At 41.8% G+C, this 127,223-nt stretch overlaps 1 protein-coding gene and 1 non-coding gene across 5 annotated transcripts; both read left to right on the top strand.

Moving 5' to 3' along the window:
• Window positions 1-37,383: 37,383 nt before the first annotated feature.
• Window positions 37,384-119,025, top strand: ADAMTS20 (ADAM metallopeptidase with thrombospondin type 1 motif 20). Of its 4 annotated transcripts, none has more exons than XM_053404741.1 (39): window positions 37,384-37,965; window positions 39,379-39,725; window positions 55,173-55,338; window positions 59,352-59,611; window positions 61,171-61,254; window positions 61,847-61,971; window positions 62,483-62,523; window positions 62,778-62,883; window positions 63,812-63,958; window positions 64,407-64,548; window positions 71,847-71,951; window positions 74,494-74,639; window positions 76,157-76,338; window positions 76,435-76,571; window positions 77,442-77,559; window positions 78,294-78,389; window positions 78,685-78,851; window positions 78,957-79,086; window positions 80,519-80,645; window positions 80,967-81,177; window positions 81,468-81,632; window positions 82,233-82,397; window positions 83,086-83,208; window positions 83,321-83,428; window positions 84,288-84,452; window positions 84,701-84,991; window positions 86,052-86,213; window positions 87,085-87,261; window positions 105,604-105,771; window positions 109,016-109,189; window positions 109,911-110,081; window positions 111,168-111,368; window positions 111,478-111,607; window positions 111,718-111,812; window positions 111,897-111,991; window positions 112,674-112,807; window positions 115,378-115,469; window positions 117,975-118,079; window positions 118,754-119,025. In XM_053404741.1, the coding sequence occupies exons 1-39, from the start codon at window positions 37,875-37,877 to the stop codon at window positions 118,841-118,843; spliced, it is 5,739 nt and encodes a 1,912-aa protein (XP_053260716.1). In that variant the 5' UTR covers window positions 37,384-37,874; the 3' UTR covers window positions 118,844-119,025. The 4 variants fall into 4 exon arrangements, with proteins under 4 accessions (XP_053260716.1, XP_053260717.1, XP_053260718.1 ...); XM_053404743.1 differs by lacking the exon at window positions 37,384-37,965 and adding an exon at window positions 44,924-45,028 and having other exon boundaries at window positions 39,632-39,725; XM_053404742.1 differs by lacking the exon at window positions 115,378-115,469 and having other exon boundaries at window positions 118,754-118,860.
• On the top strand, window positions 73,110-73,184 carry LOC128422952 (small nucleolar RNA SNORD34). Its single transcript, XR_008332631.1, has one exon. It is a non-coding gene; the product is annotated as a small nucleolar RNA SNORD34 (small nucleolar RNA).
• Window positions 119,026-127,223: the final 8,198 nt, after the last annotated feature.

Genomic DNA, 127,223 nt, shown 5'->3' with positions numbered 1-127,223 from the left:
CTGCATAGCCCTTGTGGTGCATGTGATTCAGATTCTAGTCAGTTGAACCTCTGGTTACAAAGTTGGTTGGGCAGTGTTCTCGAAGCTACCAGCATGAGTTTGACCAGACTGCAGGAGGACAGGAAGACTGGAGTGCCTGGAACAGGTGAGGCTGCTGGTCCCTTATTTTGGCTGCTGGTCCCTTATTTTCAAATCTGTAAATTGACAGCTATGCCCAGACCTCATTGCTGGTTGTGAAGGGCCCCTCACAACTCTTCAGTCTTCAGGGCCCCCAAATGTAGGTCTGCCAGTGACAGAACTCATTCAACTACATATTACGCTGCACTTTTTGAATTACTGTTGCTCTAGTGTGAGAGAGAAATGGCAAATACGTTTTCTTGACTTCACTGTCTTCATCCTTTTATTTGCATAGGAATTACAAAAAAGGCCATTTAAGTGAAAGGGGCCTCTGTGACAAGTAAGATTTCCACTGTTGTGCAAGATTTCGTAAGTCGCCTACTCAGTTAAATTTCCCCACAAAGTATCTCTTTCTCTTCATTAGTTAAATGTTGTTTAGGAGAAAAAGGGCCTTGACTAAGGAAAAGGCCTCTAAAACCATTCTAGTATTTTATTTTATTTTCAGGATGCATTTCTGCAGAAATTGGGGTTGGTTTCAGCTTGTGATATTTCATAAAAAGGTAAAGGACCCCTGACAGTGAAGTCCAGTTGCAGACAACTCTGGGGTTGTGGTGCTCATCTCGCTTTACAGGCCAAGGGAGCCGTGTTTGTCCTCAGACAGTTTTTCCGGGTCATGTGGCCAGCATGACTAAGCTGCTTCTGGCAAAACCAGAGCAGCGCACGGAAACGCCGTTTACCTTCCCGCTGCTATGGTACCTATATGGTACAGCAAAACAAACAAGATGAATTTTAACAGGGAGAAATGTAAAGTATTGCACTTGGGCAAAAAAAATGAGAGGCACAAATACAAGATGGGTGACACCTGGCTTGAGAGCACTACATGTGAAAAGGATCTAGGAGTCTTGGTTGACCACAAACTTGACATGAGCCAACAGTGTGACGCGGCAGCTAAAAAAGCCAATGCAATTCTGGGCTGCATCAATAGGAGTATAGCATCTAGATCAAGGGAAGTAATAGTGCCACTGTATTCTGCTCTGGTCAGACCTCACCTGGAGTACTGTGTCCAGTTCTGGGCACCACAGTTCAAGAAGGACATTGACAAACTGGAACGTGTCCAGAGGAGGGCAACCAAAATGGTCAAAGGCCTGGAAACGATGCCTTATGAGGAACGGCTAAGGGAGCTGGGCATGTTTAGCCTGGAGAAGAGGAGGTTAAGGGGTGATATGATAGCCATGTTCAAATATATAAAAGGATGTCACATAGAGGAGGGAGAAAGGTTGTTTTCTGCTGCTCCAGAGAAGCGGACACGGAGCAATGGATCCAAACTACAAGAAAGAAGATTCCACCTAAACATTAGGAAGAACTTCCTGACAGTAAGAGCTGTTCGACAGTGGAATTTGCTGCCAAGGAGTGTGGTGGAGTCTCCTTCTTTGGAGGTCTTTAAGCAGAGGCTTGACAACCATATGTCAGGAGTGCTCTGATGGTGTTTCCTGCTTGGCAGGGGGTTGGACTCGATGGCCCTTGTGGTCTCTTCCAACTCTATGATTCTATGATTCTATGATTCTATGATTCTATTCTATTTATCTAACAGTGGCACTAGAGCTGTACCATACCCTCCAACATTTCTCCGATGAAAATAGTGACATCCCTTTGCATAATGATAATTTTACTACTTATACCCACACATCTTATTGGGTTGCCCCAGCACTCTGGGCAGCTTCCAACATATACAAAAACATAATAAAACATTAAACACTTTAAAAAACCCCAAAAACATCCCTATATAAAATTACTTTCAGACGGCTTGGGGGGTCGGAGAACTCCATACCCTCCAACATTTTTCCAATGAAAATAGGGACATCCTAAGGGAAAGTGGGACATTCTGGCATCAAATCAGAAACCAGGATGGCTTCTCTAAATCAGGGGTGTCCCTGGAAAATACAAATCTGCTTTAAAAACAAAAAAAAACCAGACTTTTGTGGTTATGGGACTCACATAGAATTGCATTGAAAAAGGGGGGGGGGATTAATGGGAATTCTTAAAACACTTGGTAAGCAAACCAGGATGAATGCCCATTGTCATATAGCGTCTCCATAAACAAATTGGAACAAAGGCTCAGTAAAGACTGGTCTAACCTCTCCGTCGTCTAACCATAAGCTTTGTGCAAGCAAATCAGGACAATGCTCGATAAATGGGTCACGTGGAGGAGCCCCTAGAAAAAGCTGCCACGAGAGGAAAAGCAAGTGTGGTAGTGAGAGAAGAAGAAAAAAGGGGAGGAGAGAATGACCCCAACTCTTTGGCTTGTTACTGCAAGACCATCTTGTGGTGGCATGTCATTCTGGCCTTTATATCATGGATTTTCAATTCATACTCTATAAAGAGGAAGGTGTTGGCTTTTTTCCTCCCCTTTGGCCTCTTTCAGCCAAACAAGTTTGTCTGAATGAAGCATTAGTTTTTCCTTCTGTTTTGTTTAACTCCAGCTTTGCTCCTTTCCCTCAAAGCCATCTCCTTATACACCCTTCAGTGCCCTCACCTTAGGAGCCTGTAAATAGTACTGTGGTTGCTAGGCAAAAAAAAAAAAATGTTGGCCATCCTGCTTCGTGTTCCCTGTCACACTCCTCCATACTGCAGCCGTCTCTGGTTTCAGTGTGAACTTCCCCTGAGTTCTCCTTGCATCTATTAAGCTGTATAGCTCAGGTTGGGGTTCTTTGGCAAAGTATCCCCATAAACAAGGTGTGTGTGTGTGACTTTGTGTTTCCTCTCACAGTGGCCAAAGGACCTATACAGTGGTACCTCGGGTTATATACGCTTCAGGTTACATACACTTCTGGTTACAGACTCCGCTAACCCAGAAATAGTACCTCAGGTTAAGAACTTTGCTTCAGGATGAGAATAGAAATTGTGCTCTGATGGCACGGCAGCAGCAGGAGGCCCCATTAGCTAAAGTGGTGCTTCAGGTTAAGAACAGTTTCAGGTTAAGAACGGACCTCTGGAACGAATTAAGTACTTAACCCGAGGTACCACTGTACAGCCATATAGACAAGAGCAGCTTTCACTTTGAGACAGAGCATTACGTTTCCTGAGGTCGGTTGTGCAAGCACACCCAGCATTTGAGGCTTCTTGCTGGTCTGCAAGAAGGTCTGCTGTAGAGTTTACACAGGTCTTGACAATGATAGGAATTGGCAGCTGTGCTGAAAAACCTGTTGAGTATTTGACTGGGGCAAGTCAGCTGATCTACAGCTGAGACTTAAGGGTGGCTGTTTTTTATTTTGGTTCCAATCCCTCTTCCATATTCTAGACCTGCGTACACAGGGAAAGTGGAATGGATGTGTCCCATGTCTGCAGTTTCACCCACATGACATTGTCCTCGTCCACTTGGCAGTCTGCATGCCCCGTCCCCAATTTAATCCACATTTTCCCAATCCATGAATAACACAGTAAGTCTGCATTCACATGGCAGTTCATTCCATTTAAATCTGACATTTCAGCAACTGTTAATCTCTGCATTCTGTTTTAGCTTTCACGTGCCATAAAAGCCACTTGTGGAAATATAGTAGAAGTTTAGTGCTCATTTCCATGTTAATCGCTTCCAGGAAAACCCCATTGAGTTCAATGGGGTTTGTTCCCAGGAAAGTGGGTATAAGATTGGAACTGTAAGTGTTCAAGGTACCCTGTTGATGAACACTGGAATTAAATGTCACAGCAGTTCCATCCCTGTCTATTGTTTCACAGCAGATACAGTGGTACATCGGGTTAAGTACTTAATTCGTTCCAGAGGTCTGTTCTTAACCTGAAGCACCACTTTAGCTAATGGGGCCTCCTGTTGCCGCTGCGCTGCTGGAGCACGATTTCTGTTCTCATCCTGAAGCAAAGTTGCAATATACAAAGCACAAAATACATAAATAGTCAAAGAACAAAATGCATAATAAAATTAAAAATAAGCAAAACAATTAACAATAATGTATATGCGCTAATAAACAATACACTCCCCAATGAAAGCTCCTAAACAATACTCCAGCCCACAAATACAGAACTCTAAATTAATGTGTAACATTTAACAATTTAAAACAACCCCACCCTCCTTTGTCATTGAGCAGTATATAAATATGGAAATCAAAGTAAAATAAAATGCAGACAGCTTGAATGAATATATATATATATATATATATATATATATATGAGAAACATCTATCTGATACCGTTTGTATAGTGATATAGTTTTGCAGTCATGAGGGAGCCTTGCCCACTGGGCAGTCTAAGATGCGTATTAATAAGAAAGGAAGTACAATACAAAAGACTGGCCTGCACAGCTCTAAGTATTCAACCTCAGGCAGAGAGCTGTCAACTAGGAAATGATCCATGCCTAAATGTCTTTGACAAATGACTGGTATGATGTCAACACACCAAGGGGGAGGGGCCCCGATTCCACCAGAGGTTAAGGCATTCCCCAAGCAGTTTTGAGCAAGAGTGGCGTAAAAGCTACAGTATTGGATTTGAAATAGGGAAATTTATATTTAAACCCCTGCTCAGCCATAAAGGTCATGGTGTGACCTCGGTCTACTCACTATCTTTCTACCTAACATAATTCATGGGACTGTCCATTGTTGTGATAATATGATGGGGGAGGAGGGCATTACACTGTGCTGAAGTCCTTGAAAAGGGAGGGGGGAGAAATGTAAACAATAATGTAATAAATGGCTAACACTCTGTTTTAGGGTCTAGGACCAGCTGATAATACTTGAGGACAAAATCCAATGATCTTTGTAAAACTGTAACTCAAATATAAAATACCCCCCCCTTCCCATGGAAATTCCCAGGACAATCAGATGCATCTAATGCTTGTTATTCCTTTCAGATCAGAATGCATCCACCTTGGATGGAGAAATGTTGGAAGGTATGGTAGGATGTCCCTGTTTCCATGGGAGAAATGTTGGAAGATATGGAGTTATGCAACCCTTGAGCCAAGGAGATAAGAAACTATACAACCTTTAGAAGACATCTGAAGGCAGCCTTGTATGGGGAAGTTTTTTTAAATGTTTAATGTTTTATTATGTTTTTAAATGTGTTGGAAGCCACTCAGAGTGGTTGGGGCAACCCAGTCCATTGGGGGGATATAAAAAAATACAATGATGGTGGTGATGATGTAATAGAACATCCCTATTTCATCAGAGAAATGTTGGAGGGTATGGACCAGGGGTGGGTTTTTAAAACCAAGACACATGTTACCTTCGAGGCAAACTTCCTGGGACCACAAGCTGCTGGAGGGAGGGAAAAAAATGTTGTACAGTGTTGGGAATTCTATTCCACCCTTTGCTACAGATACGTGGATTGTTACATGTCACATGTCTGTTTATATTCCAGCACAGATTGCTGGCGTGAGCGGAACTTCCGCTCTGTATTGCTTTTGTTTTCTCTTTCTCCGAGAAGAACAGCAAGGAGAGAAGCCATGTTTTCTTTGTCCTGATTTATGTAGAATAAATGCGTAGTTTAGTATCGTATCCACGCCTCAAGCCTGATCTGTTGTGCAGTTTACACTGCTGAGTAATGTGTGCTCAAGCCTGCACAGCAGCTTGAGTCTCAGACGCACGTCGGAGAGGATGACTGATGGATCTCCACAATGGCAAGGCTGAAAGGAGAGTGATGGTACTTAACCCCTGTAAAATTAGCAAAGATTTATCACAATAGTGATAACATCTGCTGGAAATGTAAAGAAAAAGAAGGTACCTTTTTTCATATGTGGTGGACCTGCCCCAAGGTGAAAGACTTCTGGGAGAAGATTTATAATGAATTGGAAAAAATGTTGAAATATACATTTATTAAGAAACCAGAGGCCTTTCTTCTTGGAATAACAGGTCTGGAATTGCCCAAGAAAGATGATAAATTATTTTTGTATGCCACAACTGCTGCTCGAATTTTACTAGCTAAGAACTGGAAAACACAAGAAGTACCAACAGTGGAAGATTAGCAGATAAAGATGATGGACTTTTCGGAGCTAGCCGACCTGACTGGAAGAGTCCGTGACCAGAAGGAGGAGGATTACCCGGAAGAATGGACGAAATTTAAAGACTATTTAGTTAAATATGTCAAATTAACTTAATTGGAAAGCTTGCAAGCACCAGATAGGCTTAGGATTTAAATACGTAATGTGATGAATCAACATGTTTAAAGTTGAATTGTAAAGAAAGAAAGAAGTCAAGTGATCAAGTTATTTTTTTAAGAATTTAGGTTTTGGAAAACCGTTAAAATGATATACACTGAAATTCAACTAGGGGGATACGAGGAAGTCGCTTAACTATGTTATGAAGTTTGGTTTAATTGTGGCTGAGATGTATTTATGTATGTATGTTTACTTATTTGTTTGTTTGTTTAAATTTTTTCTGGGAAATTAATTTTAAAAAATTGGAAAGGAAAAGAAAGGCTGAGAGCGGAGAGGCTCTGGCTGGGGCCGAGACTGCTGGCTTTTCATCCCCCAAATCCGACATAGAGTAGGCTAGTTTTACACTTACTCATGCACCCCTCTCTATCTTTCATCCAGGAAAGCAAGAGGCATGATCAGAGTTCCAGAACATGTTCCAGCCAAGCAAAAACACTCAAAAAGGAGTAGAGTAAAAGTAAAAAAAAGAAAAAGAAAAGTAGACTGATGAGGGATGTGACCTGGAGGGAGGGACAGTAGCTAAGGAGGTGGAGCACTGGAGCCGAATGGAGAGAGTCCCAGGTGCCAGACAGAGAGACCTGAGGGCAACAGTTGGCCTTTGACCTGAGGTCCTGCAATCCTCATGTGGACAATATTGAGCCAGGTAAACCAGTGTTCTGGCACTTTCCTCTGTGTAACCACTGAAAATGGATAGCGAGAAAGACTCATTTTTCCAGACGCAATCTCCACCTACTACATAGTGCCTGCTTGAAAAGTCCCATGCCCATGTGGAGAAATATACATGGGCTACAGTTGTACAGTGAGGTATATATGCATCACTTTCACAGAATTGTAGAGCTGGAAGGGACCTCAAGGGTCATCTAGTCCAACTCCCTGCACTGCACTTTGTCCTTTGCCTCCTCAGAATTTGAAGTGGTGCAGAAGTGGGGAACCTGTGGACCACCAGATTTCATTGGACTACCATCAGCCTGGCCAGAAAGGCCAATGGTCAGGATGATGAGTCCAGCTGAAGGTCAGGCTACAGATTCCCCACCCTTGGTTTATTGCATTATGGAGTAAGAACCGCCACAGAGGCAGTTTTAAAGCACTGTCCATGTAACGGGTGGTTATATGTATCTTCCATATGAAAGCATCCAACCCACAAGATAGAATGTACTGTATTTTTCGCTCTATAAGACGCACCAGACCACAAGACACACCTAGTTTTTGGAGGAGGAAAACAAGAAACAAAATATTCTGAATCTCAGAAGCCAGAACAGCAAGAGGGATCGCTGCGCAGTGAAAGCAGCAATCCCTCTTGCTGTTCTGGCGTCTGTGATAGCTGCGCAGCCTGCATTCGCTCCATAAGATGCACACACATTTCCCCTTACTTTTTAGGAGGGAAAAAGTGAGTCTTATAGAGCAAAAAATACAGTATATTCCTATCATAAATGTTTTTATTGGTAGCCCACTCTGGCAAATGATGAGTGAAAAGTGGCTAACAGAAGCAATTTTCATTTGAAGGTAATGTTCTCTAGGTCACAAGTTGATTTATGATCTTCTGAACCAGCACCAATAGGCTGGTCAAGCAGAACCATGAGTGGTAAAAGAAGATCACCAGACCTATTGAAAGTAGAAGATACTTAATTAAGCAGCAGATGGAGGAAAATCCCTCCTTATGAAAACAATGTTAAATCTTTTTGTCTGCTAGGCCCGTGTTGTTTTACTTTTTTTTTTAATGCCAATTAAGGTATTAGTTGACATAAAAGAAAGCCACAGGGATGAAAAGAAGTGAGATGGAAAGAAAAATAATAAACAAGGGTAGATTAATCACTTGACAGCTCCATGTTTTGTTACATAATTTTTAAAAACACAGAAGACCACACACTTGTACCACCAATGATGTTAATATGAGTGCCTCATGTCAACAACATTAGCACTTTTTATTCCATGTTATCACTTAAGCTTTTAAGGCAAAACCTCGCTGCAACCTGATTGTAACACGTTGGGTGCCTTATTCTTTTCTTCTTCAGTATTAATTTCCTATCAATCATTTTATCTCTGAAAAAAGGAAAAGGTTCCATATAGAATTAAAATCATAGGGGTGGCTGTCGGGTTTTAGTTTTTGGTTTTTTACATAAGTGGGTAGTATGTTTAAGATTACTTTTTAAGAAATGAAACCATCCCTTTACAAAAATTCTGGACAGTTTACTAATTGTATACAATAATGACATTTCTATTTTAGCATTCAAGACCATAGTAATTAACCATTGCTAGATCACTACCTAGTAAATCTCTGGGATTATTTTATCAAGCACTAAAGGTAAAGGTAAAGGTAAAGGGACCCCTGACCATTAGGTCCAGTCGTGGCCAACTCTGGGGTTGCGGCGCTCATCTCTCTTTACTGGCCGAGGGAGCCGGCGTATAGCTTCCAGGTCATGTGGCCAGCATGACTAAGCCGCTTCTGGCAAACCAGAGCAGCGCACGGAAACGCCGTTTACCTTCCCGCCGGAGCGGTACCTATTGATCTACTTGCACTTTGACGTGCTTTCGAACTGCTAGGTTGGCAGGAGCAGGGACAGAGCAATGGGAGCTCACCCCGTTGCGGGGATTCGGACCACCGACCTTCTGATCAGCAAGTCCTAGGCTCTGTGGTTTAACCCACAGCGCCACCTGCGTCCCTTTATCAAGCACTAGACCAGGCCAAATGGGCCCCCAACTTCTTTATTTGTCCCTTGGGACTCTCCCCAGGCCATAGAAACCAACTCCTAGAGACCAAGGTCCCTTCGGCCCCCCCAATAAAATATTTTAGCCCCCCCCCCCAGGTTGATGGGCATTGCCATTCAAATGGTGTATGTGCACTGTATCTTGTGGTCAATTATGCAGGCTGGGTCTTACCTGGACCCCCTCAATATTTTGTTCAAATTGGCACCCCTGTCCCAGGCCACACACCCCTCGAGTGTTTTTGCTTGGCTGGACCTGTGATCATGTCTGCTGGTTGGCTGGAAAGAGGATAGAGAGACGTGGTGTATACAAACCTCTGACTTTTGCATGACTGGAATGAAATCTGTGGTACAAAAGTCACCATTTGCTCCTCCTCTGCCCACTGTTGCATCGGGCCCTGTCCACCTCAGCAGGCCGTCTCAACCATGAGACAGAGTGAGGCAGCCACCTCAGGCGGCAGGATCTCAATCCTCACTTTCCTTTCATGAAAGGAACAGCACTACTTCTTCATGTTTATGGAGCAGAAGTGGTATGCAGTCAGTGGACCAGGGAAACTAGACTAGTTCCCTAAATGTTCCTGGCAAATTAGAGAAAGTATTGAATAATAATAATCATAATAATAGCAATAATAATTTATTTATACCCAGTCCATCTGGCTGGGTTTCCCCACCCACTCTGGGTGACTCCCAACAGATTATTAAAAACCAAACACTAAAAACTTCCCTAAACATGGATGTCTTCCAAAAGTCAGATAGTTGTTTATTTCCTTGATATCTGATGGAAGGGCGTTCCACAGGACGGGCACCACCACCGAGAAGGCCTTCTGCCTGGTTCCCTGTAACCTCACTTCTCACAGTGAGGGAACCGCCCAAAGGCCCTCAAAGCTGGACCTCAGTGTCCGGGCTGAACAATGAGGGTGGAGACGCTCCTGACAATTCCCTTATGAAAGAATTCACCACCCTGTGAAGCAGGCTTTCCTGTACGTACTCTATTACCTCTGCAGCCCCTTTGGGAACTATGAAGGATATTGTGCTATGGGTACAGTGCTACACAGGCAATCACCTAGGTAGGCAAGCAGAGGTGCAACTTCAGTTTTTAGCCATTGTGTCCATTCATGTGGGTGATGGTAATATCTGGAGTGCTGAATATTTTTATAGGGCAGCTGAGCCTCAGCAAGACAGTGTAGAACAGTCAGAAGAACCCTCTTCTTTCAATTGCAACTGAATTTTTGCACTCGACAGTAATCAAATAAGGAACGCTGAACAGAAGCTTGTTTGCATTACAGAGCAGGCGGACACCAGATCTTTCCCAACAGCCCTTTTTTCCTTCCACTAATCTCGGAGAGTTAATTATAGTTACCAAAGGGCTGTGGAATGAAGTTTATCTCACCATGAAAACAGAGGAGTAGCGGAAGTCCTGGAGGGATTATGAATGTGTAACTGTCAGATGCCAGAGTTTGTGAACAAATACTGAGGGCAACTTGGAGAAAGGGGGCTCTCCGACCCAAAATAAGAGAAGTGGACTTTATTTTTAGTTTAAATTTGACATACAGCAGAGGAGAATTCCAGCCAATTAACCCTTTTGACCCCCACCCCCAATGATTGCTTGTGCATAAAATACTAAGGACTAGACTCATGACTGGAGTACTCTGCATAGCTATGTATCCCAATATGCTTGTTTATAAAATTTCTATTCCACTTTCTAGCCCATCCCATGCCCCTCTTCAGCAGCATATAAGCCAATAACAAGGTATCAACCACAATGCACTTCAATGTAACAGAAAAATATTTTACATTTAAAGCTGTGTTTCCCAAACTTAGGTCTCCAGCTGTTCTTGAACTACAGTTCCCATCATCTCTGACCATTGGTCATGCTAGCTAGGAATGATGGAGTTGTAGTCCAAAAACAGCTGGAAATCCAAGTTTGGGGAACACTGATTTAAAGCAACCAAGCAAGCATAGCTACTCAAGAGATAAAGCAATCTGTGTTCTGATAGAATACCACCCACCAGCAGTTATTGCTGAAAAAGCCTACCTAAACCTGTTGCCGTTTATTGCTGCCACAAAGGCATTCAATATCTTTCTTCAGTTCAGAACTGTCTGTCTCCCACTTGAGAATACGATGGAGAAATCTTGAGACAGCATGCATCAGTGTGATGATACTAGGTCATTTTAGTTGTTCTTTAAAAGGCAGAATCCTGTAAGTTACTTGGGGACACAGCCGTAGCTAGATGATCTTGCGCCCCTGGCAGAACTGTCCAGGTTGCACCCGCTAGCCACGGACAAATTAGCTCTTCTTTCTGCCCCTCCTCCCCCCTCCCCCTCCCCCTCCATCCAATCAATCAATCAATCAATCCACCCTCTATTTAAAACCATTTCTTATGAGGCAATAATCAATATTTATATTTATGGACATATATTTTAGCCAATTTTGCACCCCCCAATCACCTGCGCCCCTGGTGGGAGCCCACCTTGCCACCCACTAGCTACAGCCCTGCTTGGAGAGCTGCAAATGTGGTGGCAGTGTGAGGAAATGTCCTCATAAATGCTTCTGTATCGTGCAGAGAAAACCAGCACATTTTTAAAAGACTGGGAATAATGATTTCCGAAGGCTCGAGTGCAAGATCTATAGCTGCTTGACTGGCAATGCTAATGCTAACTCTTGTTTTTGGACCTTGTGGTACAACGGTTGCTCAGGATATGGAAATGCCACATTCTCTGATCGATGCTCTTAGACAAAAGCTTGCCATTGTGTGCCTGCTGCCGTCCCCCAGTTCTAAATGCTCTGATTATTAAACCATTCTTAGAATAAGCTGTTTCATGCTCTTTGTACTATGCTAGACTACATCCCTGGTGATTAGCTGCCTCTTGCCTTTGAAGATTTAAGTGCAAGGAAACTATACTTCTCTGACCTTTTCATTTATTTTCTGAACTCTCGGAAGATTATTGTTTGGCACAATAGCAGCAACACACACGCTGGCTGGTAAGAATGCAATAGTTTTCTCAAATAGAAGATGCATAGGAGAAAACAGAGCATTTCTCCCTCACTACCACAATGAAATCTATTTCTGAGACATACAATTTGCCCCTGCGTATTTCTTGATTTGAAACAACACTTTTCGTGAAAAGCTGGGGTCTTATGGTCGAAGTATTAATCGGGGTTTGCCAGCTGTGTCTTACCGTGAAGTCTTGGCCTTCTCTCCTGAACAGTTCGTCAAACATAATGTGGATCTCTTGTGTATCGAGAAGAATAGACTATTGATGCCAGATCTCTGCAGTGTCCCTATTTTTGAGATGTGGTCTATCAAGCCCATATCCTTGAGTTTTAATTTAATTCTTTGTCATGTGCCTATTAAGTTAATTGTTCACACTTCACCCACAGTAATTACTATATTGTTCCATGATTGTAACTCTATCTGCACTATTTCATCACTGTTTAACCTACTTGTATATCAGTATAGAGGTCCAAAATAAGCAGACAAATAAGCAGAAATCATGTAAAATGTTCTCTCTCTCTCATATATCTCTCATATATAGATATATGGCCTGACTTTAATTAACAAAGCTCTAGAATAGTTAGGGAGTGAGGGGCAAAGAAGAAACCCAGAATTACCATAGCAAATTATTGTAAGTACAGTAGTACCTCGGGTTACATACGCTTCAGGTTACATACGCTTCAGGTTACAGACTCCGCTAACCCAGAAATATTGCTTCAGGTTAAGAACTTTGCTTCAGGATGAGAACAGAAATTGTGCTCCGGCAGCGCAGCAGCAGCAGGAGGCCCCATTAGCTAAAGTGGTGCTTCAGGTTAAGAACAGTTTCAGGTTAAGTACGGACCTCCGGAACGAATTAAGTACTTAACCCGAGGTACCACTGTATTCAGAAGGGAGGGGCAGTGTGCTCTGAGGTTTAAAACTCATCTTCCTGACAATACTATACACAGTTTTGCTTTTCCATTCTTTAGGACTCCTTCCAAGCTGACCAAAAGTGGTTCACGCATAGACTCTTAACCCTTGTCTTTTTTATTAATATGGGAGAAATAATTTGATCTTTAGCACTATGAGCTCTATGCTTTTCTCTAGCAATTAAACGTTTCCTTAAAAAAAAAAGTATTTTCTTGTTGGGGCTCCATTAATTGGATGTTGAAAAATGAAGAGGAACTTGGCAGGCCTCTTATCATCGTGTGACTCTTCTCCCCCATCTCTCGGTTCAGTGTTTTGCAGATGGCTTTGCCAGTTTCACAATCCATGCACCCCACTTCGGGCATAAATTGAGTCATGTTTGAATCAATGCTACAAAATAGCAGCTGGCAGTTAGACACAACAAGGGCACAGAAACTCTCTGGGTGTATTAGACTAAGAGCCTGTGGGAGAGTTTATTTAGCAGCAAAGTGAAGTGAACAGTACAGGTGTATAGAATGCTATCAATATTTCATTAAGGGGTTTATGAAATAGAATGTGTCTTCAGGGTTGGGACTCTGGAAATCAGTTCTGGCACCTCTCAGATGGGTTCCAGCACCTCCTAGAAAATTTATGGAGGGGTGTTCAGTGTAGAAGAGGCTGAGCCATTGCAAACAGGAACTGAGCAGGAAGACCAAACGGTCCCTTATGTATCAATCAAACAATTAAATTTGTATACCACCCTTCATGTGAAGATCACGGGGCAGTTGACAACCTAAAAATACAAAATGAAAACATGAAGTAGCTAATAAAACAAAAACAATATAAAGGAAAAGTAGAGCTGTATGTTGTCAGCATATTGCTGTCAACGTGCACCAAATCTCTGGATAACCCCATTCAGTGGTTTCATGTAGATGTTAAATGGCATAAGGGATAAAATCAAACCCTGAGGAACCCCGCATTGAAGGCTCCATGGGGCTGAAGAATACTCCCCAAGCAACACCCTCTGGAAACATCCACCCAAGTAGGACCAGAACCACCGCAAAGTGCCCCATGCCCCAACTCGGACCTCCGCTCCAGAAGGATACCATGGTTGATGGTATCAAAAGCCACTGAGAGATCGAGGAGAATTAACAGGGACACATTTCCCCTGTCACTCTCCTGACAGAGCTTTTCATACAGGGCTATGTATGATATTAAAAAATATATACTTTTTTGAGGGTATATTTATTTAGCTCTTTCATGGGCAATATAGGATGGACTTGTGAATGCGCTGGTGTCTACGGTCACCCCAATGTAAATTGTTAACATTTAGTTGAGAGCAAGAGACATTACTTAAGTGTTTGTGGCTTACATCTGAAATTGCCCCAATTCAGTCTCTTCAGAAATCTTTCTACTTGCTAATCTAATGTCTACATTTCAATTCCACTGGGGCAATTCATGATTTTAAGGTGTGTGTTTTTTAACATGCCAACCTTTTGGGTAGAGCTGGTTTTTTAAAGAAAATTATATTGTACCGCATTCGCTTGTACAGCAATCTACTTAATACATTACGATTTATTACTTGCAAGAAGGCTCTGTATTGTTTGTTTGTTTGAGATGGGTATCCAAGAAGGTTATTAGGAAGATCAAATTTCAAAGAAACCACTTCAAAACACATTGAGGGTAAGATGAGTATGTTATATATGTAGAGATTGATCATTTGATCCATTTGCAGGTAAAAATGTGCTGGGTTTTTACCCTGACTGTAGCACAGAATGCTAGGCTCAAACAGCAAGCTTATTTAAAGGAAGCAAGTGCATTCATCACCCAAAGGTAAGTATAATGAGGAAAGTGTGGCTTGCTAAAAAAAAAAACCCGTTTGAAAGTAAAACAGTGTTAAGTCTGCAAGGCCTGATTGTAGGCCTGATTTTAACCAAACATAGACCAGTCACATTCTATTTGACAAAGGGCAAAACTTCAGAACCTGATTAACACCAAAACCATTGCTTATCACTTCTATCAACTCACAGATTAAAGTTATAATTTGGCCATGTGCCAAGCAACAGAAGTAATGGGAAGAATTAGGTTAAAAACCAAATGATTTGTGCTAATGTCTGTTCATCTTTCACTCGAAGGTAATCCCTACACTTTCAAAAGTAGTTTGCCATGAATGTGGAAGGCTTAGGCTACTGTTTCGGAAGCATAAACCTAAAATGCTATCGAGCACATAAAATTAGTTGCATTGCCGGCTGGCCCATGGATTAAAACAGGGTGCTAAATATAAGCAAGTTTCCGAAATAGCATGCAGAAGAAATAGAAGATGCATCTTTGATGCCTGACATGCATATTTTTGTGTGTGACTGCATTTCTTGTAATTGTTAAAAGCTGTTTTTCAGGTTTTTAAGGATCTTAGGGTGAAGGGCAGGTGATAAATGGAAACCACCACCATTTTCTACATCATGATCTCCCCTTTCTTTTAGTGTTTAAGTTATCCCAGTTCCCCAGGTCTCTTTATTCCATAGCCTGTTTCATCATAGGAAACTGAAATACAGTGGTACCTCAGGTTAAGTACTTAATTTGTTCTGGAGGTCCATTCTTAACCTGAAACTGTTCTTAACCTGAAGCACCACTTTAGCTAATGGGGCCTCCTGCTGTCGCCGTGCTGCCGGAGCACGATTTCTGTTCTCATCCTGAAGCAAACTTCTGAACCTGAAGCACGATTTCTGGGTTAGCAGAGTCTGTAACCTGAAGCGTATGTAACCTGAAGCGTATGTAAGCTGAGGTACCACTGTAGTGGTGTTGCAATTCACAAAGGCTATCCTGAAAGAGGACGGGGAGAGAGAACCTTGCCTAGCACCAACAAAAACGAACACTCTTCCCAGTTACTTTAGGTCACTCTGTGAAGAGGTGGCACGACAAAGGTTTCTGTGGAAAGGCCGGCAGGGAAACAAGACCTAATTTCCCACCCAGCAAATACAAATTATTAGGGTCACAGTACACATACAACTGAGATTTAAACTGAGTTTCAGTTTTAATCAATTGGTTCTGGTTTTATTGTACTGTATTTTAATGGTTTAGGCTGAAATCCTAATCCCTCTCATCCCACCCTCTTACCCGGCAGGGTTTTGCAGAGCCATCAGTGTAACCATAGATTTGCTGCTCAAGGCAGAAAATGAAGAGTGCATAATGATTTTGTCCCAGTCCCTGTACCAGCCCTGGGTTGCTGCAGAGCTTAGGTCCAGATGAGATCCAGTGCTAGCTGGCAATGATTGTTAAACCATATTGGGATCCAGTGGGTCCTGAGCTGGCTTCCCTTCCTACTTTTGGAATGGTCCATTTTGCATCTTCCCCATTTGCTTGCTTGCTAGCTTTTGTCTGTGCACGTGTGTGCATATGGTTTTACAAATTCATTCATACAACTAACATTCTTGCAAAAATTAAGAATAAAACAAGATTCTTCTGAATCTTAGGACGTCCCCTTCGTGGGTTCTTAAAATACCTTTGTCAACTGCATATTGAAAATTCAGCCAAATTTCTATCTTCCATAGTATTCAAAGTCTTTGTCACATTGCAAGAGTTATTTAAAGCATGCCAAAGAGTTCAAGTGTTTACAGTGTTCTTTTAAATATAATCTCTGTTTGTCCTAATCTCTACTGAAGTTTTGATCCTCCTGATTTCTGATTTTCCCGGTCAGTCTTGCCATTTCAGCATAATCCAGTATTGCCTGCATGTTTTGGGTCAGCTGGGAAATGTGTGTGTGTGCTTTTTCTTGTTCCAACCCTCCCACAACCCTCAAATACATACACAGAGAGAGTGAGAGAGAGACAGAGAGTGCGCACGAGAGAGAGAGTGCGCACGAGAGAGAGAGAGAGAGAGAGAGAGAGAGAGAGAGAGAGACTGGTGTAAGGAGAGTTTGAATTGCTCTACTACTGTGTTTCATAGAAGCATAGAACTGTAGAGTTGGAAGGGACCACAAGCAAGAGTAGACCCATTAAAGTGAATGGACTAATTACCTATCTATCTACAGTGGTACCTCGGGTTAAGAACTTAATTCGTTCTGGAGGTCTGTTCTTAACCTGAAACTGTTCTTAACCTGAGGTACCACTTTAGCTAATGGGCCCTCCCACTGCTGCCGTGCTGCTGGAGCACGATTTCTGTTCTCATCCTGAAGCAAAGTTCTTAACCCGAGGTACTATTTCTGGGTTAGCGGAGTCTGTAACCTGAAGCGTATGTAACCTGAAGCGTCTGTACTCTATGACATAGCTGGAGATCCCCCCAGTTTGCTTCAACCATTAGAATGAAGTGGACCTAAATGGCAAGCAAAACGTTCTTCCTCAAAGGGAGATGGTTATTTCACCTTTGTTTCGGTAATTTAGCCGTCTCATCATACAGCCTATTAAAAATACCTCAGAGGGTACAAATTGTGACTAGACTCTTAATTTGCAACTTAAGTGGGGGGAAAGCATGGGAAATATTGCAAACATTCTTTTATCTGCAGTGCTATTATGAACTAGCAGTTACTGTGTACTTGTTTTGTTCCAATAAGCTGTCATCCGAGTCCATCTGCTCACATGTGTTATCTAGTGTGAGCTTGATTTAATTGTGCCAAACCTCCCATTTCCATGGAATGTTATCAAATATCTCTTTCATGTCCCCGCACTCCAATGAAAGTTAGAGACTATGTCCGAAGATGTTTCAAATCTTGAAACTCAATTCATTTAGAACAGTGGAGGGGTGGATCTGGAACTGGTCAACCCTCCAGAAGCTACTTTGATAGATTGATGCTGACTTAAATGAGGGAGGTGCTCTCAGTATTGATGCAACCGACATGCATTTTGTAACTGAGCATCTATTCTGTTGTGCAAAATATATATGCTTTATGTGTGGCTATTAAGGGCAGGGTTGGAAAAGCACACAATATCACGAGTGGGGACTCCACCCTCCTGACTCCATCATCCATGGGTGTTAGCCCCATGTATAGAAGAAACATGGACATGGCTTGCTTCCTACGGCCATTTACACAAACTGTAAAGGTGACAGTTGATGTGAAGCCCATCTTTATCAGTGTGTTATTATGGCTGTCATTTGGCAATACAGTGGTGCCTCAGGTTAATTACTTAATTTGTTCTGGAGGTCCGTTCTTAACCTGAAATTGTTCTTAACCTGAAGCACCACTTTAGCTAATGGGGCTTCCCTCTGCCGCCGCACCGCCGGAGCACGATTTCTGTTCTCATCCTGAAGCAAAGTTCTTAACCCGAGGTAATATTTCTGGGTTAGCGGAGTCTGTAACCTGAAGCGTATGTAATCTGAAGCGTATGTAACCCGAGGGACCTCTGTACAGCAAGCCCTCACCTTCCGCAGGTTACATTCTTTTTACATAAAGCCAAATCGCATATAGTCGAAACACATTGGGTGCAATGGTGGATAGGATTGCCAGAGTCTTTTTCCCTGGATGCCCAGCCCCTTTCCAACCCTTTAGAAATATATATATATATTTAATTGCCAAGTGTGTAAAGCTGAACCTGCACAAATTAAATTAATGTAAGTTGTGGGCTTACTGTATAGCATTGTTAGAAGAAATGATCTCTTGCATTAACTATCACCCCATTAGCTGCTTTTTTGGAGGAGAAAATGATGGAAAAGCTTTCATTGTGGAGAAAGTTTTTGTGTGTTTTTTTAAAGTAGGCCTGAGGAAATATATGGTTTTTTTCTGTGCAAACTTTTTAAAAATTCAGTGTGTGCTGGACAATACACTGAATTAAAAAAAGTGGGGTTGATTCGGTTTTGTCGATTTTTTTGTTTGTTTCGTGTTTAAAGCAATTGCATCTCCTTCATGCGTTCTCTTAACATTTGTCTCAAGTGTTATCTCCAAGTTATGCAAGGTGTCACCATGACACCCCTAAAACACCTTTCTCACCCAAGACAAAAGAATCAGTTAGAATGGAGCAGTGTAAACCTTCCACAGAGTTGCCCCACAATCTGTCTCCCTCCCATGCGAAGAGATGATGTCTTAGCATAAATGAAGGAAGGACTGGGTCTCCTGACTCACTCAGGCCTCGGCCTTTCTCAAGAGACTGCCAAAAAGTTGCCAATTAGTGCTAATTGTAGTGGATAAGTTTGATGCTGTGGAGTCCAGTACACTGGGAATTGGATGAAGACCATCAGACTCATTTCCTATCCTGCTGATATGTTTAAATTACTGGAGCTTTTATTCAGGTCACCACCACATTTATAGTCTTGCCCCTTTCCAAGGTATTGTCTGCTTGTAGAAAAGGCCAGAGTGGTCTTCCTGCATTTAAGTCCATTCATCCTAAAGCATTTGATGAATTCCAGGATTTTCTATTGGCTGATGGTCTATTTTCTCTCTCTCAACTGTGTGTTAAGAGACATAATATGTACCAAGACCTTTTATTCTTGTAAGTATACTTTAATGTGGAAGATTTCCATCTGTAGATGTCTAACCCTTTAAAGTTGTGTTTGGATCAAGTTCCCTTCGTTAGGCTCCATTATTATGCTCCCCTTTGATCTGGAAGATTCCTTGTCTGTGATCAAATATACAATGAGCTGAGAGTCATCCTCTTTCATCTCTTGTGATCAAGATGTGTGAACCACTTATTTAGCTCAACCCCGCTTTAAGGATGAGTATTGTCTTTTTCACTTCGCTCCGGTGGGGAGGGGTTTTTTTTTTTTTTGAAGAACTGATTCTTTTATACAGGTCTACAAAAGACATTGGCAAAATGTCACTTCGCATTTGTCAAGAGCACGCTGGCCAATCTTTTCATCAAGTGACCATTTTACAATGGAAAGGAGGGGATGTTGGTAACTTCCATTAATTAGCCCGGCAGAAGGTGTATGCAATTAAGCTACTCAAATCTACTCTCAGATCATCTGAAGGTGCATATTAAGTTAAGCCTCCCATAGCAAGTATCAAAGAAGGATGAAACTGCAGGAGATCTTCTTGTGCTAAGGTAGCTTTTGAGATGAAATATTCTACCCTCCCTGGTCTTGTTTTAAGCTTAAAAGTTGTCTAAGCTTAAGCCCTAGTCAGTACTAACACAGTTGTTCTGTCTTACTGAACAGTTCTGAAGTCGAGCAGGGCAGAAATAAATGGGAAGATGATAAACCCAGCAATAAATATGGGTAAGTTGGTTTAAAACCAGCCAAACGGCAGCCCAAGCCATTACTGGTCAAAAAGTAATGCTTGAAATGGAAGACTCTTGTCCTAGCTCAGACTTAATATTTGATAGGCTAAGATGGCATCTTACAGTCCTCTTTGCATCAAAAGGACACATGATAATTTCTGAGATGAACATCTCTTAGTTTTTGCTATTGATCCTGTGGATACCATTACAGAGATGAAAAACAAATGGCAAAGCCTTAGCACAAAGGGGATCTGTGTATAGCTTTATAGCACATACTGCATCAGACCCTTTTGAATTCCCAAATGTTAGAGTTCTTAGATAACAGTGTAGCGGTTAATATCAGGCATCAGCTGTAGCATTCCAGTCCTCCACAAACATTTATGAGTGCCATTTTTACTTAAGAAATCATGATCTTTTTGGCACTTAGGCAGCTGTTCTGTTATGAGCCAAATGAATCTATGCCATATGGCTATATATCTATAGAGAAGCACGAATTAAAGAACTGAGAAGGTACCTTTCTCCTAATCTTCATTCCTAGAAGGCTGAGTATTTCAGCCTTTGAGAAAGAGAGATATAAAAATCAAAATAGAAATGAATTCTGCATTTTGATTACTAGCAAAAACAACAACAACAACACACAAAGGCCTGTTTGCAGCTGTGGAAAAGACTGCTAATAGATTTGTTCTGCCAATAACTGCCCATTACAAAATTGCAGTGTGTTTCTGGGCATAATCACAGTTACATTACGCCATACATAATATGGCCTGCTGAATGAACTTCATTTGAATTAGCAAGGGCTATGTAATTCCATTACATAAATTGGGACTGAAAGAACGATGATCTGGAAATACTGGAATTCTGTTCACAGCTTCTTGAAAAATGTTGTGAGCTCAGGCCTATAGTTTGGGCACTGGCATGGCTTGGATTACAAAGGAGGCCACTGTGGAAGCATCCATTAAAGAGAGACGGCAGAGCAGAGTTGTGACAAACAATGGCATTGCTCAAAATGGGTCCAAGTGTGATAAGACGGAAGGGTGTCATGAACTGGCTGAATGCAGAGGAGTGGCAGGAGGCACCAGCTAGGGAACAAGGCTCAGAGCCAGGGAACTGGTGGTGGGATGATGCTGAGTGGTCAGAGGAAGAGGAATGGGAGAAGGAGTTGCTGGAAGTTGAAAAGGTAACAGTGTTTAGTGAGCAGAAAGAGGCTATGGCAGAGAGCAGTCCAGAATCAGAGACGGAAGAGGAGGCTGGTGAGGAGAGGGGCTAAGACGCAGAGTTGAGACAGGCTGCTGTAGAAGCAGGGAGTCTCTCCCTCCTGTGGAAACCAGATCTCCCCAGGGTCTCCCAGAACAAGAGGAATGAAGAAGGTGGAACAAAGAGAGACAAGATGAAGGAGCCTCTGGTTGCTGAGGAAGGACCTGTGGGATAAGGAGCCTTAGAGAGAAGTGGAAGGCGGGGACCTTCAGTCCTCACAACTGCCTCATTGGAGCAAAGACCTACTGGGAAGCCTTGCGGGGGTCACTAGTTGTTTTGTTTCTGAGTTGTTTTGTTTCTTTGAACAAAGAGTTAACTTCACGGACACCTTGTGAGTTATTGCTGACTTGCTCCCGACTCCCGCCTTGACATGGGAAATAGCCAAAGCAATGGGCAAGGGCCATAGCCCAGTGGATATACACAGACAAATCTTTGTCACCTCCATAAGGTTGGAGAAGATTCCTCTCTGGAATCCTGGATAGCTGCTGCCCGAACTGTGTCAAACTCGGTGGACCAATGGTCTAATTTGGGATAAGACATCTAACTAAATTCCAAAAGGGACATACATTTTATGGGTTGTGCCTCCTTGCTTTTGGATCTGTTTTCCTGTTTCAAATTCTAGATCTACTTCAGTGTCACAAACAAGGAGTCTCTATTTCACAGCATAGAGAAAAATTCATTGGGTACCAATATGCTTGGTGACCCATTCACACAAACAGCTTGCTGTGGGAAGCACAGGTGCCATTTCAAATGGGCTTCCTGCTGATTCTTTTTATCGGAACCCTATTTCTTTTAAATTAAAAATGTGATCAATATAGCATACATTTATTCGATAAGAGGTTGAAACGGTTCTGATGATAGAAGAGGGTTATTGCTTTAATGCCCTACTTGTAGACTTCCCAGAGGCAGTGATGCGATGGGCAAGGGCTCTAGCTCAGTGGTCAAGCATTTGCTTTCGTGCCAAAGCTTCAATACCTGCAGGTCAAGTCAAGTTGTTTTATTACGGTCAATGGCCAATATCAAGACGAAAACACCAATCACAAAATTTAAAAGCTCAGAACAAAATAAAATCATGTAAAATCACATGTCCATAGAAAAGCAGTTCTAGGTGGTCATTTATCTGTCAGAAAAAAAACCCTTCTGAACTACGAATGTCCATGTTATACTAATCCTGAGTGCAAGTCATTGTATTTCATATTTTAATTGCTGCTGAACAAAATTTGGCCACCTTGTATGTTATACCAGGATTATTATCTAGGAGCAACAGAGTGGCAATGAACTGTTCAGAACTTCCAGTATATTTGTGGAGTATTGGTAGAATAAGGTCAGAACGTAAATCTCTATAAAACAAACACTGGGAGGAAAGCATGTGTTCTATAGTTTCAATTTGGCCAGAGCCACAGGGACAGCGTCTCTCCAGATATGAGATTTTTCTATAGCGTCCTTCAAGGACAGCAGAGGTGAGGACACGGTATCGAGTCAGGGTCACCCTCTGAGGGTTCAATCCGTGGTGTGTCAAGGTAGGCCCCAGCTTAATGCGAGTGACTTCAGTGGAACTAAATTCAGGTAACTTGGTAAAACTGTCTTCTGAACTGAACCTGAACCTTTACCATCCTTCTGACCCAGATATTAATGTTTAAATCTTGTTTATAATTGATCAACTCATTCTGCAAAACATGTTTCCCTCTTGGGCTTGCTCTCTTTTTACATGTAGGGAAATATGTTCAGTGTCTCTTCTCGGTATATATGCTTGATTTCAGATATATTTACCACCGTGACCTTTCGCACTAGAAGCTGAATGATACAGTCCCACCAAATTAGTTCTGAATCAGTAAGTTAAAACAAAACAAACACCTCAGCTAGTGAAATCTGAGACAGGACTGGATTATGAGATGGTGGTTGTTTCTAAACCAAAGCCAGTGAACAGAATACAGAATATAGAAAACTTGGGTTCATGAGGCCACCACGGATTCATCTAGTTAACTCTGTTTTTTTTGTTCCAAAGACCTCCTTGCACAAACAAGATTCGGAGACTGCCATTTCCAGGTTATAATCCTGTGGCAACATCCTCTGTTTAAGCAAGTAAATGCTTTAATGTCTTTCAGTCATGCACCCTTGCTGGCTAAATTGGGTTATGCAGCTGTCATTGTATTCATATGAAGCTATGAACTCTGTTCAGCAGGCATAAGCCAACAATTATTTACCTACAGCTCATTCTGAAATGAAAGAAGTGAGACAGAAGCCCCTGATCTTGCAGGAATGTTGGCTCCCGCTACCCCCACTAGTTAGAGAAGAGGAGAAACTCAGTTTCCCTACCTAGTTCACACTTCTCGAAACAGTATGCAAAATGAAACATAGTCATCTTTCAAAATTCACGTTTCTCTGGATTTTGCAATGCAGTTCTCCAACAAAGTTATGTCTATCAAAATGCATAGACTAGGGTAAAGTATGCATAAAATTCATGTATTGGTGACGACAACATAAAAGTGCACAGTATTAGGCAAAATCACTTTGCAAAAATGTGTATATTAGGCAAATTTTTCATGCAAATATATGTGTATTATGATAAATTTGCTGATGAATTTTGATGCAGACTTCTTTTTTAAGTAAATTGATATGGAAATGTAATAAACTGAAGATAATATTGGGAAATGAGAAATTAAGAGCAAACAAATCTGACAAATCTCCTGATCCATGTTCCTAATCCTATTGCCATTATAAGAGAATTCAATAAAATTTACCTCAGGCTGTAGCTACAATCTTCAGCACATTGGCTTGGAAGGTATCTCCACTAAAATCAAGTATTTAGGACCTGGGATGCCAGAGAGCAGGGAGGATGCTTGAGTGCCATGTCAAGTGTCATAAAAATATTTCAGGCTTATGCTGCCTGTTTTAAAAACACAGTAGGGGAGGGAAATGAAAGAAATGACTCACTGATATCATTTTAGCGGAAGTATTGCCGCATAGAGAATTACAGCCATCCAAATCACTGTCTCAAATGTTGCCAAGGCATATTCTTGTCCATGTTGCAAGCCTGGCAGAGTTGTTGATGCATTTGAAGATGGGTAGAAGAATTTACTCTCAGACCAGTAGTATACAACCAACATAAACTCTAAGGAAATCTAACTTTTCACGTCATTTCTGAGACCTATAATAAGTGTCACAACAATGAAGTGCTAATAATGGGTTTAAAGTGGACTGGAACTCGTAGGAGAACCATTTAGCCACCATGCCAACTTCAAGAGATATGTGCCTAAATCAGAGTTGGAGAATTTGTGGACTTCCAGATGTTCTTGGACTCAAATTTCCCTTGGCCCCAGTCAGCATGGCCAATGAACTGGAATGATGGGAGCTGGAGTCTAGGAACATTTGGACACCAACAGGCCTAAATTCTTGGGAGTAGCATTTGCTTTCCAAAGCGCTATACTTAGGCTGCCATAAAGAGACATATTTAGAGATGTTCACTATAGTAATAAGCTCTACACTGTTTCATTCAAACATCCATTCATGGCAGAGCAAAGGCATATTTCAAGCTTGTGTTTTCATATCAAACACTTTGCAGTAATTCGGTGTGTGTGTTTTTTAAAAAACACCTTTAAACATAACTATATTTATTGAAGGTCATATGAAAACAAACAGCTTGTAAATAGTTTTATGAATTACACCACACTTTATAAGCCTCCCTTGTTAGACATCAATATTATATATAAACCTCAGTAATAAATAAAACTTGGTGATGTTTCTAATAACGTCTTTGGAGAGAGGTGGGGCAGGGGCCAGAGAGGGGAAAGTAGAGAATCTTTCTAGTTATATACACTGACAGCTTTTCCAGGGCATGTTTACTTCCTTTTGCCAACGGTTTATTCCACTGAAGTGTAAAAGAAACTATAGCTTATTGTGTTTCTAATGATGGTTTTATATCAAAAACTGACTCTGTGATCTTAAAGGCTTACAAATTGTCCCTAGGCACAAGTTTATACAAGTGCACGGCACCATCTGCATGTAATTTTAGCAAACAGATATCATGGAAACTTGCAGTCTCTCCCAGAATAGTTTAATTAGATGTGAAAAGTGGGCTATGCTCTTCCATTAACTTCAACAGTTATAAAAACAGTGTCAAGTGTTTTGCGATTGAGCTGGCTCCACTGTATGGCCCTTTGAAGGTGTGTCTAAGGATCTGGAAGGCATCCATTGCTTCAAACTACCCAGTGTTAAGATCAAGCTTCTACTTTGCATTATTTCAGCAGAATTTCATAGAAGCTGCCTTAAACTGAGTCAGTCCATTGGTAGATCTAGCTCAGTATTGTTTCACTGACTGCAGGATTTCAGGCAGGGATCTCTCCCAGCCCCACCTGACCATGCCAGAGATTGAAACTTAGACTTTGGCCTCCAAAGCAGATGCTCTACCACTGAGCCACACACAGCCCTCTCCCATAACTGAAGATTTCAACTTGCCATGCCACAATCAGTGCCAAACACTCCCTTGACTCCATGGGATGCCAGATTGAGTTACTAGTTTTGTTTTGTTAGCAACCTGGACCATTTAAGTTCAGTGTTGAGTGATGCTGCTGTGAATATATATATATGTATGATGACAGTTATGCTGGTGTTACTTGATCCTTTGGCAAATGACTAGGCAAATTCTAGTTCTAGTAATATATCTCTATTCTGGTGAGCCACTGATTCAAACAGAGCAGTGGGGCATAAGTGATAGTTTTCCAGATAGAAGGGAACTTGAAGGAGGAAGGATGCAAATATTTTGCCCACTTGTGCCTCTAGCAAACAGATGTCGCATGCTTCTTATTTTTCCAAAAACCTCCCAACGTGGGCCAAAACAACACATGAAGCTGCCTCATATTATTGATTTTTGATAAGAGCTGTTGGAACAGTCTCCCTCGGGAGGTTGTGGGCTCTCCTTCCTTGGAGGTTTGTAAGCAGAGATCGGATGGCTGAGATTCCTGCATTGCAGGGGGTTGGACTAGGATCAGGCATGGTCAAACTTGGCCCTCCAGATGTTTTGGTACTACAATTCCCATCATCCCCAACCACTGGTCCTGTTAGCTAGGGATGATGGGAGTTGTAGTCCCAAAACATCTGGAGGGCCAAGTTTGGCCATGCCTGGACTAGATGATCCTCTGGACCCTTCCAACTTTACGATTCTATGATTTGTCCATCTAGCCCATTATTGTCCACTCTAAGTGGTGGTGACTCTCTGGGGTCTCAGACAGAGATCCTTCCTGTCATCTGATGGAGATGCCAAGGACTGAACCTGGGAGCTTCTGCATGAAAACCATGCACTCAACCACTGAGCTATAGCCCATCCTCAGTGTAGTGTACACCTATGTGGTATAGTGGTCAAGAGCGGTAGACTCGTAATCTGGTGAACCGGGTTCGCGTCTCCACTCCTCCACATGCAGCTGCTGGGTGACCTTGGGCCAGTCACACTTCTTTGAAGTCTCCCAGCCCCACTCACCTCACAGAGTGTTTGTTGTGGGGGAGGAAGGCAAAGGAGATTGTTAGCCACTTTGAGACTCTTTAGGGTAGTGATAAAGCGGGATATCAAATCCAAACTCTTCTTCTTCTTCTTCATGATGTGCATGCACTCTATGGAAAGTGACCGTTCTCTCAGACCACTTTCAACTTCCAAAAAAATTATCGTCCAGCTCCGGTCTCCATAGATCTATATTGCTGCTTGCTTTTGATGCTGCTTCTTATTGCTGCCTATAAAAATTAGAATCTGCATATTAAAATTAAAAAGCCACCCCATAAAGGTCTTTGTGGCAATATAGGACACTTCCAGATGACCTGCTTATTGAGCATTCATCCTAATTTGTTTGCATGGAGATTAGATGGTGTTGGCTCCACGATGTATCAAAGCAAAGGTTCTTCCACACTTCTGATTTCCTCATCACTTTCCTTGTGGCAAAAAAGCCTGATCTTTTGGGATTTGTTGCGCAAGAGCTGCAAATCAGCATTAATTGTGCAACCTGAATTTTCTGGTATGCGATTGGATCTGACTCGAAAATAGTGACAGTCTGGAAGTGCCCATGGAGGGAAAACGTTCATTTTACACAAATATTCCACAGCCTGCCAATTCAGGGCATTTTGCATGGAGTTCGCTGTCTTCTACCCCTCCAGTCCAGCTTCAGTTGTGTCTGTATTCCTTCATCTGCCGTTTTGCTAATTCTACAAGAAAGGGAGCACATGCTGTTGCTCAGCAACAGTTGGATGGAAAACAGTCTTTTACCACTTCTGGAGTCTTTTTATGTTTATATGATATCTTCATAATCTGCCCTGGGAATTTATTTGAAGAGCAGGATAACAATTCTGTAAATCATATATATTAACAGTGATCTCACTTCTCCAAGTATTGGTACTTACGGTATGTAGCAGCGTCCATGCAATAGATATCAGCAAGCTAGGAGAACCCAAAAAATTGCAGAAGTATAATCTTTAGGTTGAAATTCCTAAACTGGGGTACCCCAAAATGCCATGATGAAATCTGAGTACGCACAGCGGCCATGGGATGCTGACTGATTATTGCGGGGCGGGGGATAGGAGAAGATGGGCAGAAAACTGGGTGGGAAGGAGTATGAAAGGCAGCATCCTGATCAGGAACACTCCACACTGCAGCATTATGCTGCAAGTCTGACTTTGCAACTGACTAATTTTATGATGGGAAGGGTCATAATGAAGGGAAAGAAAGGCGAAGGGCATTTGACTGAAAAGGAGGAAGTGGGAGACTGGAGACGTGGGCCCCTGTCTAAGGCAAGGAACTCACAGAGGTTGCAAACTATTTTGAAATAGCTTACGATCTTTCACTTTCTCCTGCCTGGTGGTAGCTAAGTTTCCTTCTAATATTGCTTCAGATTTCCAGAGATGAGATAAAATGCACACTGAATTTAGTGAAGTAAATGCCAAAAATTGGGCTTGGGTTCTAGAGGAAGTGTCGGGGTTATGGCTCCCTCTGGTTTTAGTCAAATTGTGCCCCCCTCGTGTTGTCTTCTAAGAACAATAGCTAACGGGAGGCTGAGCCAGTCTGCAACAAAAGGTGAGGTGGTTGATTCCTTCTGTCCTCCCTGTAATGTGAGCATTCTGCAAAACTCTTTGCAAAAAACTTTTTGCTGTACTCTTGCAGCCTTCACAAGCACAGTAGATAGTAGCATAGCAGATAGTAGCATGTGCTTGGATTGTTGCCATCAGCACGAACTACCAAAAGTTCCTTGCCTCTTCCTCACCCCTGGCCTGCTGCCCTTTCACCTTATTCGGCACAGTTATCAGGTCAATGGGGTAAAGTGTAACAGAAGTTGTTGAATTCAGAATATCCTGATGGATGACTTTCCTGGCATGGACTTTCAGGAGAGGAGCCATGTGGTGCCCTTTGCATTTGGAAAAAGAAAAAGAAAGAAACACCCTCTCTCTCTCTGTATAAGATAGTTACTAAGTCTGTCTGGAATTAGCATGCCGTACTTGGAAAGTGGAGTGTAACTCGTAACAGCACACTGTTTAGCTTTCTTGTAATTGTAGATCATTTATTGGTGTGTATGGCAGGCAACACTGGCTCTAGGATTTGAGGGCTCTCATGTTGTGGCAGCCTCAGTCGAGCCCCCTAACCTGGAAAAATAAGGCCATGTGAACTGATAATTCCCTGAGGCTGCATCTGATCTCCTTTGTTATCCTTTGCAAAATAGAAATGGTATCACTTCTCGAATGATGGGGCATTGATAAATAGGGTGGTCATGTGTCCTCCTTTACACAGGACAGTCCTCCTGTTTCAGGGATGGGACACCTTTTGTATCCCAAGTGCCATGTTCCCTTTTGGGAAACCTTCTGAGAGTTACATGTGCCAGTGTTGGTTGGGGCCAGAGGCAAAAGTACTGTAGGCTAGTTTCTATACACAAACCTCTATGACCTTCCTTCTGATAAGCAAAAGGTGTTTTCAGAGTCCAGGGGCACATTCCAGTCAGGCCAAGACACTTGGGGCTCAAAGCAGGGCAAGTGAGGGGTGTGCTCAGAGGAGATGAGGTGTGTGGCCTGAGGAGAGTTTTGAGGGCCAGCTAGAAAAGTCTGGAGGGCTTCATTCAACCACTGGGCCTAAGGTTCCCTGCACCTGCTGTGTTTGGAGTTGCCTCCTTCTTGAAGAGATGCATTTTCAAAGCCCAGTTTAAAGGTGAAGAACCATAAGGAAGGAGGGCAGGACCCTTACAGCGACTCATCAGCAATTAGCACCCGAACAGCAGAGTTACCTGATAAAAGCTTGCTCCACTATACCATAGTAATTGACTACTCTGGGGCTTTCTAAATTAAGAGTGCTGTAATAAATGAATTTAAACAATAAGTAAAACGTATTTCTAAATTTTCATGTATACACATAAATTGGCATTATGATGCATTTCTTCCTCCTTTTTTGGGTAATAGATCACCCTACTGGCAAATGTTCAATCTGGCAACCTCTAGAGCGGCAATTCCAAATTAGCCAAGAACTGCAGACTCCGTTTTTCAAAAGCCAAACCATGCCCCCCCCCAATTTTGATATCTCTGTGGTAGTTTATTGTTATGTGAATGGTGCCTTGGACCACAAGGGTGGGTTATGTGGACCCCCTGGGGGCCTGTGGACCACCAATTGGGAACCAGAGCATGATGTAATATGAACTTATGAACTTCTGTTCCAGACCTCTAACTCAGCCAGTCGCTCCTCAACTCCCTGCATGGAATAACTGGTTGTACCCAATTCACTGCACCACACAGATAGAACAGGCCAAGGGAAGCAACAAAGTTCTCTTCTTATCTCTTGCACAGTGTACTGTGGGTCTTTTTGGTCTGAGTCCCAGAGCAGTAAGATTTAAGGATCTAAATTTAGGTAGTGTGGCAGCTAAATTATTACAATGCCCTGCAGTAAAAACGAATACTGGAACACCAAGTGTCTAGACGTAACTTTAAGGCTGAAGCTTTTTTGGGGGGCAGGGGCAAAGTTGTTGAGCTATTTTTAGTTCTGCCATACATCCAATTTCCACCCGGACACTGCTGCCGACTTCAGTACTGTATTCCAAATACGTCCGGGAAAATCTGGATGTATGGCAACCCTACATTACTACATCTTAAGACCCATTGACAGCCGTGCTCAACTCCCCAGCATTTTTTGTTGATTCATTTGAAGTGTAGTAGAATCAGCAAGATGGAAGCAATGGGTGCCGGCATCCAACTGTTGTCTTTTAAGGGCCGGGTTGCTGGAAGGGAGAACCTGGGATCAGCCAGCCGCTGGTCACTGTTAAAGCTACATGTAGCACAATCCTATGCATGTTTTCTCAGAAGTAATTGTGCATCTCTACTTGCCCATAGTCACAAATGGCATCACTTCTGGGGCAGGACAGCATGGTTTGAGGGGAAGGGCCTCAGGTGTCGAAACGAATCCCTGGCTGCAGGTTCCCCACCCCTAGTACAAATTGCTTTGTGTGGTTTTGCTTAAACAAATACTTTGGGTAAAATAGTGGTCTCTAGAGTGGATATATTGCATATTTTCATGTGTATGGCTGTTTCTCTTATTTAGCCTTGAATCCACCCAACAATCAGCACCGCCGCTGCTTCTGCCTCGTTCATCCTTTCTGCTTTTCTGCCAGTGGTGCATCTGGTTAACTGGCTGTACTATTTTGACTTAACTGGGGTGCAAATTCAGCTGCCCTTTATTTAAAAATTAGCTGCCCATTATTCAAATAAGTTTATGAAGGTGTGCTTTGAATTTCTCCCCCCTCCCCTAGATTGACATGAAATGTCACTTTTATTTTATTTTGTCTGATATGCATGAGATGTATGAGATTCTATTTTGAGATGAAAGGCATAGCATAGCATTACCATATTTCTGATAGTATCTTTTTTTCTGTGGTTGGAATATCCCTGCAACCCACCACTGAACGACACAAAGGCAGATTGTTCCATACGGTCAACAATGCATCCTATGTGCTTCAGCTGAAAATTCCAGAAGTACAGTGAGTGTTGTTGGAGAAACTGTCAACTTTTTCATCACAGCATTGGGTCCAGAATTAAGAGCGTCCAGTTCTACAGCTCCGTGGAAACTGTATAAAATGTATGCACATGGAAATGCTTCCACAATGGTAGTATGCTACACTCGTGTGACTTATAAAGAGAGTGCACAGAATTCATGTCGGCAGCATGCCAGACTCAAGAGAAAGTTAACTTTCTGACTGTTACTTAAGTCACATTCACTGGGAGGATTTGAAGAGTCAGAGATGTACCAAAAGCACATGGAATTCCTGAAGAAACACACATAACCCAATTTGTTCAGAATAAAGCTAAGGGCCACAGAGTGAGAACCAGTTTCAGATGCGTGCCATAGAGACAACTGTATGGGCCTTTTCCCACCTCACTTAGCTTGGTGTCACATCATCCTAGGATAAGCCAAGAGTCTGTGAGTTTTGGGTGATGATGGAAGCTGGAGAAACAGACATGTCTGCCCCATGTAAGACCAGCAACTGTTTTGGGGGACTCTCCTGGAACCCTAATGGGTAAGCAAGATCCATTGGGGTGCTAATGCCTTGAGCCCCTCTATCCTGCGATCAGGTGGCATATCCACATATATAAAAACATATATAATAAACATATCAGTCTCCACTGACCTTCATTGCAAGGAATCTGAATCCTGGATAAGTGTGGGAATCCCTGGGGTCTCTTGAGACTGGGGTGCACAGAACAATTGAATTGGCAGGGACATAGTTGATCACCGAGCTCTTTTTTGAGGCAGGACATTCTATACACTGAGTAAACTTTGCGTAACCTTTAAACAAAGGACTCAAGAGGCAACTTGTTTTACTGGAGAACTTTATGTTGAATCTGTGGTTTAGCCAGTTTTGTTGTGCTTATTGCAACTCTCTGATTTTATGATGTCAATAAAATAAAATAAAAAATTCATGGCCTATAGATTCGGGCGGGGGGGAATTGTGGAAAGCAAGATTATATAATATTAGTATTATGAAACCACTGTGGAACTATCATGGCTGTTCCTAGAACATCATGAAGAAAATGGGATCCGTCATTAGAAAAAAACCTTTATGAGCCAGATTGAACTCTGTAGGAATACTGCTGATGTGAGTAGAGTTATACTAGGATGATTTTGATCTATTCCTTGTGAGAGCTATTTCTCATTCACCAAGATAACAGCTGCAGAATGCTCATGACAACTGTAATCTTTTTCTTCTTCTTCTTTTTTTAAGGATTAGAAGTAAAAGACTCTCCAGGACAGAATGACAGTCCAAACTTTCTAGCTCCGTAGTAATGGAGTAAGCAGTATTTTTTCATGATTGTGTTTTGTGTGAAGCAAGTCTCAATTCTCGTGCAAATTCTTTGCTTTCCACACATGCACACTTAGATATATATGGATTCTGCACTGACCTGTATTTCCATCCCCTCCCCTGTGTAGCTGAAAATTCCCGCCGGCTGACATAACAGCTGTACAGTGCTGAAGGAGATCCAAAAAAGGCTGAAGTGCCATTCTCTGGTTGCTGTTTCCAGCCTGACAGCATAAACGAAGTAACCATTTGCCAGCTTCTGATTCTCTGCTCTTGGTATCTGCTTACAGTACATGACGATTGCAGGGCATTGCACATCTCACACTGAAGCAGGATATCTGAGTATTGAGAAAACCTTATGTAAGATGTTAAGATGTTGTTACACTGCTGCAGGTACTATTGCAGGTATTAGTGTATAATGTGCACTCAAAATACTAAGAATCTACATTTCATGGAGTAAATACTTCTTTCATACTTTTCTGTATTTTTTTTTTTAATGAGGAACATGCACCTGTTCGTTAAACCAATTTCTTTTTGTGCAATTTGTGAACCTAATAAAGGACAGTGCATTTTAATAGTCCTAATATCACTACAGTGGTACCTCGGGTTAAGTACTTAATTTGTTCCAGAGGTCCGTACTTAACCTGAAACTGTTCTTAACCTGAAGCACCACTTTAGCTAATGGGGCCTCCTGCTGCTGCCACGCCGCCAGAGCACGATTTCTGTTCTCATCCTGAAGCAAAGTTCTTAACCTGAAGCACTATTTCTGGGTTAGCGGAGTCTGTAACCTGAAGCGTATGTAACCTGAAACGTATCACTGTATAACAAACTGCCTATATTTGTTTTTTAAAATTTTAATAAAAGAAGGCTGGCTTAAAAGGTTAACATCCCCAATAAACTAAAAGGGTGATAAAAAAAATAGAATGTTAAAAGATTTCTTGAGTTTTTGTAGAATGGGTTGGCAACAGTTTTGCATCTATCATACTGGAATGCCAGACTCAACACCTGTCTCTCTTTAGAATTTATAACCTGCCCCTTCATTCACATGAAATTTGAAGTCATATATTTTAAGACTTACAAAGAGTATGCATTTTTTTTAAGGTGAGGTTTATGCACACTTTTTCTTTACTTGTTTTAGAAGTGCAACCTCTACTTGAATTGCTCCTATAACCTGTATTTCCCCAGTGGTAACGCCTTCAAATTCAGTTACAGTTTGACTCAATTACCAAACATCAAGCGCTGGTTATTCTGACTGTAATTCAACTTGCAGCGTGGACAGAAGCAGGAAGCAGGTTTATTACTTCTCTGCTTGCACAGAGTGAGTTCTTCCCTACTTTCGTCTCTAATCATAGCAACACATTGTGGGATAACTATGAACCAGTGTTTTCAAAAAGGGGGATATAAATCTGGAAGAAACTATGGTGGTTTACTCCAAAAAGCCAGAGAAATGTTGACGGAGCCAAAGAAAAGTAGGTACTGCTTTTTATCAATCCAACAGTTTTTTCCTGGTAAAATGGTAAGTATGGGTAGATGTACCTACAATGTGTCAGGCTGGGAATATTTCTTTCCCCCTTCAGAGAACTCCCCCCCCCAAAGCTACTAGGGCTAAAGGACTGAGTACTAGGATACAATGGTGTCTTTGTAAGATGCAGGGGAATTTTAAGTGGGAATCTCCAGGACATTCATTTCAGCATACATCACCACTGAAAAGGTCTAAAAATCACTGCAATTTTGACTGAAAGGAGAAAGTATGAATAAGCACAGATTTTGTTTTTTGATATACAGGCTTTTGAAGGAACTGGCATAGGCACATCATTCCATACATTTCTAGTAGACAATGTAAGTGGATGGATTCATTTCACTGCCGCTGGAACTATTTTCTCAAAGGCAATTCTTTGTTAGCAACAACAATATGCATGCAGATTTGAAGAAACGGAAAACGTTTCCTCACCAGAAGTTATGGTTCCAGGATGTGTAACTTGGCATATTTCTATGGATTTCATCAGACTAACTTTGTTTATAGTAGCAATCAATTTCTACATAGTCAAAGCTATGAATGTTTTTGTATTTTACTTCTCGCTAGAATAATTACAGAGCAATGGATTTCTCATTCCCTCCTACAATGAACGAATGGGGAATGGATTTTGTAAAAAGAAAGAAAAAAATTATTTATTGATCTATGGAGAAAGATAGTACTGTAATAAGTCTAAATTCTCCTTCCCTTAACTGTGTTGCATATTCTCATCCCTGCTGTTGAAGAATAAAGCTGGAAGACAGGCTGGCACTCTTGTGGAGCAGAGCCTCCTTGGTAGCTGCACCACATCTGTAATTTCTCCTCCCTGGGAGGATCATCTAGTGGGAAAGACCTGGTATTAATCCCTAACACAAGGTGGGCAGGGAGGCCATGCGCTGGGATAGGAATGAAAAGTGAAGCTCCCTGCTCCTCAGCTGACTGGCGTGGATCCCTTGAAAGTCCAGTTTTGATCCCCATTGTGGTGCACTGGAGAGGTTTTACCCTTCCTGTTCAGTGTGCCACAATGGGGATGAACCATCATTCATCACTCATCAGATGATTCACGTAAATATGGGGGGGGGGTTGTCTTCCCAATTGTTGTGTGTGAGGTATGGAGGTTAAAACTTCTCCATCCAGCATACCACGATGGAGATGAAAGTCAGACCATCCCTGCCCTTCAGCAGATCAACACTGTTGAACTGGGTAGGCACAGATTTCATCCTTATCCCAGTCCATGGCAAATGCTGGGAAACAGATTGAGAGACCTAGCAACCAAACTAGGCCCACAGACCAAAGGGTCCTCCATCCCTTACCTAGTCCAATAGTCTGAACCATCTGACAAAAACTTTTTTGGAGCACTATAAGAAAAAGTGTCAATGGTTTAATGTTAAAGGTTTGAGAATATTAATCCACATTGTGTGCATAGTTACTTGCCTTAGGTTAATTCTTAATTGGTAAAAGGTGGGATATGAAAATCATGGACAACCCAAAGATTATATTCTAACAGCTGTGCATCACTGAACATAACACTTTCATCAAATATCATTTATTTTAGGGTATCAGTTAAAAACTTGTCCCTTCTACCTGGCAGCAATAGGTTATAGTTGAAAGTCCTCATTTCAGAACATTCTTCCATAAAACTCCACTGAACAAGCATCACTAATTTGCAATATATGATAGCCATCTTCAAATATTGAAAGGGCTGAAACATGGAAGATGGAGCAAGCTGTTTTCTCCTGCTCTGGAGGGTAGGACTCAGTCCAATGGATTCAAGATACAAGAAAGGAGATGCCGACCAAACACCAGGAAGAACTTTCCGACAGTGACAGCTGTTCAAGAGTGGAATGGACTCCTGTGGGAGGTTGTGGACTCCCCTTCCTAGGAGATTTTTAAGCAGAGGTTGGATGACCATCTTCATGGATGCTTTAGTTGAGATTCCTACACTGCAGGGGGTTGGACTAGATGACTCTCAGAGTCCCCAACTCTACAATTTTACGATTATTTATTCTTAATTACAGTACTGGCAGGAAGCACTGTGTATTGTCAGCCTTAACTGACACTGCTTTTAAATGAAGAAGTTATTGCAGGTGTTTATTCCCCCCCCAAAGGTACAGTAGTACCTCGGGTTAAGTACTTAATTCGTTTCGGAGGTCTGTTCTTAACCTGAAACTGTTCTTAACCTGAAGCACCACTTTAGCTAATGGGGCCTCCTGCTGCCGCCGCGCCACCAGAGCACGATTTCTGTTCTCATCCTGAAGCAAAGTTCTTAACCCGAGGTACTATTTCTGGGTTAATGGAGTCTGTAACCTGAAGTGAAAAGTAACCCAAGGTACCACTGTATACAAGCTTTGGTGGCATCATCACAGTGGTGATAATTTGTTGGGGGGGGGGAAACCTGGATTCAGCCCAAAGTATCCTATCCCATCCCAAGATAACTGACACCATACTTCCTCTTGGAGGTGTGCAATATTTTGAGGACTATCAGTTTGAGGCATTAAAAAGAAACAAGAGCCAATTAGATAAAAGGCAGAAGATGGCACTGCATCCTCTTTGTGTGGGCTACAAAACTGCTTCCCACAACTCTGCCTCGCAGACTCTTGGAAGGATGGCTGTGGCTTCTGAGCCAATGCCACAGAACTTACAGATAACAGGATACCACTGAATCCAGGCCCCAGCACCTTGTGTTTTTTTTTTAAATAAAAAATCCAGTAGCAGACAAGCATCAACCTAGAGTGCAGCCCCCTCTCCTCCCTAAGCATCTTTGCCCAGTCCAGTGAGACTTACTGCCTTACTTTGGGGGTTTGTTCTGGCTGCCTTCTATGGGTTTAGGACTGCCATACGTCTGGACACTACTGGGATTTCAAAGGCGGAATTGACATTTGGGAGGGAACTTCCCAAAAGTGGTGCTTTGTCCTGGAGTTCAGGAAAGTCAATCAAAAATCATGTTTTTTTCCGCGCCTTTCCCTTTTAAAACGCTCAGCAATGTCCGTGGTTTCCTTTTTTTAAAAAAGCGTTCAACAATTTTGGGGTCTTCGTAAAAACTTTCGGGGTGCCCTGATTTTTTTCGAAATATGGCAACCCTAGAACCCAACTGGGATTCGATTTCTCGTGCTTTCTTTTCCAGAACTTTTTAGGTGGATTTTTGCAACGGGTCCCCTTTCTATTGTCCTGAGGCTCCCTATAAGCAGGAATAAAGAACCGCACGCCTTGCTTACAGGGCCGGTTCCTTTCCGCCACCCGCCTCTGGCAGGCCAGCCGCGCAACCTCCAGCCCGCTCCGTGTGCGAGAGCGAGCTGAGCGCGAGCGAGTCGGTAGCGCCGCCGCCGCCGCCGCCGCGACTCCTCCAATCGCTGGTCAGGTCCCTGCCCCAAGGGGGCGGGCAGAGTCTTTGATGTCGGGGGTCCCGGGGTGGCCGGAGAGTCCGCGAAGCTGGCACCCTTCCCTCCTTGCGCGGCAGGAAAGAGCGAGGCGGCAGCGGCAGCAGCAGCAGCAGCTCTGGAGGGAGCGAACGTGGAGGGGAGGCGGCGGCAGCGGCAGCAAGAGGCAGCGGCAGCAGCAGGGCGCGCCGAGCCGGCAGCGTTGCCTTTCGCGAAGAAGTCCCAGGCGAGCGGGGACGCCGGGGCGGAGAGGAAGAGGCGGCGGCGGAGGAAGAGGAGACGCGGCGGCTACGGGCGCAGGGCGGGCGCCGCGGGAACATGAGGGAGCCGCGCCGTCCGAGGTCGGCCCAGCCGGCGAGCGGCTGCAGTAGCTGCCGCGGCCGCCGCTGAGGCAGCAAGGAGCGGCGCCGGAGGCGTTTGAGGCAGGCGGAACCATGCGGGGTCCGGAGGGGTTGGCGCGGCTGCTGTACCTCGCCGCCCTGCTCGCCGCCAGGACGTGGGAAGCCCGCCTGCACCCCAAGCAAGGTAAAAGAGCCGGCCGGTTCGAAGAGCGCGCCCGCCCGGGCTCGGGCACCCGCGCGAAAAGCCCCGGCCACTCGCCTCACGCCCCTCTCCGCCAGCAGCCGCTTTCTAGGAACCCGAGGCTTTGGCGCTGCGCTGGCGAAAGAGGAGGGACGGTGGCGTGAGGCGAGCGCGCGTGCGCAAGGAGCCTCGCACGTGCGGGAAGAGCGCCAGGCGCGCGCTGAGGCGAAGGCAGAGCCCGGGGTTCGCGGCTGGGACTGGGCGCTGGTCTTTTTCAGGTGCATTCCCGCCTGGAAGGCTTTTTTCTCCCCGTCCTCGTACATGGTTACACTGTGGCAGATAGGCGTGGAAGGCTTTTTTCTCCCCGTCCTCGTACATGGTTACACTGTGGCAGATAGGCCAGAGCAAATAACATTTCAGGCACCCATAAGAAAAACATTTGTCCTGGGTTGTGTTTGGAGTTAGTTATTCAGTGGGCAAAGAGGAGCAGTGCCTGTTTCCGCTGGCCTTCTGTTATTCTTGCATGGACGTCGGGATTAATTTATAAGCTCCTGAGGAAATAACATTTTCTCAGTTTCATATCATAGGATGTGTTTTGGAATATGCCAGACTTTCAGTGTTAACTCAGCTAAGTTTTACTCAGGGTCAGCCCACTGGATTAGCATGATTAACTTAGGCTCGTTAATTTTTAGTATGTGTACTCTGAGCAAATTTTAATCAATTAGCACCCAATGAATGCTAGAAAGAGCCCTGGGATTTTGGACTGGTTTTATTCATCTGGTGACTTAACATCATCATTATTCAAGTTTTAAAATGGTGCGTAGGAGCATAGCCAGAAAATAGCCTGTATTGTATTGTTAGGAAGGTCAGGTATGAGTGAAGCAAAAGCCATTGTTTTTGCCCTTTGTATATTGATGATGCATGTATTGCACCATTGTTAGTTTCTACATCTCTTTCAAACCATTACGACCGAAAGATTGAGTCATAGAATTGGGCCGACTTAGCTTATTGCTGTCTGCACCAGGCATGGCCAAACTTGGCCCTCCAGCTGTTTTGGGACTACAACTCCCATCATCCCTAGCTAACAGGACCAGTGGTCAGGGATGATAGGAATTGTAGTACCAAAACAGCTGGAGGGCCAAGTTTGGTCATGCCTAGTCTACACTGACTGGCAATGGATTGCCAAAGTGCTTGACCAGGGCTTTTGCCCCAATCCTATCTGGAGTTGGTGCATGTGCAGATTATTTGCTCAACCTCTCTGCTTTCAAAATGGCAGATTGTATTGCACTGGTTTCCCCAAAGAATAGGAAGTCTAGCCTTGTCTCTTCTGGTAGGCAGTAGCCTGTGATGGAGCCCATGCCTGTATCAGGAATCTGCACCATATTCAAAGTGTGTACCTTTGCTGCTTTGTTGCAGAGACTTTGGTGAAACATCTGCCGTCTTATGAAATAGTGACACCCACGCGGGTGAATGAATTTGGAGAAACTTTTCCTCATACTCACCACTTCAAAAGGAGGAAAAGGAGCATGGAGACAGGTGTGGAACCCATCCCTTTCAGGACTCACTACCGCCTCAGTGCCTATGGACAGGTTTTCCAGCTGAATCTGAGTGCTGATACCAGCTTCATCGCTCCTCACTATATTGAAGTACATGTGGGGGCCACTGAAAGGCAGCCCCCCTCAGATTTGCGCCACTGCTTCTACCGTGGGCATGTTAATGCACAGGAAATGCACACAGCAATCTTCAGCATTTGTGGTGGCTTGGTAAGTACTGTGTTTCTTTCATTCAGGTTTGTTCTGTCTGAATGGGAGAGCGGACTTGTTGGACAGCTGGCTGTTGAAGTGGAGATTTTATGGGTTGCTGACCATAAAGGAAAGAGATTCTGAAGCGCTGTTGGCTTCAAACAGAGATGATACTCTTTGGCATACATATATGGTGCTTATATATAATATCTACATTGACCTTAATGGCATTCTGTCTGATATCATGAACTTTGTAAAATGCAACAAAACTGTGTTGCGGTCTGGGATTCTGGCAGTCTTTTTTCTCTGTCCAAAGTACAGTATGATGCTGGAATTCAGCAGAGTATACCTTTTCCAATGGCACTATATAGGGTTGCCATATGACCTCTTTAAACAGCGTCTGGGCGGAAATCGGTTAAATGTTGGAAATCGCATAAATGTAGAAAGTGTAGATTTTGGTTAATTTCATTAAAAATAGCTGAAAAACTTGTGTTTTGTTTTCTGAGATTTTGCAAACTCAGAAGGGATGATAAAGAACCGTTGCAGCATACACGGTGTGTCACTTCATTTCAAGTTTCGTCCGTCCTACTCACTAGGGAAAGTGCTCCCCGCCACTAGCAAATTGCAAGGCTTTATTCACGTATTTTTTTTTACAGATTGGAAATTAAGGCTGAGAAGTGATGTATCCAAGACCATGCAACAGCCTGTGCTAGGGCTTGGAAGCAGAACTCTCTGGTCCCATGTGCTATCTGCTATCTAAAAAGTTACTGTGTTGCCTATGGGTGTGATATTTGAGCACTTTCTACAGCCAGCTAGCCCTTCTGAGCCTAGATTCGAGTCAAAAAAGTGGATTCATCATCTGCTGCTGGAATAACTCAGGTCTTTTGAATTTTAGCCCGTGTTTCATATTTCCAGCTATGACTTAATTTATGTCCAGATCTACTTTTAGCAATGTCAACAGATTAACTAACATTTTAAGTTCTTTTTAAGGAAGTTTGTTTGAGATCTGAGCTATGGAAGACTGAAACTCTTTGAGTGCTGGAATCTTGAAAAGAATGGGGGAATCTAGCTATTGCACTTTTGTACACTTTTTGACATAAGGCTTTACTGGTACATGGATGAATGGAGTTAAATAGACTATATTCTGCAAGCCATTTAAACCTACAAAGGCATTTCCACTGTGAGTTCCAGCTGTGTTTTGCTGCGATGGTACTTAAGGCGAACAGAGGGTTATGGAAAGGTCCATTGAGCATGTGTCCATTGAGGTCCATTGAACATATGCTATTGAGCATGTATAAATGTCCTGTGAGTCCAGTTTTTGGCCACAGAAGGGCTGCTGAGAGGGGATGGGTCAGTGGCAAGAAATCCCCATGCATGAAAAGTGATGGGGTAAATGCAAAGGGTGAATGGATTGTATCCTGTGTAATTTCTGTTGAAATGATTGGCTTTCTAGTGTTTTAACTGTTTCCTGAGAACCATTTGGCTCTTTTATTGAAAGCTATTTATATTATTTCAGGGACGCGGGTGGCGCTGCGGTCCAAACCACAGAGCCTAGGGCTTGCTGATTGGAAGGTGGGCAGTTCGAATCCCCGCGACAGGTTGAGCTTCCGTTGTTCAGCCCCAGCTCCTGCCCACCTAGTAGTTCGAAAGCACGTCAAGTGCAAGTAGATAAATAGGTACTGCTCTGGTGGGAAGGTAAACGGCATTTCCATGCATTGCTCTGGTTCGCCAGAAGCGGCTTAGTCATGCTGGCCACATGACCCAGAAGCTGTCTGTGGACAAACGCCAGCTCCCTCGGCCTATAGAGCGAGATGAGTGCGCAACCCCAGAGTCGTCCGCGACTGGACCTAACGGTCAGGGGTACCTTTACCTTTACTTTTGTTTATATTATTTACAAAAAACCCCTTTATTTATTATTGGTATTAATCACATTAGGATTTCATTTTATTTAGTGTTATTTCCTAGGAAGTAGAACTGATGGTGCAATTGGTGCTTAATCTTTACACATGTTTCAGTAGTTGTTCTAGTATCTCTTCCGGCCCTTTGCTGAAGTGCATTTATGGCTCAAAGTGTGTTGAGATTTATGATCTAGAGTTATGCATATTTAAGATGTGAAAATTTGTGGCTTGCCGTTTTGGTTTGTTTCCTGAGTACTATTCCAGCCCCTATTTCTCAATTTCGTTTTGGCAAACCTGCTTACTAAGAGATACATTATGAGCATACTGTAACTTCAAAATAGGATATTGCTGTTGTGGTTTCAGTTTGTCTTATTTGTTATAATTTAACAGTGTTGTATCTTCTAGCTTCACTGTTGCCTATTATCAGTCAACAAAAAGAGATTTCATAGAAACATAGAATTAATAGTTGGAGGGGACTTGGAGAGTCATTTAGTCCAATCCTCTGCAGTGCAGGAATCTCAGCTAAAAAATCCATTACTCCCAGCACATTTCTGAGCACAATCCAAAGTGTTGCTGCTGACTTTTAAAGCCCCAAAGGGCTTCGGCCCTGTATACCTGAAGGAGCATCCCCATCCCCCATCATTCAGCCTGAACATTGAGATCCAGCTCCGGGGGCTTTCTGGCAGTTCCCTCATTGTGAAAAGTGAGATTACAGAGAACCAGGCAGAGGACCTTCTCGGTAGTTTTGCCCACTCTGTGGAAATAAACAACTACAGTGGTACCTCAGGTTAAGTACTTAATTCATTCCGGAGGTCCATACTTAACTTGAAACTGTTCTTATCCTGAAGCACCACTTTAGCTAATGGGGCCTCCTGCTGCCACTGCGCTGCTGGAGCACGATTTCTGTTCTCATCGTGAAGCAAAGTTCTTAACCTGAAGCACTATTTCTGGGTTAGTGGAGTCTGTAACGTGAAGTGTATGTAACCTGAGGTACCACTGTATCTGACTTCTAGAAAACATCTGAAAGCAGCCCTGTATAGGGAATTTTTAATGTTTGATGTTTTCTGTACTTTTATAATTTGTTGTAAGCCTCCCAGAGTGTCTGGGACAAATAACATAATCATTACCATTATCATTTCATTTTGGGTGAAGAGAGAGGCAGCTCCACCTTCTTTCTGTCACCCAATAGCATTTCTCCATCTTCTTCACTCAAGGGACCTATTGCTTGCTTGCTTCTTCCTCTTTCTTTGAACGTAGTCAAAGAAACCCTTTTTATTTGACAAATCTGGGTCTGCTACACAGAAAATCTGTAATTATCAACCTACTTGTAACCTCCCTTCCATGCTTCTTAATACAGAAGTTGAGAAATCGGGGTGGGAGAAATGCTAAAGGGTTGGTAATGGTCTCTACCCATGACAGATACCCCCCTCACCCTTGTTCTTCTTTCACAAGGCAGCAGAAAGCTTCTCAGCATACTTTAAAGCTGCAAGAAAAACCTAGGACACAGGTGTGGTCCTTGGCAGCCAGGACTCTAACTCTGGCTACGTGGAATCAAACTGTATCTTTATTGCCTATTCCCACCCCAGGGCCAGAGGTGATGTGATTTGTAGTTTAGCTACACATTTCCCACATTTGCTCTAAAGGCCTCTCAATCTACTGGTACCCTCCAGGCAAAGGTAGTCTTGAATTGGTTCAGCATTTAATACCTAATGTTTAGTGGAAATGGTCCAAGCTTTTGAAGGATCTTCTAACTTTGGGGCGGGGAATACGTATCTTTTTCTACCCTATCTCTCTTCCTCTGAGTTCCTCATGAGTACTCATGTTTATGCTTTTGTTACCTAATGAGTGTTCTGCATTCTGTTTTCATTCTACACCATATGAAGAAGTATTTCCAAACCAGACAAACCAGGATTGCAAGAGCGCCAAACCATAGTTTGATATTAAATCCAAACCAATCCATGTCTTCAGCATTTGTAAATCATTCAAAATATCAATAACCAAGTTGTGTCATTATCAAGTGGCATCATTTTTTTGGAATTATGGGGATGCAATCTTATTTTGTAGAAGGCTAGTTATATTAATATCAATAATTATATAATAAGCAGTGTGAAAATGATTCCAGATGAAAAAATCTTTCCTCGTTTTGTGCCAAACCCTGATACATTAGAGAACAGTTCCTTTCATTATTGCAATTGAAGTATGAGAAGTTCCTTTGATTGATTTGATGACAATTATGTCACACACTTTCACATATTTGTGAGGAACTGCAATGGATCATTGCTGTAAATGTCAGAGGAAGAAAAAAATAGGACTTAAAAAAGCCTACAAGACATTTACAAGCTAAGATTTCAAACATATACTGAATGTGCATGCAATTTGCCTGAATATAATCAGATATATAGTTACTTGAGTAGAGTATATTATCATAATTCTGCATTTGTCCAAGCCTGTTTAAATAGAGTTTATAGCAGTGGCAGGACTGAAGGTCTAGGTGCAGTGACTGCAGTCCTTCACTCAAATATATGTACTCAACACTGAAATAAATGAGATACATTCATTACTGTTCACTGCGGGTTCCAGTGTGCAATATTACACGTACTTATCTGGGAGTGAGCCCCTTTTAACAAAAAGTCATTTACTTCTGAGTAGTCATGTTTAGGGGTGTACTATTAAGAGGGCACTTCCTCTGTGGAAAGCATATCTAATGAAAATCTATGTATAGGTTGCCAGGTGTAAACATACCATAGTATATAACATTTTCTTCATAGAATCATAGAATAGTTGGAAGGGACCCCAAGGGTCATCAAGTCCAACCCTCTGTATTGCAGGAATCTCAGCTACAGCATCCATGACAGATGGCCATCCTACCTCTGCTTAAAAACCTCCAAGGAAGGAGAGACCACAACCTCCTGAAGGAGACCATTCCACTGTCAAGCAGCTTACATGGCAGTGTTTTTGCTGTGTGTGCGCACACACAAACACACTGAAGGGGTCCTAAGCATATGATGAGTACTTCTTGAATAAATGCTGTGGGCTAACTAGAAACATTTCTTAAAGATGTGATTCAGTCATGCAATGTGCATACGTTCTGGCATGCAGATGTTAGAAGGGAATGACTGAAAAGGGAGCTAAGGGGAAAAATGGAATATGTATCAGTGCTGTAACCAAAGGACACAGGAGTTATGTGCAATGACACATGTGTCTGATCATTTGCAGGCAGGCAGGCAGGCAGACATAATTTAGAATTCATTCTAGACGCCACAAGCTAACTACATTTTTCTAAGTTCTATATTTTTCTTTTACTTTCACTTCATTGGTCAGTTTTAGCTTCCTACAGAAATGGGCAACCAGATCTGCTGAGGATTTCAGTGGCTGCAGGTGGATCAAAATGGCCTCTTAAACATAGTCCAGAGAGGAAACAAAGAGGTAAAATATATTAATTCTTATTAAACTTAGTTGTCACCAAAGTCTGTTAAGAAATGCAGGGTAAGATATACAATTGACCACAATGCAGTCTTTCTTCAATAGGACAGTCACTATTTAAAGGGGAGGGGGGAGAGTCCTTTTCTAATGTAAAAGGCCTTGCTTCTTGGAGAATCTGGTGTTACTCTTGGCAGACACAATAAATCTGGTGAATCATCTACCTGTAATTAAACCAGTTTTATGGTCACATATTACCTCACTTTTCCATAGTTCCAGATGTTGTGGATCTAATTCTGCTATATGTGGTTAAGATATCTAAATGGTCCCAGGATATTGCTAGTTTCTTGAAAGATACAGGGCACAGACCCGTAGACACAAATCTGCATAATATCTGCATATGCCAAGTTATATCTGTTTATGCAAATGTATAATTTAAATGTTACAAAAGGCAAGCTCACTAATTTTCGATCAGGATAACCTCTATATATTCAGTTAATTCAGAGTAAGTTCATTTGCATCCCACTCTAGTTCACCTGAAATCCGTTCATCTTTTAATTCGTTTACCCAAAACTAATTTCCTCACAGGTCCTGCTCCAAATAACTCTTAATTCCATTTGACTAACACTTCTCCATCACTCCCAAATCATCTAGGAAAAGCCATCTGAAATTTATTCCCCCTAATTTATATCCTCCAAAATTCATTATCCACCCAGAAACATTTGGTTGACTCAGAAAAATACATGGGCCTTGTGCATTATGGGTCCACCCTTACTTGAGCTATATAGGTCTGGGTCTCATTTGTGTCGTCATGATATACTCGGCGAACCTTAAGGAAAGGTTACTGCACGGCGAATGATCCATTTTGTTATATAGGGTCAAAATGACTATAGTGCTGCTATTACCACTGCTGCTGCTGCTAAATAATTATTTGATACTCATAGTCTGCTAGATGCCTGTGGTCTGTAAGATCATGTTCTAAACATAGAAATGACACAGCCCTACTGAAAATGCCTTCAGATAATCTAGTAGGTGGAAAATGTGGTATTAGAATCAGGTGGCAAAGTATTTGTGGCATGTCCGAGTTGAAAGCTGGATATTTCTCCTGCAGGAGCTGTTATTCTGTCCAGTTTTGACAAAACAGTATGAATTATTTCTTTATTTCTTTATTAAACAACCTTCATGAAAAGCAGTGAGCATACAATCTTCAGCATTGATGAGAGTCTGATGACTGAGTTACTTCTCTACAAGAAAACACATTTCCAGTGTTGTGGCTTCATAATTTAAAATCTAGGAGGTGCCACTTTAGTAAAAGATGCAATATTTATTGTTTGCGAGGTCTGCTAGGAGGTTTTGTTCTGTGGTGTCTTTGTAGTTCTCCAGTACAGAAAATGTTAGGGCTCAAGATTTATGTCTAAATGGTGTTTGTGATACCATAGGTCAGGATCGCATTGTTAGTAATCATTGCAATTTTTAGTTGAGTCCATAATTTTGAATTAGAAAATTTTCCTAAGTAAATTTGCATATAGTAATTTGTATTGTAGATTTTCAGTTTTCACTGGAAAAAGTTCGGAGACCCTAGAAGGTTATTTACTTCAGCATGTTTGTTTTATTTGTACTGTATTTCGTAAACAAAGCTAACTACTTTGTAACTAACCGTATTGCATAATATTTATTTGCAATTCGTACCCATTCATTGTTACTGAGGAACTTCAAAAATGGAGAATTTACCTTGGAAAAATAAAGCATTGGAAAATTTTCTGCTACACATGACTGGCTGCAACTGAGTGTTGTTCTACCCCCCCCCCCAAGTATTAGCAGCTATTTTATCAAATAATAAAAATAAAGGCACTGGTGGGAATTACTCCAGTGATGAACTCCATATTTGTATTAACTGAGAAAAAGAATACCTGTGACTGACTTTTTTCTGTAGATAAGGATAACACATTATGATGAAGTGGGTTTTTGCCCATGAAAGCTTATACCCCAATAAAGCTGTTAGTCTTTAAGACACCATAAAACTCTTTGCTGTTTTTGCTAGAACACAATTATTGCTCTAGAATTAAGAATTTTACAAACATTTTCACACTAATCTTTACTGCATGGTATGTTTTGCTTGAATCCTTTTGTTTATTTTGTTTCAGTTTTGAATCGGTGGGCTGTGCACCAGAATTTTATAACCGCTTGATTGTAAAAACCCTCAAAGTATTAAGAATTGCTTTAAAGACTATTTGTGAAGTTGCTTTCAACCTCACAACTTTTGTTGTTGAAGCTGTTAGCCACAATAGTATTAGAAAATGCACACTATAACGTAACAAACTACATATTTTCACTTTATACAGTAGAATTAGTGTTGGAGTTATGGGAGACTTCATTAAAGTAGTAGTAGTTGTAGACAGAAAGCTGTTGTAACAAACTAGTTGATGTAAGAATTTTACATGAATATATGTGGGTAACAACTTGCTTGTCATTTAGTATTTGAGTTAGTGATTGCGCCTAACTGGTGCTTACATATAGAACCAATTATATAGTAATAGTTTAGGGATATACTCAGTAAATAGTGTAATTATATGTCCCTAGGTGGCACTGAACTTTGCGGTATCTGAGCGGACTCAGGAATTTCCTGTTGCTGTTTTGATATTGTTGAGGAGAGATGATACATTTCTTATGTAGCTTATTGACTGGTCTAAGCCTTCCATGACATGCATTGCAAGGCAGTAAGAATACCAGTATTACTGGGCATACTGGGAACTGGTTTAACCAGTGAAGCTCTTGGCAATAAGTTGTGAAGTGTCTGGGGATGGGGCTTCTCTATGTGACCTGGAAATATATGCATGACAAGATTTGTGCAGTTTGATTGATGTGATTATATGAGTCATCAAAAAAGCAAGAAGTGGAAGAAAGACTTATCGAATAAATTTATTTATTTATTTAAGAGTTTTGTGTACCACCCTTTGGCAGTAGCCCCAGTGTGGTAAATGCTGTCAAAAGTCACCAAGATGTCAAAGAGGATCAATATTTTTATTGCCTGTTCCTCTCCCAGCACAGGGCACCAAGCAGTTTGAGTACCCCAAACCAGACTTGAAACCAGATTGAAAATCATTACCGTCCAAGCTGAAGCTGCCCCATCATCACCTTTTGGGTGTAGATGAAAGTGGCTTTGGGGAAGTGACCTCATGGGTCTATTAGGGTCCCATGCCCAGTTACATTTGGCTAATAATAATAATAATAAGAAGAAGAAGAAGAAGAAGAAGGCTGATCGCCGAAGAATTGATGCTTTTGAATTATGGTGCTGGAGGAGACTCTTGAGAGTCCCATGGACTGCAAGAAGATCAAACGCATCCGTTCTTAAGGAAATTAACCCTGAGTGCTCACTGGAAGGACAGATCGTGAAGCTGAGGCTCCAATACTTTGGCCACCTCATGAGAAGAGAAGACTCCCTGGAAAAGACCCTGATGTTGGGAAAGATTGAGGGCACAAGGAGAAGGGGTCGAGATGGTTGGACAGTGTTCTCGAAGCTACAAACATGAGTCTGACCAAACTGCGGGAGGCAGTGGAAGATAGGAGTGCCTGGTGTGCTCTGGTCCATGGGGTCACGAAGAGTCAGACATGACTAAATGACTAAACAACAACAACAACAACAACAACAACAACAACAACAACAAATAATAATAATAATAATAATAATAATAATAATAATAATAATAATAATACATTAATTAATTTATACCCCGCCCATCTGGCTGGGTTTCCCCAGCCAATCTGGGCGGCTTCCAACAGAACACTAAAATACAATAACCTATTAAACATCAAAAGCTTCCCTCAACAGGGCTGCCTTCAGATGTCTTCTAAAAGTTTGGTAGTTATTTTTCTCTTTGATATCTGGTGGGAGGGCGTTCCAGAGGGCGGGTGCCACTACCTAGAAGGCCCTCTGCCTGGTTCCCTGTAACTTGGTGTTATATGGCCTTGGCGGCTGCTCCCAGTCACCAATCTAGCTGCCGCATTCTGGATTAGTTGTAGTTTCTGGGTCACCTTCAAAGTTAGCCCCACGTAGAGCGCATTTCAGTAGTCCAAGCAAGAGATAACCAGAGCATGCACCACTCTGGCGAGACAATCTGCGGGCAGGTAGGGTCTCAGCCTGCGTACCAGATGGAGCTGATAAACAGCTGCCCTGGACACAGAATTGACCTGTGCCTCCATGGACAGCTGTGAGTCCAAAATGACTCCCAGGCTGTGCACCTGGTCCTTCAGGGGCACAGTTACCCCATTCAGGACCAGGAAGTCCCCCACACCCACCCGCCTCCTGTCCCCCCAAAACAGTACTTCTGTCTTGTCAGGATTCAGCCTCAATCTGTTAGCCACCATCCATCCTCCAACTCCTCCAATAGACAAGAAGTTTGCCACCCCTTCCTTAGGCAAACAAGTAAAACCATCCTGAAATGTGACATTCTTCTTCCACGGAGTGTTGTTCTGCCATTTTGTATTCTCCTGATTTAAGTCTTGTTTATTTAAGATAGCCTTCAGCAATTGTTCCTCTTTTGGTAATATTTAAAGATCTCACATTCATTCCAAAGGATCTATTCAGTTTTTTCATTCATAGAATTTTGAACTGATTATATTAACAGATAGTAAAGTTAGAAGGGTAACGGTATTATTGTATACATGAGTACATGCACAAAATTTCACACTCATTTCGCAAAAGCATAATGGTTTGGCACCAGAAAGCCCTGCACTCCTGTATATATGTGTTAATCCTATTATGTGACCTGGTTAGTAAAACTGACTTTGCTGTCCAATGCTAAATGTTTCTTAACCCAAATTTTAGGCTAGTGGCTAGGTTCAGAACATGATCCAGGGTAAAATCTATACATTGTTCTTTTTGTGCCTGACATGTTTCAGTTGATTGTCTCCATGTTTCCTTTTGTGTGTGACTTTAATACTGTATTGTTTTTGTTAAGCTTGAGCACAGGTTATTGTTTTCAGAGTCAGCACACCTTATTGCCAAACTGTAAAATGTTTTCAACACATCGTTTTTCTACCTCTTTAACTTGGAGACCGAGAAGATCCTTCCAGCATGCATTCTATCATTTAGTATGCACAAATGAAAGGGCTTTTGTCCTCTTCATGCATGTACAATTCCTATTGAAGTAAAAGAGGTTTAAACTTGTAGATGGAAAGGCAGAATTTGACCTCATGGCTATGTAGTGGGCTTTAAAGCAGCCTTTGATAGAGTTGTGGTCTGTTGCTCTACAAAGGAGTATTTGACTTGATTCAACTGATGATTTATCCTGGAGTGCTAAGCTTGTTTGTTATGTGCTTTTGTTTACAGCACATTGCATTCACCGTTTTATCACATAGTGCAGTGATATTAAAATTCTATTTGAAGTGAATGCATTTAGAAACACAGCCTCCCTGCCCCATCATGTATAATTCTTTATAAACAGCAGGGGTAAGAAACCCTTGGTCCTCTCTCAATAGGCAAATTGAGACCTTCGCTCACTTGCCATGTGGGTTCTTGCAAGGTCACCATAGCCTTTATTAATCTGATCCTGCCTTTTCTCTCTCCGCTGATTCCCATGCATGTCCTGGTAGGCTGTGTCAGTCAGGAATGGGAGTTTCTGGGGGACATGAACAAAGCTTGGTTTATTAATGTTTTCTGATGAGAGAACCTGGCTGCATAAGCAGCTGTGTGGGCCACAGTGTATTGAGTCATAATTCACCAAAATCCAAAACCTATTTAAAAGAGTTGCTGCTAAAAACAGATAGAAAAAAGATATCTCTTGCTTGTATGGGGAAGAGAATGCAGGAGTCTTTGTTTTGCCTCATTCTGGGAAGAAAAAGAGGCAACTTGTCTATTTTGTCCATTCTTAAATTATGACTTACAGATAGATCAGTCAATAAAGTAGGCATCTCCACCTTGCCTTTGTGCATACCTGGGATATTTATTTTGAAAATAGCAAGATAGTTTGTGCAAGTGTATGTTTATTTGTGCGTGTGCTAGTGCAGATGCGTGCAACCATCTTTCTACAAGTGGTCTTTAGCCATTCAAAGATGTTTTTCCTGTCTTCATATAATCCATAATACTGTAAAGCCATTTCAAAATTAGTGTCAGGATTTTTTTTTCATTATGTCTGAATTGGGATGTCATAGTTCCCCTGCTGCAGACTTGCCAGTTGTGTGTGTGTGTATGCCATCTTGAGCAAATGCTCTTTGCCTGCGTAGATGACGACAAAACACTTATCTGAAATAGCTGTTCATGTCTTCATCATGTTTAGAGTTACATGGCCTTGGAACTTGTTTATTTTCACTGGTTATAATGGTTTAATTGTAGAAATGCCATTCTGAAGATACTGGATGGCCAAAACTAACGTATTATTTATTGCAAGCATTTATAGTCTGTTCTTCACCCAATGTTTCCAGGGCGGAAAATACAAATACAATAATATAACAACAAGATAAACAAAAATCAACATCATCAAGGAACAATTGATAGTAAACATCTGCGATAAAACCGCAGCAACAAAATCAGAAATCAGGACAGTGCAACAGAAGGTGCTATCGGTACCTAATGCACTTTATCCCTCCTGAAAGGCCTGAACGAGTAGGTGTATTTTCACCTGTCAGCAAAAGGCAGAGCATGATGCACCTCAGAGGGGTGACCTCATTCTATCAGCAGCGAACCATCATCCTGGACTCAGCTACATTAGTCAAAAAACAGCATTTCAAATGTGTTATAAGCATGCAACACCAGTTGACACTGTAGAGCACAAAACTTTTCTATATAATTTTACATAGTGGGGTTTTTTCTTTTGTTACAATGATTTAAATTATAGCTTATTTATAGTGGTTTCCGCCCTCGTGTGTAGATCCATCCCTCATTGAAGTACATATTTTCAAAGGAAAACCTTTACCCATAAATTCATACACTTGGATTTATAACCTTCAAAAATGCTTCCTGATTCTCTGAATGCATTAATTTTCCAGTTCTTGGTTCCAGAATAATATTTCATTACTGGACAACCCTTTATTCAGCTTTATATTTTTGTTCAATAATCCTGATCAGAGACCACCAGACTCTCTAACATCCTCTTCAAACTTGCTCTGGCTGAAGATTTGTTATTGTTAATCAGCCCCATCTTCCTCTCACCTGGGGCTCATTATACAGTGACTGACAATTCCCCAAGAGCCATCTTTCAATTACTTGCAGCTGTCCTTGGAGGCCCAAGGCTACCAAAACCCATGGCAGCCTGCCATAGCTACTTTCCTGAGTTTTGTTTCACATAAATCTCACAGTATTACAAAATGAGCAGCCAGCAATTGCTGTTACATAAACTGCAGTTTTCCAAGTTCTTGGAAGAATTAAGGCTGAAGAATTGGACTCAGTGGGATATCCTCTTGCTTGGGAAAATAACAGGCAAGTCAAAAAGTGGAAGCAGCAAGAAGGCAAGAGAAGAAGCCTTGCTGGATATAAGCAAAGAAGTAAACAGGATGCTTCCATACCATCAATGAAATAATTTTCTCTGCTGATGAAAATAAAAGAACAAATACCTGATGTCCAAGATGGAAATGATGGAAGTTATGAATTGACTTTAGGAAAACCAAGTAAACCTTCCACTTCTAATAAAAAGGCAGAGTACAACATCATTAGAAACACATAATGTTGCTATGCAGAGCATCGGATAGGGTGTTAGCCTGCGTGCCTCAGCTGCTATCACCACAACCACCTTTATGGATGCTGGCTTGATCACTGAGAGGACAAGAGACTTGGAGTTCATCACAATAAAGTCAAGAGACCCCAATAAAAAGTTATGTAGTCTCTGGATCAGGAATTGGATCATCTTTGTCAGAAGGGTGAAACTGACTGCATCTACTCTAATGGTCATGAAGATACTACTAAAGTGATGCTGAAAGCAGACAATTCACATCAGCAGTTCCCCAGTTCCCCAGCATCAGAACAGCATTATTCTGTGTGCTGTGAGCCAGCTGAAATATATCTCTACTACTTCACTCTGGAAAAAGGCTCAAAGAGAGAAAAAACAGCTGACATTATTGCGAATGATCTTGTAGATGTCATGAAGACGAAGGGCATTGGTTAGAGCCTGCAGGCCATTGACAGTGATTATACAAATGCTAACTGGCTGGGAGCATGTTACCATGTAGTGGGGTACAGGTCAAGATTGGTCGTAAGCTTGATCTGGTTGGTTTGTGCTCTCCACACCAATGACTTACCCTTAAGACACTTGATCACAACACTTGATGGGAAGACCTTATCTAACAACAAGTGGACAGGTAACATTGGCAAGATACTAGACACTTCTACATAACTTGAAATTGAGCTTTCATTCACCAAACTCTCAATTGGAGATCCTCTTACTTCACTGATTGACAATGTTGTAAAGGATCTGTCTACTGATCAAGCCTACAGGTATCAGATCACACATGCAATAAGGATAGGAAAACTTCCCACAGATCTGGCCCTTCTTGAAATTGGTTGAACGAGCCATTCAAGGTGGTTAACAACAGCAAACAAGCTTTCCTGCATATGAGTTTCAAAACATGGCCTTAAAGGCAAAACCCTCAACAACTTAAGACTGATAGTGGAATACGTGGTTTGTATGTACTACCCCTGCTGGTTCAACATCAAAGTAAAATATTATTGGGTGGAAGGCCCACACCACATTGTGTTTCAGCTGCTGCAGTTTAGGCTGCAAAAGCAGGCTATAGTGGATGCTGTTTTGCTAACCATCCAGAGCTCAGCATGGTATGCATTCAGCATAATAATAAATCAGACACTCTTGTCCTCAGGTGACATGAATTCTCACTGACCACAGTTGCTAGAGAAAATGAAAAGGTTCATAAAACTAAACTATAATACCCTAATACACATTTCAGTGCTGTTATAAAACAAGAATGTAGACCTGTAATTGTACTACTACAGATTTCTAGGCAGGAATAAATTGTGCAACTGTTTCTAGAATTTCGTGCTTGGTACATCAGAAGCATTTTGTTCAGTTCCAAAAAATGCTATAAATGAGAGCGATTAATTTAATATACATTTGTAGTATACAATAATTAATTTTAAAAGTTAGATATGACACTCAGATAAAGGCTCTTGTAGATGACTGATGTAACTATCTGCAGTACAGTCACTTGTATATTAGTAGAATTTGCAACTCACTTATTCTGATGATAATTTAACTTGTTAATTGATGTGTTTAACCCAGATTCCACTAAATATGCAATACTTTTTCTAGAAATAATTTCATTAGAATTGTAAGCTTTGGTTTCTAATCTACATTTATCCTTTGCTTTCTTGAAACGACATACAAGTATAATAATGAAATCCTGGGCATGTCTTCTGGCTGCCATGTGTTCGGAAGTTCCCGGACATAGATGGGATTCGTCCATCAAAGAGATTTCCCCCCCCCCCAAAAAAAGCTCAACAACTTTGCAAGCAAAAAGAAAAGAAAAAGCGCTTGACAACTTTTGTGTCTGGATTTTCACTTTTTGAAATACAACAGTCCTATAATATGTTTGTTGGCATGTATTAGCTCTAGAATTACTACAGTTATCCAAGGAACTGTGGGAGTGAACAAAGGAACCATAACTGATTACCTGTGGTCACCGTGGTAGGCACAGAAAGTACCATCAAAAGTTGATAGGGCAAATATTTTAATGTGTTGCCGCCGCCACGGTGTGTGTGTGTGTATGTGTGTGTGTGTGAGAGAGAGAGATTGACCCAATGTTATCTGGAATCATCAAAGCAGCTGGGCAAGCCAGGGTTGATTTTGGTCTGATAAATGCACATATCCCTGGAGCTCAGCATGAATTTTCCCCAAAATAGCTCAAAAACATCTTTTTTTATTTAGATTTTGCCCCCCCGCCTTTTGTGTCCAGATTTTCACCTTTTGAAATATGGCAACCCTATATTGTTCATTCCAACATACTCCCAGGTAAGTGCATATAGGATTGCAATATCAGTGTTTCAGCATCATCAAAAAGCTTGAAATCCCAGTTTTGCCTGTAAGGTTTAAGGACCATTAATTCATATAATAAATAATGCAACTGTGATTACTTTTTAAAAGGCATTAACCTACTCACATTTGGATTGCTGCAGCTTCTCCAGTGACACCTTCTCTTTCGTTTTCAGATGGGCACATTTAAGTCCCATGACGGTGAATACTTTTTGGAACCTTTGATGACAGCAGCTGAAGATGAACAAGAAGATGACCATAATAAACCACATCTAATATATAAACATGAAGAATTTAAGAAAGATTCTTATCAGAATTCCTATAAACCTTGTGAAACTTCAGGTACAACTAAATCTTAAACAGTGATGGACAATTATCTTGTTAGAATCCCCAGTGGTTTGTTGATACTATCCCATGGTGGTATTAGTCTTCATCAAGATATGCTTGTGTTTCTCTATCATGTTGGTGGTGTTGGGTAAGATGCTGTAAGTCAGGTGTGGGGAACCTTTAGCCCTCAGATGCTGGTCATTGGTCATGCTTACAGGGGCTGATGAGAGTTATAGTTCAGCAACAACTGGAGGGTCCCTATACCTGCTGTACATGATTGTTGAAGATGAAGGGTGTATCTAAGCAATGAATTCACATTTAACAGACTTGTTACCACATAGAATTCTGGGAATTGGTGTCAGACTGAGAATTATGTTAGAGAGCCTCAGCTTTTTTCACAAAACTGCATTTCCCATTTCCTGTGGGCAGGGAAAGACTGTTAAACTAGTTGAAGTCTGCAGTGTAGCTGTCCCCTCAGTATCTGTGCTGAAGTGACATGATCTGCTACTGCTGGCATCTAAGAAAGGTTGGCTGGTTAGTAAAATATGGCTGCTCTGATCTGTACTCAAGAGACCTGGCCAGCATTTTCTTCCATGTTCTTTATTAGACGCTCCATCTTAAAGGCTGCAGTGTCCTTTGGTATGATTGGACTAGAGCTGTTTTTAAAAATTGTGTTGTGTATTTTAGTTCCAGAGGAGAATGACGCTTGTATGGAGAATACCAAGCAGGGTTTAATTGCAGAATCAGGTTGGGTAAAGTTCTTGTTTAGCTTTAGAAATTTAATTGGAAGATGTGAACAGGCCATTTTCTTCCTTCATTTAGTCTTACATGGCTTCCTTTCATTAAAAGGCTTTGCAGTCTGGAGGTGTGTCGTGACACTTGGCTGATCAGGCATCAGATAATGCCAAAATACCCTCAAACCTCCCCCCCACCCCCGCCATGTTTGGTTGGCTACTGAACAGTGTCCATTCCTTTTCCATGAATTGGACCTAGCATTTCCAGTAATTCCTGTGTAGTGGAAATTTGTATGATTTTCAATTAGATAACCTGGGACTGTTATTAAAAATGGATAAGCGTTTGTTTGCTTTTTGAAGGAAAAGGCTTATGTTTATAAGTTTGGAAACAGCAAAAATGGTAGATACGTGCTGTTGTTTTAACATATGCTCTCTGAGCAGCATTTCTCTTAACTAGATCACATGCGTTTTTGAGAGTTGGCACCATTGCCAAGCACTCAGCCTAGGGCTTGCATACAGATTAAGAATATTCTGACAATTGTGAATAATGCAGAATGCCCCTTAAACAGTATTTTGTGAAGTAGGGCGGTAGAGAGAAATGAAGGCAGCATGCTTTAGGATATACTTTAGCCTTTCAATTCTGGTTTGATGAAGCAAGATTGGCAATTTTCTGCCAATTCCTCATGTGCAGAATTGTTTCTTAATTTGATACATAGGAAATAATTGTGAGGATCTTGCTGTTCAGTGCATTTTGTTTAAAAAGGCATTTCTTGTATACCGCGATTCCTCTTATGGTTAGGGAAAGAGACAGCATTGTACAGGGAGTGGTTTCTGTGTCTAACATAACTATACGCCAACGCTACCTTCCAACATCACCCGCCAACCAGATTTTTCCATTGCTTCCTCAAATTACTTCTGCATTTTTTACTCACCCTGCTGCTAGAAAATGGAAAAATCCAAATCCCACAAAATCACAACTACTGAGTTCAAAATAAAGCATAATAAATTCTGGGCATTTATGCAGACTTAAGCCTAAGATTTGGCTTAATGTTGCATCTTAATTCATGGTCTTGGTTTATCTCTCTCCAGACAAAGCAGGAGTCGTACAAGGGCTTAGTAGGGTTTACAAGGGCTGTGCATTATGTAGCCTATTGAGATTTTTGGTGGTTATGTCATATTTGTGACTAATCAAACTCAGATTGCATTAAAATAAATCTATGGCACCCCCTTCTATTTGTGGTGTCACTCTTCTCCACCTGCATCAGAGCAACATCTGCTTCTCTATCCTTTACATTTGTCACCCCCTGGTGTCCACCCTGCAGTATAGCTGTTTAAAAAATGATGGCTGCAATCCGATACACATTTACGGTAACTGAAAATCTGTTCCTTTGAACTTTGTGGGATTTAGACAGTGCGAGTAGAAATCTATTGGAATTTTTATTGTGTATATAATGGTATCATAGGTGGTCAAGACATATAATACCAGTTTTGCAAAGTGAGTCTTCAGATTTAACGTGTTCATTCATGGAAAACTAGGTAGGGAAATGTATGTTTAGCAAGAAGATTGTGTCACCTTAGGAAGGTCTGTGTGGTGCAACCCCACGTGTATTTTTTGAAATATTTATGTGTAGATTAGGCAGTGTTGTTCTTCACTGTTTCATATGAGAGCAATTGTTTCTTTTTATAAGAGTAATTATTTCTTCTTGTGGAGTTTTAATTTCTTGTGGAGTTTTAATTTTTAACAGCTTAATTTCCAAGTCATGTTCATCACTGTGCATTACTGCCATGTCTTTAGCAAAGTCTCTCCCCCCCCAATATAGCTAGGTAGGAAGGCAGTTTTATAAGTATGTAATACTTGTAGCTTATGATTTAAAATTCACAGTTTATCAATCTGCCATTTTTGTGTCTCATTCCTGTATTTTGAATTTTGCGTATCTTTAATTTCACTGGCCAGTTGTTTTTATATCACTGCATCTCAACCATTTTTTTTGTTCCCTAATGCTGTGATTGATAACTCCACATTGTGTATAAATGGGTTGTATCTTCTCAACCTCTTGTTCTGTGAAAAGAAACCTTTTTGCTAAGCCATTGAACTAAGCAGAAAAAGATTCACAGTACATAAAACATTGGTAGTGAGTACAATAGCACCAAGAGGGGTACTCTTGTTAAAGTTTGTTTTGAGGGAAATTGAAACTTGGAAAAAAGAAAGGTGGTAGACAATATTCCATAAGCATTACACACTCGAAGAGGCACACTATGTACTGGATAACAGCCAGCAGTGAAGAGGCCTGTTTAAGGGTTGCTGTCTCCACGCACAGGTGTTGCCATATGGTGTCTGGATTTCTAACCAATGGGTTTTGGAATAACACTTTTGTTCTTATTGTGCATGTGTTATGTAGCAAATGCCAAGTTTCAGAGTTGCTTTATCCACCGAGAACAACAGGAGTAGAGCGTTATAGGAAAGCCTTCAGGCAAACTAGCAAGTTTAGGACATATTTTCTTTTGGTATTCAGCATCCCCATCTTTGATTGGAATGGGATGAAGAATATGAGCAAGACTGATTCAGGCTTCTTTTCAGGGCTGGGGATTGTTGGCCTTGTTCCCATGAGTCCTGGGTCTTTATAAGGTGCCTGTAGGCAATTATTGACTGGCAGAGAAAGAGCTTGTGTTGCCCAAATAGCCCAAGCAGAAATTTTAGCTATTGAATGTAGTAATGACATTGAATGTAAACGAATTTCTATGCTAGCCTGACTCTGCTTATTGGCAAGTGAGCATAGATTAGTTTCTGTTCTCTTTTGGGCAGATTGGTAACATTCCAATCTTCTTTTCTATCTGTTCCCTTGTTTGTACAATGGTGCCCAAAGCAAGAAAAGCAAAAAGGGCAGAACTGAGTTCCTGTGCGTGCAAAGGGTCCTCTTAAGTATGCAAGCAAATCCCATTTCTGTTTTTTATATTAAAAAAACTATCCCCCAAAATGACCTGAAAGAGATGGGGACTGAGAAGTGTGCATGTGTAGCAAGAGAGAACTCAGGTGTGAGCCTGCACATGCCAGAATTCGGAGTTAACACCTAAACAAAGCAAATACCTTGTTTCTTCAGCCTAGCGCATAAAGGACAGAGGGAGGAATTGAAATCCAAACAGACAAAAACGTTATGTTCATTCTTCAAGCCAATTCCCCCATTTTCTGTGTGATCCTTTAAGCTGCAAGGGGACTGCAAGAAAAATATGTTTAGCATTAGGGTGTTAGCCTTGCAAATTGTATGTGCAATAGTAATTGTTCGTTTTGTTTTGCAGAAGAGCCAAAGAAAAGCACTTTACTATTTCCATATGAGAGCAGCTTAATGAAAGACATAAATGTACTTCAGGAGGACACTGTTGTAGAATATGCTTCTAAAAACCTTTCTGTCGAGAGTGATAGAAACAACCCACATTCCCGGAGGAAACGTTTCCTTTCCTATCCAAGATACGTAGAGGTGATGGTTACGGCTGATGCCAGAATGGTTCAGCACCATGGACGGAACTTGCAGCATTATGTATTAACGCTAATGTCAATAGTAAGTAAGCCTATATTATTACAGATGTATTCCAACAGGTACTTGAGGAGAATTAATGTTGTATCCCTGTCAGCCTGGAGGGACAACAGTAGAGCCCAGACAACTGTTCCTGGCTTCCCCGTCATTGTTTTAAGCAACGTACCATTTAGATTGCAGCCTCCAGGATTGTGATCAAAGGCTTTTTGTGTGCCCCCCCATGGCAACCTGTCCCTACCTGATGACATGTTGCGGTGTATCCATGAGCCTGGTCTTCCTCCAGGCCAGAAGGAGAGTCAGAGAATTAACCAAACATGCTCCCCAGCTTGAACAGACTTGTGAGATAGGGATTTCACAGTTACAGAGCAGAAGATTTGCACCTGCACTCCAGCCTCTTGCTGCCAGGATTCCATAATGCAAACATTTTTAATTTGGAGAAAATTTGACTGTCTTTTGCTGGAAGGGGTTATAGAGAGGAAAGAAGTAGGCTTCTGTATACCTCAGGGTTCCTCTGTGTATGCAGAAAATACCTTGTTTGTGAATGTCCAGTTTTGCTTCCAAGCTGATTGGCACAGGGTCACACATTTTGCTTTTAGAAGGAATGATACGGCTATTCAAGGGGGAGGGGAGAACATTCATTTGGGCTAGCATAGTAACCTGGCACAAGCCCAGGCAGCTCTTTGGATCCAGGCCCATATTGCTTGGTTGGCTGTATCCAATGACAAATTCTTTTTGACAGTAAATTTGGTTCTAAAAATGATGTCAGGGGAATGTTGAGCCCCAGATATCCACAAATAATGCTGTGAATACATATAATGTCAGATTTGCTTCTACTAATCTGTTATGTACAGTTCAGACCAATATGGATTAAAATAAACCTATTTCATTTCATTTAAATTAAAGAACTTTGGCTTAACTGGGTTGTGGATGAGGTTTACATCTAAAACAGCTATGGAACTTGTGTGTGTGTGTTGTGTGTGTGTGTGTGTGTATAAGCATAGATATTGGTCTCATAAGAATTATCATTGTCTTTATTAAATAGAAAAATAGGAACTTAACCCAGTGTACAGGCTTATTAAAATACTTGTTGCACCTAGAAAATAACTAGAATTTTTGGAAGGGGAGAGATTTGAATACCATGCCAGAGGTTTGCCATAATACATGACCTTTTCCTGGTATAGCAAGAATGTACCAGTAGTTTCTCAAGTTTGATGGGTTTGTCCCATTGATGACAACAGGACAATTAGCTAATTTTCATATTACATTTGCCTTAAATAACTGTTTCGCTGATTCCGACTGGGAATTGGCATTCAAGTGGCATTTGTTAGTTTCTCTGCTTATGTATATATTGCAGTTAGAGAAAATGTGACATGAAAATTGGTTCAGACAGTGCAATCCTATGCTTCATTATTCCTAAGTAAGACCCACAGTATTCAGTGGGGTTTGCTGCCTGGAAAATATGGATAGGATTGCATGCTAAATCAAATAGGGCAGAGGAGTTGAATGAATGTTCAATGCAATGTTGGAATCCACTGAATGTACAGTACCATAGAATTTTAACACTCTGGCTTTTATTTATCTAGGTTGCTACAATCTACAAAGATTCAAGTATAGGAAATCAAATAAATATTATGATTGTAAAATTAATTGTAGTTCACAATGAACAGGTAAGAAAATGCATTCATTTCGCCATTCAGAGTAACTTGCTACAAATTTCAGTTTTAACGTGTACTTTCAGAAGTTAATGCTTTTAAAAGTATTGAAATGAAATGCTTGAAATGAGATTTGCTAGCAGCTCTGCCAAGTATTTTGCACATACATTGCAGGCAGGCAGGCTGGTGCAAATGTTTAGAATTGGGATCTAGCTATTAATACTGATTAATACTGATTAACATGGCCAGGCTTATTATTTATCGGGCGGGCTATTGGGTTGTTGATTTTATTTTGATTATATATTTTGTGGTTTTATATTTTGATTTTATTCTGTGAACCGCCCTGAGACCTCGGGGTATAGGGTGGCATATAAATAATAATAATAATAATAATAATAATAATAATAATAATAATATGATAGTATTTTAATGCTAACCAGGCTCAGCCTTGACTCCGCCAACTAGTCTTTCTGGTCATCTACTTGCTCAAAATTCATACAGATATGTACCATTGAGATATCTTTTCCAGAGCTGGTCTTACATTGTAATATAACTGCAATGGGTTTAAACTTGCCATCCTTGTTTTGTCTTGGCAACTTATGCACAGGAAGGACCAGCTATCAGTTTTAACGCAGCTACCACTCTTCGCAACTTCTGTTTATGGCAGCAGACACAAAACATTATGGATGAAGCCCATCCTTCTCACCACGATACTGCAGTTCTTATCACTAGGTACAGTATCTGAGAAAACTCATTTTTCGTTACTATCCCTGTTCCATACAATTACTGTATAGAAGTACCATTGGGCCCTCTTAAGCTTTGTGTGAACAATCAGGATTAAGAAGAAGAGGAGGAGGAATTTGCAAATAAGAGGGAAGGGATATTGACAAGGAATGCATAAACCCCTGATCTGCTTCCAGTCTTAGTCTAGTTGAGGATTGGCTGATATTACATCTGTAAACATGTGGGGCATGTTCTTTTGGAATTTAGTGCCATTGATCTTAATAAAAAATGTGTATGCTTAGGGTCACAACTAGGCACCTTGATCCCAAGGTGCTGCTTTACTGCAAGTACATCTTTGAGAACCAGTCAAATGGGGCACCTGCCCATGAAAACCATTGAAATTTTGATGAAAGAATCCCAATTGGGGGAGATTCAGAAAAGTATGTATAGGTATCTGGAATATGTTTTCCCTGTTGTTTTTAAGACTGAAATTTTCATAGAAAACCTTTGTTTCTTTAAGGGAAGATATCTGCAGAGCTAGAGAAAAATGTGACACCTTAGGTAAGTTAAAGCAAAAAGATGATCATGCCATTTTTCTGCAAATAAGTAAAATGGTTGTTTTAAATTGTAAATGAGTATTTAATGTAATTTATCTTGTTTTGTAAACTTTTTGAACATATTTTGATCCTTTTTAAGCGTATGGTTACATGATGATAAATATTTGGATCAGAGTCCTAGGCCTGCATTTGTCTGTGAAGACAACACTGCTGCTATATAACCTGTTTCGCATTCAGATAACAAATTCCATTTTATAGGTTTAGCTGAACTGGGTACAATGTGTGACCCACTGCGTAGCTGTTCCATCAGCGAGGAAAATGGATTAAGTGCTGCGTTCACAATAGCACATGAACTTGGACACGTGTAAGTCTGTCTTTTCTACCAAGTAAATCTTGCATTTGCCTTACATAGGGGACACAGTATTTGTATTTTGCAGGGAAGCCTCTGCATGATTGGCTGAAAAAGCATGAGCTTGCAAAGAAGTGCTATATTTACATACTAATACTTAGCATTCATATAGCAGTTTAGACTCTAAAGTTGGGAGTGTTCATAGTGGTTCATATACAGTACGTTATCTTACTGATTCCCAACAAGAACATTGTAAGATATCTCAGTGCCGTTACAAGTGGCGTTGCTGAGAATAGCTTGAATCTTGGCCTTCTGGTGTAAAGTAGTATCATATCTTGGCCACTGTGCTACTCCAGGTTATCATCAAAACCTGGCATATTTTGAAATGAATTTAAGTAGTAGATGGCAGTAGGGCAGCAGTGCTCATCTGACCATTGGTTGCATTGCTGCTGCTTACCAGGAAGTAGAGTGGGAGGGGCAAGGCTAGTGAGATGTAAATGCACTGGTGGGAGCAGTAGAGTGGCTCCCCCAGTGTGTTTGTACTATGCCAATCTTACCATTGCCTCCTCCCCACTTTTACCTCCTGATAAGCAGCAGCAATGTGACTGGCCAGAGGTCAGGTGAGCTCTGCTGCCCCACCATGCTAGGAATTTGCCAGAATATTATTGTGTTGAGACTCGCCTGTGTCTTTTCACTTTCTGCCCCCAAATATGCACAGCTCTTACTCTGCAATATCTTAATTCCCAGTTTCTAAAAACATTGCTGAGATTCAAATTACATATTTCCATAGGTGAGTTGTTAGAAAGGCAAATAACCCCTAAAACACCATTATATTATTCAAGTGCTGTCATAATCAATGAGGCGATGCATCAGTTTAATGTTTGCTCGTATCGTTATTGAAAAGTAAAAGGCTCTTTCTGAATTTGTTTTGTATTTGTATTAGGTTTAATGTTCCCCATGATGATAGCTTTAAATGTAAAGAAGTTGGGATTAAACATCAATATCATGTAATGGCCCCGACTTTAAACTACCATTCAAACCCGTGGACTTGGTCAAAATGCAGTGAGAAGTACATTACTGAATTTCTTGAGTAAGTATGGTTCCAGTCCAGCCACCTTCTGCATATGTTTAGCACATGGACGTTGTAGTGGTGGGCATTTGTGTGATTTCTCTGTCATGCAGAATTTCAACCTTTAACTTTATTAAAATAGGTGTTAAATGAGGGGCAGGGGGAGAAAGAGAAAAGCTTCAAATAAATTAACATTTTGGGGTTTCCTTACAAAAGGTAAAAACAATTCATCATAGTTTAGAACACAACTATATTACATTTGAACATGTGCTTATTTTGTGTCAGAATATAGGTTATGCATCAATTCACAAACCCAGGGTTGATTTCTTGTAATAGCACTGCATTAAGTTGAATTCTTTAATACCAGTGCGCCATAGCAAATCAACCCCAGTCCTAAAATTTATTTACAAAGTATGTTTGAGTCAAAAGCAATGTGTCGTTTAAGAGAAGTTCTGTTTGTTTATTATAGCACTGGTTATGGGGAATGCCTTCTTGACAAACCAAATGGAAGAATCTATGACTTTCAATCTCAGTTGCCTGGTTCCCTCTATGATGTGAACAAGCAGTGTGAGCTTATGTTTGGACCTGGGTCACAAGTATGTCCTTACATGGTAAGTTACGTAATGCAAAACACAATTTATAATACTTGCATAACACTTCAAAACTTTGCTGAAATTATCTTGAAATCCTGAGAAGATGGTTGAAAATGTTTTTGGCACCCCCCTTTAATTTGTAATTCCTTCTTGCCTTTGCTGTCCTTGAAAACACATGTATCCTGCATTTTAATGCCATACCATAGGATTTCTATCACCTTTAATTGTTTCTTTTGTTAGTGACCCAGGTAATGGAGGAGCTAGAAATAAATATTTAACAACATTTAATGAATACTGTCAGGGAACTGCCATCTGAGACTAAGGAGGTGAAAGGGCTCATGGAGGGTGAGAGAGACCATTCAGCGGAGGAGGGGACCAGCAGGGGGAGAAGTGGAGTTCCAAGGGAAAGTGAGTCGGAGGGAGGGCTCAGAGACACTTCAAGCGGGAGCAGCGGGGAGATTTCAGGACCTCCTGTAGGGACACCCACTCCTCGGCGGAAACTGACACGCCGAGAGTCCAGAAGACGCGTTTCCGTTAAGGAGCTTTTATGCTGGAAGAAGTTCCGTAAACGCCCACTGTCCGATTCAACGAGCGATTGATGGAGTCATGTTTAAGGAGCTCCATCACAGACAGAGGTTTGGGGACTTAGCCAAACTCTGAGGGATTAGGATTTTACGCACAAGCAGCTCATCATCCCATCGCAGCAATCGGACAGTCCCTGAAAGCAGCTTGTGCAGAGAGGCATCATGAGTAACCCAGCCGGAGCCGGAGGAGCAGCAGGAGCTGGAGAGGGTCCAAGCCTGGAAGAAAGGTACAGAGTGTTGGAACTCCAGCTAGCAATGCAAACGGCGAGGCTAGAAGAAAGGAGGGCGCAGGATGCAGAAAAGGCAAAAGGCGCTACACTAGCAAGAAAGATGCCAGGAATGGTGCAGAAGTTTGGGGGGGACCCCAGGAACTACCAAGCCTTTAGGACAGAGATGCAGTATGCTCTTGAACTGCAGTTTAATGACTTTCCCGACGAGGCATCGAGAGTGGCGTTTGTGATTGGCCATCTCGAAGGAGGGGCGAGAGATTGGGTCAGACCCCTGATGGCAGGGAATAGTGACATGCTGAAGGACGCGAGGAAGTTTTTTCGCGCCATGGATTTGATGTTTTCCAGCGAGATTGAACAGGGGCTGGTGCGCAGACAATTGATGGCGTGCAAACAGGGGAGCCGATCGGTTCGTGAGTACTGGACTGAGTTTACAATGTTGATACATAGATTGGGGTGGGACCTTTCGGCGGAACCCATTCAAATGCTCTTTGAAGAGGGGCTTTCTTCGGCGGTGAAAGATGAACTTTCCCGGGCGCCCAGGGCGGAGTCTATGGACCAGCTGACCAAATCAGCGCTGACCATTGGAGCACGCCAGGAGGCAAGAGCCTTGGAGAAGCGGGAGGGGAAAGGAGAGCGTTGGAGGGATTTCCGCATTCCAGAGATTCCAGAACCAAGTTTCCCGCCAGGAGAGCCGATGGAAGTTGGAACAGCGCGCGCGCGCGCAGTTTCAAATCCCAGTGAAGGGAGGAAGAAGGAGGGAAAGAGCGCCAAGAAATGTTATCTCTGCCAGCAGCCAGGTCACTTTGCCAGAGTCTGCCCGCAAAGAAAGGAATGGCAAGGGATGGCTGGAGCTGTTGGGGGGAAGGAGGAGGAAGTCCAGGAGCCAGTAAAAGCCAACGCCTGTCTGCCTCTGTCAGGGCACTGCAGACAGGCCAAGGAGCAGTAAAAGTGCCCACTCCGGAACCTCCAAGACCAGCCCTAGTAATAGAGGTGTTGCTAGAGCTGGCAAACGGATACCCACTAAAGACTAAGGCGCTGCTGGACTCAGGCAGCTCCTGTAATTTTATGAGCAAGGAGTTTGCAGCTGAACACCAGATACAGACACTCCCTTTAAGCAACCCCCTGCAGGTCACCACGATCGATGGGAGGGAGCTGCTGGGAGGAGAAGTCAGCCTACAAACCGTCCCAATGGTTATGAGGGTGGCCAGGCACACTGAGAGGATAGCGTTCAATGTAGCCACCCTGGGAGGGGCTCCAGTCATTTTGGGAATGAGCTGGCTAGCGTTGCATGACCCGCTAGTGGGCTGGCATCAGAGAGTGGTCTCCTTTGGGTCAGCACATTGTCTGGAACACTGCAGAGAGGGAAAGGTGCCAGAAGGGGCAAAAGCCTCTCTAGCAGGGACGGAAGTGGCGGACAAAGGGAAGGTGCCCAAACAATACGCTGACCTGAGCAAGGTCTTCAGTGAAAGGGAAGCAGATAAATTACCACCGCACAGAGACTTTGACTGCCAAATTAATCTGGTCCCTGGGGCCCAGCTCCCCGTGGGGAAGCTGTACGCCATGTCAGACAGGGAAATGCAGGAGTTAAGGGAGTTTATTGATAAAAACCTGAAGAGGGGCTTCATCAGAGAGTCCAGAGCGGTGGGGGGGAGCCCAGTGTTTTTTGTGGACAAAAAAAACACGGATAAACCGAGATTGGTCGTGGACTACCGGGCCCTAAATGCCGTGTCAGAACCAGTGACTTTCCCCATGCCCAGGATTGATGACATTTTGACCAGGGTGAGGAAGGGAAAGATATTCACGAAACTGGACCTGAGAGGAGCGTACAACCTGATACGAATAAAGAAGGGGGATGAATGGAAAACCACCATGTTCACCCCTTTGGGGGCGTTTGAATATCTCGTTATGCCATTCGGATTACAATCAGGCTCCGCCTGTTTTCAATCGCTCATGAACCACGTACTGGGACCTTTGCTCTACAAGAATTGCGTGGCCTTCCTCGATGACGTGCTGATATATTCAGAGAATGAGGAGCAGCATGTAAAGGATGTCAGGGAAGTGCTGAGCCAGCTGCAAGCAAACCAGTTGTGGGTGAAATTGGAGAAGTGTCAGTTCCACACCAAGGAGGTGGAATTCCTGGGGTACCGCTTATCAGACAAGGGATTAGCCATGGATCCAGGGAAGGTCCAGGCGGTGCTGGAATGGAAGACACCGAAAACGAAAAAAGATGTGCAAAGGTTCTTAGGGTTTGGGAACTTTTACCGTAAATTCATCAAGAACTTTGCCCACTTAACGGCTCCCATCACGGACTGTCTAAGCAGCAAGAAGAAATTCGTTTGGACGGCGGAGGCGGAGCATGCTTTTGAGGAATTGAAAAGGGCATTCGCTTCGGAAGAACAGCTCCTGCATGTGGATTTACAAAAACCCATGAGAGTGGAAACTGATGCCTCAGACCGGGCGGTGGGGGCGGTGCTGCTTCAGCCAGGGAGCAATAAGTCGGAATGGAGACCGTGTGCCTTCTTTTCGCGTAAGCTGAACAAATCCGAGAGGAACTACACGGTATATGACCGAGAACTACTCGCCATTCACGAAGCGTTCCGGAGATGGAGACACTTACTAATTGGCGCACAACATAAGGTGCAAGTGTGTACGGACCACAAGAATTTGGAGTATTGGAGAACGGCACGGGTGCTCAACCAACGACAAGTGAGATGGGCCCAGGAGTTCTCCAGATTCCATTTTGAAATTTGCTATGTGCCAGGTCCAGAAAACATCAGAGCGGACGCTCTCTCTCGCAAACCTGAATATTTGGAGGGGGAGGGAGCGCCGGAAGAGAGACATATTATCCCAGAGGACCACTGGGTGTGTGGTGCGGCCTGGGTGGGGCAAAGAGAACTGGTAGAGGGAACGGTAAATGATGAGTACGCCCAGGACAAGCTCAGAGGTCTAAGGAGAGAGGGAGAAGACCCCGGGGGTTTTGAAGAAAGAAACGGGGCATTGTATTAGAGAGGGGCGCTATATATACCCGAAGGGGAATTGAGGGGGAGAGTACTCAAACAGCTGCACGACAATCCCACAGCGGGGCATTTTGGGCAACACAAGACCATGTGGTTGGTGACCAGGGAGTTTTGGTGGCCCAAGGTGAGGGAGGATGTACGGGAGTATGTGAGAAGGTGTGACCAATGCCAGAGAGCCAAAGGAGAAAGGCGGGCACCAGCGGGGTTATTAGAACCGTTACCCACACCAGAACGACCGTGGGAGGCGGTGTCGATAGATTTTATGACTGATCTGCCCAAATCCCAGGGGAAAACCGCCATACTAGTCGTAGTAGACCTGTTAACTAAGATGGGTCACTTTGTAGCTTGCTCACATGCAGTCACGGCGGAAGAAACAGCGAAATTGTTTGTAGAACATATATTCAGACTGCATGGCGCCCCCTTGAGGGTGGTTTCCGACAGAGGGAAACAGTTCACGTCCAGATTCTGGAGGAAACTTATGAGCTTATTGCACGTAGAGGTCAACTTTTCGACTGCCAGGCACCCTGAGACCAATGGGCAGGCGGAGAGAGCAAACGGTATTCTCCAACAATACCTGAGGTGTTATGTCAATGACAGAGAGAACGATTGGGTCGAAAAGTTGGCACTAGCGGAATTTGCTTACAATAATGCTGAGAATGTGTCCACCGGGATGAGCCCCTTTTTGGCTAATTATGGGTGCCACCCCAGGGCGTTTCCAGGGGAAGGAGGGGAAAGATGGAGTGTTCCGGCCGCGGAACTTTTCGTAGAAGAAATGGAAGCGATCCATCGTCAACTCCAACTCAACTTAGAAAGGGCCAAGGAAGAATATAAGAGGCAGGCAGACAAGAGCAGAAGGGAAGGTGAAACAATTAGGGTGGGGAGTCGGGTCTGGCTATCAACCCAAGGGTTGCCGTTCAAGGGGGGTTGCAAGAAATTGAGACCCAAAAGATTGGGACCATTTGAGGTCATCCAACAGGTCAACCCAGTGGCGTTCAGACTCCGGTTACCGAACCACATGAAACTGCACCCAGTATTCCACAGGTCATTACTGTCACCATACAGGGGGGAAGGTGAAGGGGTATCCACACGGGGGCCAGCCATAGAAGAAAGGGAAAGCCGCAACCATGTGGCGGAAATCATCGACTCCAGGTGGAAGGGTAATCAGGTGGAGTATTTGGTCGCGTGGGAAGGGGAACCGGAGTCGGAAAACACCTGGGTGAAGGCAGAGGAGGTCCGTGACGAGATCTTGATCGAAACGTTTCACCAAAGGTTCCCCAGGAAACCTCAGCCAGTAGCGAGGTTTCGGAGGGAGTACTTTGGCACCACCGACAATGAGGAGGAACTGGAGGGATTCAGGGAATCGGAGTTGGAAGGAGGAACAGACTCCGATGAGGAGGAGTACTTGGAAACCGGAGACAGCAAAAGGTGGAGGGAAGTGTTCGAAACTTCGGAAGATGAGGGAGGTTCCTTCAGGGGTTTTGCTCCCTCGCCTCCCGCAGAGGAGGGGAGGGAAGGGGGTGAAGGGGGCCCTGGAGGGGAGGTGGATGTCAGGGAACTGCCATCTGAGACTAAGGAGGTGAAAGGGCTCATGGAGGGTGAGAGAGACCATTCAGCGGAGGAGGGGACCAGCAGGGGGAGAAGTGGAGTTCCAAGGGAAAGTGAGTCGGAGGGAGGGCTCAGAGACACTTCAAGCGGGAGCAGCGGGGAGATTTCAGGACCTCCTGTAGGGACACCCACTCCTCGGCGGAAACTGACACGCCGAGAGTCCAGAAGACGCGTTTCCGTTAAGGAGCTTTTATGCTGGAAGAAGTTCCGTAAACGCCCACTGTCCGATTCAACGAGCGATTGATGGAGTCATGTTTAAGGAGCTCCATCACAGACAGAGGTTTGGGGACTTAGCCAAACTCTGAGGGATTAGGATTTTACGCACAAGCAGCTCATCATCCCATCACAAATACTTTTAATGGAAACAAAATACATCAACTCTGTTAACTCAGAAATCAGTAATAAAGGAAGGTTAGCAGGAAGATAAAAGAATGATAAAATAAATAAAATGATAAAGTAGCATCTTTAAAAAATGTTGCCAAGGTAGAGGTGTTCATTCCTCTGCAAAAGGCAATATTCAGAAGAAGTAAGATATTGCTTGAAATGCAGTATCGAAATAGAGTTTGATAGTAAAGGGGCAGCAAATTCACAAAAGCTAATCTAAAAGTAACCAAAATGTATTTCATAAATACTTCTTAATCACACTGAGCTAAGAAAGTGATGTATTATCAGATGCATAAATTTATCCCTTCCTTCCTCTTCCCTCTTCTTTCATTCCAAAATGGAATTTAAAGTTTGCCTAGTGTAGTTCTTTGGATCTTTGCTCAAGAGCAAAAGTTTATAATGTAAACTTAATTAATGACAGACCAATCCTACCAGATTGGGGGACTAAGTGGTTACTGTCAAAATTTTCCATTATTTTTTTTGTTATGGCCTCACTTTGCCTGACAGAATGTAGAAGGAGCATATTTCATCCCCTGCTTCTTCTGTTGAAACTCCTGTTGGTCCCACTGGGGAGGGGAAATAAGTATCCCAATCCCACAGTGGAGTACTTCATTATTTGAAGGCGTGTTATAAATGGGAGGGCTTTGGATTAAATCCATTTACTCTCAGCACATCCCTGATATGCCCATTCTCCCTCCAACCACCATTGGAGCAGAGACAGCTGTTGTGGTTTCTGCAGCTGCAACAAACAGGCCTCTGCAGCTGAAAGACCTGCTTTGGCCACGGAGAGGAAGATTCCCCCAAACTCCTGTGCACTTTAGGATAGCCATAGGATTATACCTTTGGTGTGCTGAGTATCTTCTAACATGACCATTTAGAGATTTCTTAGCCTCACTCACCACAAGATTGTATTTGGCATGCAGATATCTAAGTACAAAATACATGTGGATCATGTTCAAGATGAATGGTCCATGTTTCAAACAGGGCTTTCCACTTGAAAATGTAAACAGGACCACAATCTTTTCCTGGTTGCTCCTTGAAAGTATTTGAAGACACATTTAAGAATGCATGCACGCTTCATTTTTAATTCAATATATTAGAATATTGGTGTTCGAACTCAGGATACATGGGTGGTATCTAATGATATAGTTTTGCTAGTGCAAGGACTTCTGGCTGTGGAATGGAATTTCACTCCCTCTCCAGTCCCTTCTCTCCCACAACTATTCTGAGAGTTCTCACAACCCTCCAGAGCAAATTTGGGGGACAGCGCTGTGTGCTAAGGGATCTACTTTGTTGCATACCACTAAATATCCTGTAAAACATCATTCTCTTTCGGTTGCATTCTTCCTGACACCCTGGGGTTGTTCCCAGTTGACAACTAGGCCTGCCCTGTAGCTTAAAACCAAAACATAGTTTAAGTTGGGGGTATTGCATCTATAGATTGATGAAAAATAAGTGTTACTCATGTAACAAAGTAAATCCTGTTTGTTTGGTAGAAACAATGCAAACGTTTGTGGTGTACAAGTGCAGAAGGCATTCATAAGGGTTGCCGTACGCAGCACATGCCTTTGGCTGATGGAACAGAATGTGGCCATGGAATGGTAAGATTTCTTTTCCACATCTACCATTTCCCTTTCCTTAAATCACTGGCTTTTTGTCCACATCTAGATCTATCCTTATCTTCAAATGTCTTCATGCCCTCCCTTATCTCTCTGCTGTTACATCCATATATATATATACCAATAATACTGAAAGAAATCAATCTTGATTTTTCATTAGTGGAGTGCATTGCCGGAGGTCTCCTCTGAATGAAAACTGTGATGGAGAAGGCACTTCTGAATTAACAATTCAGAACGTATCTATGCTTCCATTGGAGGGAAACAGTATCTTATTTCCTGCTGTAATCCATTTTTCCACTAGAAGGCAGCCATTAAACCCATCAGCGGTTTAGATGTAGTGCAAAGCAATCTGGCCTAGTGTTTCCCTGTACCCAGTCCAGACAATGGTAGAGACTTGCGACATAAGAGTCCTTACACTGGGTAATCAGACCAAAGACCTATTTCGTCCAGCATCTTCTTTCTCACAGTGGCCCACCAGGTGCCAATGGGAAGCCCACAATACCCCTCTCATTCTTTTGTTGTCCCAGTGAATGAATGCCTTGTCTCTGAACACCAGTGAACTTTGGTATTTGGAGGCATCAACTAGATTTCAGAGACATCCTATTCCTATAGCATCCTGAAGTCTACAGCCCTCGCGAGTGGCAGTCATTAGTAGCGTTATATTCCAGGGACAAGTACAGGGGCTAATCTCCAGCTGATCTCCTCAGCAACAAAAATGGTTGGAGTGACTCTGGAAATATTTTCTCTAAGCTCAGGCTGTCCCTATATCTTGCTGTGTTCTGAGGTGCATGGCTAGAATAGAGGGATGGTTTCTCTAAGGAGTTGCGGCAGTTGGCAGAGTGGGAAAGCAATTGCTGTGTTAAAGCCACTGACCTAATCGCCAAGGGGGGGGGGAATCCCATTGCCCTTTCCTTGTATCCAGAACAGACAGTGGCTGATTTATGACTGGAATTTACTGTGGGAAGTACATAGTTGTTCTCACAGTAGTTAACATTTCATAAAGTATTTTCCTGTGAAATACACTAAACAAACCTAAAATCGGGGTACTTGCTTCAGTAATGCCCTGTAGCAAAAGGCATTATTATCACAGCTTTAATTATCAGTGGAGATGGCTCTTCTTACCCTTTAATTTGGGGTAATTTGTGCTCATGGATTACAAGTCTTGCGTGCATTGCTTGATATATAAATAATAAAATAAGTATATCTGAAGCACAAGCACTGCTAGGTTGAAGAAAAACTGCATGACACGAACATCTGGGATAGGTCTGGTGTGTAATTTTTCTACTGTGACTTCATTTTGTTTCTTCTGTAGAGATGCTGCACAGCATAAAAAAACCTGATACATCTTTATTGAATAAGCTATTAAATCCCAGATGTTAACATGGGCTTATTCCAGTTCTAGGGAAGTGGCCATATTAGTATAACATTTCTAGGTTTAACTTCAAACATTCCAGAATTGTCTTTCCAGGCAAATATAAAACTAACTCCACTTTTATTTCATGTGCTACACAGTTCGCTCTCAGGTATCATGCCATATTATCCTGTCCACTCTCTTAAGATCAGAAGGTGAGGCCCCTCTCTGTGTCCTATTGGTTTCTACAGCCACAGCAGGCGCTGTAACTTTCTAAAGGTTTGACTTTACCCCCAATAGCACACTCTTGCATTGCCTCTCAAGACAACTTGATGCCAACAACCAAGAGTTGAAACAAGTTTGTCTGGAGTAAAGGGGGAATATTCTCAGTGGCTGCAGCTAGACTATTAGTTGGGGCCATACCAGTTGTAGTCCAGCTATAGCTGGAGGTCACCATGTTGGCACCCCTGATTAAAGGTACCTTATTTGCCCTCTGCCTGGACTGGCATGGTTGCATAAGGCCTCCATCATCTACTCACATGCTATGGGTAGATTGTGTGGCTGCACACCATACTGAAAATAAACCCCTTAATTTGGAATGAAAGCAGGAAATCTATCCTGTCTGAGTGGAAAATGAAAAAGTTTCTACAAGTGCTATGAAAACAGCTGGTTTTCTTATTGTCCCATGTTTCATAGGAACAAATCCATTGTGCATAAACACTAGTTTTACACACATAAACTCCTTTAGTCTGTTGCATATTGGAGGCCCATCTTAGTGCACATGTTTTAGGTTTGCTTTCTATTCTGATCAGCATAAATTGGGGTTCATGCTTATTTCTTTGCACAGTGTATGTGTAAAAATATCAGCTGCCAGATTTTCTGATGTTCTGAATGAAAGATACTAGGAGCAGATTGCTTTTGAATTGCTAGACATCTCATTTAAATGCATAAAAGAAAGCTTAGATGCTGAACTTTCCAGATTCCTGAATTGTTAATAGTATTTTGAAAGTAAAGTTTGTTAAATAGTGTTTAAATGACACAGTAATCTTCTAACACCAATTTAATTTTCTTTGATATCAATTCCTGTTCTCCTATTTGATTATCAGAGTCTGTGCACACTGAATTAGTTTTTTTCTAATTTTGATGATTTTGTTATGTTTGTTAATTGAACAGCATTGCCGGCATGGGATTTGTGTAAGCAAAGAAAAGGAAAAGCCCCCTGTAGATGGAGAATGGGGATCCTGGGGACCCTACAGTTCATGTACCAGGACATGTGGAGGTGGCATCAAAAGCGCAACCAGACTGTGTAATCGGCCAGAGTATGTGTTTTGTTCTTCATTTTAAATATATGTCCATTGAGACTTTGTTTACTCTGCTTAGTCCTCTGAAAGCAATAATAAATTAATAGCAGGTTTCCATAGCATATCAGATAATGACATACTGTTTAGCCTTTCCATTATCACTTTCTTGAAACCACCTACTTTACCTGGAAGGAATTGCTACTTGCCACATGTAAACAGGTGAGTGGTGGACCGCAAAGCTTGTTTTCAACCCCTTAGGCCACACAACAGATGCTATTAATCTGGAACCCAATTTTATTGTTCTGTTTAGTTAGATGCAGGCAGGCATGGCTGTTTGCCTCTGAGTTCTTAAAAACACATGACTATACTTTGGTAAAAGGTAAAGGTGACTATGGGATGAGGCACTCATCTTAGTTTAGGCCGAGGGAGCCGGCATTTGTTCGCAGACAGCTTTTCAGGTCATGTGGCCAGCATGACTAAGCCGCTTCTGGCACAATGGGACACCGTGACGAGTGCCAGAGCATATGAAAACGCTGTTTACCTTCCCACCGCAGCGGTACCTGTTTATCTACTCGCACTGGTATGCTTTCGAACTGCTATACTTTGAATCGTCTATCAAGAGTAGCATGCCTGTTCGAGCTCTTAAAGACACATTACCATACTTGGATCATAATTTCAATGTGTCTTTTGAAATTTAAAGGCAGAAATTATGAATAGTGCATTACTCAAAACCAAATGAAACATAAGCTATCTTTATTGTATATATTATAATAGTTGGTTTGTTTAATCCTGGCATTTTGGCAGTGGATAGTGAAGCCTTAGAATAATGTGGTGGGGTTTGTAAAAATGTATGCTTATGCAATGATGACATTTTATATTTAATTCCCATTCACTTTGCAATTGTATTCCCACCGTGATGCACATTACAGCTGTTAAGTTGTGTTAAATATTCATGCTTGCAATGTGTTTTATTACCTATTGAAAGCTGCTCTGGAGATTTTTAATTGAAAGGCTGTGTGTGTGTGTGTGTGTGTGTGTGTGTGTGTATATATATATATATATATATATATATATATATATATATATATATTCAAATAAACGAAAACCACCGCAGTGTAGTTTAGTTCTGAAAATATTGTTTATAGTGTTGTGATAGAAGTCTGTTAAAGCTATGCAATGGTGGCCATCACCTTAAGAACTTAAGAAGATCCTGCTGAGTCTGGCCAATGGCCCATCTAGTCCAGCATCCTGTTTTCACAGTGGCCAACCATATACCTGTAGGAAACCCACAAGGAGGACCTGAGCACAAGAGCAGTCTTCCTCCCTGTCATTTCAAGCAACTGGTATTCAGAAGCATCATTACCTCTGCAGGCAAAGCCTAGCCATTGATAGCCTTCTCCTTCATGAATTTGTCTAATCGTCTTTTAAAGCCATCCATGTTATTTAGATTAAATCAGTAAGATCTCTTTGGAAAGTTTGTTTTGAATATGACTGACTGACTCTGCTTAACATGCTTGCAATGCAATTTTCATTAGGCCAAAACATGGAGGACAATACTGCGTTGGCCGCAGGATGAAATTTCGATCCTGTAATACTGATTCATGTCCCAAAGGCAGAAAAGATTTTCGGGAGCAGCAGTGCTCCGAGTTTGATGGTAAACATTTCAACATCAACGGGCTAACATCTACCGTGCGTTGGCTTCCAAAATACACCGGCAGTAAGTAATGAGAAACTTCCTCTTTAAACTAAATATTCATTTGCGTAAAATTTCACATGTGACAAAAAACATACTTGGCTTTTTTTGTCCCAACAGTTTCTACGAAGGATCGCTGTAAGCTTTTTTGCCGTGTTTCTGGCACAACATCCTACTATCAACTGAAAGACAGGGTTGTTGATGGTACTCCATGTGGAACGGACACTCATGATATATGTGTGCAAGGCTTATGCAGGGTAATTGAGTTCACTAAAAGAACACAAATCTTTTTGGAAACTGTTTGAGAGCAGCAAGGAGTTTTGTGGTGCCTTAAAGTCCTAACATATTTATTATGGCATAAGCTTTCATGAACTATAGCAGATGTAATATGTGTGCATTGTTGGGAGGTGGAGTTGTAAACAGCGAGAGGTCAGAGGGAAATGAAAGATAGAGAAGTACAAATAGTGCTAAAAACAGTGGTCATTAGAAAACAAACACCCAACCTAGTTGGAGTTGATAAAACTGACATCCTGAAATTGGTATTGTGAACTGTTGCCCACAAAATCAAGTTCATAGGGAGCTTCCAGATCACACACACAAACATACATGTACAGCAATGTCCATATGATGTTGTCATCATAAAAATGCCAGTCCACACACTTTTCATATTAAACCTGAATTTTCCCTGAGCATGGAAAATATAATTAATAAACAAAAAAACCATTTGCAGACAGATGATGTGTGTAATAACACGTTGGTGGGTGTTTTTTATTGCCACACCCCTGTTTCTGATTGTTCCTCCCCTGAGCACAACCTCTCCATTTGTTTTGAACATGCTCCTAGACACAATCCAGCACACCTATGCTTTTCATATTTTGTTGTTGTAACACACTTGAATTAGAAGTATGGTTTTGGTGTGCTCGTTTGTTTGGAAATCTTCTTTTATAGACTAGTAAAGCTAGTCATTGTTGCAACACAGCACCAAATGCATTATTGATTATGAGAATTGTTAAATGAATTATTACTTGCAAGGTGTGAGGAATGAGAGGTTAAAATGAGCAATTTGAATTACCTGTAAATTGAATGCTGTTGCATGTACTTAAAAACATTTTGACATGTTTCCATAGCAAGCAGGCTGTGATCATGTGTTAAACTCTAAGGCAAGGCGAGATAAATGTGGAATCTGTGGTGGTGATGATTCTTCATGTAGAACTCTTGCAGGAACTTTCAATAGCGCTCATTATGGTATGTTTCTTGATATCCATCTATCTATTCACATATTTAATTGCATATGACACTGGCTTTCATATACCAAACAGATTCTCAAGTTTGATTTTGTGTGTGTGCAGTCAGCTGTGTTTTTCTAGTAGCGAATTCGAACAATTCAAAATTAAAATAATAAATATTGGCATTAAATCATTTTTTCTACATTCCACAATGCTGTCCACTATGCCAGACATATTTTCCTTTCAAAAAAGGCTGTAATTTCAAACCCCTATATTATAATCTTTTTTATTTCTAACATCACTTTCATTTCATTCCCAAACCCAGCTACAGAAAGGAAAGCTGTTGGAGTGTTATGAGCAAGTTTAGTATAGTGCCACATATTTTAATGGTTTAAATCAGTAGTTCAAAACTTTTTTCAGGCCTGGGGCCCACCTTTAACCCAAACATGCATTACCAATGCTGTGTTTTTACTTGTGAGATACATAATTTTCTTTTTCTTATTTTGTCTTTGTTGTTATGGCCTGTGATTAAGATAATTAATAAACAAAGCAATATTATATAGGGAATAAATTGTTTCTGTTGCTCCTTGGAAGTGATTATCTAGCGGTAACTTGTTATTCTGGCAGGGGACAAAAACAAACTAACCAAAAAGCTGCTTTAATTTCTCTTCAGGTTTATCACTTCTCTTGGGAACTTTATTGTTTACAAGCATAATCTTTCATAGGATTAATTTAAGTTTAATTATATTCTAGGCTATAACATTGTAGTAAAAATTCCCAAAGGAGCAACAAACCTTGACATACATCAGCACAGCTATTCAGGGAAGCCAGAAGACGACAACTATCTTGGTAAGTGTTTCAGATAATCCATTACTGGCTTTATTCCCTATGAGAAATCCAACAGCCCTAAGACTCTCTTGAACACCTTTGCATAATATTACTATAAGCTGACTCAGTGGTATTTTACCATGTTCAGTGGTATTTATCAGATTAGTTCTTACAATTAATTGAATCTTGGAATTTGTTTTAATGTTCCATATCGTAATTCCCTAGCAATAATTAAATCATTACCAATGTGCAAGATGCATGTAAGTATGAAGGAAAGATGCACTAATGGTGATTGTTTCTGTTAATGTTGTTATAGCATTATCCAACACTCAGGGGCATTTTTTCCTGAATGGAAATTTTGTTGTGAGCTTGTCTAAAAAAGAAATCAGTATGTATGGAACTAATTTTGAGTACAGTGGGTCAAACAACACAGTGGAGCGAATAAACAGCACTGGCCAGCTGGAAGAGGAAATTCTTTTGCAGGTGAATCTTCAATATGTTAATTAATAGTATGCATTTGCGTTTTTTTATGCACCAGGAGTGAGGAAAAATTCATTGAAAAACAGTTTTTAAAACATCTTTGTTTAGGTGTTGTGCGTAGGGAATTTATACAACCCCGACATTCGCTACTCATTCAATGTTCCTGTAGAAGAAGGCCAGCATCTGTTTATATGGGACCCCTATGGGCTTTGGCAGGACTGCAGCAAAATGTGTCAAGGTATTGTCGTTTCCTTGGTTGATGTGATTTTTAAGATATTTCAAAATTTCTTGTAAATTATATTTATTTCTCTTTCACTTTGCTGTGGTTTGATTATGGAAATGTGTGCGAAACATAGTTTTGTGTAGATCGCAACTTGGTAGACCGTCTTCATAATTTTCATAAGATTCACTGTTTAAAAGCAAGGAAATTCTGACTTTAAAAACTTTGGAACAATGAAAACATGATCGGAAATGATGCTTCTACTAGAATGGGGACAAGTAAAAGAGGATGCCTTCACCCTTGTGTGGCTTCCTTTTATTACATATACAAGAAAGCAACACAATGCCACTGATAGATTGCAGACTGATATGGCTAAATTGACCCAACACCCCCCATACACAAACAAAACTCTTTGTGATCTGCTGAATGCAACCAACTGTGCTCTGGGTTTCTCAGCCTCTCCACCACCAACCAAAACAAACAAACAGACAGACAGACAGACAGACAGACAAACAAACAAACAAACAGACAAATAAAGAACCTCCAGACACAAAAGATTGAAATAACATTATCACCCCCTTCTTTCTCCCCCTCTCACTCACCAATTCTTTCCTCCCAACCTCACAATGCTTAACACAGCAATGTCTCACCCCAAATGTAACTGGCCTGTAGAAAAGATCTTATGAATTGAAAACAGAGATGTTGTATGTACCCTTGTTATCCATGAGAATCTTTCAATAAAAACAAATTTTAAAAAATAAATAAATGACATTTCTAGTTCTGTATACCAAGAAGCTTAGGAAAAAGCTCCCATCTTTATGAAATGTCCATGCAAGAAAATTTGCATTTTGTGAATGCTGTCCTGTTCATAACTAAGTTGCAAATTATATGTACGATCCCTGTGTTTTGATGTTGTGCTAAACTACTAGTGTGGCAGGAATAGACCTGAGTTGAGCCTCTCACTTTCACACTTCTCCCTTCCTCCTCAAGGCAAGACTGCAAAGAGATGGGCAGCTTTCACTGGTTTTAATTAACTGCAGTTTATAAGTAATTCAGTCCTAAAATGTGGTTGATGTTAACCAATATTTGTTTAAACACAACAGCTTCATAACTCACAGGTTGGTGTCTGTTTCAAACAAACCATAGGTAAGATTAACCACATATTGGGCTCAAATAATATGACAGGCTGTGTTTAATTCAAATGGAGGTGAAAACTTCTGAATCGAACTCCTCATGGCTACCTCAGTTTTATCAGTGCTGAGTCTCCTCCCTGATGTTGGAGACTGTCAGCTCTCTGAAGTGAACAAGGAAAGTAGATGGGGAGGGGAACTAAAACGTTTATTGCAAATTTTGATGAGATTAAGCTTTGATGGGATTAAAGACTGAAATAAAATCTACTTTCATCCTGTATAAATCTCATCTTTAACTTTTTCTAAACCTTTTATTTAAGGTCTTCACAGGAGGAAGGTTACATGCATACGAAGGAGTGATCATTTGGTGGTCTCTGACCAAAGATGTGAGCATATAACCCGTCCCACAGCCATAACAGAACAGTGTAATACAGAATGTGAATTAAGGTATAAACATTTATCAAATTGTATTACTAGATTAACGTTAACTCAAACTGTTACATATTCTGGATTTCCTTTTGTGACTTTGAAGTGTGTGTTCCACAAACTCATTTAATTCACTGTGTTTGGATTTTTTTTATATGATTTTCTTAAGTGTTAAAAAAATTCCTTGAGTTGTTGTTTCTTGCGTTGAACGATTACAAATAATAAAAATGTAAGCTTAATGTTTGTTTGTTTGCTCCCCATTCTATTTGAAGACCTTCATAATTTAGGTTACCTTTACACACTAAAACATATTTAGTTTTATATAATAGTTTATACTTATAGGTGGCATAACACTGGCAAAAGTGAGTGTTCAACTCGGTGTGGCCCGGGGTTTCGATCTTTAGACATCCACTGTATGAAGTACTCTGTTTCAAAGGGACTGAGTGTTCCAGTGGATGATAAATACTGTGCTGATCAACAGAAACCACCAATCCGAGAACCCTGTCATGGAGACTGTCTTCTAACAAGCTGGCATTACACAGGATGGTCAGAGGTACTGATCTAGAACCTTCCTATGATTCGTTTTTGCATTAACAAGTGCGCTGTAGCTTTACTGTATTTTCTGATAAGCAACAGAAAGATCCATTCATGTGTAAACCACCAGCCATTTTCGAACATAAGAATTTTTTTTAAGCATTCAACAGTTTATAACAACCGCAGAACAAGATGCTAAATCTTTTCCAGCCCGAAGCATGCATTGAAGTACATCTGTGCTTCTATTCCTTAACACACACTTGTTTATTTTATAATAATACGTTTCTTGTCTTTTCTCGATTAAACCAGTGTTCGAGGAGTTGTGGACGAGGTGCGAGAACCAGAGAAGCTTTTTGTATGAACAACTTTGGCCGCCGGCTGGCAGATAGAGAGTGTCACGAACTTCCAAAGATTGTTACGGAGAGCTGCAACGAGTTCTTGTGCCCCAGCTGGACCACTAGTGATTGGAGCGAGGTAATGTGTGCAGATTGACTTCACTGTTGTGAAGCCATTAAGCCCTTTCCACCCGGTGCTAAGGATACTCAGAATGCCAATGGGTCTCTTATTGCCAGAGATTCCTGGTGAACTGCGCTTTTAGGCTGAGTTTGGAGTTCTTATCATCCTAGGATCCCTTCTCAACTTAAATTCCTTTTGCCCAAACTCATTACTTAGCCCAGCTCCCAGTCCTCATTTAAAATCAATATATTTCATAATTCTGTGGGCTGGACAGTACATTTTGGGCTGCCATGGATGGGAGCAAAGCTTGACTCACATTTAAAAGTGGCAGTGGCAGGCACCCACTTCTAAAACAGCTGTCAGACACCTGGCAGGGAGTGGCATGATAGGTTTGCTGATTTTTGTGCTTTTAACATAGGTTTAACATGCTGTTAGTGTGAGGAACTTATAGCGGGTGATAATAAAAGTTAGGATTTTTCTTTTTACTTACGCAGATTTTATTACTTTGTTTGTTACTTCCAAGAGCCTTGTTGGAGGAGGAGATGTAATATAAAAGCTGCATGAATCAATCAACAAATAACACTCAAATCCTTTTACCATCTCTGATACTCTGCCTAGTGTCCTGTGACTTGTGGGAAGGGAATGAGGCATCGACAAGTATGGTGTCAACTGAATGACGAACAACTGGAAAACATTTTCTGCAATCCAAACTCTATGCCACATTCAGTGACAGCATGTGAACTTAATGAATGTGCAGCTTGGCAAGTGGGACCCTGGGGAGCAGTGAGTACATAGAAGTCCTTACATAATATTATTTTCAAGCATTTCACCAGTAAAAAGCCTCTTCTTAAACCATTCCTGTGAAGACAGGGGGACAGGTAGGTTAAAGATGCTCCAAAAATATATTTGTTATCGCCTAAGAAGTCTTTGTACAAGGCCTCAGAATGCTTGATGAAAGACTTTGAGGATCAGGTGGAGAACTTGACAAATGGGCAGTGGAGAAACTGTAGTGGGAAAAGAGAAAATATATATACAGTGGTACCTCGGGTTAAGTACTTAATTCATTCTGGAGGTCCGTTCTTAACCTGAAACTGTTCTTAACCTGAAGCACCACTTTAGCTAATGGGGCCTCCTGCTGCTGCTGCGCCGCTGCTGCACAATTTCTGTTCTCATCCTGAAGCAAAGTTCTTAACCCGAGGTACTATTTCTGGGTTAGCGGAGTCTGTAACCTGAAGTGCATGTAACCTGAAGTGTATGTAACCCGAGGTACCACTGTATAGCCAGGAGACAGAGAGCTCTAAAGGCAAAAACTAGCACCTTCAAATTCATTCAAAGCAGGGTAGGAATCCACTGTAGAAATTTAAGAAGAGGAATACATGGTTAGCAACAGTTGGAACTGAAGAATTTTCCATTTGTCTCTGTGGATCCTAAGTCTAATCTGTTCTATCTTTACGGAATTGTTTGTGTTTAGTGCTCTGTTACATGTGGGCATGGATATCAAGTGCGTGCAGTCAAATGTGTTGCTGGCATTTATGGAACGATTTTGGACGATAACAGAGAGTGCAGCGCTGCAACTCGTCCAAGGGACAGCCAAGTAAGCAAAACAAGTATTTAGAGAAAGTGCTGTGAAAAAATAACAATTAAGTGAGTTTTATTCTACCCTTCCAGCCATCTCATGTTTCCAAAATGTACTTTGTCACCTTTAGGAATGTGAAATGGCTTCTTGTCCAGAGACCATCAAGCTGTGGCCAACATCACTTCCTGTGATCCAGACTGATAAAGCGGCTCAGTGGAGATACGGATCATGGACTCCAGTGAGTGATATTGCAATGGTGCAATCAAACGTGCATTTTCCTTCTTTATTTCACAATTACTTAAACTTCACCATTTCAAAATATTATTCTATAAATAAACTGGGATAAGGATAAGATCTTAAGAATTGTCTTCTCTTGATAAGAAAAAGGGATGAAAAACTCCTGCATCCCTTTTCAGCAAATTAATTTAGCCCATTTGTTTTGCAGTGTTTATAGTACAACATTATGCATTTGTTCGCTGCTCTTATCTCTTTTTCAAATTGTGCACCATGCATAGGACGCCTTGTCCCCAGGAGCAGAATAATGGGTAGGCAGACCAGTTGTGGGTTTAAAAAAAATAACAGGCTGCAAATTTTTCAAATTGTGCACGATGCATAGGATGCCTTGTCCCCAGGAGCAGAATAATGGGTAGGCAGACCAGTTGTGGGTTAAAAAAAAACAACAGGCCGCAATTTACAGCAAGAACATGGGGTTGACTTGGCACGGGGCAAGGATCAGTAATAGAACAGCCCACCTGCTGTCTGAGTGAGATGGGTTGTCCTGGTCAGGGTACTTTGTTCCGGCTGGGGTTCAAGCAAGGCCAGTATAAGAAGTCTTGTTATGCAGGATGGCTTACCTTGACAGCTGCAGGGCTAGGGAGTCAAGTGCTAACAAATGGCACCATAATGAAAAGAATCTAGGTAAACTGCCAACTACACAGTGGCATTCTTGATTTCATTGAATATTTGGCGCCCTAGTTGACTAGCATGCCAACCCTAAGGAACATATCTTAGGGAAAGAGAAGTTTCTTGACTCTGGGTCCTGAGTATGTGCCTCTTTGGTTAGAATAGTACAATTCTGGTTTTGGTCTGTCTTGCAGTGTTCTGCATCTTGTGGGAAGGGGAACCGTGCTCGTTACGTAAGCTGCCGGGATGGTCACGGCAGAGTAGCAGAAGAATCATTTTGTGCACATTTGCCACGACCCGAAGAACTTTCAAGCTGCTTTAGTCCCTGTGGTGTTTGGCAATCTGGAAGCTGGTCACCTGTAAATATTACTCTTTTTCCCATTTTGTTTTTTATTTTCCTATTTTATATTAGAACGCCAGTGTATACCTAGGTAGAAAGACTTCCTATGTTTAATTTCTGATGAGGCATGCGTAGAGTTGCTTTGGCCCTTGTTCCACAAATGTAGATAATTGTTAATTGCATTTTTTAAAAATAATTGTTAATCATTGGTTATCACTTTTTCCTGTTACGTTGTGTCACATAAATGTTGGGTTAATTTTTGGTCAGTGCACAGTTACATGTGGTAATGGAATAGTAACAAGGCAAGTTGTCTGTGTCAACCACCATCAACAAATTGATGAGAATTACTGTGATCCCGAAGGCCACCCTGAAAAAGAACAAGAATGTAACATGCCACCCTGCCAGCCAGTTTATCACCACAATCCGGATACACGTGAACATCCAAACCACCAGGATTTTCCTCCAATACACAAGGTCCATGATTCACATGACAATGTAAACTCAAGGAATCACCACTCTCCTCAAGGAAACCAGTGGAGAACAGGACCATGGGGAGCAGTAAGTAAATCATTGTCTGTGTACATTTTTCTGCAAACATTTGATGATGATGATGATGATTACCCCACCCATCTGGCTGGGTTTCCCCAGCCACTCTGGGCAGCTCCCAACAGAAAAAAAGGTGATAAAATATCAAACAGGGCTGCCTTCATATATCTTCTAAAAGTCAGATAGTTGTTTATTTCCTTGACATCTGATGGGAGGGTGTTCCACAGGGCAGGCACCACTACTGAGAAGGCCCTCTGCCTGGTTCCCTGTAACCCCACTTCTTACCGTGAGGGAACCGCAAGAAGGCCCTCGGAGCTGGACCTCAGTGTCCAAGCTGAACGATGGGGGTGGAGATGCTCTTTCAGCTATACTGGGCCGAGGCCGTTTAGGGCTTTAAAGGTGAACAGATCTTGCTGCTGTTCACTTTTTCCATCCTGTAGGTCCCTGATCCAGAGGTGTCCACATGCAAACTGTCAACACATATACTGTTTCCCTTCCCTCACTGAACACCACAACTATATATAACCCTGATGTTATATTTTAGGTGCAAACAAGGTTCTCCTTCCTTGCTCTAAACTGAAGGATGGCATAGTGTGAAAATACAGTCTTCCAGAGAGGAGATTGCAGCCACTTTGCTCCTCCTCTAGACCTGCTGCTGTGGTGCAGCTGTGAGCTAAGCCATGGTTGTACTTTGTGTGCTGTCTGAACCCAAGCTTGTACTTTGTCTACTCCATACAAACCACAAACTGTAAGCCAAGAGCAAGCCTTTGTTGCAGCTCCTGGTTTGTCTGAAGCACCACAAACCTCATGTCTGAATTCAGGTGGCACACTTAGCCAATAATAAGTTTTTATTTGTATCCCGCCCTCCCCTACCGGAGCTGGGCTCAGAGCGGCTCAAAGCCACCACAGCAGATGCAGGACCAAAGATGGAGCAAAGGGACTGTGATCTCATTTCCTTGACCCAACACACCTGTGTGTATGCACTGAGTTTTGTGCTAAGTGTGAACTGGATTATTGTATTCTTTTGGTATTCACACAACTAGGGAAGCGTATTGTGTTTATTGCCTCCTAGTGCTCAAGTACTTGTGCTGGTGGATTTCACCGCCGGGTCGTGGTGTGCCAAGATGAGGAAGGAAGAAGTGCTAGCTTCTGTGATGAAGCACTGAAACCACCTGACTCCAGCCATTGCGATTCTGGTCCCTGTCCAAGATGGAACTATGGGGACTGGGGAGAAGTAAGATGATTAGACTCCATTTGGTTAAAAAAGAGTATTTATTTCTATTAATGCTTTCTAACTTACTATTTGATGTTAGACAAATTCCACGCAGCATTATGAACCCAGCAATATAACATTTGTTACCAATTTAGTCCATTTTCTAGACAAACCCAGCCCTGGTTCACAAGTAGAGAATGAGGCTGACTTGCAGATGTTTTAGCATAGTAAAGAAACGTTAATTTCACTGCTGTCTGTTGTATTTTTAACAGTGGATATTCCACCTCATTTTTAAGAATCCACCCCCCTTATCGTCTTCTGTTTTCACCTATCATTTTGTGTCATGCTTCTCAAATATCTATGTCTTCTATATTGTAACCCTTTTCTACAGGTATATAAAACAGGCTGCAACTCACTACGCTTGCTGGGAGTAAACCCATTAGACCCACATAGGCTTCCTCTTTTAGCTAGTTCTTTTTTAAAGAAGCATTTTATGGTAATAATAGTAGTAGTTGTTGTTTTTAGACTGTTGGACTAGGACCTGGGGAACCAGGGTTTATATTTCCACTCATCTATGAAGTGAACTTGATCAATCACCTTGTATCAGCCTAACCAATGTAAACACATAAGAACAACACTAATATAGCTATTTTCCTTACAAAAAAACACCAGTTCTAGATAACCAGGCAGTATACACATTTATGTAAAAGAAGTGGCTACACCAGTTTTGTTTTCCTCATATGGAAAGGATAAACCCAATGAATGCCACACACAGCTGGTTGGAATAAGGAATACAGATGTCTTTGATAATTAAAATTATGAGCAATAAACTACGGGCTCTTCTTGATAACAGTACCATTCATGAAAATGCTGATCTGTATTTAACTTGCAGTGTACTCAGACATGTGGTGATGGAATAAAGACACGGCTGGTGATCTGTCAGCTTGCAAATGGCCAAGCGCTGAATGATCAAAACTGTGAACTGCTAGAGAAACCACCTGAAAGAGCACAGTGCGACATACATGCGTGTCCTGTTGAAGTTTCATGGCATCGTGGACCATGGAAATCGGTACGGTAGTATTCACTATCATATTTATTTTACTTTCTTCCTTTCCCCTTTGCCTTTTTGTTTATTAAGTAGAAGTTTTGTTTAAATACAAGAAGAACAGTGCATTCAGTATGCATTTTGTATATGTAGTTTGCTACTTGGTGTAAACCCCTGTAACTGCTGCATTGCTACAAGCCTTGGAAGTGGCTAGTCAATGGTGGCAATTTCAGTGACTCCAATAGAAGTCAAGTTGATGCTTTGTACACTCTAGGGTGTGGGAACAAACATGTAGGTTTCTGATCATCAAGAGTGACTAAGCTTTTTGTTACTAACTGGTTTTGAAGACAATGAAAAGGGGGACTTGTTTAAAAGTCAGCGTAAAAGTCTATAATGTTTTCTACATATTTATTTTTGTACATAGAAAATAATGAACACTCTTTGTTGTGTATATAGCTGGCTTGCCTTATATTCAGTAATGTATACCATGCCATCCATACAGTGTGTGATAAAGACTCATATTTGCTGGCTACAGAAATATGTATAATACTGCATTGTGTATAAAATACAACAGCTTTCATTTTATGGTTCAGATAGATTTTGATTTGAAGTTATAAGCACTAGTCTGCACATGTCTAGGGATTGTGTCCCCATCTCTCTCTCCCCCCCCGTCTCATTTGTGTGTGAGTAAGGATATTTAAAGTATCTATTCCTGGTTTGTACAGACTGCAGTTGCCTGAGTTCAGATGAAATGGGGAAAAAATGGTTTAGAACAAACCAGTGAGATTTAAGTCTCCTCCCTTCACACACAAAGGGGAGAGCAACAAGGCATGTTTTATTATTGTGTTTGAACAAGATCACACCTTGGTTATACCAAAAACATACATAGCTATTGCCATTGATGCTTTCACAGGTGCCATTTCCCCCCCAAAATGTGAATTATCCAGCCAAAGTTAAGCAGTTTATGGGCTTATCCATGCTTACCACACAGGTTTGCACTTTCCCAGTCTGTGCCCAAGTGCTATTTTCCCTCAGGAAAACCCAATCTTTACCACTGAATTGGAGCAAACAGCACTTCAGGTTTTCTGCAGATTGCCATTTGCTCTGACTCAATGGTAAAGAGCAGGTTTTCATGGAGAAAGTGCTGGGGCAAGAAACAAAAGCGCTCAGACACAGACTTGGAAAGTTCAGACCTGTGCGTAGCTAAGGTAAGCATGGATGAGCCCTAAGTAGGTTGTAGTTAAAGATGCTTGAGTCATGTTCTTAGTATAATCACAATACTATTATTTTGGGAGTAGAATTGGATAGTGGGAGTTACTGGATAACAGAATAACACTGATTAGTCTAGCTAAGCAGATCGTGCTGGAAAACTCACTGCATTTATTAGAAGCCTCTGGTTTTATTAAGAACAATTTTGCAAGCAAAATTGTTCAGCATTCTCTTTAACTATGTCAATATCTATCAGGTTAATACTATAATATCCATTTGCAGTGATTTATCGTCCGCTGTTTCGAAGTCAATTTTATAAACAAACATTTTATATGCCGAAAAATATTTAATTAATTCTTAAAACCTTTTCATGCTGCAAATAGAACTTTCAATCTAGAGCATACTGAACATTCAGCACCAGAATATTTTGCGAAGCATTTCCATGCTTAAATTGCACTCATTACAATTGTAAAATTAACCTCTGGCTGAATTCTCTCCATTTGAATCCAGTGGTGCTAAAGATGTGTCTGGATCATACCTCGTAATATTTATTTTCCTTAATGACTCTCTGAAATGGTAAAAACTAATGATGTTGGAACTAATGCATGAATATGCCAGTAACCCAATTAGCGAGGCATGGATTCTAGAACATAAATGAAAATAAGATCAAGACATGGCAAAGCCGCCAGTACTGGAAAGAATAATAGTTTTACTCAGTTAAAAGTAAATGCAATAGAAAATTATTTAGGCTCTAAGTTTATTAGAATATGTGAAGCTACTTTTGTCTTCATTTGTAGCTCCAATACCCTCTCATGTGAATGGAAGTAACCAACCAACTTGGTGAAGCTGTGAACTTCTATATTTACTCCTAGATGGGTTTCTGTTCTCTCTCATAAAGCTTTATAAGTGAACTGACATCTTTATCCTAAATGCATTAATTCAGCAGTACATTGGGCTGGATCCAGAGCAAGTTCATTGCACTTGGGCTCCATTGAAATCAGTGGGAAGTTAGTCATGATTGCTGAGAGCCAGTGTGGTGTAGTGGTTAAGAGCGATAGACTCGTAATCTGCTGAACTGGGTTCGATTCCCTGCTCCTCCACATGCAGCTGCTGGGTGACCGTGGGCCAGTCACACCTCTATGAAGTCTCTCAGCCCCACTCACCTCACAGAGTGTTTGTTGTGGGGGAGGAAGGGAAAGGAGAATGTTAGCCGCTTTGAGACTCCCTCGGGTAGTGATAAAGCGGGATATCAAATCCAAACTCCTCCTCCTCCTGATATTTCTCATTGTTGTCAGTAGGGTCCAAGTGCAACAAACTTGCTCAGGGTGCAACTAATTCTGTTTATTGAAATTATGTACAAATATGATATGCAGTAGATATTATCAATCCTCTTCTGTGTTTATATATTTCAACCTTTCACCATTAAGTCATTGGCCACCATCTGTTCTTGACTTCAGTAGTCCTTGGAGTCAGATGAAGTATATATAAGTAAAAGAATATTTATTTGACCCGTGTTAATGTAAAGATGGAGTTTTCTGTCATAAAAGTGCCTCCACTCACTTATTATAGTGCCTGAAAGTATTTATATTTTTAATAGTCTTTTATATTAAAAGGGAAGTCAGGATCTTGCTTTCAAAACCAACTACATACTTCTTCCTCTGCTGCTGAATATTGTCAAGCGTCAGAATACCTCATTGCTGATATTTGTCCAATGCTTTGTTTACTAACTTCAGTCTTACTATATGCTGATTTTTTTTTAATGCTTTGGGAGAAAAGAATGATCTGCCAATGTCTGACATAATTCATACAATGAAATCAAAAGACTCTAAACACTTGACACTCCATCCAGCGCATAATTGTGTTGAAAAAGGAGAACAAAATAGACATTTCTAAAATTCTCAAACAAGTTTAATGTGTTGATTGTATTGTTGTTGTTGTTATTGTTGCTTTAAAATGTCCATCTTAATGTTCTATTACCTTGTAGTTAACAGAATAAAATAATAAATAATAATTTATGTCTGATAATTTAATTTAATTATATGGATACTACTTGGTGTCTATGCAAAATAATTGCTTTTTGATTTAATTGTTGTGTCACCTGTCCTTCGTGGCTTCATAATTGTCAATAATTAAATGTGCTTTTATTAATTCATCCTTTGTTTTTGGATTGCTGTTTGGAATTAACAATTGATGTGGAAGTGTTTTATATGACAATAAATGTGCTATTCTTCAGTGCCAGTGCTTTCATAGGGGAATAATTGTTGCAACACCCTTAAATAATTAAAGATTGAAATACTGCAGAGTTTGTCATGGCCTTTATGTGTGGACTTATATTATCTATTATTAAAAATATACTCTGAACCAGGAAGACACTTAGTGCTTGGTGCAATCTAAGTATATTCCTTTCCCTGTCAGAAAGAAAAATGCCTCAGGTAGGAGGAAATCATTCCATAACTACTAAAGTTTGAATTCTTTAACCAATGTGATCTAAAACAAATACTATTTCAATATGACTGTGACAATATGACTGTCCCAGCACATGCCAAACTAGTAGTTCAAAAACATACCAGCACAAGTAGATAAACAGGTAAGGTGGCGGGAAGGTAAACGGCATTTCTGTGCGCTCTGGTTTCCATCACGGTGTTCTGTTGCGCCAGAAGCAGTTTAGTCATGCTGGCCACATGACTCGGAAAGCTGTCTGTGGACAAATACCGGCTCCCTCAGCCTGAAATCAAGATGAGCGCCACAACCCCATAGTCGCCTTTGACTGGACTTAAACGTCCAGGGGTCCTTTACTGTTTAGACATCTCAAGTAGTAGATTTTGGGTGTCATGAAAGACAAAAAATACAAAATGTTAGCTATTTAATGTGTAATTAATGTCATTGACCACAAGGGAAGGGGAAAGGTGAGATTTTTCTGCCTTTGGCACTGAAGTAACTATATTAACAGCTAATACGGATTAAATATGCACACTAATTGTGGTGTCCTTTGGCCACATTCTTATGTCACAAGTAACCAGGGTTGCTGGTGTACCATGGTTTATTGTGTGCAGACACACTATTTGCTTACTCCAGCTTCGTTCCTCCTCTGACACAATCGGGAGAACCAAACTAGGAAGCCACAATCAAGCTTGGCTTCTTGTTATAACCAAACCCAGGGTTGTGCAAGCCATGATTGCTTGTCAGCCTTAAACCATGGTTTGTTCCTGACTTACAAATCCTGTCTTGTTAGAGTGCAACGTGCCTTGATCTTAGGTTTGGATGTAATGGGAGGTTGAGCACAGCCATGTCTTACTTTGTTTCTCTACTCATTCCTGGGAAGGAATGAAGCAGGAGTGATAAACTAGGAAGCTGCTTATTTGCAACAATCCACCGTAAGCCAGCAGTCCTGGCTTATTGTTACACGTGAACTCTGTTTTGTAGAGATGGGTGTGTGTGCATCTGTTTATTTATTTAGAGCACATTTATTTATTTAGAACAGCCAAAAAAGGCTTCCAGAGCAGGTTACATGAAATCAAAGCAAGACACTCCCTACCTGCAGGCTTACATTCAAATAAATAATTTAAAATACAACACACAAAGGAAAAGGAACAAGGAGGAAAGAGGAAAATAAAACTCGAAACTCAGGCACCAGTTTGTAGACAATTGTTCAAGCAGGCACAGTTGAGAGGCAGGACGTCCCTGGTGGAGCTGGGACTCCAGAAAAGTGGATGCAATGAACCCGGCTTCCTATCTTTCCCACTGAGGCAGCCTGATGAAATGGCTTCGCCCAGATGACAGCTGAAGGGAGAGGAGGCCTGATGGAGCTGGCCTGTCGCAGCAGAGCTGATGGAGTGAGCTCTGCTTCTTGAGTTTTGTTTGGTGCCTGCAGATCTTCCTGGATCCTGAGGTTGTTTCCACCAAGTTCATAATACAGGCATTGGGGGATCTGTGAAACGACATGGTTTGAGTTGTAGCTCATTCTTTTGCAGCATCCCAAACCATATTTTACCCTGTTTGGGGAAGAACGAAGAGCTAACCTGAAGAGGTATGTACAAAATGAGCTGCTTTTAAGTTGCTTAGCTATAATAAGTTGTTAAGCCATTTTCCCTACAACAATTTTTAAAATACATTTTGCTAGATCGTTCAACGGCTGCAAATATGAGCTGCCTTAGTTTGGAAAGTACTTCTGTTCATGCAGAACAATCACTATACTTCCCACAGTAAGCATTTGTGACCCCCAAACTGTGTGTATGGTACTCTTATGTACATAAATGACATGAAACCAAAGGAGTTGAACAGATTCATGGGGAATATGTCTATCAGTGGCTACCTGCATGTTCAGAGGAAGAATGCTTTTGAATACCAATTTCTGGGAGGAAGCAGCAGGGGTCGGCTTTTCCCCTCCTGTCTCGCTTGTGGTTTTGCAAAATTGTGCCTTTCCTGAGATCAGGCAGGGCTAGCTATTTTTATGTTCTTAAATCCTAAATTTCATCTGCCTTAATTGGGTATTCCTCAGTGAAAACAGAATGTCTCAATCTATTTTGTTTTTGTGGTTCCTGAAACACATGAATCAGTCAATCAAACTGTACGTGTTCCAATCTGCTCCTGTAAAAGTTGCATCAGTTCCGCATGGAAATTCAATGAAACCCACTTTTTCTGCCACACACAGCTATTTGTTCTCTAGCAGGACTCTTGTCAAGCAAGAGGTGATTCAAACGTATCCTCTTCGACCATTTTATTGATATTTTTTGCTTCAATATTAACGTTTCATTGTTATCATCAAATATATGTAATTACATTAAGTAATATAATGTGGTTAGAGAATATCATTAATTCTCTTAATAAGCTCCTAAAGATATATTAAATAATATGATGTAATTTACTAATGTCATCAGTCCTATTCATGATTCATGATTCTAATGCTGTCCCTACTGAAATGTTCTTTTTTAAAAAAATCATTTAATCGTTTTTTCAATACCACAATAACACTAATAATACAATTTAACAATTCAGATTTGAGTACTGATATACCTATAACTACACCCTTTTAACAATATTTCCCCACCTCTCCCCCCTACTTCCCACCACTTCCCGCCTTATCGCTTAAGTATTCCTTCCAGATTTCTTCATATTTATCCATTCTTAATTTGCATCGATATGCAATTCGTTCGTATGTAACTAGTCTGTCCATATTGTCAATCCATGCTGAAATGTTCTTGATTTACACAGCAGATCCCTCTGCCATTCACCATGCTTAACCTAGACCCAACACACAGCAAATGGGTCCCTGCGTTCGCTCCTGTGCATGCCCAACAGTTGCAGGTACATTGTAAAAGTACATCTGTCTCAATATTGTTGGCATAATAGTTTTCTTACATTTGAAAAGGAACATGCTGAAATATTCTTTGGTTCTTCTGTGATCTTTTAGCAAATTATTCGTACTTTCATCTTTGTGTGTGAATTCTTTTGTTGCTGTTGACAGAATCATTCCAGCCATCATCTTTGTCAGTGTTCTTTCCCTAATGTGACTTTCATCTTGTGATAAATGCATGCACTCCTCATTTCTGAAGCAGGTGGGTGGAGGGATTGATAGTTACAGCTAAACATTTTGGATGGTGTTCTAGGGTGGTTCAAGATGTTCCCTGAAAATCTCATTCTCTCATGCTAGTTTAGTGTGCCTACATAGCCTCATCAGCTGTTGAACTTTTTTCTTTCTGAAAGAGAAGTAGCTTAGGTATCTTGTTAGTAATAATGGCATCATCACATGTCAGTCAGGTGTTGCTACATAGCAACACCACTGAAACCAAATGATATCAGTTCAGAGTGAAGGCAATGCTTCCTGAACATTACTCCGAATTAGCTTGTTGGTTCTCAGTGATAATCTCATGTGACCAAATCTGGTTATGCGGGAACTCACTTGTTTCTATGGGAAAATAACTAGTTTAAAGAGAAATAGCGCTGCAGAAATAGATAAGCAGATCTCCAAAGATACACCAGACAAACCAGCGCTACACCATCCAACTGACAAGTAATGCGGAATGAAACCTAAAGGGAAATAGTAGTACAGCTATGCAGCCATGCTTAAAACACTTTGGCTCTTTTTGAGCCTTCCAGAAGGATGTTGGAAAGGGGTCCTCGTTTTTGGAGGGCTTCAAAGTCATTGTTTTGGTTTAGCTTCAATAGATACCCAATTATTATAATCATTACTTCATAAGGTGCACTTCAGTATACTGGCAAAGGGTATATCCAGTAAAGGATTATATCTGAACAGCGATGTAATGCATAGATGGGATGCGGGTGGTGCTGTGGTCTAAACCACTGAGCCTCTTGGGCTTGCCAATCAGAAGGTTGGCGGTTCTAATCCCCGTGACGGGGTGAGCTCCCATTGCTCTTTCCCAGCTCCTGCCAACTTAGCAGTTTGAAAGAAGGTCAGTGCAAGCAGATAAATAGGTACCGCTGTGGTGGCATTTCCATGCGCTCTGATTTCCATCACGGTATTCCATTGCGCCAGAAGCGGTTTAGTCATGCTGGCCACATGACCCGGAAAGCTGTCTGTGGACAAACGCCGGCTCCCTCGGCCTAAAGCAAGATGAGAGCAGCAACCCCATAGTCACCTTTGACTGGACTTAACCATCCAGGGGTCCTTTACCTTTTTACCTTTCTTATAATGCACACTTGTGTGTAGTGTATATGGGAAGACATTTGTGATTATGCATACAGTAACCATATGATTGATGTATCAAGCTGTTTTAAAACTTTGCCATTTTACCAGCTGGTGATAATATTTTAATGGCACCTGTACTTGAAATAATGACTGGCCTTCAAATTGTGAAGTAGGGAGGAAATTTATTGACAGCTGATCCCACCACATGAGTAAATGAAAAATTAAGTGTGTGTGGGTGTGTGGGTGTGTGTGTGTGTGTGTGTGTGTGTGTGTGTGTGAGAGAGAGAGAGAGAGAGAGAGAGAGAGAGAGAGAGAGATATCTTCTGATTCTCGGATGGTAATCAGATGCCACAGCAAAGACCCCTGTTAAGACAAAAGCAAAAATAATAGTTCCTTCTGTTGTAACGGGTTTGTGTGTATGTCTTTTTTATTATTTTAAAAAAGCATATTAAACTGCATGAAATGTTGATATATCTGTGGAGTTGGGGAAAGCGTGTATTGATAGTAAATATTGAATAAGTAATTTTAAACTTTTATGCAGTGTGAAAATCAGTTTATATAGAGACACGCTTACATATTGTTCAATAATAATTGAATCTTGGAAGCATTATAATGTTTCCTTTTTCCAGTATGTAGTTTAATCCTGGGGGGGGGGGGGGACATAGTTGAGAAGAGTAGACCAACATGACCTCCTGAAATGCTCCTGCACAATATACTATTGATCCAGTTACAGAAAGGTAGCCGTGTTGGTCTGCCATACTCAAAACAAACAAACAAACAAATTTCTTTCCAGTAGCACCTTAAAGACCAACTAAGTTAGTTCTTGGTATGAGCTTTCGTGTGCATGTGTATCTGAAGAAGTGTGCATGCACACGAAAGCTCATACCAAGAACTAACTTAGTTGGTCTTTAAGGTGCTACTGGAAAGAAATTTGTTTGTTTGTTTGTTTTGAATATACTATTGAATTATCTTTATAGTTTGAAATCTGATGTTCATTTTTAAATCAATGTATTTATTTATAAGCATCCTATACATACAAAAATATCTATATAAACAGTCAGACAATTTAAGAGCTGAAGACAATATATACTAAAGTCATTGTTATTCCTGGTATAAACAATTAGCAATACAATAAAGATTTTCTCTTAATATTCCACAATAATCAAATTGTTACAATATTCAGTAATTACCAAAAAGACCTATACTTCATAAGTAGTTCATTTACTAATACTTCATAAATTCATTCTATTGAATTGAATTCACATTCTATTCTTTACAAAGCTATTTTTTTAAGCACAAAGGTGCAAATCTATCCATGATCGCTGCTGTATGATGCAGACAGATGAGTTATTTTCAGTTTTAAAATATGGGTGTGTTCCTTGCTTGGTGGCAAACTATTGGTCCTGCAGTCCATTTGAATTTAGCACACCTAGTCAGAATCATAATTCTGAAATTGTTGTTGTTGCTGCTGTTATATCTTACCCTCCCTTCACGCAAAAGTCCCAGGGTGGGTTGCAACAATTTCAAATACAACATTAAAAACAGTTTTTTAAAAAAGTTACAATCTCAAAATAAGGTCTTAAAAATATGTATCTCAGGTATCAAAGGTCACGGTAAAGAGGTGAGTCTTTAGCATTTGCTGAAAGCCATTAAGTGACATTTCCAGATGTGTCTCTGTTTTGAAATAGAGATCTAAATGGACCCTGGTATCTGGCCACTGCACTTTTGAGCAGTTGACATTTCTGAGTCATCTTCAAAGCCAGTTGCATGTAGAGCGCATTGCAGGAGTCCAATCTGGTAGTGTCCAGAGCATGGAGTACAGTGTCCAAGTCATTTCTGTCCAAAAGGGGCCAGAGCTTGGCAAACCAGTGAGACTGGGGGGAAAGCACTCCTAGTCACTGAGGCCACCTGAGCCTCTGGTGACAGTGCTGAATTCAGGAGTCACCCCTGGACCTGCGCCTTGCAGGGGAGTGCAACCCCATCCAGAATGAGCTGTTTCCCCACTTCCCAGGCATGAGAACTTGCGGCACATGACATCTTTGTCTTTTCAAAGATTCAGCTTTGAGGTATTGACTCCCCTCCACCTAATATGCCAATAACTGTCCTGATAATTAGATGGAAGTGCTTCGTTGTGCCTGAAGACGATTGATGGATTGATATAATATTTAAGCACTTCTTTGTGGAGGGTTGCAAGAGGGTGGTGTTTCGAGAAGAGAGGTTTAAATTGGGATGTGGAAAATATGAAAACAACAAGAAGAGGCAGGACTGAGATTTGGAGATATGCTTCAGAGGTCTAGACTATGGGGAGCCCCGAAAAATCAATAATTACAATTTGGATTATAATTTGGTCTTTTTTTGTTTTTGTTTTTTGTTTAATTGGATTATGATTGGATATGTTGATTGGATGTTTTTTATTGGAAAATCAATAAAGATATTTTTTTAAAAAAAGAGGAGAGAGGGAATGTGCTGTTGTTGCCAGAGAAACTGGGCTGATACTTCTCATCTTGATCCAATCCGACACAGTTGCAGCCGAATGAGGCTGAAGATGTCTTTGGATGCACAACCAAACGCTGATGTCACTAATTCACAACACGTTTCTTTTTCCCCATCCGAATATTTAACTTCATCCACATTCCACCACACTTAGCCACACACAGCAACGTGCCACTAGAGTTGGACTGGGGACAAAGCCTGGTTGTGCAGGGCTAAATAGGCAATGTAACCTCTTGCACGGCACAGCAAGGCAAAAATATTAGAAGCGCATCTCCACTGCTCAAAGGGATGGTTTCATTATCCGTTAGTGATGTAGCCTAATCTCATTGGCTGTGTCAGACTGCAGTCATGGAATCATAGAACTGTTGAGTTGGAAGGGACCCTAAGAGGTTCTCTGTGTAATCCCTAACTGGTTGGGATCATTCATTGAAGAAGAATCACTGAAGGTGGATCTGAAGCAACAATATTATTTGAGCTAGGAAAACCTGAAAGGAAAACCTGTGATGGGTGTGGGGTTTTTTGGAAGGTTTTTCTTGCCTCTTGAAAGCTCAAGCTTGAGTGTAAAAATTCCTCACTAAGGCAAAGGAAAGAGGGGAGAAAGATGGTGCAAAAAGGAAGAAGAGGAACTATAGCTGGGGAAGGAGGGTAGGGATAGAAATTCTAAATGGCTTCATGAAATTTCACAGGCCTTGTCACCTCAATCTCTTCCAGTACAGTTTATTGCGGAACATTCCAACTATTCAAGATTCTGCAATCAACTGTGTCTTGAGGTGTCTGAATGTGAATATTACACCTGTATCATATTAATTCATTTGTATTCCAGCGGCTGCATTTGATTGATCTCCCTTGAATGTTATTATTTAAAGGAAAAGGGGATTTAGCAGACAAAGCCCAGTTACCAGAGAAGCATACAGACTTTGAACAATACTAATCAAATCCAGCTTTTGCCCTTTGATGTGTTAATATTTTTAAAAGAATCTGCCATACAACAGATGTTAGTTTAGTCCAGTTGAGATAAGTAATAGAATCTTAGCATAAATAAGAGATCATTCAGCTTCAATTTAGTCGGTATATTTGATTCTTCAAATTATGGCGAATGGTTTCTGCATGCTACGTCCAATGCAAGTATTTTGTATAAATCATCAAATGAATAAGATTTAAGACTGAAATCTTGTACACCCTTACCTGGCAGTAAGTCCCATTGACAACGATAAGACTTATGTTGGAGTGGTGATGTAGAGATGATTGTGATGATTGTGCTGCATATCTTCTAACAATATAATTGCAAAAATGTTCAAAGAGAAATAAAATGGTTAGAACAAACAGAGCGGTGGGGGGCACTTTTGTAGAAAGTGTGTGCATCTGCCCATAAGGGACTATACTATTTTTCTGAGCTTTAGCTAGGCTTATCCTTTTTAGAGTAAACCCACTGGAATCAATGGAATTTTAGTTAGCCCCATTGGTTTCAATGGGCCTTTCCTTAAGGCTAGAGCCAATTATTTCTTTTGTCTGTGTGAGATGCAGCAAGCAATTGATTATTTGCCAAAAACTACTTATGCAATAAAGTGCCAATGGGTGTGATAGGATGTCAGGCTTCAGGGAACTGGCTTCCTTCCTCCCCCTTTGGCAGTAGATAAGCAGAACAAAGATAAAAGAGTCTCTTACCAGTTAGAAACTTTAATGATCACAGCGAGAGAGCAAAGAATCCATTCCTAGGAATGAAGGTGCTCCCAATTAAGGGTTCCACCCACTTCCTCCCTAGTCACCCCGTCACTACCGCATCTTGTAACCTGATCTTGCAACCACTGTGCTTTGTCTGCTGCCACCTTATCTGCTCTTCTTGACCTTGGACTGAGCAGATGAACACTTTCAAGTGACAGTGAGTCTGTTAACTCTCTCCCGGTTCTTCTCCTCCTAGCTGTTCCCCATCTAGTACTTCCCAGCTTCTGCCTTCTGAACTATGCCCCTCTGCAAACCACTGTTCCAAATCTATACTGTCCTGGGAAGATTCAGGATTCTGATCAGGAGCAGGGGGAGGGGGAGGCTCCCTCCATTCCTCCTCAGTGCAGCCCTCCTCAGCACGGTCCCTGACATACGATCATTTTTTAAAGGAGTCAGACAGCAGGTACCTTCCCTGGAAAAGGCGCTGAACTAGCACAAAACGAAACTTGTTAAATCCTCCAAGTGTCAGCAGTGATAACTCTATTGTGTTTATTAAGTTGGAAGGACAGAGTTCTACTCCATTGACACTAACTGGCAGCTATATAATTGCTCGCTAAATACCCATCATTTTGATGGACAGTTTGCTTGTGGAGAAAGAATTCGTATATTGCAAGGACTCCCGAGGGAAGGGGAAACAAGTATGCAGTGACTTTTGGCATAGCCTATGCGATCCCATTATTACAGGGAAAGGTCGGTTTTGCCCTAAATTGTCCCCAAACTGCATCACTCTCCTTCCACCCACCACCCCTTGGCAACCAATAACTTAGGGAAAAGCAGAGAGGTGAAAAACCCTAAAGCCATGGTTAACCAGGCCTGTCTGCACAACCCGCCCATTTGGATAACCTAGGCCTGTGATCTTAGACACAATCCAATGGATTGGAACCTGCAGAATTGACTTGGTGTATCTCCATGTTTCTACACATATGATATTATGCACTCTATATACTGTTTCTAGAGAGATGTGGCCAGCTGTTTCTTGGGCACTGGAGTTCCTTGCACAGCTGTTGTAAGCCCTGAAACAAGCAGAAATGCATAGTTAGAAACAGATATCTCAAGCAATCTTACTCCTTTCTTGTAGCTATAAAATAGTCTGCTTTTATTTGTTTCCAAATAGCCGCACAGTATTTTTTGTAAAAGGTAATGTTTTCCACTACTGAAGAGGCAGGATTGATCTAAATTGCAGTCCAAGTGATGGAGGCCCCTTGGTGGCACATATGTGGGGTGTTTCTTGAAAGGAAAGATATAAAAGCTATATGAAGAGTTCCTGTCTGTACGGTTTCCTGAAAAGCGACCCTTTAAAGCGCAAGCAAAGAAGCTTTTGAACACAAACCTGAACAGACTTCTCAGTTTAGTTTTACAGATGGAATTAAGTGGCAGCAGTGAAAAAACTTTTAACTTTGCAATAAAATTCACACGATCCAGCCAAAGTTAAGCACTTTTAAGTCCTATTAATTTCAGTGGGAGATTTAAGCACATGCATAAATCTCTCCTGTTGAAACCTGTGGGAGTTTAAAGTGCTTTGGCTAGGGGGAAAATGCATTTATTAATCTATTATAGAGATTAATGCCTAGGGCAATTTACAGGAAACTACCTTTGTAACAAGGAATTATTTACTGAACCTTTAAATGCTGGTCCTAGTGCTTTTTTCTCCACTTAGATATGGATAGCTGAATGCAAAATACACCTTGTTGATCACATGAATTTTCAGCTGATAGTTTTCTTAGTATACTACATGCTAATGGGTGCTCTTACTGCTTCTACTCAGGAAGAAAGTGATGCAAATCTCAGAGTTTGGGACTTCCTTCATGAAATTTATGTGCCCACAAGCTGAGACACACCACAGACCCTTCCAAGTGTCCCTGTTTTCCAGGAACAGTTCCAGATTTACCGAAGCCTTCCCGGTTTCTGATTTGATCCTGGAATGTCCCACTTTTCCTTAGGACGTCCCTATTTTCATCAGAGAAATGTTGGAAGGTATGGTAGGATGACCCTATTTTTGTCAGAGAAACATTGGAAGGTATGGAGTTATGCCACCCCTGAGCCAAGGAGATATGTAACTATACAACCTTTAGAAGATATCTGAAGGCAGCCCTGTTTAGGGAAGTTTCTAAATGTTTAATGTTTTGCTGTGTTTTTATATATTGGAAGCTGCCCAGAGTGGCTGGGGCAACCCAGCTAGGTGGGCAGGGCATATATAAAATTATGATGGTGATGATGATGGAATAGGTAGGACACTCCTATTTTCATTGGAGAAATGTTGGAAGGAACGCATCCATGTTTCAAGGGATAGTAGTAGCTCAACCACGAAACATGATCCCTGAATTTTTCTTCAGTTCAGATTTTGATCCGAGCTAGAGAAGAATTCCTTGTACTCATTGTGTCCCAAGCCCTCTCCATTCAGCTGATTCCCTCAGGCCCCTCTACCCTACCCTACTCTCCCACACCACTAACTGGACTACAGTGAAGACAGCAATATGGCTGTAACAAAAGTTGCACTGTGTGCAGGCTACAGGGAAAGGTGACAGAGAGAGGCCTCCCATCTCCATGGGGTGTAGCAATATGCTGGCCCAGCCAAAGTGGGCCCTGGAAAATGTGCTGCACCTAGGCCACGGCTACACATAGATGCAGACTACATCCCCAAAGGCTCCTTTTGGTTGGTCTGGTGCCCGGCTACATATCACACAAAAGTATCAAGAGAAGAGCAATAGGGAGGAAAGGCATCCCTTCCATCAGTCTCCCTACAGCTTAATGTACATTCTGGCAGTTCCCTTGCTGCGAGAAGCCAAGTTACAGGGAACCAGGCAGAGGACCTTCTCGGTAGTGGCGCCCTCCCTGTGGAACGCCCTCCCACCAGATGTCAAAGAGAAAAACAATGACCAGACTTTTAGAAGACATCTGAAGGCAGCCCTGTTTAGGGTAGCTTTTAATGTTTAATAGACTATTGTATTTTAATATTTTGTTGGAAGCCGCCCAGAGTGGCTGGGAAACCCAGCCAAATGGGTGAGGTATAAATAAATTATTATTATTATTATTATTATTATTATTATTATTATTTGAACTGCCACCTGATAAGTGGGGGGGATTTTGAGGTATCGGCGGAAGATAAGTTTGAGTGCCTACGAGGTTGGGAGTGGACCCTATTTGGGAGGAGAGAACTCAATTTCTTTCGAAGCCAACCTGAAGTGAACCGAGGCAGAGGAGGCTCACCCATCACTAGTGCAAAGTTAATAATAGAGAGACACAGTTGGGCACAGTTATGTGTAAGGAACAAATCCCATAGATTTTAGTAAAATTCAGTAGAGAACAACACTGGAGTTTGAGTCTTTGGCCTTTAGCTTTTTCATCTAGAGCAAATAAGTGTCTTAACACTTAAGGGCTCTTTATATATGTAAAAACCATGAGCAGTATCCAGTGAAGTCATTCCGCTGGCACAAAGATTTCCGTCTTCACAACAGAACTTTCCTCCCTCTCCTCTCCTCACACCCCATGCCTCTCCCAAATCTGCTCTGGAGTTCTTGTGCTGACAGAACAACTTTGATGGATCCTGCCCTCTGGCACCATCTGTGTAGTAGACAAAGAGATAATTTTAATTCCCAAATATGTTTCAGGCATCAGCCTGTCGCAATAGACCAGTTGCTTTATCTAAGGCAGATGTACAATACTCTCTTGCATGTATGTTTTGAAACTTTTTATAAGCAGTGTCACATTATCAAACTAGGCCAAGGAAGACTTTTTTTTAAATCATACATTTGGTACTTTCCCCACTCCTAATATTTTTTCCACAGCTGCTGCACTTCTTGTTGCTTTCCTTCCATTACTAGTGTACAGCTAATGTTTTTTCTTTTAGCCTTTCTGAATTACTAACTCCCACTCTATACTCTGTCTGTTTTGTCATTATTTTATTGTACATTAATTGACACTTCATTGACCATTATCAAGAAATCCTCTTAAGAAGCTAAACCTACTACAGTGACTTCATAAAACACACTTGCACGAACACCATCTTCTATAGTATATATTGTCTGCGTCCTGTTCTGTGTTAGCACAAGCACAACTTAAAATGAGCATTTTGTAAACAGCAAAATATCCCCCATATTCCTTGCTAGCAAAACTGGTGCCCATTTGATCAAAGACAGCATTGGTTTTATTTCAGAGCATTTGCATGCTGTCGTTATACATTTGAGGGATTCAGCAGGTCACAATTAAAGCATTTATATCTTTACATTTCAAACAATACATTTATAACAAGCCGCTGTATGAATTACTAATGAGCAGCCGTCTGCTTTTTTATATTGGCACTGTAAGCATTATCCTTCTAATGCAAATCCTGTAGATTTCAAATGGGGAGAGTTCAGCACTGGCTTAATTATTCCATTGAAACTGATGGTGCTTTTAAAGCAGTGCTGTTTTTCTGGAAAAAGAGGTGCTGGAACTCACGATGAACGCCTCCTTTGCTCTCTTATAATGTCAATGGTGCCCACCTGAGAGGTGCAGGAACTGAACTCTGGTGAATTCCTGCTGAAAAAAGGACTTGCTTAGCTGTGGCTGGATTGCACCCTTAATTTTTTATTATTAATCACTGAGTAGACCAGGCATGTTTCCTTGCTATGAAAGTAAAGAACAGAACAACATTCTTACCTTAACACTGTTGCCTTCGGTGAATATTATTTGGAAACCGCAGACCTCAGAAACAGAGGTAAAATGGAAGTAAAGTGTCTGGTGAGGAATAGCTCATATTGGGGAAATGGAAACCGCTGAGGGAGGAGGGGACATCCTAATACACTGACACTGGATCTGTTTTCATGTTGGTACTTCAGATAAAGAAATTAAATGATTAGATCTGCCTTACAGTATAAGTGAACTTTTTTTTAAAAGAAAGAAAAAAGATGAGCCTTTTGAGACAATAGGAAATACGTTGTGTCTTTTTCAAACACCTGCCTTACTTAAGTGCCACCATTTATCAAGTTCTGTTTACAGTGTAAAGACTTTAATGTGGAGCTTATCACTGGGGTCCTTTGATACTTAATTCTTCCAGAACTGGCTCTTTGAAATGCCTTTATAATGATAAGGTTTGCAAAAGTGGCAGGTTCTCTGTCGCCTCATGCTCAAGGGCTCGGATAAGAGAAAAGAATACCTTGCAGGAAATATCAAATATCCTTTGCATGGGTCTTCCCCCCTCATTAGAATACCCTCAAAGTGTAACAGAGTACAAAGCCTGTAGTGTTTGAAAATTTAGCATAAGAAAACAAATACACTGACATCCCTAGTCCTAACTGTATATACAATGAAGTAAATCCTACTTTTCAGTAAAACTATAGGCAAGTTCCACCATACAATCTATATGTAAGTTCCATAGAAATATGAGACATCCTGCTAGATACAGCGATGTAAAATGCAAGTCTCAGTCAGTAGCCTTAGAAATGTTTCCATTTGCTGAAAATAAGAACTGTATTAATTTTTGCTTTGGGGAAAGTAAGGCTGCTGAAGTAGGTAAATCTTAAACACAACTACAAATGAGCAGGCAACTGCCGGCTTATTTTAGCTGCCCTGAGCATTTGGGTCTAACTGCTATTTTAAGTTCCCATTATGGCCCACCATGTAGTAGTGTCACTGCCAATGTGGTAAATTTAAATGTCTGCCAAGCCCAGGGCAGATCAGGGCAACAGAAAACAGAAAGATAATTGTTAGTGATAGGGCCTCATAGGGTGCTCTGGTACTGACCGGCTCTGGTATTAACTCCACCTGACTTTCCAGTAAGATTTCCTCCCACCGCTATAAGACTGGTGAGAATCAGAGTAAAGAATCATACAGAGATGGATGGTCACACAGAGGATAGATACATCAACATGCTATTAAGCATGTAAGCAAAATGGAATGTTTGGGTGCCAGGCCATGGGAACAAAGAGCAGGACGTGGTCACTGTCAACATCAGTGGTGGTGCCAGGGCAGTAAGCAAAGCAACACAGAGAGATGCTCTGTAAGACTGTTAAGTCTGGTCTCCAAAATTATGTAACTGCATCACTGGCCAACATGTCCTGTTTGAGAACTTCAAGACTCACATGGCTGACCACACAGTAGAACCCTATGAATGTTTGTTCACGAGTAAGTGCCAATATCTTCAATAGGGCCCTCTCCCTTACGTGGGTGTATGATTGTGGCCCAAATGGACCTGATTCAGCGTAGTAGCATTTATTTGCCATGCAATATTTGCACCAATAATTGGCCATGCTTCTGCTATGAAAATGTCATTCTAAAGTCAAACAGCTGAGAACGTTTGATTCTTCTTTCTTTTACAGTGCTCTGTATCCTGTGGGAAGGGTGTAAAGGATCGTGACATATATTGCGTTAACAACTTCCAAATTAAACTAGGTGATAATATGTGCCAGCATTTAAAGAAGCCTCGAACCCACAAAGTTTGCAGAGCTGCCCGATGTCCTGGATGGAAGGCCAACAGGTGGAATGAGGTATTTTTTAGTCTTGCAGTCAAGTCACGATACAGTTCTGCAGCAGAGAGAAGGTCATATCTTCTGCAATGAAATATAGTACCTAACTTTTTTGTACTGTGGTGCACCCAGTAGAGTTTGGCTCGTATGGTCCAATCTACTGTCTAATGACAGTTGTTATTTATTTATTTATTTATTTATTTATTTACTTATTTGTTTAATCAGTTTATAGACCAATTAATATATTAAAAAGCTCTTAGAGTTTTACAAGGTAAAACAACAGCAACATAAAATAGAATACAAATTATCTGAAAATACAAACTTTAATGAAACTCAAGGAACAAAATACAAAAAAAAACCAAGCAGTGCAATCTAAAAAATAACACTTGGGAAATGTTGGGGGCGGGGGACAAATACATTCTTAATAAGAATTTAAGACACTTCCAAGTTGGGGTACCAATCCAGTTTTGCTACAGCATTTAATTTTCTTAGGCCATTATCTGGACACAATAGTCACATGGAAATAAGCCCCATTGAAGAATCCTGAGTAAACACAGGATTTGACTGGATTTTAACTCTCCCATTGAAATCAATGAGGTTTTTAAGTGCTTAGCCTTCACTAGGCAGTATTCTCTTGTATTGTGTGGTTCCGGTTATTCAGAAATATTTCACAAAAGTGGCAAATCTGTGATACTAAGCTAGCCACAGGTTGATTCTGAACACATTGGACCACCGTTGCTATAATTCAGAAATGCACCATTTGCACACCACTGGGCTGAACACAGTGAGCCAACAATAGACAGTAACTTACCAGCCGCTCAATAAGGCCTCTTGAATTTGGGGGTCTGCCTGGGGTAGCATGGGTTGTCAGACACCAAGCAGGCCACAATATTTGGCTCAAGAGCTGTCGCCAGTTTGAGACGCCATAAGCTGTGCAAGCCTGCTACAATCATCCCCTTCCATCCATCTCATTTTAGTCTCTCTTAACATGTGGTGAAAGCATAATAGGACCTTAGGAAGCTACATTATACTGAATCATCACCAGGTTAGTCTCAGGTCTCTCTCAGTCCTACCTTGGAGATGCCAGAGATACAAACTGGGGCCTTCTGCATGGGAAGAAGATGTTCTACTATTGATCTACAGCCCTTCCTTTATGATTAGGACAATTCAGTCATTTGTTGTTGTTTAGTCATTTAGTCGTGTCCGACTCTTCGTGACCCCATGGACCAGAGCACGCCAGGCACTCCTGTCTTCCACTGCCTCCTGCAGTTTGGTCAAACTCATGCTGGTAGCTTCGAGAACACTATCCAACCATCTTGTCCTCTGTCGTCCCCTTCTCCTTGTGCCCTCCATCTTTCCCAACGTCAGGGTCTTTTCCAGGGAGTCTTCTCTTCTCATGAGATGGCCAAAGTATTGGAGCCTCAGCTTCAGGATCTGTCCTTCCAGTGAACACTCAGGGCTGATTTCCTAAGAATGGATAGGTTTGATCTTCTTGCAGTCCATGGGACTCTCAAGAGTCTCCTCCAGCACCATAATTCAAAAGCATCAATTCTTTGGCGATCAGCCTTCTTTTAATTTTGTGGCAGCTGTCACCATCTGCAGTGATCATGGAGCCCAAGAAAGTAAAATCTCTCACTGCCTCCATTTCTTCCCCTTCTATTTGCCAGGAGGTGATGGGACCAGTGGCCATATATGCGGTCATATATGTGTCCTAAATTATTACACATCATTTTTCATTGTGCCGCATTGTGTCAATGCAGTTCTGAAGTTAATTAACATTCTGTGGAGGGATGTGCCTTGTGTCAGCGAATGCAGTTGATGGAGATGACTACAAAGCAAAACACGTATAGAGGATCTTCTCTCCTTTCATGCTTACATACAGATCACCATAAAGTTAATAGTTACGGTACAAATGAGTCTGGAGAATAGAAACTCCAGCTCCCCATCTGCGATTTTCAAATAAAGTTAATGGAAACAAGTTGTGGTATGTGCTTTTTTCACTCACGTACAAGAAGGCTATATATTCTGCCTTTTCAAGAGGCACACATTTTAGGAAATGTGCCATGGAGAATTAACATTAAAAGGCTGCAGAGGAGAGTATGACTTTAAAAAAAAAATGAAACAAATATGCAATGAAAGGGTGGAGGCAATAATGGCTAAATATGATTCAGTCATTTTTGAAGTCTGGAAAACATTGGCAATGGTAAGATGAAGCTGCTTGAAAGCATGTGGCCTTTGATTTCTGTGTGAGAGAGAAGACAAGTGACATCAGCATGTGAATAAATTCCCTCTTTACCAGTTACATGAATGCCATGTACGAGTGGTAGGAAATAAAGAGAACATTTGCTCAGTTGCTTTCCAGCCCCCCTTATAAGCCTGCACAGCTCATGACCGACAATACATGCTAACAACCATATATTGTGGTTTTCCAATGCTGGAACTCTCCACTTTTGCCTACACAACAAGAGATGGGAGATAAATTTGATTCAGCCTGCGTTTAAAGGTGAACTTAATCCACATTTTCCAAAATGATCTGCAAACTGAGGTTCAGCCATCCTTCACAAGTCACACTTCCCTGAATTTTGCAATGCAGTTCTTTAGCCAAGTAATGTGTACAAAGATGCACAAACCAGGGTAAAATGTGCATATAGGCGCATATATTTTACTGAAAATAACATAAAATGCATTATACTAGGGAAAGCTGCTTTGCAAAAAAAGTAGATATTGGGCAAAATTGCACACGAAAAGGTGGATTCTAGGAGAAACCATGATCTGATGTGGAAATCTAAACTTAAAATCGGGAAAATGGGAAACATTGATAAAATGGGGAAAATGGGAAACATTGATATATTTCCCCATACATGGCTCGCGGGTGCAATGGCTCACAACTGACAATTGTCTCCCACTAATAGAGCAAGATTTCCTGTGCTGTTTTACAGCAAAGATCTATACTTGCATACACATAAGTGTCATTCTGAGTTTAACAGGACTTACTCCAAGGTAAGCAGGTAGGCTGCAGTCCTGTCTCCAACTTACCTGGGTGTAAGCCCCATTGATTTATTTTAGAGTATGTATACCCTAGCAGAGTTAGTGACTATTAAAAAGTATGAATGTCGTATTCCTAACAATACATACTTGGGTTAAGCACCCTTGAGCTCATCAGGGCTTTCCTCTGTGCAGATATGGTTTGGATTGCCCTGTTACGTCTCATTCACTCATTTCCCTGGTTTTTCTATGTCTGTGTGTGCACATTTATTTATTTCAGTGTTCCGTGACCTGTGGAGAAGGAGTTCAACACCGGGATGTTTACTGTAGGTTGAGAGGCAGCGGCAGAGTTGATGAAGTGCTGTGTAATTATCTGATGCAACCACCTAGTAAGAGGCCTTGTTGGCTACCTGCCTGTGTACAGTATCACTGGCTGACTGACGAATGGCAAGATGTAAGTATAGGCCAAGAAATATTCATCCTGCTTGAGATTATTAAAACCAGTTACAGATGTCTGCAGGTTTGGCTGCAGTTACCCTACTTGTTAAAAAATATTTGCAGTGCTGTTTGCCCACATATTTGTCTACTTCAGTCCCTGCCAATGAAGATGCCCGGAAAGTGAGGTGGGTGGTAACGCTACTGACACACATATTTTAAGGATCAAAGGCGATCTGTTGAAGAAAGATCTGAAAGTTGCTTTATGATATATGACTCTATGGCTGCATTAATAGGGTGCCCCAATAGTGTAAATGGGAAAATCAAAACAGTGATACATTTTCCTTTACAACTCTGAGTGGCTTTGAATGTCATGATGACACACAGGGAACAAGAAGTGATTTTGATGTGAACTTCCTTATTCCGTTGACTCTCGGTCTTCTGTGAAATAGACATATTTCACCCAGTGTGGAAAATCCAAATGCCTGATTGAGGAACAACTTGAACAGCTCTCCACTAGGGCAGACATGAAACATGTAGCTTCCATGAGATGCCCACCCTGAAATGCTACTCTTAGCACCAACCACTTAATATCATATATAAAGCTTTAATAAAAACGAGTAGCTACAGAATTCCACTTGCTTTCAGAGTGGCCACATTTGGGACAAGCTTCTTTAGGGGGAAAAACTCAGCTTCAAAAATGTAGTCTATCTTATAGGATTTGTTCTTGTCATCTTCAGTGTTCCTCATCATGTCAAAAAAGGGAAACATACCGCAAGGTGAGGTGTGTGGATGAAAACGGAATCCAAGTAAACGAAAGACTCTGTGATTCTGGTGTGAAACCTCCATCCAGCAAGAAATGCAAACTGGCTTCCTGTAAATATATTGTCATTACAGTTGACTCCTCACAGGTATGTATATGTGCATTTGTGACTGATTTTATACCTAACAAGAACAAATGCATTTTTTAAAAAAAGCATGGGAGTACAAACAGTCTCTCCTACCAACAGTTCAAAAACATTCATTGAATTCTCTGACCAATTCAGTTTGCTTTTATTATGGTTATAGACCTTGGAGCTGCTTTTCCCAACATGAACATCTATTTATGTTGAAAAAGTTTTGTATTTTGTGGCATGTAGCCTAAAGATTTTAGGGGTTGCCACACAAAAAATGTCTTCTGCAGAGCAGCTGCCACCCTGAATTTCTGAGGGAGGTGGAACTACCAAGAGATAAAATCCTATGCCTACTTTCTTGGGAGTAAGCCCATTGAAAAAGGGACTTCCTTCTAGGAAACATGCATAGAAGAAGGTTGCAATATCTCCAGACGGGAGGAGTTGTGAGCGGGAGCCATTTCCCGTGTTGGCAGGGGGCGTTCTGGCCCCTTCGTCTGCTGTCCCAGCTGCCGTGCCGCACTCCCTGGCAACCAACCAATCAGGCGGAAGCTGAGGGGGTGGGGTTTAGCTGCTCAAATGCGGCAGCGGCAGCATTGCCCTCTCATTGCGCTGCTGGGTTTCGTCGGATCACCCATCCATCCTCCCTTTAGTTCATTTCCATGTTTTTGACCTTGCTATGGACCTGTGGTTGGTCGCCTTGGTTGTCCAAGGGGCCTGGTAGGAATTTTTATATACCGTATTTTTTGCTCTATAAGACTCACTTTTTCCCTCCTTAAAAGTAAGGGGAAATGTGTGTGCGTCTTATGGAGCAAATGCAGGCTGCACAGCTATCCCAGAAGCCAGAACAGCAAGAGGGATTGCTGCTTTCATTGCACAGCGATCCCTCTTGCTGTTCTGGCTTCTGAGATTCAGAATATTTTTTTCTTGTTTTCCTCCTCCAAAAACTAGGTGCGCCTTATGGTCTGGTGCGTCTTATAGAGCGAAAAATACGGTACTTTGTCCTTGTGTCTTTCTTATCCTCAAGCGGGTGGCGGGTCCTCGACTCACAAGTATAATAACAATTAACTTCATGTGCCTTTTGTGACAGTAATTATATTATTTTAGTGTCCAGCTGGTTGTTATCTTGAGAACCAGCAGAAGACCTCATACTGTGTAGAAGCCCACAATGCCTGGAGCAGCCATACCAACAGCCTTCGAAAAATAGCATACAGAAATTGCCCACTGGCTCAGTCACCACTGATGAATAAATGTAATGTTGTGGCATGTCCACTTGCCGCATCATGGAATGTGGGGAAATGGAGTCAGGTGAGTATTGACTCAGCAAGGTTAAGATGCCTCAGTCCAGGAAGGAATTGTGGCCTCCACTTTGACTTGTTTGTTGTTGTCTAAATTATTTCTATGATCTCTGTTTAAGTGTTCAGCACCTTGTGGAAAAGGGACGGCAGGAAGAAGAGTAGAATGCATGACCCAAAGTGGTTCACCCAGTGACTTGTGTCTGTCACATTTGAAACCTGCAGCTAGAAGGATTTGCCATGCGAAAGACTGTAAGTAATTCAGATATGTGCAATGGATACCATGGAATGCTTCATTCACACACACACACACACACACACACACACACACACAGAAAATGACCTGACACATCTATTTTTAGGTGAGATGATAACCAGCTGCAAAGAAATCCAGATCAGAAAAAAGATTAGAAAGGATGGGGAATATTTGCTAAACATTAAAGGAAGAAAGATAAAGGTATTGTTACTCCTTTTATCTGAGAGGGGAGATATGTGGAGGAAATCCATCTTTTTCTAAAGGTATTCTATGTTTCTGTTGTAGATTTTTTGTTCAGACATGTGGCTAGAGGATCCCAAAGAATATTTAACACTGGCTAAAGGGGAAGCAGATAACTTTTCAGAAGTATATGGATATAGGTACTGTGATTTTTAATTTTTTAACCTTTCTTTATTTGTAGATATACTGTATTCATATGTAAGTTGCAGAATTATATGTCTGTTCCTTTTTATGTTCTGAATTAATGTTGAAGAACCTAGGAAATGCTATTCCTAGGTTCTTCAACATTAATTCAGAACATAAAAAGGCAACTCTGCACTTGTGCACATTTGAGATGCAGGCTACCTGGGCATGTCGGACAGCCATCTAAAATGGTCGTACCCTGCATGCTCCAAACTGAGCATGTGCAAATAGTTTCAGAATTCATCTGGAGCAAACTCCAGCTCCCATAATCCATGCTATTATTTGGCCAGAGCTCTACCAAAACTCACAACCTGAGTGTGGCTTATTTCTAAGCATTGCATCTGCAGTGGCTGCGTATGCTGGGCATGATCCAGCCAAAGTTAATTTCTAAATCCTATTTATTTTTAATGTGAGAGTTAAGGACATGCTTACACCTCTCTCCATAATATCAACAGGACTTAAAAGATGTTTAGCGTTCCTGGATTGTTTTCACAGCTTTCAGCTGCAAATCTGTAGGCGTTTATACAAGCCTCCGTGTTGCATAATTTAACCTCATTAGTTTTCACCCTCTTCAGGCTTTTAATATGGAATAGCACTTTGCTGTGATGAAAGCAAAAACTAAAGAACGCTTATTTGTAGGCTGCAAAATCCATACGAGTGTCCTTTTAATGGAAGCAGACGGCAAGACTGCATGTGCAGGGATGACTACCCTGCAGCTGGCTACACCATTTTTAGGAAAATAAGAATTGACCTCAGTTCTTTGGAGATTAAAAGTGAGTCTTTATGTAATAATACTGTGTTTTGCAATGACTGAGTGACTGTTGGAAACACAAATTGTATTCCCAGCAGTGCCCTTTTGAAAGAAAAAGTCTATTTCCCCCCACCCTGTCTTTCATTACACAATGATATATTGGAGGTGATGTGAGATTCTATGAAATCCCTTCTTGGTGGGATTTGATTTGTGATAGGTTTTCGCATGCGCACATCATTATGGTGCAATGCTCCTATCAAGAGGTGAGCTTGTATGTGTGGCCTCTCCCCAAAGCAGCCGGCCATATTGTTCTCTCTTCTCATTCTGTGCAAAGGCGATGCTAGAGATTTGTCATCCGATCTTTGTTCTCTCTCGACTTTTGCAAATAGCAACCACAATCCAGATCAAGGCAGAAATGAGGCTTTCATGGTTTTCCTAATGGCACTAATGTCAACATCAGAAGGGGAATGACAGGGGAAAGAGCTCTCCCTTGTTGTCCCCCTCCCAACTTCCCTCAGAGGGGGCAGTGGGCCTCACAGGAAGACTGCAGGATCCAAGTAGGTTCATGTCAGGAGAGGCGCTCCAAATATCTATTGGGATGGACCGAGCTTTATAGGTCAAAACCAGCCCTTTGCATTGGATCTGCAGAGCCAACCAGTACAGCTTTCCCAAACAGTCTGCAAAGGCAGCCCCACATAAAGCTTCTTGTAGCAATTCAATACAGTCCTGAGCTTCCCAGACCATAGATGACTGCAGCCAAGGCGATTCCTGCCCTGATAGGGTGATAGCAACTTCAGAAAGGCCATTTTCAGTGGGGAAATAGCTCTTTGAAAGGGTCATACTTTCCCTCCACTGTTGTCCTGATATGGAGCCACACACACACACACACAGAGAGAGAGAGAGAGAGAGAGAGAGAGAGAGAGAGAGAGAGAGAGAGAGAGAGAGCGAGCCCCACGGTGGTTGCTATTTGCAAAAGTTTAAAGAGACCTGAGACCTATTCAAGCACTTTCATGACCATGTCTGGTCCAGCCCTTAAACTAGATGCTTTAAGGAACTGGGGGGGGGGGAGAAACAGAGTGGTGTAGTTCCATGTTTCCTATGCACTTAGGCCTCCACCAGCTCAGAGTTCTGAAGGCACAGAGTAGGGCTGGTCCACCCATGAGGCAAGCTGAGGCAACTGCCTCAGACAGCAAGATCCACAGGGGCAGCAGATCTGGCCTCCAGGGAATGCATTGCCTGAATTTGCTGCTACTGCTGCTGCTGAGGTAGCAGCAACAACTTTGGCGCTTTCCTTAGAGACCAGCTTTGCCTCTTCCCTGGCAGCTTCCCCATGCTGCCTCTACAGGAGTGTCTTGGTGTATAAGAAGTGCTGCTGGTCCTCCACTCCCACCCTTGTTCCCATCGTAGACCTTTATTCCCCTCCTTCAAACTTCAAATTTTATTAAACGGTCACAGACCAGATTAACTCGTACAGCTAGTCAGCAAAGCATAACACCGGAAAAAACAAAGGACAATTTCAATACAGATTAGGCCATAACAGCAATTTAAAATTAGACAGCATAAATAAAATTAAGTATTTGCCTTCGCCTGCATATTGGCATTGGAAAGCTCTTGTTTCCTGCGCCTAATAGCGGCTACACAGAATTTGGCAACATTGATCGTAATTTCAGGAACCTTATCTTCTACCAAGGCTCTCATACATTGGAGTTCTGGTTCATTTTTAAGCTTTTGTAGAACTGGGGCAATAAGGGTCAGGCGTAGATCCTCGTAGTAACTACAGTGCAACAATACATGCAGACTTGTTTCCACTTCCGATGAGCCACATGGGCAAACACGTGACTCATATGGTTTGCCCTCATATCTGCCTAGCAGCAGGGCAGAGGGCAGAACGTTAAATCTGGCCAGGGTAAAGGAGTGTCTGTACTTAGGTATTTGTAAATCAGCCAGATAATTTGCGGGTGAGAACCCTCTCCCAAAGTCTCTAATTGTGGCATGTTTATCCATTTTGCCCATATGACATTGCAGCACTATGTCCCTAATGCGTTGAAGCACTTGACTTCTGGCTCTCTCATATCCTGCCGCTATATTCCCCTCCTTGTTCCAATGTAGATCTTCATTCACCCCTTCCTCCATAGGGACGTGGGTGGCGCTGTGGTCTAAACCACTGAGCCTCTTGGGCTTGCCAATCAGAAGGCTGGCGGTTCAAATCCCCACAACAGAGTGGGCTCCCGTTGCTTTGTCCCATCTCCTGCCAACCTAGCAGTTCAAAAGCACACTAGTGCAAGTAGATAAATAGGTACCACTGCGGTGGGAAGGTAAACAGTGTTTCCATGCTCTCTGGCACTCGTCACGGTGTCCCGTTGCACCAGAAGTGGTTTAGTCATGTTGGCCACATGACCCAGAAAGCTGTCTGTGGATAAACACTGGCTCCCTTGGCCTAAAAGTGAGATGAGTGCCGCAACCCCATAGTCATTTTTGACTGGACTCAACTGTCCAGGGGTTCTTTACCTTACCTTCCATGGGGTGGGCATGAATCAAGATTAATTAAACTCGTTTTGCTGGCCATAACGAGCTTTCCATTTTTTTTGCTAGCCACCGACTTCCGTTTTGCTCACACCATACTTGGGAAGCCCGTTCCTTTTGCCACAGCTGGAGACTGTTACAGCGCTGCAAGATGCCCACAGGTACATGTAAGGGATAGAGATGGGACTCAGTTTTCCTTTGTCATGCATTTTTTCCCAATCCATTAAATATTAGCAGCTCAGGAACTCTAAGAAATCAAAAGAATAGTGCAGTTTTGAAATCAGTGCAGTTTTGAAAGGCTCAGTCTGCCATCTTGAGTCAAAATGGCGTCCAGCTGTATCCAAACATAGATGAAAACCTTTCCCCTTGATCTCAGGAGCCATCATGCCATATTTGGTTAATATCACGGAAGGTTTGAAAAGTCAGGTTTGCCAGCTTGTTTGAAAATTGTATCAAACTGGACAACAAACAAACTCTTTTATCTCAGAACCAAATATGATTCCAATATCTCCAGAAGTGTCCAAACAAGGGGTGAACAAACAACTTTCCAAGATATATAGTTGATTTTGTTGAAATCTTTAAATACCCAAATATCCCTCTTTTCTTGCTTGCTCCCTTTTTATTTCATTTCGGCCTCTTCTTCATCTGGTTTCTCACATTTTATCTGTTTTCAAATGTTCAGTGACTCCAGTGATCAGAAGGACTGTAGAATTTGGCTTGCCATTCATTGCATTTGGTGGGGCACATTCCCAAGCAAGTGTGAGGGATTTTCAGCCATTGGCAAGCACTGTAGAGATGTGAGAATTTTCCTAGTGTCTGGCAGAAATCAGTACCCAAATCCCATGAGGTGTTCTGTTCCTGTTTCTTTTTTTTTTACCCTGTCCCCCTCTTTTCTTGAAACCCCCCCTTTCTGTTCACCTGCTCATTCACTCTTCCTTTGTCTTGCCACTTCTTACAGACCCCCCTCCCTCCTGACCCGTTGCTTCTGGAGTTTGCAATGCAACACTGCCCTCTTGTGATCTCACAACTTCTCTTCAGCAATTGTGCTTTAGGCAGTCAAGGCAGTCTTTTTCAGAGCGGTATGACAGAAGCATTGACCGAATCCAGAAGTTTTCAACCTTTTTGAGTCCATGGCTCCCTTGACCAACTACATTCTTTCTGTTGCTCCCCTGTAGGGATATGTGCTCCAGACCTCAGAAGTCCCTTGCCTGCAGAGCTGGCAGCCCCTTTTCGGACATCCTCCCTTGCAGAGTGTTCCCTCAGCCTCCTCTCCCCTGACCAGCCCCCAGAGGCACCATTCGCTTGGGGAGCTTGTAGCCAGGGCTGCTGCAACAAACAGCTGTGCAAGCATTTGGGAGGCAGAGACATGAGAAGGCATCAGAGGAGGGAGGGAAGGAAGGAGGGACAGTGGCTGGTGTTGCCCGCAGTGCCCCTGACCATCATTCAAGGCACCCCAGGGTGCCATGGCACACTGGTTGAAAAACACTGCCCTAATCCAAAGCAGGTTCCCCAACTTTAGGGTGTATTTATGATGTAACTTTTAGAAGGCAGCCCTGTATAGGGAAGCTTTTTAATGTGTAATGTTTTATTATGTTTTTATATATGCTCGAAGCTACACAGAGTGCCTAGGATAACCCAGTCAGATGGGTGGGGTACATATTATTACAGTGGTACCTCGGGTTAAGTACTTAATTCATCCCAGAGGTCCGTTCTTAACCTGAAACTGTTCTTAACCTGAAGCACCACTTTAGCTAATGGGGCCTCCTGCTGCTACCGCGTCGCCAGAGCACGATTTCTGTTCTTATCCTGAAGCAAAGTTCTTAACCCGAGGTAATATTTCTGGGTTAGCGGAGTCTGTAACCTGAAGCGTATGTAACCTGAAGCACATGTAACCCGAGGTACCACTGTATTATTATTATTATTATTATTATTATTATTATTATTATTATTTCAAATATCTAACGTGGTAGCAACTGGTGCCTGTTGAAGATGGGCTGGGGGCAGGGGAGGAAAAATGTGCAATGCCGGACAGATGACCACACATGCACCCACACCCCTTGACACAATTAACAAAAGCACACACACATACCAGACAATGTTTCTGCCCACCTGACACTTGCAGAAACAGCTGACTCTCTCCCTCTCTCCCTCTCTCTCTCTCTCTCTCTCTCTCTCTCTTACCACACACACACACACACACACACACACACAGAGAGAGAGAAATTAAAGGAAGGAAGTTGGAAATACTAAGGGCCTTATACACACGGTCTCAAAATTTGCCTTCTAAGTTGCTTGTTTCCTCATATTTTGGGTAAGAACCATGTGACATTTCTCTTAGCTGGGTGATACGACAGCTTTTCTGGAGCTAAAATCTGCCTTTCAACCAATTGGTAGTTAGAGCAGAAAGATTTTCTAAATTGATTATACGTCATTGTGCTGTTTGCTACAACATGTTGTCCCCCCCCCTTATCCCCTTATCCCCCTTTCTTAACTCTTCTTTTGTGATGCTGCCCCATACCCTCTCCACCCCACCTCAGCCCTCCTTGTCTCATCTTTCTTTTATTGCCACTTCTGTTGTTCATTTCTGTGCGCACCTGCACAAATATTAGCAATATTACTAGCCACGCTCTAAAGCTGATCTATATGTTTTCCTCTCTCTTGAAAAGGGACAGTTTGGCATCAATTTGGCAGGCACTGGACTGAGGCTATCCCCTACAGCAAAGTGGATCGCTCAGGGAAATTACGTTACAGTTCAGATACACAAATCTCAAGTAAGTCTGTTTGCACCAATGACTATTTGCAGGGATGGAGTGTTTGCTCCAGTTGCCTCAATTAGCAGCAAAGGAACCTTGAGTCAGGTACAGTGGTACCTCGGGTTAACTACTTAATTCGTTCCGGAGGTCCGCTCTTAACCTGAAACTGTTCTTAACCTGAAGCACCACTTTGGCTAATGGGGCCTCCCGCTGCTGCCGTGCTGCCGGAGCACGATTTCTGTTCTCATCCTGCAGCAAAGTTCTTAATCCGAGGTACTATTTCTGGGTTAGCGGAGTCTGTAACCTGAAGCGTGTGTAACCTGAAGCGTATGTAATCCGAGGTACCACTGTACTAAGGAGTTGGAAAGCATCAGGCTTTAAAACAGAAGAAGAAGAGGCTGTAAAGACTTAATCTCATAAAACTTCTTAAGCAAGAGAACAAGAAAAGTGGCAACAGACATCTGGAAGAAGCAGGCCCTGTTTTAAGGCAGGGCGGCTGGGGCGGGGGGTGTGATTTGGAGCTGCCTGCCACATGGCACAGAAGGAGAGGACGTGCAGGTCATTGCTTCATCTCCCTCCCATGATTCCTGGTTCTCAGACAACTTGTGCATCGCTGCAGCGAGGGGGTGCTGTTGCTTCCAAGGCAGCTATGAGTGCATACTTCTCACGAAGTGATTTTCTGTTCTTTCCAGGATGATACTAAGATATATGGAAGATGTGGAGGATTCTGTGGGAAATGCATTCCTAATGGAAACACTGGTCTTCAACTTCAAATAAACTAGAGAGAGGAAGAAGAAGAAGAAGAAGAAGAAGAAGAAGAAGAAGAAGAAGAAGAAGAAGAAGAAGAAGAAGAAGAAGAAGAAGAAATCCTTAAGAATTATATTGAAGGTGCTGTTATTTCCTCAATCCTTTCAACTCTGCAGTGCTTGTTTACTCTGAATTCCTTCTCTTCTTTATATGTTAATCTGCTTCTTGCCACACCCACAACCTCCTGCAAAGCTGCCACAGATTGCTGGGCACATTCTTAAGGCCATTTCGCCCATTTAAAAGGAAAACGGACCCCTTGGTGTTTTATGCGCACACATAAAACTGCAACGAGTGACATGAACATGGCAAACGTGATTACAAATGCACATAGCATATAAATACATTTCTCTGAGATCCGGGGTTTCTTGCAGCTCCCTAGCACTCTGAACACACTGGCTGAATGTATAGTGAATGTACCTGGGGATGTAGCCGGCTCCAGCCTGGGCATGTTTCTTTAACAGTCTGTATCCTGTTTTGCTGGGGATTGGGACCTGCAGAGAAAATAGCAGAGAATCAGCAAGGCCACTGCGGAACTGTTTTTTTGGGGGGATTGGCCCTTTCATTGCAAATTTTTTGGGTGGGCAGCCCCCACTACTTGGCACTGATGGAACGTCAGGCCAAATGTACAGAGGATTTCCCTTAAGTGTGACACTGGGGCATCACCTGAATCAGAATCCTCCTCGGGGCAACACTGGGACTCCGAAGCAAGATCCTATATGCAAACCAACCCTGCAAAAAATTAAAGTTCCAAACTGCAGGTTCAGGCCCTCTCTGCACAGTCTGTATGCACATAGAAACCAAACAGATAGGCACGTGGCTGCATGGGGGCCAGGGGGGTAGAGCTTGGTACTACGATTCCATTAGAATCATAGAATCGTAGAGTTCAAAGGGACCCTGAGGATCATCTAGTCCAACCCCCCTGCATTGCAAGAATATGCAGCTGTCCCATATGGGGATTGAACCTGCAACCTTGGTGTTATCGGCACCACGCGCTCACCAACCGAGCTACTGTACATGTGATCGACCTGTGAAGGCGCTCCCCTTGTGCACATTTCACTTGCACTAGAGCATTCTCTCCCAACCCCCTGGCAAAAAGAAGACGAGAACTTGAACTGGCTTTTTGTAAAGTTGTTTATTAAATGAATAAGTTAAGATCCTTGGACTGACTCCTGACCATTAGGTCCAGTCATGGCCGACTCTGGGGTTGTGGCACTCATCTTGCTTTATTGGCCGAGAGAGCCGGTGTACAGCTTCCAGGTCATGTGGCCAGCATGACTAAGCCGCTTCTGGCGAACCAGAGCAGCGCACGGAAACGCCATTTACCTTCCCGCTGGAGTGGTACCTATTGATCTACTTGCACTTTGACGTGCTTTCGAACTGCTAGGTTGGCAGGAGCAGGGACAGAGCAATGGGAGCTCACCCCGTTGCGGGGATTCGGACCACCGACCTTCTGATCAGCAAGTCCTAGGCTCTGTGGTTTAACCCACAGCGCCACCTGTGTCCCTTAAGATCCTTATTACTGTACAAAACAAAGAGTTCACATTTGCTAAGCTGGCTCAATCAGTTATGTTAGAAAGCATGGAAGGTGTTGAAATATACAATGTCCAGCATAATCCTAAATATATTTAATCATCTTTAAATCCCTCTAGGTTCACTAGGACTTACTCTCTAGTAAGTTGGTTTAGGATGGCAACTGATCAACTTTGCAAAACCCTGCCAGGGATTATATTTGTCCCCAGATCTATCTCAGATAGGTGCATGTCAATATACTTTCTGCTGATATAGTTCCTTTCTTCATTGTGCCCCTGTCCTCTTTTCACATCACATTTTTGGTACTTACACAGACATAGCAGCTCAGCTTCAGAAATCTCCTTGGCACATGCTTAGCAAAGTTAACGACTATTGTGGCTAAAAGCAAGTAATCACATAAGGAAAACCACCATAGTTCTGAACCTAATGTTAGCGATCCTACCTCTCATCTATGTACTATGAAAACAAATTAATTTTGTATATTATAGGGGTTTTTTTATTCAGTTGTGCATATACACACATACACACATGGAAGTATACAACGATTGCCCAAATACTTCAAAATGAATGCCCATACTATATGTTAAAGGAAACCTCTGTTGCATCTTTGAAACTCTCATGCAAGAAGCTATGTAGGAAGTAGAGCTCATGAACTTTAGGGAGATCTAGTTTAGATTTCTGGTGCTCCTAGTAGTCCTCATTCAAGTGTCCTGCTTTTTCCACATCAGGAAGTCATTGCTCTGTGCTACTTTGTCTCCACATATGTAGAGAGTTTTGTCTTTAAGAAGTGTTCTGGTTGTTGGACTTGCCAGAAACCCCAAATATTAATTAATTATAATAATATAATTAATATTACATTGAATTTAGACACTATTTCATAACAAGTTCTCAGGTATTTGGAATGTATAGCATATAGTACGATTCTATTTTCTTTGTGATGCCTACTGTTGAAGCCAAATACCAGCTAAAGGTACAATCCTCATTCCATTCAAGTCTGTGACAAACACCCCATTCATCTTAATGCAACCTAGACAATTAAACCAAATACCGTCAACTGCCAGTAAAGCATTGGTAGAGGAAAAAATGGCAGCTATACTAATATCACCCATAAAGATATTTAAAATAAGGGCTAAGTCATACCACGGGATTTTGAGCAGTTAACTGCCTTTGAGCTAACACATATAGATAACTATTTTGTGACCTCTGTATCAGAAAAGTATTTTTTTGCACTATGTGCCTTATTCTACTTGTAAACATGAAAACGGTAACATTATTTTCCTAGAAATGTTTACATTTACAATACCTATGTTATAAATTATAAAAAAAACTTTATGTAATAAATATGCCATGTGATCACTGCTTAAATACACTGCTTAAATGTGTCAGCAAATCACTTATGGGATGTTTGTGCAAATCATTCAGTGTCTCTTCAACCTTTGACATTTTTCTCTACATTGGGAAGAAAGAGCCTGTGCAACTTAATTTATTAAGACTGCAGTCCTCTGTACAGTGGTACCTCGGTTTACGAACTTAATCCGTTCTGGAAGTCAGTTCTTAAATTGAAACCGTTCTTAAACTGAGGGGCAGTTTCCCTACTGAGGCCTCCCGCCACCAGTGCCCTTCCACCGTTCGGCTTCCGTTTGGCTTCCAGGGCAAAGTTCGCTAACCGGAACACCTACTTCCGGTTTTGAGGAGTTTGTTGTCTGAATTGTTCGTGAACAGGGCTGTTCGTAGACCGAGGTACCACTGAGAGTAGCGATATCAGATAATTCCGATGAACACAGAAATGGGAGTAGAAATTGCTGGAGTTCACTTATTCCTCCTGCATCTGAAATGGAAATCCATCAAGGGAATATGATCAGCATTCACTTCTTTTCGTTATTGTCGGTCTGCAAATGATGCACAACTGGAAAAGAAAGCCCTGGTCTTAGGGCATTACAGTGGCACCTCAGGTTACAAACACTTTGGGTTACAAACTCCGCTAACCCGGAAGTAGTACCTCAGGTTGAGAACTTTGACCCAGGATGAGAATAAAAATCAGGCGGCAGCGGGAGGCCCTTTAGTGAAAGCACACTTCAGGTTAAGAATGGTGTCGGGTTAAGAACGGACCTCCGGAACAAACTACAGTAACCCAAATGGAAGGGTACCAGAACGTGAGTCTCAGAAGCCTGGTTACCTGGAGCCAGATAGCAGCATCACTGGGATGGAGAAAGGTAGTGCATGTCATGGAGGAGACTAGTGCCTCCAATATAGGTAATGGATCAAAGAGCACCTGCAAGCAGAGGCCTCCCTGGGCTCCCTTGTGCCTTGGCAAGGAGACATTGGTCACCCAGGAGTCAGCTGCATAAGTTTAAAAACAGTGTTTTAAATATTTTATAAACATGCAACACCAGGTGGCGCTGTAGAACACAAAACTTTGCAATTTGACAGAGGCTCCCCCCTCCCTTTTGTCATAACAATTTAATTTATGACTTATTTATGGCAGGTTTTTTCTACCCCCAGAGCAGTGGAGCAGAATCCTTGGGGGAGCATGTGCATGGGAGGGCAGGCTCCTAGCCACTCTGAGCTAGAGCACAGAGGCATGATTTTCATGACCACCTCACCAGGCCTGAGCCCTTGGCCGAGGCCAACTTGGCCAACCCCTAGGTGTGCCCCTGTTTCCCAAGCTACAAGGCTGAACAGGTTGAACACCACTCATCCAGACAGGGGTGACCATCTACTTGACAGCATGTCTGTCTTGTCTGGCTCTGAGCTCTCCTCTAGCTCATTATCACAGCCAGACATCATATCCATGTCATCGTGTTCCTTCGAGATTTCCTTGAAAGTTATTGGAAGCAGCGTCCAAATTCACAGCTTTCACTCCATCTTGCTGGCGCATTGCTATGTTTAAAAAGATGCTGGTGAAACCCAGTAAAGTCTATATTGTGAAGAAATGTTTACAGTCTGGGATCTACGTTGGCTCCCAGTACGTTTCTGAGCACAATTCAAAGTGTTGGTGCTGACATTTAAAGCCCTAAACAGCCTCGGTCCAGTATACCTGAAGGAGCGTCTCCACCTCCATTGTTCAACCCAGACACTGAGGTCCAGCACCGAGGGCCTTCTGGCGGTTTCCTCACTGCAAGATGTGAGGTTACAGAGAACCAGGCAGAGGGCCTTCTCAGTAGTGGTGCCTGCCCTGTGGAATGCCCTCCCATCAGGAAATAAACAACCAGCTGGCTTTCCAAAGACATCTGAAGGCAGCCCTGTTTAGGGAAGTTTTTAATGACTGTTGTTTTAATGTATTTTTAATCTTTTGTTGGAAGTTACCCAGAGTGGCTGGGGAAGCCCAGCCAAATGGGCGGGGTAGAAATAAATTACAGTGGTACCTCAGGTTAAGAACTTAATTCGTTCTGGAGGTCCGTTCTTAACCTGAAGACCACTTTAGCTAATGGGGCCTCCTGCTGCTGCTGCACTGCCGCTGCACTGCCGCTCCACGATTTCTGTTCTCATCCTGAAGCAAAGTTCTTAACCCAATGTAATATTTCTGGGTTAGCAGAGTCTGTATGTATGTAACCTGAAGTGTATGTAACCCGAGGTACCACTGTAGTAGCATTATTATTATTATTATTATTATTATTATTATTATTATTATTAGTGTGGCTCAGCTGGGATTGCACCTCAGTTTTGTTGTTCACCACAGAAAAGATCTGAGGCATTAGCAAATGACTTTCTTTGTACTTGAAAGTCACAATGACATCTTCATGGAAGATGGGAAAGTGTGGAGAGGGATGTGGAGCCCAGCTGCCTTGCCAAGGTAAACCAGTGAAAATGGAAACATGCTTATCCAACCTTGGTAGGGGCTCAGGCTCAGGGGATTCATATTTTAGTGCATGTATAATATTCCGCTAGACAATTTCTTCTTCAGACTGAGATGTTAAGGTAATCAGCATTAGTTCACAGGGTGCTCATACAAAGGGAGGCATTGTTCAGCTTGAAGGCTATGTCCTGAGAAAAAAGTCAGAAATTTTTAGATGAATTTCTGAGTTCACAGCTACAGAAGGAAAGATGGAGCTTGAACAAAGCAAGAAATGAATGCGAAGTTTTTCGCCTAGATCTTTAATTTTCAGTACTTTCAAGGGAGTATATTTCACTGTTGTGACCTACTTCAGGACATCCTAAGCTTTAGGATTCAAAATGGGAAGGAGAAAGTCATCACTTTTTATATTTGATTTTAAAAAAATCAGGAGTGGCCAGCTTCTGAAGTCTGGGAAGTCCATATGTCTATAACATCTATATCAAATCTGACAACCTGATATGATTGAACATACCTGCTGCTGGGTTAAAATGTGGAATATTGAAACGAAAGCTTCAGTGATATCATGTTCATGTTGAATTTCCATTCCATTACTTAAGTGAAATGACAGAAAATTTACAGAGCACTCTTTATTTTATTCCTATTTCTTTTTTTGGTATGTGTGCGTGTAGAATAATGTGCACAGCCCCATCTAGTGGCTATGCTTAACATTGTTATAAACTACACTGATTCAAAATAACCATCCTTACAATTGAATGCACAGATGTTAAGCCCAGTGACCTATAAACAAGCATAAAATGCTTTGCTGGAAAAGTGCAGTTTTGAGGCAGTTGTTGGCATTTGTCTGTCTTGGGAGATGATGGAAGAGTGTGCCTTTGGGGGTAAAGTCAAGGAAAGTTACAATGCCTGCTGTGGCTGTAGAGACCAAAACAGAAGAGACATGTTTTATTGTGGGTGAGGCAGAAGAAGGCGTCCATTTTTGCTGCTACAGGTGTTTCTTCTCTCTGCTTTCCTCTGGTCACTGCTGTGGATACACAACCTGATTGTCTGCAGGCACTGCGATTGTCTCCAAAGGATTCCCATGTGGTGGGGTTAATGTTGCTGGCCTTCTGTATCATGTTGAGCGACAGGCCAAGCTTTTCATAAGCTTCTGCGAAGATATTTAGGATGGTTTGGAGGTCATCCTCTGAGTGTGCACACACTACATTGTCATCAGCATACTGAAGCTCTATGATGGAAGTTATGGTAACCTTACTCTTTGCTTTCAGCCTACTCAAGTTAAAGAGCTTTCCATCTGTTCGAAATATGATTTCTACCCCAGTGGGGAGTTTCCTTTGACAATGTATAGAATCATGGCAGTGAAAATAATAAATAGAGTTGGGGCGATAACACAACCCTGTTTAACACCTGATCCCACTGTGAATGGTTCATTTTGAGAGTCATTGTTATCTGCGATTGTTGCTGTCATGTGATCATGGAGGAGCCAAAGGATGTTCACAAATTTATCTGGGCAGCCAGTTTTCAGATGGACAGTCCACAGGGCATTACGATTTACAGCGCCGAAAGCCTTAGTCAGGTCAATAAATGCTGTATACAGGGGTTGGTTTTGCTCTCTGCATTTTTATTGAGGCTGTCGAGCAGAGAAAATCATGTCCACTGTCTGCCTAGAAGGTCGAAAACTATTTTGGGATTCAGGAAGGGTAGCCTTGGATTTGGTTAGGAGGCAGTTTGCTCAGATCCTTGCAAGAATTTTGCCGGCCGCAGCTGGTTACCCCAGCCATTCTGGGCGACTTCCATCAAATTCCAGATCACCTTGCTGCAGTCTTTCCTCCTATAGATACATTGTGTTCCTGTTTACATTAAAGTCATTTGCAAGTAGGAACATTTTAACACAAATCTGTGCGCTCTTTTGTCCTTTTCCCCTTAGAAGAAGAGTTAGTTCTTCTATGTTATTCAGATTAAGCAATGCAATCGTTCCTGGTTGGCTGGAGATCAATGTGTTCGACACTAGATGTGGTTTTCACAAAATCGAATGTGATAGGATGTGCCACCATTTGAGGTTGATATTAATGGATACTGCTAGGTAGAAGTTAGGGAGGACAACAGTAGGGGTCGCTAGAGCAAGTGGCCGATGGTGCTAGAGCCAGTGGTAGGTGGAGACAACTGCTGCATTTTTATAAGGGCAACACTGAGACTAAGGATAAGCAGGCGGACAGCTGGTGTCCCCCTATGGCAGGTGGGACTGACTGAGCATGGCGTGGATTTTGTGGCCCATTGCCTCACTTGCCTTAATGAACTAGCTTCCACTGTGTGTACCATCCTAAGCGAGTGTGCTATCCTAAGCAAGAAGAACTGAGCTTTCTGACTGCTTTGTAAAGTCTCCCTTGTTCTTACATAGCCTACAGTTTAACACAATTATTAGGATTTTATTTTCGGGGGGAAAGATGGCAATAATTTTGAGAATAGCAAGTACATAATCTCCGCATCCTTGGGCCTTTTTTTTACTTAAGCCCATAGAGGATTGGCTTGTTTGGCTTCAGATCCCTTTTTAACACATAAAGGTTTTCTTTTACAGTTTGTGGCGGTTCATTTTACAAGGCCTCAGCTTCATAGGTACTGGGTGTGTTTATTCTGGCTGTAGGAAAAGATTCTGTGCTCTGTTTTCTGATAAGTTTCCCCTCGAGTTCAGTTATGACAGATCTCCCTTTGAATATGCTTTGCTGAAGAAAAATACCATAGCACAAGACAGGCATCTCTGGCTATATTATATTTATGTCTGTAGTCTGTCCTTAAACATCAACAGCTGTGCACACATTGATCTGGCGCACGGCCGATTCTCCACTACATCCAAGAAACCCTTTTCGAAAAAGTTTCTTGGGGATTATGTCTACATTATTGCAATATGATTTCCTAGCCTGCACATATTTTTCCAATATTATCTGTATTTTTATTTATTTTGTAAAGATGGATCAAGATACCAGGTTGTATCCAATGTTAACCATACTATTTGATATTAAGGGGGATGTCTAACT

The sequence above is a fragment of the Podarcis raffonei genome, chromosome 10 (genome assembly GCF_027172205.1).
Source record: "Podarcis raffonei isolate rPodRaf1 chromosome 10, rPodRaf1.pri, whole genome shotgun sequence".
Lineage (NCBI taxonomy): Eukaryota > Metazoa > Chordata > Lepidosauria > Squamata > Lacertidae > Podarcis > Podarcis raffonei.
Note: the sequence above shows the minus strand (reverse complement) of the source record. Positions and strands in the feature narration are given on the sequence as shown.

What these genes read in the sequence shown, in the direction of transcription:
- ADAMTS20 (XM_053404741.1), top strand. Translation starts at nt 37,875, where the DNA reads ATGCGGGGTCCGGAGGGGTTGGCGCGGCTGCTGTACCTCGCCGCCCTG. An exon ending in ACTGCAGTTCTTATCACTAG is followed by an intron (nt 61,972 to 62,482) that starts GTACAGTATCTG and finishes TGTTTCTTTAAG; the next exon opens with GGAAGATATCTGCAGAGCTA. An exon ending in CAGAATGTGGCCATGGAATG is followed by an intron (nt 71,952 to 74,493) that starts GTAAGATTTCTT and finishes TTAATTGAACAG; the next exon opens with CATTGCCGGCATGGGATTTG.